Source organism: Sinohyriopsis cumingii, chromosome 14 (genome assembly GCF_028554795.1).
Source record: "Sinohyriopsis cumingii isolate HCF-2022 chromosome 14, ASM2855479v2, whole genome shotgun sequence".
Taxonomy (NCBI): Eukaryota; Metazoa; Mollusca; class Bivalvia; order Unionida; family Unionidae; genus Sinohyriopsis; species Sinohyriopsis cumingii.
Window position 1 is genome coordinate 7,478,760 of NC_142974.1, and position 121,896 is coordinate 7,600,655.

The following is a 121,896-nucleotide window of genomic DNA, read 5'->3' on the forward strand; positions in this document are numbered from 1 at the left end:
CGCTAGAACAAACCTCTGATCATACACATTTTGAAAAGTGTTGTGTGACACGGATCGCCATTGTCGTTTGGTGTCTGCTTTCTTCTTCGAAAAGAGATCGTTTCGTCTTGACTATAAAAATTTAATTTGACTAAGTTTTACGCACTACTTGAACTCATACATTTACGTTGTAGGTGTAAGCCGTCGTTCTCAGTTTTCTGGAAGTTCGTTTTTGCGTTTCTCAGATGTGATACTATTTTTTATGGACCGAACGAAATTTCTTTTGTCGTGAATCAGGACTCGTGGTTTTGTGGCATAATTGGAGAGCATTGATTAAAGCCCAGTTATGTCGTCTTCGAAATCGCTGACACGGATTTGAACTAACACTTCAGGTTTTGTGTGAGGCGATACGGTACATCATTGCCTTTTACTTCCTCAATGAAATCGTTTCATCTTATTGCAAAATTACATTTGACTAGGTTACATACGCGGCAGGTCTCTGTATATAAGGAGAGTGTCTTAGCGTCAGAATATTCATTCCGCTCTCAAACGATCAAGAAGATAGAAGAGTCAGCACAGATCGACCTGCTGGTCAAATATTTGCTAAAAGTCATACGAAAGCATAATTCACATGCGAAAGTGGCAACAAAACTTACTCTTTTGGTCGTTGATTTGATGAGAGTCAAACGAAAGTGTGTAAGTGCTAATGAAGTTTGCTATATCTGCAAAGGTAAATGGGTATTTGTCTCCAGAATACCTGCTTCGTCTAAGAAAGAGAGACAAAAGTCAAGATACCTAATATCGTTGTCAGGAGAAAGGACACTGGAATTCAGAGTGCCCTACGAGAAAAGAGAAGAAACAAAAACAAGACGAAACAGAGAAGAGGGATTCAGAAGAAGAAGAAATTGAAGATGATGAAGAACTTGTGCCAGTAAAGACATGGAAATGGAAAAATTGACAATGTGAGCCGATGCGTTGGCCCTGATGTGAAATTTCATACTACCTTCTAAAAGAGAATAGACCAGAAAGAAAACGTAAGTGTCTCTTGGTCTTGACATTGTATAATAAGGATGGCGTGTTTTGTTTTTTACTCACACTTTATGAAATTGTGCTCTTTCACCTCTCTCTATCCCTCTGGATCATGTTTTAGTTAGAATTGAAATGGAAGGATGTTTTCCTTCACGCACGCTCTTTAGGCATGCAAGTCGGTAAACAATAGTCAGTCTATTCATCCATCATTTTGTGTCTTGATGTTTCCTAAATCACACACTGATGCCATAAAATAACGGGTTAAATGGGTTTTGTAGTGTTGGGAGTGGGGGTGGGGAGGGGTGGGGTGTAGGTGTTTGGCAGAGTTGATCATTGCAGGTGAGGGCTTAGGTGCTTTCAAAAAACTTTTTCTTCTTCACTCTGTGTTGATAGTATATTTGGGGTTTGTATGCGTTCGCGTACGTTTGTGTGGATAGTTTATTTGGGGTTTGCATTATCTCCCTTCTGTGTTGATAGTATATTTGGGGTTTGTTTTTTCCTCTTCCCTGTGTGTGTGTGTGTGTGTGTGTGCGTGCGTGTGTGTGTGTGTGTGTGTGTGTGTGTGTGTGAGTGTGAGTGTGTCTGCGCACGTATGTTGTGTGTGTGTGTGTGTGTGTATTGGTCTCTGTTTGTCCCTATAAAACTCACCTTTTCCCTATCAGATACACTCTACCTACCTACCTATAGTAGCGCGTATTCAGGTCAGCCACTTGCAACACTGTTGCCATTTATCCCCTAGTGTTCAGTACAGTGACGTCACTGACGCTGGAAATTTTGAGACTATAAATATCGACTTGGGGATTTCCAGATTTTGTAGCTATACATATATACTAGAATTCATAAACAGAAACGTCACTCAAGCTGAGGCTATAAAAAGATAGTGGGATTTTCGAAAGGAAAAACCCACAAGTTGGAGCTTTAAATAGATAGTGGGATTTCATAGGAATTTCAGCTGATTATAGATACATAGGTATTTATCCACGATCGTCACAGAAGTTGATATTGTAAGTAGTTACTAATTTTATCCATTTTATGGTGTGTGTGTGTGTGTGTGTGTGTGTGTGTGTGTGTGTTCGCGTACGTTGTGTAGATCGTATATTTGGTTGTTTTTTTTTCTTACTCCCGAGTGTGGATAGTATATTTGGGGTTTGTTTTTTCCTCTTCCCTCTGTCTGTGTGTGTGTGTGTGTGTGTGTGTGTGTGTGTGTGTGTGTGTGTGAGTGTGTCTGCGCGCGTAAGTTGTTTGTGTGTGTGTGTGTGTGTATTGGTCTCTGTTTGTCCCTATAAAACTCACTTTATCCCTATCAGATACACTCTACCTACCTACCTACAGTAGCGCGTATTCAGGTCAGCCACTTGCAACACTGTTGCCATTTATCCCCTAGTGTTCAGTACAGTGACGTCACTGACGCTGGAAATTTTGAGACTATAAATATCGACTTGGGGATTTCCACATTTTGTAGCTATACATATATACTAGAATTCATAAACAGGAACGTCACTCAAGCTGAGGCTATAAAAAGATAGTGGGATTTTCCAAAGGAAAAACCCACAAGTTGGAGCTATAAATAGATAGTGGGATTTCATAGGAATTTCAGCTGATTATAGATACATAGGTATTTATCCACGATCGTCACAGAAGTTGATATTGTAAGTAGTTACTAATTTTATCCATTTTAGTCTAAACCATTGTAACTTAATTTTCGGGGATATGTTTATTTTCCTTTAAATTCTGGGACAATTTCGTCATTTTAGCGTTACTTTTAGTCACATCCATTTTGTCGTTGAGCATTTCCTTGATTATAGCTATTTATAGCATCATTACAATTATGCAAATTTTTGAACACCCCAGCAAGATTTCAGGTCTTGGTAATGCTTTATATATAAATCTCACGCTTGTACTAGTGTATGTATGTTTCTGTCTCTGTTGTGTTTGACCCTTTACCATCATTGTCCCTAGACAATCCCACCATGTTCAATTCCCCTTGACGCTATACAGACCCACCATGTTCAATTTCCATATGTTAAATTCCCCTAGTCCCTAAATAGACCCACACTCTATTCCCATGTTCAATTCCCCTTGACGCTCAACAGTCCCACGATTTTTCTCCATGTTCATTTCCCTTGTCGCTCAACAGTCCCACGATTTATTCCCATGTTAATTCCCCTTGTCGCTAATCTGACCTACGATTTTTCTCCATGTTAAATTTCCATTGTCGCTAATCGTTCCCAGGGGGGTCTGTGATGCTAATTCCCATTGTCGCTAATGTATCCCTATTCACTACTCTGGTGTCAGCGGTTGGATTGGAGGAAAGTGCTTATATAATTAGATTTTGAACATGGCGTATAAACTAGATGACGAATGGTTTATAACAACGCCTGATCCAAGGAGTAGACAAAGCACACAGTATAGAAATGTGGTTGCAGAATTTGCGCTGATTGACGAATATTTCAACGAAACTTTTGGGATGGTTGATAGCGTTTCGAACATGAGGAACGCAAGACATTGAAAGCCTTGAGGCATTGAAGATATTCAGATTGTGAGTGGACTAACAGCGAAGCTCTATGATAGATTGAGCAAGGGCATTGATGACAAATTAGAGGGACCCCTGTGAGCTTCATTATAATATTGCCCAGTTAGAAACTACTACAAGAAATGTTTGTGGAGCAACTACAAAATAAGGCTCCGTAAGTAGTGAATAGGGATACATTAGCGACAATGGGAAATATCATTACAGACCCCCCTGGGAACGATTAGCGACAATGGAAATTTAACATGGAGAAAAATCGTGGGTCAGATTAGCGACAAGGGGAATTAACATGGGAATAAATCGTGGGTCACTCTAGCGACAAGGGGAATTTAACATGGAACTATAGTGTGGGTCTGTCTAGCGACAAGGGGAAATTAACATGGGGAATAGAGTTTGGGTTTTTGAGATTTTTTTTTTTTTTTTTAAATTTTTAAATTTAAATTTAAATTTAAATTTAAAAAAAGGGATAGGCAATTGAAAGGCTATCTCTTTTCGAGAAATATGGCTGGCCCTGAAAAGGGCCTTTGGCTTTCTTCTATTTCCTCCATTTACTCATCCAGCCCCTAATCTTTCCCCAAATTCCTTTTTTCTTCTTCTTTTCATTTTCCGGTATCCAGTCCGGGTGACCCATGGCTCGGAACTTCTGTTGGATTTTCATCCAATTGTTGTTAAGCCGCTCAAACTTTTCTTTTTTCTTTTTGTTTTCCACATCTTTTCTTTCTTCCCTCCATTTCTCTTTAATCTTCTCTACTTCTTCCTCCATTACTTTTCTCATCAGATCTTCCCCTTTCTTCACCTTGTCCAACCCCCATTTTACATTTCTCCACTCTGTCCAGTACAATATTTTTTCTAGGAAGCACCGGACTTGGATGACATTATCCAGTGCTTCCTTCAAACTTCCCACTCTGAAGTAAGGTGGGTTAATGAAGCCTCTTGACTTACTGACTTCTTCTTCAATCATCCCTGCTATGATATCTCTTGCTGTCTTTAGGCCTTGAACTTGACTCGTCACAAAGTCTTTCATATCTCCATGCCTCCATTCCTCTTCTATTCTTCCTAAAACATATTCTACATCCATTATCCAGAAATAGATGTCTCTCAATAGATTAAATAGAACTGATACTTGAGTCATTTTTGTCTCAGTTATTCCTTAGAATGGTTCCAACATCAAACTTTGTGGGTTCTTATAGTGAAAGCGCGGACGTGATGGAAAACATCTCCCTAAAAACATAAAATTGATCTTACCTAGATCATGACCAAACAACGCGGACGTGAAAGAAAACATCCCCTACTTTCTCATTTCATATAATAAAACCCAAACTATACTCTCCACATACGCTAAGAAACAATAAACAAATCCATAATTTACTATCCACACAATCGTACGTGAGCGCTTACAATCACAAACACAAACACACAAAAACACGAACACATACCCTCACACTATGAAAAAAGAGTTAGTGTTTATATTCACACTACTCTACCTACACACATTGGCAAATTGATGGTTATTTCTTTTCTAGAGTATTGGGTAGCCCTGAAAAGGGCTGTTGGTTTTTTTTTTTTTTTTGAACTCCAGATGCACCTATCTAATGGTTGCACCTTCCTGGCCTGGCGCCACACACGCATCTTCTTCCCCAGTCTCCTTTCACCTTTCTTCTTGGGAGTGCAGAGGCAGGATATGTGGCTTCACAATCCCAATTTTCGGTTTCTGGGATTCTGAAATTTCTTCTTCTCTCCTTTTCCTCCTCCTCCTCCTCCTCCTCTTCTTTGTTTCTTCTCTCCTCCTCTTCTTTTCTTCTTCTTTCCTCCTCCTCTTTCATTCTTGCTTCTTCGACAATGGCCTCCGCGGCCAGTTCATTTAGTATGCGCCTGGCATATTCCAGGTGCATCTGGAGTTCTAACAGTTTCACAATTCTGGTGTTCATTCTTCTGGTGGTGTTGATCAATCAACAAGGGTAGCTAGACTGCCCAGCTAGTTTCAATTTATACTGAAAGCGCGGACGTGATGGAAAACATCCCCCTAAAAAACATAAAATTGATCTTACCTAGATCATGACCAAAGAAACAACGCACGGACCTAAAAGAAACACTCACTCACTTTTTTATGCTACCCATCACTATTTTAAAATTTTTTATAAATCACTTCAATAGACTATTTACATAAGCGAAGCAATCCAATCTAACCCCAAATATACACCTCAAACACCACAAAAACCAAACATCATATTAATCTACTATCCACACCAACTTACGTTAGCACTTACAAACACTCTAACACATACCCTCACATTTTTTATAAAAGAGTTGGTGTTTATATTCACACTACTCCACCTACACACATTGGCAAATTAATAGTTATTTCTTTTCTAGAGTATTGGGGTAGCCCTGAAAAGGGCTGTTTTTTTTGTTTGCTATGGCAATCTTTTTTAGTTTCTAAGAATGTGATGTCCTCTGAGGATAGACTTTCTGGCGATAGGTCTGCTTCTTCGGAAAGAGAAGAAGAACTCTTTGGTGTCGATACGACAATCGACAAAGCCTCTGTCAGCTTCAGGTTGCTGCTGCTGCTGCTGCTGCTGTTGCTGCTGTCTCTGAAGTCTGTACTTCTCTGTCCATTCTTCTTTTTCCCTGTTCATTTCTTCTCTGAAGAGCTCTTCTATCAGGTCTTCAGTGATTTTTAACATTCTCACATTCTCTATTTCTTCTGGCTTCGGTATCAGACTGTGTCTGACCCTATGCAAATTCACGTAGGCTTCGTTGAGCTTAGCTAGTTTGGAGCACATCGTCTTAGGAGGATGAGTCGACAATGGATGGTTAGACTGGAAACAACCCCGGTTCTTAAAGTCAAAGCGCGGACGTGAAGGAAAACATCCCCCACACGGTTTTCGAGCCGCAACGTTCAGTGAGTGTCATGAGAGGGATAGTAAGAAATCAACGAGCATCAATCCAACATTCTTATAGCTAAACAAAAGACAAAGGCATTTTTTTTTCAAAACACAACATTTTTTATTCAAAAATCACTTAACACTAAACAACAACTCTAACGTTTTTAACAATAATCCAACAATATAACATCAAACAATTTTTTCAAATCACAAACATTTTTTTCTCAATTGACAATCTACTTTAAACAGGGCTGACAACGTTGTGAATGAAATTGTGATTTCCACTGTTGGAAATCATTAGGCCATTGATGGACTCTACGTTTCCTAGCTTGAGACAAAAGATAAGCATAATGGTCACAAAACCATCGATCTACTTTCACATCGTTTCTAGCAGAAGAACGAGGATCAAAATGAGTCACTAAATGTTCTAAGGAATAGCCCAGGCTGCGATGATGCAAAAAATACACACAGTACTGTCCACACACCAAGGAATCTGTGCCTTGTAATTTCACGTTATTGAATAAGGTAGTCTGAGCATTTCTTCTCATAAAGTCAATGATATCGTCTTCCAAAGGGGGCAATCCGTACGAATCGAAATATTCCACACATCCTTCTTGAGGAAAGTAGACGGCTACCAAGTGGGTTCCTGGGAGATGACTGTCGTCCGTGTTGATTACGTAAGCTTGATGGTCTTTAGGTTTGCGATGAGGGAGTTCATCTTTAGCACAGACGACAGGATTCCAAGAAGCCGTATACGAACTGTGGTTCAAAAGGTAATAAAGTTCCCAGGTATCCATGTTTTGTGGGTGCTTTTTTTCTTCTTCACAGGTAATAATAAGTCGTCAATTCGATCCTGACTTTTTGCTTGAAAATGTCTGACGAATAAACGGTTATTCGTTCTGTTTCCTCACTCTCATTCAGGAGAGCTTCGATACGATGGATCTCTTGAGTGGTTAATGGTGGACAAGAATGTTCACGCAAGTCTTTATACCACTGATGCAACACGTCTTTGTTCGAAATGAGACTCCAAGCATCGTCCAGATACTCGTCCAATTTTTCTTCTTGACTTAACATTAGGCATTTATCGTGTTGAATTTGACTGGGATGATCGTTTTGACATCCATAACAATTTTTCTTGATCAATTCCGTCATTTTTTCGACCAAGTGTTTGGCAAAACAGGAGACTAAATGGGCTTCTTGTTCTGGCCATCTCGACTTCATCATTATCACTTCTTCTTTTTCCACGGTCTCCTTACATTCCATCTCCAAAGTTTCTCCACTAGGTAAAGAGGGATAACAGTCTTCCATAGCTTCTAATAGTCTAGAATGACTTCTCTCAAACTGTTGATTTCTATCGTATTATCGAATTCTGCATACAGGATGACATTCAACGTTTCATCAGGGTCTCGTTTTGCAAACTGAATTTCCACTCGAATCTGGCCAGATTTTATAGGGTGGAAATGTCCCTCGTCGCTGCCTTGGTCTGGAGTGAAATCGAAAGCCCACAAAGCGTAGCCTGTTGGTTCCTAACTGTCCGGTGGCTTCGTACAGGGACAAGTACGATCTCAAGTAATTCTTCTTCTCAAAGTCAGGTTCGAAAGGTCGGGTACACAAGGTCTTGCCATCGCGACTGACTTCGATCTTGGACACGCCAAAGTGTCGAAAGTAGAAAGGATTTTCAGCGAAGTCTCCGTTGAAGGCTGTATTCAAGACCATACCAGGGATTAAACGTTTGGGTAACTGTCCTTGGAACAGATGATCTTCGATCATGGATCGCTGTCCCTTGGGAATGGTGAAAGTTTTCACTTCCACGCGTCGTATGGGATACTTGGCGGTCGTTCTGCTCAACGTCTGACTGATGTCGTTTCCCACTTTAGGTAACACTTCCACACGCCGTACGTAGAGTCTGGCCTCCTCGATTTTGGTTTTGGGATTGCCACCATTAATAGCATCAGTATCAGCCAACAAATGGAAAGCGGTACTGCTCCGATTCAGTCTCAGGCGGACATTCACTCCGTTCAGCAAAATATTTCTCTTGCAACCACATGTCCAGATGTAAACGATCCATTAGTTCTAAACTTTTGTCGGGTCCTTTGATTCTGTTTCTTCGTTCTACAAATCCCTCATTGGTGGTTGTTTTAAATTTGGGGTCAGGTTCAAGACCTGTTTCATTAAATTCGCCCGCTTCGTCAGGTTCCCATAGCACGCAGGCATCGAGATGAGTGTTCTTGGCGTCTATTCCGTACGTCAAGAGATTTTCCAGGTACGCTCGATAAGGGTAAGTATCCATGCTGCTACTGACTAGTTTGTTATTCAAGTACAAGTCCACTCCACTGAACAAGGAATGCATGAAATTGTTGACGGGAGCTACTTTCTCGTTACCGTCTATTTCACCTCCAGTCTTATCTAGAACTTTGACTTTCAGGTACAAGTAACTGCTATTCAGATCGATGTAATCTTCGGGCTGTCCTTTGATTTCAAACTCGATGGGAGCGGAATCGGTCAATGAGGAGACGGGGTGAAATTCCACCCACTGGGATTCTTGCATCGTCATCATGGTGGGTGGCATGGCAAACAGATCCAGTTCCGTCTTGGAACAAGCGCAAGACTCTCGGTGCATCATTTTTTTCTGTGTTTCAATAATCGAAAACGTCTAAGTCTCGAACGGTTCTTCTTTTCTTGGCCTTTCTCGCTTGAAGTCTGGTGAAAGGATGTTTTCTTCGTCGTCTCTTTCTGCCTTGTCCTTGCTGAATGCCTGATTCGGTAGCGTGCAGGGCATTTAAAGGTGTGTCTCGTCGGCCCAAAATGTCTTTGCCCGTTTGTAGCAAGACATTTTTGCCAGCCCTCATGAAGGCTTCTTTAGGGTTTTGTTTGTCGATGATGACATTTTAGAGAAATTCTTTGCCTTGCGTCAGTGCTGCATCTTTCAAGGCGTGCAATCCGCGTGTCACCATCGGTTTCAACACCGGGGCCACCGAACGAAAGGCCGATTTCAGCATATCTCCTAAACCGTGTCCTCGCTGTCGTGCAACCCCTCGGTACACTGGATACATGACTTACTTACGAGTCGTGAGAGAACCGTTTTCGAAAATGGAGTTTCACCGTGACTTTTCCTTTGGTGAATGGAATATTTTGTCCCAAATCTCCTTTTATAGTAATGTTGACCGTGTCCAAATACGACTTGCTGACCGGCAAATAGTGAGGATGGACAAATTCGCGGTGGACGTGGTAAGTGTTTCCACCTTCCTCGTCAGCGTTTGCGGCAGAATCCACTTTGAAAGGAATGACACGCAGTAACGGCACGGAGGTGTGTCCCACTACGTTGTACTCCACCACATCGGAGTACACAAACATCAAATTCAGTCCTTGGTTCAGTTCTACCGGGGTACGAAAATACTTGGCAAAAGTCTCGTTGTCGCCAATGATTGGTAATTCGGGTTTTTGTTCTACTTTCTTCGTCAGCTCCATGTCTCCGCCCAACATGTCAAACAATTCAGGACAAAATAAGAAAGACATGATTTTACGCCCCTCAGGAAATTTCATCAGGAAGCGACGAGCTGTTTTATGGTACTCCAGATTGACGATACCTCTATTGGTACTTTACAAAGCTTTCAGAAACACGCCATTAAACCTGGTAGCTATGGTGCTGACCAAATGTTGACCACTAAAATAATAGCCTGGGGGAATGAACAAGTGATAGGTGGTGTACTTTTGAGTTTTTGTGGGAAGGGTTTTCTTGTCATATTTGCTATGGTCATCCATCCACTTTTGCACTAGCTCGTCATGAACTTCCACATCAAATTTATTTTGATTGGGAAGGACATTGAGGACTTGAGTCGGGTGAATCATTTCTACTAAAGCCACTTCCCAATGGACTTCGTGATCTAAGGGGATGGCCTGAGGTAATTTGGCCGTGTAACAGCACAACGTGTTGTGGGGAAACACCTCCATGGAACTGTCACTGGGTAAGGTTAAGTAAAATTGGTTTTCGTGACTCATAATTCCAGAGTTCTGTGGGTCTCTGAGGGGTTACTGGACGTCATAGGCCTGTCTCCGTCTAAAATGGGGTTCTGATTGTGGTTGGAGTGGTGACTGACACTGGCACTGGACACAAGGTTCCCGTTCGAGGAGAATTTCAGGGAGGGATTGGGAAGCAGGTAACCGATGCAGCTGCTCAATAAAATGGTCCACAATTGTTTGTCTCCTTGTTGCAAACTCAAATTCGCGATGGCTGCCCCGATGACACAATACACCACGAAGATTTGGCAGAAAAAGACGATTTGCGTTTTAGGCACACGTTCTCCACACCACACCCACAAGAGTTGTTTTTGTAAATCTTGCACAGAAGAACTAGGTGAAGAAGGAGTGGTCGACGTAGCTGCGTCTGCTGTGTGAAAAGGCATGATGGTCACTCCTTTTTATAGTCGATGACTTGCGAATCGTCGATCCAAGAATCAAAACTGGGTGGATATCCTTTCCAGCGCACTTTGACTTCTTTGACAAGTCGTTTGCCCACTTTACGGGTTCTGCGTTCGAGAATGCTTTCGATGTCGTACACGTCGTCTTCTTGTTTGGTGACACGTTGTAACTCGGGCAAATAAAACGTTCCTTTGAGTACTTCTCCGTTCATGTCTTCCAATTTATAGACGGCAGGATGACGGCCATGCACTCGTCCAGTGACGCGAAACAATTCGGTCGTCCAGTTAGGTAAGTAACCTTTGTCAAAAGTGCGTTTGGTTTTGCCAATGCGCACCCAATCTCCTACGGCCAACATTTCACTTTTCTTCGGGACAGCCCTCGTCGGGGACGTACCAAACAGACGCTCGAACACCAACACTTCGTTCTCGGGAGTCCCGTCTTGTGGGGCACGTCCAATGCTTCGATGGTAAGATTGGTTGTACGCTTGCACCAGGTGCGGTAAGATGTCGATGTACTTCAGAGTGTGATGATGCGTAAAATATTTCTACATGGGTTCTTTCAAAGTGCGTTGAAAACGTTCCACGATGCTGGCTTTGGTTTCGGGATTCTCGGTGGTAAAAAAATGAATGTCACGTTTCTTTAATTCTTTTTGGAAAGCTTGGTTCAGAAATTCGGTGCCTTTGTCCGTTTGCCATCGAAGAGGGTGACGACCGCTTTGTTTCAACACCCGTTGCAGGGCTCGCACTAACTCGCTGCTCGATTTGGAAGTCAAGGGCACGACCCAGGCAAATTTGGAAAAGACGTCGATGACACAAAACAAATATTTGTAGCCACGATTGTAGCTGGCCAAATGAGAGACATCGGCTAAATCGGCTTGCCATTGATGATCGATGCCTTCCACTCGGGTGCGACTTCTGGCAAACTTGCGTCGAATGGGTTTGTGTAAAGTGTAGGTAGCTTGTTCTTGTAACCATCGTTGCACTTGAGGTAAACGGAGACTTTTCAGTCGAGTTTTGGCAGCACGATACAATTTTTGAACTCCTGCGTAACCTGCAGGATGGGAGGGATCGTAGTAAATGCTGGCTAAGACTTTTTCCATTTTTTTTGTGTTGGTTGGTGTGTTAATAAGGCACCCACTCTTGGAGGATGCTACTCTTTTTCTCTTGGGGTACTTTCTTGGATTGCAATGCTTTGCGTGTGCGACCAGCAATAGGTGTCGAAGAGGAGGATATCTGAGCGGGGGATATCGGTTCTTGTTTCACTTCTGTCTTCACTTTCTTTTTCTCTTGTGATGAAGAAGGGGTGGCCATCATCTTTTTAATCCATCCAATTCTGGAGGTAGGTGGTGTTGTTAACTTGCGTACTTTTTCTGGTGGAGTTTGAAACCCTTCTTCTTCTTCTCCTTTTTCTGTCTTGGTCACTGGTAGTGATGGTACTGGGACTGGTACTGGTACTGGTGATGGTGCTGGACTTTTCATCAAGGTCTTAAAATCTTTCAGAGTGGGTAGAGCTGTTTCGTCTAAAGCTTTCTGGTGAAAGAGTTGCAGTGGTTGCAAGAGTTGACCGTACTTTTGCGATTTTTCTGTTTCGGACAAATCTTGGCGATCCATCAAGGACTGCAATTCGTGTTGTAATTGGGACATCTCACTCAAATGGGGATTGGGAGGTAAATGCGGGGTGCGTTGTTCTTGCCACCGATGGTATTCCATCCATCGTTTGTAAGGTACTAAAGTTAGTTTTCGTCCTTCCATGGGGTTGTCAGGGGTCGATTCTGAGATCTTGGGACTTCCGAGGGCCTTTTTATCTTGCTCCCATCAGTCCTCCCAACATGGTTCCCAAGACTCCTTTCAGTATGGGGCCTAACAAGAGAGGCAAAATGCCTCCACGTTGGACCAACATCTTCTTCTTTTGACGAATGGGAATTTTCTTTTGAACCATTTGGCGAAGAACGTGACGATGTTTGCTTAAGCATTGTTTCTGGTGTTTGGACAAAGGGATCGTGCCTTTCAAGACGTTCAAACAACATTCACACACGGTATTGATGACCTCTTTGGAGGCCGATTGAATGAGTTTTTTTCGTAGAGGTGGAGAAGCTTTGGACAGGATAGATAACATGTCCCCATGTTTGACTAAACGTGGTGGTAGTCCTTTCCTTTTCTTTCCTTGGGGTTTTCTGGAGGGTGACATCTTTGAGTCTTCAGGAGTATCAAAAAACACTGATACCCCCGACTTGGTCACAGGCCTTTTTTATACTGGAACGCGTCGCCACTGATTGTCTTTACGTCGCATCAGTTTGAGGACAGGTATGACACGTCGTGCAGGGGTACGTAACGGACTAAATCGAGCCAGTTCTTGCTTGGACAAATCCAGTAAACTTTGTAACATGCCCGATCTTTCTTGGACTTTGATTTTGGGAGAAGGTACTTTGTGAGCAGCAGCCACTGCCGCTAAATTGGAGGGTCCTGCCACTGGGGAAGTTCTTTTTGGAGTCATCACCGGAGAAGTTCTTGGTGTAATCAACGTCTCCAAGTACTCTTCAGTTCTGGGTGTCATCAACGGAGAAGTGGATGAACGTGAGGATGCCGGAGACGCAGTCACTGCCGTGGCAGGTCGTGGTTTGCGAATGTAAGGTTGTGTCCTGGCCGAAGTGCCTCTCTTGTGACTAGTTTTCTTCTGAGGACTTTTCTTTTTCTGGGGACTTTTTCTCTGTTTCTTTTTCTGGGGGCTTCTTTTCTTTTTCCCGGGTGGTGTCTGGTAAGAGGAGGGTCCTGCTACTGGAGAAGTTCTCCTTGGGGACCTGGTCTTTTTCTTTTTCTTCTTGGGACTTCGTTGGACTTTTGTCTTGGGGATAACTTTGGGGCCATTAGGATCCCATCTTAAGAGTGAGCGAATGATGACCCCTCCTAGAGTACCGCTCCCTCCAGGTTTCAAAATGATTTGTTTTTTGGTTTGAGTGTCGATGCGGGGATCGGCCAGTTGGACCAAAGCGACTTTGTATCGATCGAAAAAGCGTTTGGTTTGATGAGGAATCTGAATGATTCCTTGGAGTAATTGACGTGCCGTCACCGTGAACCATCGTAAGACTTCTTTGAGACTAGCTTCTAAGACACGAGCTCGTGTTTGTGGATTTTTTTCTCGACTGATGCCATACAAGGCACGAATCAATTTGACGGGAAGATGCGACTGAAGGGACGTCATGTTCACACTGTGTGTGACAGACGAAAAGGGTCTGAGGTTTTTGTAGATTTTTTTTATGTGACGTGAAATGAAGTCGAGGACGGAGACGTGTACAGGACAGGTCCTCCGTCTTGGCACCAGTGGTGAAACAAGTGGGTACGAAATCGCAAATCCTCGGGAGTCGTAGGTTTCAAATCGACGAGTAAATAGGCGTGTGGCGTTTGAGTGGCATCGTCGTACGCCTGAGTCAGCCAAGGCGTTCCTAACTGTTTGGCTAAGACTTGCACTTGCGATTTATCTCGAGGGCTTTTAAACAAGACCACGTAATGCGCATTGAGACTGATGGTGCGATGGGCTTTACTTTGTTGAAACAAATTTTGGGTGATGTAAACGACACTGGCATTACGTTGATGCCCTTTGCGCGTGAACCACAGTTTAATTTCTTCTTCGTCTTCTCCTAACATGTCGTCGAAAATGACCAAATGGGTTTGACGGGAGTCAGAGACGATGCCGTCGTCTTCTTTAGGAATGCCTTCCACAAACACGATGGAATCGCCTTGACTTTCTCGCAAGAGGTTGTACGCCGATTGCCACTCTTTGTAACACCACACGATCCGTTGAGGTGGCCGATCGATCAAATGATGTTTATGTTCGATCAAACGTTTGACGAATTCGGTTTTGCCTGAACCGCTAGGTCCAGCAATGAGCATGTTAAAGGGATGGCGAAGATACAAAGCCTCCCAACTGGCACGATCTAAGTGTTCGTCGATGACTTTGACAGTGGAGGAAGAGGGAGCAGAGACAGCAGAGGTAGCCATTGTGTGAGAAATGTCACTTGTGACACGAAAACAAACAAGACAAGAGTTTATATACTTTTTTCAGAACACGTTTATTGAATGTTTTTTTTTTCAAACATGAATACGAAAGACAAAAATACATAAAAGCCAAAGGCTTAAGTACAAGGATAAAAGGCACATGATAACTATTAACGTGGAATAAACACAAGTGTCTGTACAACAACATGTTTTGGGTAATGTTCTAACCAGTTCTATAGTAGGGGGTAAGGTCACACAAGTGTCCTCCCGAAAGGGTCTTTCAGGCCTGTCCACGACAGTCCTGTCCTGGGTGACGGGTTCTTCTGGCACCGTCACTAACACGTGTTGAAAAGTAACTTTTTTCCTTGAACAACTCTCGTGCATACTGGGCCACTTCTTGGGTCCAAGCCTCAAAACCCCATTCTTTCCAGGCACGGACATCTGTCCAATGGGGATGTAAGTCACAAGCTACACACACATCGTCATACACGTCTTGGGTAGCTAAAAGTTGACGAATCTTTTTTTCCTGTTGAGGTCGAGAAGTATCCAGATGAAAACGCAAGGCTTTGAGCAAAAGGAGTTTTTCGTGACCATTTAAGGCCATTGAGGTGGTAAGTACTGATCGTAAAGAGTCCACAAAGAATCGGCTGGTAAACGAAATCCCAGAAAACAAGTCACAAAGACACACACCACTTGTCGTCCCAAATTGAATGGATAGAGTTCTTGTAATAATTGATGGTAATGATCCACGGTTTGAATATGGTCATTGAGTTCCTTCCACGGAATCTGTTCAATGACATGTGACATAAGCCGTGGCATGGCAGCCTGTTTTTATATTCTCTTTTTTTCGGATGCAATACACGTTCTTTCTAGCCAGAGATCTTCGTTCTCCAGTAGGGAATCTAAATCTTGCATACTGTAACCGAAACGTCAGAGTTCGTTTAGAAGTTTCCTCTTCCGCTAAGTAGATTCCACGTAACAAATGTTGGTAATCCTTTAACTTGTCTTCCTCAATGCGTTGCACTAGGTGAATCTCGAAGTAACTATAATTATGAACATGTCGATCATTAGCGACCTCAAAGTTTTGAACAATGTCTGACCATTGAAACAATTTCTGACGAATCAGTTCTCTTATACCATTCAGGTACCAGTGGTTAAAGATCTGGTGACGTAACGGATGCAATTGTTCTTTACGTTTCACTTGTATTTTGACCAGCTCTCGGTAAATCCTTTCTCTCAATTCCACAGGCAAAGCACGAATGTTCTCTTGTAAAGTATTCATGAATAAGTCAGTCCGTACAATTCACAATCTTCTCATAGAGAGCAAAAGTAATCCACATAGTGAGTAATTTCTGACCACTGCCATTCAGGGTAACGTCCAAGAATGTCACTGAACTCTTTTGATGTAAACGGTCTAAAGCGATATAATAGGATGAATGCACCCTTAACCCAAAGAAATCTAACACACTGGTTGACTTTTTTCACTTTCCTCTTATGAATTTCTCGACACAAAAGTTCTACAGTGACCCATTGAGATTTCACTCTGGCAAACCCCTGCCAAACATCTTTGTAAATCTTCTCTTGCAGTTCTTTAGGTAATGATTCAATATCGTTTTTGAAATGAAGTTTAAATACTGGTCTCGGTGATGTCCAACATTTGACTCCTAACCAATCTGGTTTCTTCTTCGTCAACGCCATGGTAAGTTACTTCAATATCTCGGTCCTACTAAGGGTAAGTAATGACAATTCGGTGACCATCGAACATGTTCTACGTTGGCCGAATCTTGCGGTTCCCAGTGGTGAAGTGACACACCGCAACTGAAGCACTTGACTTTATCTCCTTCGCCCAAGTAGAAAAATCCGGCTCTGGCTAATTCTTCGGGGGTCGGTCCTCCCAGATACTTAGGCCATTTTCCTTTGAACGATTGAAGACGATTTTCAAAGTCGCAGTATTCCGACAAACGCACAGGAAACGAATATTCGTCTTTCACAGGTTCGTTTCGATGAGGGTTGGGTGACATGAACAGGAGTTTGCTCAGGGCTGGATGACATCCGTAGGGAGGTAAACGTGAAGGTCGACATTCCCCTTTAAAACGAAACTCAGTAAAATGTCCAAGAGGACGAGCGGCATCACTTTCGCATCCCACAGGTTTGACACGCACAGCATCACTTTCCATGATAGGGGTAGTGACACTAAAGTTCCCATGATGCTTTACGGCATCGCTCAGGTCACAAGGTACAGCATCGTACCCATCGCAAGGCTCACAATCGCATTCCACTTCCGAAGTCTCACACTTGAATTGTGCCTTTCTAAACAACTTGTTTCGTGTTTCTCTGAAAGTATTCATCTTTTTCGCTCAGTCTTGGTAGTCACAATGAACTATCGATCTTGACCATAGCCCCCTTTTTATACTAGTCGCAATGCAGTCTCCAGCTTGTACATCTTTCCTTTTTTACGTTTTTTATGTCCTGTTCTGCAAGGTACCGTCTCTAAGGTACCGTCAACATTGTACCGTAGTGTGATGGGTGGAAAGGCCATAGAAAGGTAAGGGCAGTGCGGAGACCATCGAGTATGTTCCAGAATAGCTGAATCTTTATAGATACATAGATCCATTCGTAACTTCAGTCCGCAAGCGAAACACTGTACCTCGTATCCCAATCCTGACTCAGGTCCCAAGTACACAAATCCTGTTCTAGCTAAAACATGCGAAGAAGGTAATCCTTCCCTATCCGTAGGCCATTTCTGAAACGTGTCCAATCGACGGGCACAATCACAATAGTCAGGTAAGAAGACTGGAAAATGGTAGGGTTTGAACTTGGAGTTCTCATCGGGTTTCTCACTCGATTCTTGCTGTGGCGAAGTCATCTTTCTGGTGGAGTAACTATCCTCTTACAACCAATGTTTTATACCAACGTGTCCATACGGTAAGGTGAAATGATTGGGAAGTCTCACTCGCTTCTGGTACACGATTTGATAGACTTTTCCAGGGGTCGACTGACGATGTGGTGAGTGGGTAAACGTACAATCTTGTTCGGTTGATAGGTGGTCACTTTAAAGTTTCCATCCTCTCCCGATTGCAAGGTTTCTTTCAATGCCCCAAAGTTGACCACTCGACTGGTACGATAATTCAGAGTCAGTCCTTTCACTTTGCACGTCGTGTGCACTTCTCCTTGTTTGTCCCGGTATTCGTAGCCGTAATTTTTGGGGCCGCCACTGACGAAACTTAGAATCTTGTCGTCGGGATGCTCGTCTGTCCAGGCTCCTACACGGTCTCCTTCGATGTCAGGGTGATGTTGAATCGGGTGATGGATGTAAATGCAACTGTCCGTGTCAAAGTACAGGACGCGTTCCCCTAACAGTTATAAAGCTTCGTACAATTTTAAGCGAGCATGGGCTGTCACGTAAGCCGCAATGATGACATTTCCAAAAGGGTCGTCTTGTACAAAGTCCAGATCTTCTTCGTAATTGACCAAGATCAAATCCTCTCGAATGACGTCCACGTGTTTCATGTATTTGGTTTTGTCGTGAATCATCTGGAAGTAGCGGGAAGGTTCTGTCAAATATTCCGTCTTGGGTAAACACGGTCGTTGTGCCATTTTATCCCACAAGCAATTTAACATCACTTTGGCAAACGATCGCCTGCCTTCGTTTTTCTCGATGTGGTCTAAAGTGATGCCTTCTTGTTCGTAGTATTTCTCTTTGAATTGTATTTGGTCTTCGGGAGTGTGACACCAGGAAGGACAGCCGCTGGCTTCTTGTTTCAGTTTCAAAAAGGCATCCACGTAGTCGGCGAAAATGCCTTTCTGACTGGGATCACCCTTGTGGTATTGTTGTGTCTGGGGAAAGTGGCAAATTTCGTACACTTCTAACAGTTGGTATCCCATGTCCAGAGCTTTGAACAATTCTACGCTAACCCAGGTTCCCGTCAAGGCCCGTTCTTCCTGGGTGTGCTGACAAGGTTGGTCTTGGTTGCACGTTTCGGCACAAGTACGGCACAAGGGAAACATCAGTTTGCCTTGACAATGGTGAGGTAAGACGGGATGGTATAGGTTCGTGGGAGGCAAAACTTTGCACTTGATAAAGCCTTCGTATTGTCGAATGTTTTTCAGGTCGATGTGTTCCGTGAACAATTGCGGGTGCCCTGTAGGAAAGTGACAATATTTGCACACGTAGGGATACAGCGAACACACATCCAAGTATTTGATTTCTTCTCCTTTCTCTTCGTCGGCTTGGTACAGCAAACAGGTGGCATTGGTCCTTCCTCCGTACAAACTATCCCTCGGGTTCAGGGGGTCCATCAGCTTGTAACTTTCCACGAGGCGTTTAAACTCGGGATCGGTTTTCATACGGTGATCGTACTCGTGTTCCCACATTTCCACCACTTGGTATCCTTCCTGTTCTAACTTTAGGCGTCGCTGACAAGTGTCCTGGTACAAGTCTTCCATGGTTCGTTGTAAAAACTGATTTTTAGTGCCACGGTCAGGGTAACAGACGGGACATCCGTGAAATAAGCAACCGTTAAACTCGTACACGATCTTGGGGTTTTCTAAGTCCCAGCCATCGACCGAATACGTTCCGATGGTCTTTTCACCCCCTCCGTTGCGAGCATGCTGAATCCACTTGTCTTCCTTGTCGCACAAGTAATGTAACCAACGTAGGGCTTTGACCGAGTATTGACGTTTGACAAAGTGGGTCGTTTGAGGACTGATGACAGCCACGGTGTTTTCAGGCATGAATCGTTGTCGATACACTAAGGAACACGCTTTGGCAATGGTGCAAGCTTCTTTCAAAGGATCGACCCCTCCGTGTTCCATGAACAGTTCTCCAAATTTTCCACAGCAACGCCGTAAAATGTCCACGTCGGAACGACAATACTTTAGCATTTCTTCCTGAAAGTCGAAAGGGTCCGAGGCGTGAACCTGGTACCAAGCGTAGAAATCTTCTCGTTGTTCGGTACGCATGTTGTCGGGGTCGTAATAGTGAGCCTCAGGCAAATGGGGTAGAACGGCATGTTGATTGGCTTCCGTATTGAAAAAGTGTGGAAAGTACCCTTTAGCCATTTCTGTCATTCCAAACGTTTTAGGCATTCGACTCAAAGGCATGGCCAAATAGCTCATCGAATCTTTAAACTGTACTTGTCCCACTTGCATGAAAATGATTTTGGCTCCTTTCAAAGTCACTTTAGGACGCTCGGTGCCTTGTTCCGTATAGTATCTGAGAAGAAACTGTCCATCGTATCCGGAAAAATTGTGAGCCATCACCGTGGCATGACGATGACAATCTCCGTAACGTTCGATGTCCTCTTGGCTCCACGTCTTGTCGATGGGGTCTAAGACCCATCGAGCGAAATCGGCTAACGTGTTCGGTCCCCGAAAGATATTTTCACGCCCTCCAGGAATCTTGCTGCAGTGAGGGCAATGACTGAAGATGGGTTCTTGAATGCACTTCTCGCATGCTCGATGAGCCACGCAGAAATTAGGGATGTGAATGCCGGTCTCTTGCATGCATTCGAAATCGAAAAAAGATGAAATTGCCTTTCTTCCTGTGACCGTCCTCTTTCTCTGGTGGGGGTTGGTATTTTTGCACGTAGCATTGGTGTTCCAAGTCCACGATGTGGTGACAAATGTGACATTTTTTCTTTCCTCGACATACGTGTGCCTTGGCAGTATTGGTACATATGCCTTGTCCACAGGTAGGGCACAATTTCAGGAGTTGACAAGCACATTTCTTCTGTGAACCTTGCGTTTTCAAATGTTGTTGGTAACAGGTAGGGCTGACAAACGTGCGCAGACAAGTTGAACAAGGCACTGGTTCTTCGCTCAGACAGGGTGGAGAGGCCAAACATCCTGAGCATTTCCATCCACAATGTTTGTGTTGCTCTCGATTATTATAACCATAGTCACATTTCTCACAATAATAACCGTATCCCAGGAATCCGGTGATACTGGTAATGGTATCGAAATGGTCATCGTGATAATAAACATGAATGTATTTTCCGTCCTTAAAACCTTGGCCTCGAAACAACAGAGGCCCGCGCATTTCTTGAGGGTGCACTTTCAAGGTGTAGCGTGGAGCTAGGGCATCTTGCAATTTTTGCATCTCAGGAATGCCACAGGGTGTGTCTTTGGACAGTCCGGCTTGTTGCAACAGGAGTTCTGCTTCATTTCGTTGTTTGGCTCGGTCGGATCGTTGAATAGTTTTCCAGGCTCTTTTCCATTCTACCGTGTCGTTCTTGTCGGCATAGGTTCGTCCCACCACGATGGCACGGGCTAAACACATCTGATCTTGAGGGTTGTTAATTCGGACGAGACTCTTTTTGGTGTTGCGAAGGTCGTCCACCAATAACATCATTTTGCGTCCAGTCCCTTGAGGAGGAGAGACGTGGGTCATGTCCAGTGTGGCTTTTCCATCGGTGATGTCAAACTGGTCATTAGATTGTTGTACGTGTTGAATCTTGTCCATGACTTTGGAAGCGGTCAATTCTGCAGGGGTGCTAAACTCGATCCAAACAGGGGATTTCAAACCGTCGTGTTGTATGGAAAGTCTCAAGCGATCGTCTTTTTTGGGTTGACTTTGTCGCTTGAGTGCAGTGAGCAAAGAATCCCACACCCCGGTGATGAACCCTTCTGCTTTCTCTAACGGTATTTCAGCCTTGAAATCTTTAAACTTCACTGAGTATTTGTAAGCCGTAGTTCTAAATTTTCTAGAGGAGCGCTTTTCCGTCTCTCGAATGGAATAGTACTTTTCAGGGTTGACTAAGGGTGGCGAACTTGGTTCAGAGGTTTCAAATTCTGGTTCACTCATGTCCTCTTCAAAATCACTGGCATGAATTTGTGCCAAGATTTCAGCCCTGGTACGAGGCGATAGATCACGTTTCTGCCTCTTACTTTCTTCTTCTTCTTCTTTCTTCTCGAATGAATAGGATCGTTTCATCTTGAGTGCAAAACGTCAAATGACTCAAGTTTAAACACCATAAACTAATTTATAGTCATGGCAGACCAGCGTATATAAAAAGGGTGTGTGTCTTGTCCTTTCACTATTCATTTCACTCTCAAGCCGAGCACAACGATGGAAGAGACTAACCAAATCGAACGTTTCGTCAGAGCTTTGCGAGGGGTCATTAGAAAATTCTCTTCAGACCAGCCCACGGACTATTCTCCTTCCTTTCGAGATAAAAGTCAAGATACTTGCTATATCTGTCAGAAGAAAGGGCATTGGTCTTCAGAATGTCCAGACCGTCAAAAAAGAAAAAAAAACAGGGGCTAAAAAAGACAAAAGTAAAGATACCTGTTATTATTGTAAAGAAAAAAGACATTGGTCTCCAGATTGCCCAAAAAAGAAACAAGAGGAATCAGAAGAAAAGAGGAATTCTTCAGAAGAAGAGAGGGATTCTTCGGAAGAAGAGAGGGATTCTTCAGAGGAAGAAGAGGAAGAAAGAAGACAATTCTATTTAAAAGAGGCAAAGAAACAGGAGAAGAAAAGAAGAAGGGAAGAAAATGAGGAAAAAACGGTGAAGAAATTGAAAAAACAGAGAGACTAAACAAGGAGAAAGAAGAAGTCAATGAACTTTTAATTAGAGTGTTGTGTTGTGAATTGTGAATTGGATTGTAAAAAATGGAGAAAAGAATAAATTAATGATACAAGGTAAGTGTCTTTGAGTTTTGATTTTAAAATAAGAAGCTACACTCACGCACTCATACACAGACACGTACTATAAGGGTAAAATGGGTGGGGTTTTTTTTGAGTTATTGGCAAAGTGAAATTGTATTTCTTTTCGAGAAATGTGGGTGGCCCTGAAAAGGGCCTTTTTTCTTTATGGTGTAGGGGTGAGTTTAAGTAATCAACTTTAACTGCCTTAAGCCTTTGCCACGGCCAAGGCCTACTTCTGGACTGCGTAATGTTGATGATGATGATGATTGGGTTGAAATCACTAAGGGTGGTACGGTAGGCTTAGTCACAGGGTTGACGTGTTTAGCTCGGGAAGGTCGTATTCTCTTCGGTCGTAATAAAGAAGTCTGATACATTTGTTTCAGACTTCTTAACTCCGCTAAAATGTCCAACAGTACCGTGGCCGTTTGATTTTCACCCTCTTGTTTCTTTGCTGCTACTTCTTCTTGCTGTTGTTGCTGTTGTTTTTTTCTTACCTCTTCTTCTTGCTGCTGTTGCTGTAAGAGAAAAGCTTGTTCCGCTTCCTTTTGTACTTGTATAAATTTCTCCAATTCTTCTTTCTGTCTCTGTCTAAAATTCTCCACTTGCGGTAATGAAGAAGGTAACGAAGGTTCCGGAACAAATTCTTGCGAGGAGAGAAAATCCACAAAATCCCAATTCACCTCTTCTGAAAGTAAGTCCGGGTTCCCTTGGGCAGTCTCCCCTGCTGGTGCACCCCAATGGATCGTTTTCTGAATTTCCGTCATGTTGAATCACTGTCGCATAGATTGACTGTACACAAGCACTAGCGAATCTATATAGACCACGTGACGTCACAGACTGCTCTCTTCGGATTGGATGTGGGCTGACTGAATTTTGTAACGCGTGTTCGGATTGGTGAATGAACTCAATCCGTTTCAATCCTACCTCTACCTATAAATAAGCGCAGTTCACTGCATTGATTCACCTGTTCTCGTCGCTTCAAGATGTGGACCACAGTTGAGTCATCCACCCTTGTGTCTTCCATGATGTTTAGGACGGACATGCTCATGTATGTCCGATCCAAGTGGACCGTTGTCCACAGGACAAACACCAGCCTGTGGATACGTAGGATCTACGTTGAAAGGCAAGGATGCCTGAAAAGAGTGCTGATTTACGGACCAACAGTAAGACGCAGCCTAAGGACAAGAAGAAGACCAATGCGGTGCCCTTTATGTTAACGGATACATTAACATAAACCCAAAGGCCCTTTTCAGGGCCAACCATATTTCTCGAAAAGAGAATGACTTTTCAATTGCCTACCCCTTTCTTTAAATTTAAATTTAAATTTAAAAAAATTTTTTAAAAAAAAAAAATCCCAAAAAGCCAAACTCTATTCCCCATGTTAATTTCCCCTTGTCGCTAGACAGACCCACGCTATAGTTCCATGTTAAATTCCCCTTGTCGCTAGAGTGACCCACGATTTATTCCCATGTTAATTCCCCTTGTCGCTAATCTGACCCACGATTTTTCTCCATGTTAAATTTCCATTGTCGCTAATCGTTCCCAGGGGGGTCTGTAATGATATTTCCCATTGTCGCTAATGTATCCCTATTCACTACTTCCGTAGCGCAGACGCAAGAGTCTCATAGCGCCGAACAATACTATTACTGTAATGAGAAAACCCACGGGCAGTAAGTTTGTTACGTATAAGCTAATTTTCGTTTTCGTTAAAGTTTATGTTTGATTTTAAATGTTAGCGGCCTTTGTAGGACCGTCTAACGTCTTAGTTTGGATTATGTGATTCCGCCTGGGTATATTTACGTGCCAACTGTGGATGTAATGGGGCGGGGTGTTATGAAGTGGTATTGTGAGAAGACGCTTTTGCAAGTGAAGCATTATAACCACCCACCTCTGCAAGCACACTTGGTCGTAGTTCGCCAAGCAGAATTGGGCCAGGCCGTGGAATTTAAAAGTGTTGGGACATGGTCTTTCGTCGAACATGATACATACGCTACAAGGCTCGACCAAAAAATCTTGCGACAGTACACATTTTAACTGAAGATATCTCTTCTCACATCATTTCGCACTGTTAGTCTCACTTTCTGTCGATCTTGATCGAGTAACCAGGACTTTGTCGGCGACCAAGTCAGCGACACAGTCGACGACTCGGCGACCCAGACAGAGACTCTGCGACCCAGCCAGCAACACGATCGACTACTCTGCGACACAGTCGGCGACTCTGCGTCCCAGTCGCCAACACGTCAGCGACCCAGAGTCGGCGACTCAACGAACAAGTCGGCGACTCAGCAACCCAGTCGCCGACTCTGCGACCAAGTCAGAGACACAGTCGGCGACTCTGCAAAGAAGTCGGCGTTACACTGGGCGACCCAGTCGGACACCCAATCGGCGAGTCTGAGACTCAGTCAGCGACATAGTCGATGACTGCGACACAGTCGGTGACTCTGCGACCCAGTCGGCGACTCAGGACCAAGACGGCGACCCAACAACACAGCCAGCGACTCAGCGACACAGTCGACGACTCTGCAACTCGACGACTCTGAAACCCAGTCGGCGACTTTGCAACTCACTCGGCGACCCAGCAGACGAGCCATCGAATCAGTCGACGACACAGTCGGCGACCACAGGACACCCAGTCGACGACTGAGCGACCCAGCGACTCAGTCGGCAACCCAGTCGGGACAAGAAACCAGGAATAAGACGGTATCCCGCTGAGGTAGAAATCTGTCGCCGAGCACCAGTCCTGAGACAGATTCAGCAGGGTATCACTCCAAATACAAAGACCTATACTAAAGAAACTGATATAGCGAGACTCGATATAGAGTAGCCAAGGGAGTCTCCGCTACTGTTTGCAATATGTTAAAGTTGTGCAAGATAATAAAACGAAAGTCACAAAAGATTATGCTGTGAGAAAACCTAATGGTAACACTTTTCCCGTGTTTGCGACCCCAAAAAGCACAACATTTGATCCCGTCGAACGCACATGTTAAATGTTACAAGGTGTTGCTGAAATAAGTAGAATACATCAAATTTCTGACCCATGTTTGTGAGTTCATTTGTCTACCACTGTTCAGTTGCCAAACCAGACGAAATCGTATCCATCAACCAGTAACGTTTTATTTAATTGGTTCCTGGCTAGATTACATGTCCCATTTCGAGGCATGTGCGCACCTTAGCGGTTGGAGTACCGAGCAGGAAGTCATGTGTCTCACCATTTCCCTTCGCGCACAAGGTCACAGCGTACTTGAAAACCTGACTGATTGTGCTGGTGAGAATAATGAGCGTCTTGCAGTCTTCCAAGGGCACTTGAGGAGCGATTTTCACCGCCAAAAGAAAGATAACTAAGAGCTGGCGAAACACTTCCCATAATTGGACAAAGTATCAGGAAACTTGTTCACTATCCAACAACAACAGGTGGTTTAACTGAAGTTCGGGGCAAAGATAATTTTATTGACGCACTGGTAGATTTGGATATAGAACTTCGCATTCAATAGGTGCGGCCAAAACTTTTAAATGATGCCATACACCAAACGGTGGAGCTGGAAGCCTTTGATCGCGCAGAAATACACCGAAAGGGTAATCGTTGCTATTATCGACACTAAGGAGCCGATGATATATAACGGAAGGAAATATCAGAATCAGTGGCGATGGAGCATATGCTGGTTCCGCTGAAACAGTTGATGTGGGAGCTCCGTGATATAATAATTATAACATTAAATCCATGACTCACATCAAATGTTCAAAATGTAGCCAGAAGGGACATATTTAGAAGAAAAAAAAACTCCAGAATTAAGCCGGCCTGAAAAAGATGGTACCAAATATGCTTTTCTGAGAATACCGAAGAGTGAAACGTACGTTTTGTTTATAGAGTATGGAATGGAAGAAAAATTAGGCCGCATTTATTTTATTATATTAGGAAATAGCTTTCACGCCTATAATTAAGAGACTGAACGACCAGTATACCAGACTGAATGACCAAGAGTGGCCACTAAAAGTGATGGGACGCATAATCATGCAAGAGTGAATCCCAGGGTGTTCCAATTCAAGTTGTCCCCAACTGATTAGCCATGCCGATTCCATAGGATTAACGGCAGCCAGTTATCAGGCTATGAAGACATGCCGGACAATTAAAGTTCGAAACACTCATTCGATTTCGTAACCATTTTTGTTGTATCAAAATAAATTGAACTGCTAAGTGCATTTAAGAACTTTAAGTTAATTGATTTCTTTTCTTTTATTTCTTTTCTGGAATAGTTGCACGCTGCAATTGGTCCTATATAATTTGATTAAATTGTTGTATTCTTTATACAGGACGCGGTTTGTTCTATTTAATATCTCAGCTTAGATCTCCGTCTATTCCATCCATTAACTTCACTTTAAAATTTGCTCGATCCGTGCTACAACAGCCTGGTCGATCATCCTTTTAAGCATCGATAACCACCAAAGAACGGCAAAATTGTTCATCTAGAATGAAACCTTTAACGAGTCAAGGGTTTAGAGGAACTAAATTTTAAACTTTTCATTTTAGACAGTGCAAATGCAAATAATTGCTGAGTGATTTATAGGAAGCGATTCGACATTAAAAGGGCATCTAAGTAGACATAAGATGAGATTCACAATAACACCTGAAATAAAAGTGAAGATACTTGTTATGCCATTCAAAAGAAAGACATATTGGTGCCCAGCACGCCCGCAATGTCCAGAAAGAAGAAATCAGATTCCAAGACAAAGGTCAAGACGAATATTTTATCTCGTGCAATGCCATGGTCCACAAAGTGTCCACAACGTCAAAAGACAGCAAGGGAATAGCAAAAGGATGAGAACAAAAAAGAGACTGAAGAAGAAGAATACATCAACTCAGAGAAATTCAAACCATGATGGTTAAAAGATCTTTCAGTAATGGACGTTTTATAAATTTCTTTATGATTCCTAACCAAATATATGTGAAAAAATAATCTTGATTTATTTATCATTCTCTTTCTCCATTTCTATTTATGTGTGACAAAAACGAAATATTCATTTGGTTGCAAACCGGCATATACATGTATTATGTTTATTTGGCAATAAAGGATCAATTATGCATCCAAATGTGTAAAAAAAAAAAATTGTAAAAAAAATTGAACAATAGCATTATCTCAGCATGCCGACAACTTTAATAGTATAGTGTGTCACTTCTGCATCACAACGTAGCTTGGGTAGAAGGGGAATTTAATTGTAGGGTACAACTTGCGCTACAGGGTGAATTTAGGGGAAACTGTATGGGTACAAGGGGAATTTAAAATTAATATGCCCCTTAGGTACAAGGGTTAGCGTGTGTGTGTGTGTGTGTGTGTGTGTGTTATTTGGAATTTAACATAGCTTTGACAGTTTTAAGTAATATCGCTACGATGTCTGCAGGGTGACAGTTGATAGTTACGTATAGCACTGGCGCATCAAGCTGCAGACATGTAGCATCTTGTCACATCCAGTCACATTATCCTGACACCAGGCCGACAAGTCCTAGCACTAACATCTTAATGCTGAGCACCAAGAGAAGCAGCTGCTAGTACCTTTTTTTTAATCAGTCTTTGGCATGACTCGGCCAGGGTTCGAACCCGCGACTTCCCGCATACTGTTGGCCAGTATCTATACGCACTAATCAGTACCCAGACTGACTATCAAGCAAGACTCGGGTGTTACATCCGGGCCAGTACCTACGAAATTAGTCTCGGTCTGTTTCAATGTATTTTTAGGGTTGTGGTAGGGGTGGGGGTGGGGGTGATGCTCGTTGGCTTAGATCTGTGCGATTCTGGTACTGAGAATTATGGTGTGATTAGAATCTGCGTGTCTTTTGGAGACAGCAGACAGAGAGTAATCACAAATTCATACATACTATAAGCGATATGTGAGTTATTTTGTTTATTATTATTAAACATTGTTTTGTTTACAGGTTGGTCTATAAAATTAAAATAATAAATAAAATGCTTTTTACCACGAGTTCATATCTGAATATACTTTAGTAATGGTACAGGGTGGTTTCACAAGTTCAATACAGTATGGCAAGTTTTCGACCCTCTGTAGATGTGTTTGCTAGATTGTCTCTTTGAACGAATATTTTATTGGGTTTAGTATCATATTATTGTAAAAAATCTCGAAAAATTCAAGTATGAAATACAATTATAACATAAAATATATATAGGATTGCATTTACTCCTTAAGTATACGGTCTTTCTTTACGAATTATTGAAATAACAAAAAGTCTGTTATACCATGTTGAAGGTTCGTTCCATTTATATTTTTGATGTACGATACCTAACCACACAGATCATCCGATGTTACGATTCCTTACCTCCCTTACAAACACAAGTGGCAACAGTTCAGCTGATGAATTAGTCATTCGTGACACATTACTTGGTGCAACAGTTTAGACAGGTGAAGAATGGAAAGATTTCATCGGAGTTTTGTTTCCTTGATACTGTTGTTCAATTATGCTGTGGTAAGTCCATGATAACTGAATTAAACGAGCTAATGTTTCTTTAGACCGGCAAGTACAGTAGATATCCGCCTCTTTGTTTTTTATTCTCTCTTTTTTCCACCAGTTATGCCAGACAAATAAAATGCGGATAACTACGTCAGATGTTTCTTATATAAAATGCAACAACTACTTTAAATAAAATTTGTCAATATGTGTGAGACAAGATCGTTCCGTTTATGATGCTGCCTGGTGCGTCGTGTTTCCGCGTTACTATGTAGAAAATGTAAAAATGTCATGTCAATTTACTTCTTTTCTTATTTTATCCACTTACGTTAGGAATTAACATATAAGGCATTGGTCACGATGAGTTATCCCACCCCCCAATCAACTGTCCGCCAAAGCCCTGGTATTTCTTGACAGTATGCACATTTGAGTCAGAATTGTATTGCATAAAATTAAACATTATCCCGTCGGAGCTATTATACCAGCTGTAAACAATAATATAACAATTTACTTAAAAGATCAGACATACTTTACGATTATGCTTTTTTCCCCTAGTTATGAAATTATGCAGTTTTGCTAATAGTGTGTATCCATCCCCCATTTATCATTTATAGTGTAGGATTATCCATGCAGGGCAATCATTTTGAATGAGAAGATTATACTCTCTTTTCAGAATTACATGCAATCTTTAAATACATGTGTAAATGGCTGGCCAATACACACTTAAAATACTACTCTTCCCCAATTTATATGTAGAGAAGCTGATTTACATGATTAGTTTGTACTCTACATTTACATATGATATTAAAATACACTGGTTAAAACAATGGTTGGCCAGTACACCCTTATGATACCATTTACATGTAAACTGATTTTAAATACGCAAGGACAATGACAAGAATATACAGTAAGCATCAAAAGTATTAATGCATCCGAAGCATATAACTATTAAATATATAAATATAGAGGAAACAAAATCCACAAAATCATGCAGAATCAACTCAAGATTTAGTGCAACAAATAACTACAAGCATATATGCAAGACTCGTTACCCTTTACAATATGATATGTCCTGTTGTAGTTGTCAAAGTATATTTTGGAAACAGTTGACTGCCGGAAGTGGTATGAAATCAAGGACACATTGTTTTGTTCACAGCTGGGCCACTAAAAAATAAAATATGTTTAAAAATAAGCTATTTAACTTAAGAGAGCTTCACTTTGATTTCTTTAGAGAGGTAGTTTTAATTAAGTAAGATGTGCCTTTCAGAAGTTAAATATGCAACGGCAAGTTTTCAGCTTAATGGTTGACCAGAAATCATAGTTTGTTCTGTGTTTGAAAAAGTTAACTTTATGACAAATTCCTTTGTTTTTTTGTAATTGTTCTCATTTTTGGTTGTTCTAGATGTGTTATTTATGAAGTATTTGAGCTTTCTTGTGTATTGCTTTTCTTAGCTTCCATCAATAAAGGGAGCCTTCTTTGTTTTTCCTTGTTTGAGAGGAGCATGATCCTCAATCACTTTACCAGTATTGTCAAAAATACCAGTGTTAAAACTACCAGAGTTACAGAAGTACTGCATTTTTCCCCCACTTGGATAACATTTAAATAGGAGAGTTTGTCATAATTTTTAAACAGACTGGTCCAGAAATTATGTTTATCAGGTTAAAAAATAATAATTAGGGGCTGACATTTGTTATGGTCTTAGAGGTGAAAGGTTAGGTCTCCTAGCAGCATGAAATTATAATGCATTTTTAGTTTTCCTAATATTGAAGTACAGTCCTTAATGAAAGTTGTTGTTGTTGTTGTAGGGTTTAATACCATTTTTCAGCACATGATAGGCTATACATGGCGGCCAGTATTAATGGTAGAGGAAGAACCTGGGAAAACCCCAGAAAGAACCACTGACCCATTAGAAGCTACTGGCAAGCTTTCTCACATACCCACATTAGCCAAATCTGAGACTCGAACCCACACAGACAGAGGTGAGATGGCAGTGATCCGTAACAGAGAGTGCTTTAGACCACTCTGCCACTCACGGCCCCTCTTAATGAAAGTAGTATCTAGCATATTTGGGGGTTGGTAACTGCTGGCCAAGAGCCATTTATATTTCTGGAGGGTTATATCCGTATTCAGTTATTTAATATGTTCATATCCTTCTATAGGTTATCAGAACAAATAAAAATAAGGAAACTACCACCCATTGCAGAAAGGTTTTTCCAGAACATACTGTATTCAGGAGTTGAAGGGTATTGGGGAAGAACGAATCTATCTTGGTTTTAATTTGTACCATGAGATCTACTGTTATATAATTATATAAAAATGTCACCATAATGAATACCATTGATAATGAGATGATCAGGTATAAAACATATTGGATGTTTTTGTAATATTTCATTGGTAGGTTGGAAAGGGTTGACATCGGGTCTGTCATTTGATTCTGCGTGGAGTAGTTGTGGAGGTTCCTCAGTTGCTTTAGAAGTAGAGACAAAGGAATTGGAGAATCTGATAGGATGCACTTAAAGAGAATGTCCTATTACTGCACAGTTGAAAAATGCAGTGATGGTTGGTAGTATGGCATTAAAGTAAAAAAGTATCTTTGAATGCCCAGGTATTAGATTAATTAATGGATTTTTGTTATATTGTATTAGATGACATATTTGTAGCTAACCACAATCCCTGTGACTTAAATTGTGTCAGATGTCTAGAAGGCACGTTTTATGAATTTGAAGGTTTTACAGGGTTCATTACCTTGATTTTATGCTATGGATCTATGAACCAACACTGAAACTAAACTGATGAGTTTGACAATGAACCCTTATTGGGCCCCCACAAATGAGGAAGTTTTTTATTGAATAGCTTTATTTATGTAAATAGTTCAGTTGAGTTGTTTAAATTGTGAAGCAGATGACAAGTTGACAGTGTGCTCTGTGTGATTTTGTGAATAAAAGTTTTAAAAAAATGGGATTGGACCTGGATATGTTATGACTGGGATTTGATTGCTTGCTGGGATTTGATTCCTTCCAAATGTGTGCATATAATGAAAATATAAGATTTTTAAATCCATAAATAGTCTTCAGATGTTTAATCTCCACAGCAGTGTGAACTTACTGACATTATGTTTACATGCAGTGTGATGCACAATGACAGTCTGATGGAAATTCTCAAATGCCATGGTAATATGCATGCCAAGGTAATAGGCATGCTGTGGTATTAGGCATGCCATAGCAGTAGTCATGCTGTGGTATTAGGATATGGCATGTATAATCTACTGAAGTGCTTGGGTGATACTATTTACCACAACCTACTACAGTCTGCAGTTACCTTGAAAATACCACCATCAACCTTTCAATACTGTATCACATTTACCATTTCATGCTACAATGTACAACAATTACCTTGAAAATTGACCTTACAGTATGACATAAATTGTTGTGTCTACCATGTTTTATACAGTGTAGTTATAAGGCTAAACACAGACACAACATGTACTGTATTATGTACTGTGTTTTATAGTCATAAGGCTAAACACAGACACAATATATACTGTGTTCTAGGCTAAACACAGACACATAATACGTGCATTGAAATGCACTGTGAAATAAGTAATCCATATATTTTTTCAATAAATCTATTTGAATAAAAAGTCTGAACATTTCTTGTAAGATGTAATAATGTTGTTCTATTGTTATTTGTGCCTTTGAAATTCCTGAATTACCCAGTTTGATACTGAGTCAGTACAGATCATGGTGTATTTTAATTTGCCTTTTACAGTGAAGTTCTACAGTTGATTGTGGTAAATTGTGTTACGTTTGTGATCTTGCTAAGGTACATCACTGCACTGCAGTCATTTGACGTAGGGCTTCAACTGAGGACAGCAAAACTATACATTGTAATGAACTCTTCTCATTGTAAATTTATTACATTGTGACCCTGCTATAGCATGCTCCATTATAACACAGATTTGGATATAACATGGTGCTGCATGGCTCCTGAAATTTTATATACATGTATTTTTCTTGCACAAAAAAAAATTCTTTCTTAAAAATACGAAGAAAAAATCCATTAAAAAGTTTATTATCATTATGGGGAAGATATTGAGCATGAATAATAGAAGACGATCATGGCATGGCTCCTGAAATTTTATATGTATTTTTCTCGTACATGAAAAATAGTTTTTTCTTCTTGAAAGTAGGAAAAATAAAATGTAAAATGTTTATTCTATGATCGTGTAGGGCATCACCAATGTTGCAAGCTGCACTTTTATTTTCCTAATTGGCGGCAAAATATACCATGTGGCGATTTTTTTATTGGCGACATTGTTGATGGCCAACTTGTATATACAATCATTGGTTTGGAGTGAAGAAATTCAGAGGCCCCATGAAAGGAAGCTGCATACTTGATATAAAATGCACTGAAATTTATTGTTACATAAACAATTTCTTTGTCCATATTGATAAAATATCTTAACAGTGCATTGATATATCAAAATCCACTTATGTTGACATCGAGCATGAGTACTGTATGTTGTGAGATATCCACTTTTTTTGTTGTTGACATTTCTGGTAGCATAGATCAACCAGACTTAATTTTGTATTCTATCTTTCATCAGATTTTCACCCACTCGTTAGTAATTAATTTATTTACATAGACTGACATTTGTGTGTGGATGGTAAGTAAAATTCCTCTTCTTTCCACTCAGAGTTAAATCCTTCAGAACACTCAGATTTTCTGTGCTAATTCTTGTCATCAGACCAGAACACCTGTGTCTCATCCGTTGACCGTTTGTTAAATTTGTGATGTAAGAGTGGAAGGCAGCATCACTCTGCTACCACAAATCTCACCCCCCCCCCCACAACAATCTTCCTTGTTGGTCTATTCAGTAGTCAAGAAGGAACTGTAATATTTCTTTCTTTATTTTATTTTGTAATAAAATAGCAATTGAAATATTGTTGCTTTTACTACATTTAAAACAACTAGAGGTTGTATTATTACTACAGATGACAGAAAGAACTATACACATTAGCCGTAACAAAACAGTAATTAAAAGATTCAGTCTTCAGTGACTTTTTATCAAACCAGTGATAAATACAGATAAAAATAGAAATGGCTGATATTTTATCCTAGTTTTAAAATTAATAAGTTTAGTCAGATTTTTAAATCAAGAAATAATTTTAATGATAGTTTACTTATTTATCAGATTTTAAACCGTTTAAAGTAATTGTTTTTGTTGTATTGCAATTCATATTCTTTTTAAATGTTACTAGACCGTTCTAGTGGTTAGAGCAGGGGTGGGCAAACTGCGGCCCGCCAAGGGTTTTCATGCGGCCTGGGAACAAGTCATCATTCACATTGACTCTGTTTATGTTACTGTTTATCAAATAAATGTGCTTCTTTTGATGTTTAAGTTTAAGTTTTCAAATATTAACAACTGAAAATTAATTAGATGCTATTTAGAAAAACCTTTTGTTTTTGCTATTTCAAATATTAATTATTTTACTTGATGAACTATGCGGCCCGCGACAAGGTGTAAATTTGTGTATGTGGCACTTGCACTGGAAAGTTTGCCCACCTCTGGGTTAGAGTGTCTGCCTTGGATGCGGGAGGTTGCAGGTTTGAACCCTGGGCTGAGCCATACCAAAGACTTATAAAATGGTACTAGCAGCTGCCTCACTTGCTGCTTGGCATTAAAAGGATAGTGTTAGGACTGGTTAACCTGGTGTCAGGATATTGTGACTGGGTGGGACATAATGTTATATGTCTGCAGCATGATGCCCCAATGCTAGACATCACAATAAACTGTCACACTGCAGACATCATAGTAATATGACTGGAATATTATTAAAGCTACGTTAAAGGTCTACAAAAGACACGTACATTTTAAATTTGTGGCAGGAACCCTGTTAAAAGAAGCCCACCATGAATAAAATCACTGAAGTCAATGAACTTGGAAGTTGAGCATTATATCTGGCAGTTAGATAAAGCTCGCTCCATTAGTCCAGCTTTGAATCGATCCTATAAACACGATTTAAAATCTCATGGTCAGGGGCTGAAATGAGGGATAATTCAAGGTCTAGGACAAGCTAATTTCTGATGCAAACATTCCAGTTTTTCCACTCCTTTGGAACAGTCAATTTTTTTGGCATGATATAAACCAATGTATCCCCAATCCAAAAAGTGTTTTGTTGTTGATCTTCAGATTTTCAATAAAATGATCACTAGATAATATAAAATTGAATAGTAAATCAGTGATATAATAAATACATTCAAAATAGTACTCTGACTTTCCACTACAAGTTCAGGACTTTCCATTAACAAGGACCTACTAGTCCTTATTTCAGTCCTTTATGGTATAGTCCATAAAGGCAGAAATAAACAGTGTACTGGACATCTCTGCCAAGAGTGAATTGCACAATATTCTGGGTGGAAAGTCCAATTTTTTGTATTATTTTATTATGACAACCTTGGAGCAGCAGTGTTAGGCCCAAGCAGGTATACATGAAATTTTGACAAGAGTACATAGGACCTGTTTGTGAACTTGTCAAGAGATTGCATGATACTATTTTGATATGATGATGTTTACATAGAACAAAGTCCTCTGAACCTCATCAGCTTTGATAGCCTCAGTTACCATATGTTCTCACTTTCTCACATCCCTCTTCAAATTGCATATAAGGATGAGCGTCCTTAAAGCTTAACTTTCATCTTTCAAGAATGAAAAATATAGACCCTGATTGTATGACTATGACTTGTTATTTTCAGTGAAATATGTAGACCCTGATTGTATAAATACAGCTTGATATTCAGTAAAATATATAGACCCTGATTGTACAAGAATGAAAAATGTAGACCTGATTATATAACTACGACCTGATATTCAGTGAAAATATAGACCCATATTGTATAACTGTGACTTGATATTCAGTGAAAATATAGACCCAGATTGTATAACTATGACTTGATATTCAGTGAAAATATTGACCCTGATTGTACAACTATGACCTGATATTCAGTGAAAATATTGACCTGATAAAGTACGTGAACATGCTAAAGATAGAAGCTATCATAAATATCCACACTTTATGTTATCTTTAAAATTGTCACTTTTGACTGTTGCCCCTGCACTTTTCATGTGAACAGACATGACGATATACAAATATCACTTTTGGACTTTCTTACCATACTTACCTGCTATAAAGTTCACTCTTGATGACAGGCCTTTAGTCTTACTCAAAACACCCACCCCTTTTGCTTGCCTTATAATGAAAAAAGCAGTTTATGTACATTGTACAGACATTGTAGGTTATTGTTAACATGTTCACATGGTAAGTAAGTGGTACATTGGTAAATGCCATTAATAACGTAGGCTTGTGATTTATTAGTATATGTTGAGTACATTTTCTCTGCATGTAGTTATTGTGATTTCATATGATTGTTAAAAGCCCCACTGATGATCCCAGGATTGAATTCTGATATAACATGTATGTAAATTTCTGAAATCAGTGATAAAGGTCTAGGCTAGCAGAAACATAATTTTTTTGTCTAACTATGACATAACCACCAACAACTCTGCTCAGAAATAAAGAAACCTTTTAATGCAATAAGATTATGCAAAACAAGCATTTATTCCGAAGTTAAGAGGACATTTGCTCTGGCGATAAACATAGTCCATGTTTTTTCATTGTGTATTTGATCAATATCAACGATGCTAATGATTCAGGTTATAGATGTTCCATGGATATTATAATGTTTGTTGTTGTTGTAGTAGGGTTTAATGCCATTTTCCAGCACAAGATATGCTTTACATGGTGGCCAGTATTAATGGTGGAGGAAGAACCCAGAAAGAACCACCGTCCCATGAGTAGCTACTGGCAAGCTTTCTCACATACCCACATTGGCTGAATCCGATACTCGAACCCACGCAGAGGTGAGATAGCAGTGATCCATAACGGAGAGAGCTTTAGGCCACTCTGCCACTTGGGGCCCCATAATGTATGTATGAAATGGGTGTACATAAAATAAAGTACACACGGGTTGTGTTGGCCAGGATTGGTTGATAATGAAAGTTTGATTTTAGGAAAAAGAATGTTTTGAGAGCTTATCCTAGTTCTAAGTCAAACAAAGAGACATTGTTTTATTGATGGAATTTCAGTCCTTTAATGGACTTGAGTTTGAAACACTCATTACAGAAATTAGCACCTGACTCTTTGGTGTGGAATTGATAGCACATGTTTCAAGTCCACATCGATCCAGAAAATGCCGTGGCTCATATGGTTTTCTCTACACAGAAATTGTCATCCATGCTGTATCTGCACTATAAATATAGGTTTGATCATGAGCACTCGGAAATTTAAACTTATTGAATATTTAATATAATGGTGTTTGCATAGGTTTACTATGGGAACTGAACTGGTACCATGAAGCCTATATGCAGACACATGCTAATCTAGTCTTGGTCGCTAAGCTGCTTGACACATTCAGAAGAGCATATTAACATCTAGATGATTAAGACTAAATCTCATAGGTAACACAAAATACCATGTTGAATTTCAAAGCATGCATATAGTTCCAAACCATGGAATTCTACATATACCAAACTTGCACTTGGAGTGAGGAATGATGTTTTGGTCCAGAGGTTAAACGGAGGGGTTACTGTGACTCAAAGAAGACATGGTTTCCAGACAGTAACATTAGTTCTATACCACATACCTGGAATTACTTTTGTGGATAGCTTGCGCCTAAGGCAAGGAAGAAGCGTATAAATGGCCTCAGGGTTGGGGGGCGGGGGGGAATGTCCAAGATCATTCTGATCAAAAGAGACAAAAAAATGGTTTTGTGGTGTGCATATGATGTGCCATCCATGAGACTGTTTTTCCAATTTGTTAAGGTCTTTTCAAATGGAAAATTTATTGCAAAAGTAACTTGTAAATATCTGTATATATGTACTGGTGTTCAAAGACACCTGCTTTATCATGTCTATACGGTGTCAGCTAACAGAAAAATTCTAAAATTGAAGAATTGGGCATAAACCTTAAGAAGATAAAATGTTCCAGTTGAATGTAAACATTATGTGCAACAAGACAAATATACAAAGCAAAGATAAAACCCTGGTAACGGGTAGAACTAAAGTGTGAAAATAAGAAATAGGTGTGAAAAGAACTCCTGTTTTCTTTATTTCTTTATCAAATTCAATAATTCATTTTGTGAAATGAAAGATAATAAAAACATTGACCAATGCATTTAAGACATATTTTCCTGACATTTTAGTCCAACAATCAGTCATTACGTACTGCGGGATGTCAAATGAATTGCTAAAATAAGATATGAGTGTGAAAATTCAATTCGGTTTACATACTGCAGTAAGAATTGACTGGTTGTAGGACCAAAACATCATGAAAATTCATGTTGTAAATGCATGGTCAATGTGTTTTGTCGTTATCTTTCATTTAAAAGAAGAATCTTTGAGGAAATTATGAGTTCTTTTTTTAACTTCTTTCTTCTTTCTGCAAATTAAAACTGAAGAATTTATCATGTGATATTCTAATGTTTAAATTATTGACTTCTCATGATGGAACTGTTCTCCAGTGTTATCTAGTGGGCATAGCCTCCAGTGTTATCTAGTGGGCATAGCTTCCAGTGTTATCTAGTGGACATAGCTTCCAGTGTTATCTAGTGGGCATAGCTTACAGCTCGGTCACATTACCGCAGCAGATGATACTGGGAGTACAGTTCCCAGAAGAAAAGTAGACAATAACAGATTTGCTATGTCATGTGATGTTCAGTGACTTAATAAGATCTTGACCACTTGATTCAAGTGTAATGACCAGTCATAGAAATGTGTATGTATGTGTAGGGTTCAATGACACATTAGTACAATACCGGTTATATACTACCAAGTAAAAATAGATATCCTAATAAGTTATACACGAAAAAGATAAAGAAAAAAAGGGTAAAATCCATCAGGTACAAAGTAACAATTTTATGTAAATTGTTCTCTTTTAAAAATTTACAACAGGATTAATACTAGGGCAAACTGGTTGCCTTTGTTGCCAGTTATGACATGCATAAGGGCACATTGGGCCACAGGGGAGGGCAAAGATTAAATGTGTACTTTCCTCAAATAAATTCCTGTAGTTAGCCAATCAGAACTTTAGAATTTATCATGTGATGTGCCAATGTGAGATAAAAGAGACACCATTAATTAGTCCAGAAAGTAATGAAAATGCTCAATGATCCTTCTGATAACTGATATAGTTCTACTGTATAGTTGTTACCGCTGGTATAGGGCCCCTTCCATGAGAGACCTGCTTCCTCTTTTTAATGGAAGACTACCACACCTTTTACCAATTTTGTCCCCATCACCAAAGGCCATTCCATTTACGAGGTCATCTTTTCTCTGCAGAATATTTTGCCTCATTAAAGGCTAGACATTGTATTCAACTTCATCATTTTCAGGTCTTTGCATCTGCTGGCTGCATATGGTATGATGAATGTGGAGATGGATGGAATGGTGGGAAACTAAACTGTAATTACACTGGCCCTGCCAAGCTACTAACTGATGTTACAGGCCTTGACCTTCTTCAGACCTACTGCCCAGATCTGTATAATGGTAGGTATATACAGTACAACCCATCTGGAATGACTTGCTATGGAAGACAAGAACTCGAGCTTAAAGCCAGAATTTTTTATATATTTTTGTTTAAATTGGTTAGGATAATGTTATAGCTGTAGAACTTTAAAAAATTTCAGAATTTAAGTCCTCAATCATCATACCAAATGTAAATTTGAATTCTGTGGTCATAAATAAAAATATCCTCGTGAGTCCCTTTGCTGACCTCAATCTTAAAGTTTAAACATGTGGGTTGTTTATAAAGGTTTGCATTGCTCCTGGGGCAAATGTCAGTTGCATGTATAAATATGTCTTTTCTTGTCTTGCAAATGTATAATTATATGATTATATGGTGGTGATCTCAGTAGTTTCCAAATTTGAATAAATGGACTGCATCCCTGGGGTACAGACAAGAGCCCCGAGTCAGTATAAGTTACATGCATATGTTAGAATTTCCATGCCCAGTAAGTGCATATATAGTTCTAGCATAAGAATCTCAATAGTTACCAAGGCTATGTCCCTAAGGGCAGGGATGTACACCTGGGTCAGTGTTGGATGTGTGTGTAAATTTGTCTTTTCATGTCATGTAAGAGTGTATGTGAGTGCACTTGCATAGGAAAGCAGTATCCCTGGATTCTACATTGTATATTGTTGGATAGGTGTCAATTTATAATGTGTGTGTGTTTGCATGGGAAAACTCTATCCCTGCATTCTACTTGGTATGTTTTGGATAGGTGTCAGTTGATAATGTGTGTGTGTTTGCATGGGAAAGCACTATCCCTGCATTCTACTTGGTATGTTTTGGATATGTGTCAATTGATAAAATTACCTCTAAACAGAAATTCAGTGGATTTGTGCATATTGTTAAATGTTACATGCTCTGTGAGTTAGCTTTCATGCCCCGTTAGTTGCTTCCTTTGACCATGTAAAACCTATTTTTGGAATGAGCACACTGCGTGTAACTTTGTTAAATCAATTCTGTATGTCAATAAAGATCTGCATAAAATATATTTACAGTTAAATTTCAAGTGCATATGTACATGTATGTTAGCATATGAATTTTAAAATTAATGAGGTAATATTTATTTATCCTGTCCATAAGTTAACTTGGCATAATGATATATATAAAGCCTTTCTTAGTCATTTAGAACGATTTCAGATGATTTGGTCAATTTTAATATGCGTTCGATAAAACTAGAATGCATTTACAGAAAGGCCTTCATAGTATTTTTGCATAAGTACCTGTTAGGTAAGTTCTGTGATTGAAATGCATTTTGTGTTTTTTGGTAGAGTGGCACATAAGTGATTATAAATGCACAGATTCCTTGAGGTCCCAACTATTTTTGATTTCTTGTATCTTGTACTCTAAACTCAATCAGTAAATTGGTTTTACACTTTGAGCTCATTTTGCTGAAGAATATATATAGCATTTGAAGAGAAGATCACCTAAAGCAATTCAAGACATTTACTTAATTGTCTCAATATCTTTTACTTTCTTTCAAAGACGGTCTTCACCCATATGCAGGTAGGCACATCTGTGCTCCATCAAAAATAAAACAGTGTATTACTTGAAAGTTCTTTTTACATTTTGCAGGTAATGACTCATTCACTTGCTGTTCTACAAATCAGTTGATGACGATTGCGGGTAACATGGACCTGCCAAAGCAGTTCTTCTCTCGCTGTCCAGCATGCTATCACAACTTTCTCAACATCTACTGTGACATGACGTGTAATCCTAACCAGGACAAATTTGTCTGGGTCAATGGTACCAAAAATAATCCAGACAAATTAGCTGTTACTGCAATCACGTATGTCATGGCTGAGGAATTTGCTTGGGGAATGTTTAATTCCTGCAAAGATGTCCAGATGCCAAGTGCTAACGATAAAGCTATCAGCATTTTTTGTGGTACCAAGGCAGAAGTTTGTACCCCACAAAAATGGCTGCGTTACAATGGCGATGTTAATAATGGCAAGGCACCTTTTCCAATTGAATTCAAAATTCAAAATACAAACTGGACATCACCAAATAAAACAGTTCTTGTCCCACAAACCCACAGGATGATTGGTTGTAATGAGACTATCAATAATAACAGCCTACCATGTAGTTGCCAAGATTGCCAAGCAAGTTGTGCCACAATACCTCCTCCCCCATCACCAAAGAAACCATTCTTGATTCTTGGTATCGACGGATATGCCTTCATCATGGGTTGTGTTTATTTGGCTTTTGTGCTATTTTTTGGCACATATGTCTTGTGTTATAACATTGTATCAAGAGACGTCTTTGGTTTGAATGAAAATAAGGAGTATGGAAGAGCATCCACTCGGATTGGAATCAATGGGTCAGGAAGGAAGATACATTCGACCTCATTTATTCGCCAGATTTCCCCATCAGATCTAAGTTGTATGGAAAAAATTGGGGCAAAGTTTGAACTGTTCCTTACTCGTATTTTTCGGAGATGGGGCACATTCTGTGCAAAACACCCGATAGTTGTTCTAGTCATTGGGATTGTTATTGCTTCTGCCCTAGCTGGCGGCATTGCAATGAGCAATGTGACTACAGATCCTGTCAAACTCTGGTCGGCCAATGGAAGCCAGGCACGGACAGAAAAGGATTACTATGATCAGCACTTTGGGTAAGCATTACAGTACTATACTTTGGGTAAGCATTACAGTACTATACATTACAGTACTATGACACACTTTGAGTAAACATTACAGTACTATGACACTTTGAGTAAACATTACAGTACTATGACACACTTTGAGTAAACATTACATACTATGACACTTTGAGTAAACATTACAGTACTGTACTACGATACACTTTGGGTAAACATTACAGTATTATGATACACTTTGGGTAAACATTACATTACTATGATACACTTTGGGTAAACATTACAGTACTATGACACACTTTGGGCAAACATTACAGTACTGTACTATGATACACTTTGGGTAAGCATTACAGTATTATGATACACTTTGGGTAAACATTACAGTACTATGACACACTTTGGGTAAACATTACAGTACTATGATACACTTTGGGTAAACATTACAGTATTATGATAGCACTTTGGGTAAGCATTACAGTACTATGACATACTTTGGGTAAGCATTACAGTACTATGACATACTTTGGGTAAGCATTACAGTACTATGACATACTTTGGGTAAGCATTACAGTATTATGATACACTTTGGGTAAACATTACAGTACTATGATATACTTTGGGTAAACATTACAGTACTATGAAACATTTTGGGTAAACATTACAGTATTATGATACACTTTGGGTAAACATTACAGTATTATGATACACTATGGGTAAGCATTACAGTACTATGATACACTTTGGGTAAGCATTACAGTACTATGACACCTTTTGAGTAAAAATTACAGTACTGTGATACACTTTGGGTAAACATTACAGTATTATGATACACTTTGGATAAACATTACACTACTATGATACACTTTGGATAAACATTACAGTACTATGATACATTTTGGATAAACATTACTTTGGTACATTTTGAGTAAACATTACAGTACTGTACTACGATACACTTTGGGTAAGCATTACAGTACTATGATACACTTTGGGTAAACATTACAGTATTATGATACACTTTGGATAAACTTTACAGTACTATAATACACTTTGGATAAACATTACAGTACTATGATACACTTTGGGTAAACATTACAGTACTATGATACACTTTGGATAAACATTACAGTACTATGATACACTTTGGGTAAGCATTACAGTACTATGATACATTTTGGATAAACATTACTTTGGTACATTTTGAGTAAACATTACAGTACTGTACTACGATACACTTTGGGTAAGCATTACAGTACTATGATACACTTTGGGTAAGCATTACAGTACTATGACATACTTTGGGTAAGCATTACAGTACTATGACATACTTTGGGTAAGCATTACAGTATTATGATACACTTTGGGTAAACATTACAGTACTATGATATACTTTGGGTAAACATTACAGTACTATGAAACATTTTGGGTAAACATTACAGTATTATGATACACTTTGGGTAAACATTACAGTATTATGATACACTATGGGTAAGCATTACAGTACTATGATACACTTTGGGTAAGCATTACAGTACTATGACACCTTTTGAGTAAAAATTACAGTACTGTGATACACTTTGGGTAAACATTACAGTATTATGATACACTTTGGATAAACATTACACTACTATGATACACTTTGGATAAACATTACAGTACTATGATACATTTTGGATAAACATTACTTTGGTACATTTTGAGTAAACATTACAGTACTGTACTACGATACACTTTGGGTAAGCATTACAGTACTATGATACACTTTGGGTAAACATTACAGTATTATGATACACTTTGGATAAACTTTACAGTACTATAATACACTTTGGATAAACATTACAGTACTATGATACACTTTGGGTAAACATTACAGTACTATGATACACTTTGGATAAACATTACAGTACTATGATACACTTTGGGTAAGCATTACAGTACTATGATACATTTTGGATAAACATTACTTTGGTACATTTTGAGTAAACATTACAGTACTGTACTACGATACACTTTGGGTAAGCATTACAGTACTATGATACACTTTGGGTAAACATTACAGTACTGTACTATGATACACTTTGGGTAAACATGACAGTATAATGATACACTTTGGGTAAACATTACAGTACTATGATACACTTTGGGTAAGCATTACAGTACTATGACATACTTTGGGTAAGCATTACAGTACTATGACATACTTTGGGTCAGCATTACAGTATTATGATACACTTTGGGTAAACATTACAGTACTATGATATACTTTGGGTAAACATTACAGTACTATGAAACATTTTGGGTAAACATTACAGTATTATGATACACTTTGGGTAAACATTACAGTATTATGATACACTTTGGGTAAGCATTACAGTACTATGACACCTTTTCAGTAAAAATTACAGTACTGTGATACACTTTGGGTAAACATTACAGTATTATGATACACTTTGGATAAACATTACACTACTATGATACACTTTGGATAAACATTACAGTACTATGATACATTTTGGATAAACATTACTTTGGTACATTTTGAGTAAACATTACAGTACTGTACTACGATACACTTTGGGTAAGCATTACAGTACTATGATACACTTTGGGTAAACATTACAGTATTACGATACACTTTGGATAAACTTTACAGTACTATAATACACTTCGGATAAACATTACAGTACTATGATACACTTTGGGTAAACATTACAGTACTATGATACACTTTGGATAAACATTACAGTACTATGATACACTTTGGGTAAGCATTACAGTACTATGATACATTTTGGATAAACATTACTTTGGTACATTTTGAGTAAACATTACAGTACTGTACTACGATACACTTTGGGTAAACATTACAGTACTATGATACATTTTGGGTAAACATTACAGTACTGTACTATGATACACTTTGGGTAAACATGACAGTATAATGATACACTTTGGGTAAACATTACATTACTATGATACACTTTAGGTAAACATTACAGTACTATGATACACTTTAGATAAACATTACAGTACTATGATACATTTTAGGTAAACATTACAGTATTATGATACACTATGGGTAAGCATTACAGTACTATGATACACTTTGGGTAAGCATTACAGTACTATGACACCTTTTGAGTAAACATTACTGTACTATGATACACTTTGGGTAAACATTACAGTATTATGATACACTTTGGATAAACATTACAGTACTATGATACATTTTGGGTAAACATTACAGTACTGTACTATGATACACTTTGGGTAAACATGACAGTATTATGATACACTTTGGGTAAACATTACATTACTATGATACACTTTGGGTAAACATTACAGTACTATGATACACTTTGGATAAACATTACAGTACTATGATACATTTTAGGTAAACATTACAGTATTATGATACACTATGGGTAAGCATTACAGTACTATGATACACTTTGGGTAAGCATTACAGTACTACGACACCTTTTGAGTAAACATTACTGTACTATGATACACTTGGGTAAACATTACAGTATTATGATACACTATGGGTAAGCATTACAGTACTATGATACACTTTGGGTAAGCATTACAGTACTATGATACATTTTGGGTAAACATTACAGTACTGTACTATGATACACTTTGGGTAAACATCTCTGTATTATGATACACTATGGGTAAGCATTACAGTACTATGATACACTTTGGGTAAGCATTACAGTACTATGACACCTTTTGAGTAAAAATTACTGTACTATGATACACTTTGGGTAAACATTACAGTATTATGATACACTATGGGTAAGCATTACAGTACTATGATACACCTTGGGTAAGCATTACAGTACTATGACACCTTTTGAGTAAACATTACTGTATTATGATACACTATGGGTAAGCATTACAGTACTATGATACACTTTTGGTAAGCATTACAGTACTATGATACATTTTGGGTAAACATTACAGTACTGTACTATGATACACTTTGGGTAAACATTACAGTATTATGATACACTTTGGGTAAGCATTATAGTACTATGACACCTTTTGAGTAAACATTACTGTACTATGATACACTTTGGGTAAACATTACAGTATTATGATACACTTTGGGTAGACATTACAGTATTATGATACACTGTGGGTAAGCATTACAGTACTATGATACACTTTGGGTAAGCATTACAATATTATGACAGAAATTTTGGTCTAGTCAGTACTATCAAAGCACCTACTGCAGTCACTTCAGTTTAGCAGTCAACTGTATTATCAGTGTCAAGTATTTTATATGTTCCATTGAAATTTAACTGGGCGCATATTTTTTTGGACAAAAATGTCACTTTTTCAGTTTGTTGAGTGACCTTTTCTTTTTTTGCTTATTCAGAGTGTGTTTATATCTTGTTTGGTTTTTGACCTGGTTTCTGTGCAGTATATAATAATATGTATAATATTCCTGTCTGGAAGAAATTATAGAATTATTACTATCAAACCTGTTAGATTATATTGATTTACTTATATATGAGACATTCTTAACAGAATAGCATTTAGGTTTTTGGCTTTGCTGTCATAGACCAGAAGAGCTTATGAATTGCGTTTTGTCTGCCATCCATCACCTGTCCATTGATTAACACAAAATTTGTTATCACTACTCCTTTGTAACTACTTGGATGATTGCATACATGTCAACCATTGCACTTTTGGCCTAATCATGAAGTTTTTTCCACAAAATTATGCATTATATGTAAACATATTTTTATTAACATCCCATTAATCCCACAAACCGTATTTTATAAAAGACAGCTTCTACATACCTACGACATAAGAGTACGCTTGTTTGTAGATTTGCATGCACTTTCCTAACAGTATTATGTTCTATTTATAGCAGCTGCCCTATTTCCAAGAAACGTGCTGGTTCTACTTTCAAACGTTTGGCCTTGGTTTCTATATATAGCATGTGTATGGCTTAGTTAGAGATAACAGACTGGTTTTCTAAATTTTAATTTTTGCTTGTAAATTCTTTGTTCTAATTCATATATGGTACAGAACCACTCTGGAGGTATTTGGTGCTAAAAGTCATCAAGATTTATTATAGTTGATACATGTTTTGGAGCAAAATTGTTTTTCAGATAATTTCACATATGGATTACAAAATAACAAAAAAAACAATTCAAAGATTAATACATAAATTACATAATACAGTGTTCCATTCTAGGGCAGCTTCAAGCCCCTTTTGGGCTGTGTGGAAAGGATTTTTATCTTGGTCATGATGGTAAAATAAAGAAACCTTGAATTAGCTTTTTTTACTAACTCCAATACTAAGGTAACTTCTTTTTTACAGCAGAACTCAATTGTGGACACAAATTTCATAAATGCAGCGGCATTATTTACCAGGATCTTTGTTTCTTGATTCCAAAATTGCAGAAAATATGCATGTACAGGAATAAAATCATCTAATATTGTTAGGTGTTTGGCAGAAGATACTTCACATAAAATTGCAGAAGCCATGAAAATTGGGTCGTTTAGTATGGCCACAGACAGGAGTAGTGATTATGATGACAAAAAATTGTACTTAGTCTGTGTAAGAGACTTTAACAATGAAAAGGGCAAAGTCAGAGTGCTCTTCTTTCTTTAAAAGAATTAACAGTAGATTCCACTGGAGAAAACATTTTTGATTTGCTTGATGATGCTTTGAATAAACATAAGTTGGCAGAAATATATGAGGTTTTCAGATGATAATGAATCAGTGATGAATGGAATTCATGAAGGAGTTGCATTCAGTATTTTGAAAAACGTCTCCATCAGTGTACATATCAGGTTGTCTCTACCATTTAATGTACCTTGCTGCAGGAAAGGCTGCCGATAAATTTGAAGAAGAACTCCAGAAGTATTAAGTTGGCATTCTATCTGACAACCTACTTCATGCAGATATAGTTGATGAGCGATGGCACCTTATTTCCCAGCTAAAAGACCCAATACCTGAAAGATATAAATTTCCTCATCTTTGTCAGGTTAAGAAATGAATATTGGTTCTTTGCCATTCTAATGCTGACTGTGTGAGATTGCTCAGTATTGTTAACAAAAATAAAACTGAATTCAGATCTAGGCTCAGTAACCAAGCAATTAGTGAACTACTGTTGTGCAAAACATTCATAGTCTCAGCTGGTACAAAGTGTTTTGAGAGTCTGTTGCTTTTTAAAGTTAAAAGTGCTACATATGAAAACTTGAAGCAATAATTGATGTTAAAAGATCAGAGGGGTAAATAAATGATTTTGTACATATGCTTATTGAATTTTATCATGTTATATGTGGATTTACTCTTTTTCTGCTTGGATTACTCTTTTTGTCCACTTGGATTACACTTTTTCCATGCCGGGGGTTGGCATGTATGTGATTGCCATGAAACTTTACACACACATTTATCCCCTAGTCCAGTTGGTCTTAACTCATTACCCCTGGAGATTTTTGTTATTTGCATCTGAAATGTGAGTAGGAAACATGTTTTGGGAGCTGCTTCTGAATGCATCCAATAAATTGGCTTGTAAGAGATTTTAATTTAGCCTGTGTCCTAGTTGTGTTAAAAATGTTTTTCAGTGGTTCTTTTGCATGTGCAGAAGAGTAGAAGTTGGATTTTTTTATGCTTATTGGACCCATCATTTTTGTGTCCTCCATCTTATCCTACCTTTTGCAAAGGTTCTCCTCTCTGTGTGCAGCTCAGACAGGTCTGCTTTTGATCTGTTGCCAGAAAGTCTAAAATCCAAACACAGAATCAGATTCCGACAATGAGCGAATATTGGTTGTAAAACAGTCTGGTCTCAAATAACACTTTTTTCCCTCCGTATTTTGTAATGCAACTTGAAAGTCCAGATTATTTGGTACCATTGTAGAGCTACATCTATCTGCTTTTCTATAATACCACCCACTTTAGTATCTCTTAAATGACCTTGATGCTGCAGAGTTATGAATTAGGGTGCTCTCCTCCTGATGCTTAGGAGCCCTGAGTGGTCTAAAGCGCTCTCCGTTATGGATCACTACCATCTCACCTCTGTCTGTGTGGGTTCGAGTCTGGGATTCGGCTAATGTGGGTATGTGAGAAAGCTTGCCAGTAGCTTCTCGTGGGTTGGTGGTTCTTTCCTGGGTTCTTCCTCCACCATTAATACTGGCCACCATGTATAACCTATCATGTGCTGAAAAATGGTGTTAAAACCCTACAACAGCAACAGCAATCCTGATGCTTAAACATGGTACCAGGGGTTAATAAGTTAAATGAAAATGGTGATGTTCTGATAGCCAATATGGCCAAAGCACTTGCCGTCTTGAAGCTCTTGTCACTATGCATCCTAATTGGATGGTCATTTTATGGTTTCTACTTTAATAAAACACCTAATTATGATGTCTAATTGGTCCTAGATAAAAATGGTGTTGATTTGACATCTAATATGGCATCCATGACAGTCATCGTGAAAATCTTGATATGAGTACTACATCTGATTGGAATGTCATATTGACATGAGATGTTCACCAGAAGACGACTTATGACATTTTGTTTGTCCCAAATGAAAATGGTGGAGGTCTGATGTCAATGATGACTTCCACTTAAGTCATTGTGAAAATCTTGTTATCAAAAGTAAAAAATAAAAGGTATTGCTGTTGGGTTTTCACCAGAAATTTGCTTATGATGTCTGTCACAAGACCAAAAGTATAAAGTGTTCCTAATGAATTTCAATGGTGTTCCAAATAAATTCCATTCATGAATGTGCTCATGTACCAATAGCCTGGAATCTACCAATATTCTAATTGTCTTGATGTATCACAATGATATCATTCAGAATATCTTTAAATGAATTCACAATAATTCCAAAATAGTGATTTGTCTGAAAGTATCAATGGGGACTTTGCAATTCCAGTGAAATAGTTTAAATTAAATAAATCATTGTAAATTATACCTGAACACAGCTAAAATTGGTTCCACAAAAGACTGATGTTAAGATATGAATAAATAATTCTATTTCTCACTCTTTTATATAAAAACCTAAGATACAATAAGAGGATGGGGGAGGGGTGTAAGAGTTCATTTCCAGAACATTCTAAGTTGTAAACAAGGTCAGGTATTTTTTACCGTACTTAACTATTACACCATCCATACCTTGGACACTTTGCCACAGCACATACAAATTAGTATGTGGCTGTATCTTAAGAAGAGAAACTCATCCATGGGAAAAGTAGGTTACTGTGACCTATTTTTCACACTGGCATGATTTTTATATTTTGTGATTTTTGCTTACCAGGCCCATCTGTTGAACAGACAGATTCCCTTTGGTGTAAGGAAAGTCAATTGCAGATAATCAGTGCAGCACATGTTGACATATTAAGAGTACAATGGTCCCTCACTATAAAGTATCTCATTATAATGCCATACCTTAAAATTGTTAGAGTGATGGTACATTTTTGTAATTTTTACATTGTAGCCAGGTTGGTTAAATGATTAGCCTAGAAAGAATACTTTTGCATTGTGGTGATCAGGCCCTAATGGCTGTAGTGTAATTTTCTTTCATAAACCCTTATTGAAAGTTCAAAGGCATACAGCAAGAAGCCTAACCCACTGTTTTCATGTGGCTGCAGGTAAAAAAAAACACTGCTGAAATCTTTACTAGCTCTGATCTATTGATACATATGTTTGGTGATGTGATGTGATCACATGTTTTTGTCTTTTTCCCTACATTTTAGGCCCTTCTATCGAACAGAACAGGTTCTGATATCTCGACCTGCCAATCAGCAAACAAAGGTTAATCACCTAATGCCACCACCTTCCATAGAAACAATGGACTTCACATCACTCTTTGACAAAGACTTCATGAAGGAGGTAAAATTTATATATTTGTCGAGTGTTGACTTCATATTAAAAGATTTATAGAACCTGAAAAATCCCAAAGCAATTTACTGTATATACCTGCATACTGGTTCGATCCACCTGCAGCAAGATAGACTCTGATCATTGGCTAGATAATGCACTGGCAGATCAGCATCTTTGATAATTGCATTTAGATCAACTTATGCTTGTTGGTAATAAAATTGTCATGAAATACTGTAAAGCCACGTTTTTGGAGGTGCCAGCTTTAGTGGTTATTTGTTTGTGTTTTTTTATATATTGTTTTGGCTTGTAAAGCCTATGTTGAAAAAAAAACTAACAATTGACCCTAATGATTTAAAGGACTGTTACCCTGTTTCTGACTTCTTATACCGTATATACTCACATATAATCCCATTCGCATATAAGCAAACTGAACTGGAATAAACACTAAAATGTTCATGACCCTCAAATAAGCCGACCCACAACTCAAGACACCTCAAGATGCATTTATTTAGGCAGACTTATAGGTTTTTTTTAAAATACTTTTCGTGAACATGTAAATTATGATAGTGATGTGCCTTGTACAATTAAACATGCGTACCTTTTTACAAAATATTACCTCAGTTTGTAGGATTGCTTATTTCATTGAAAATGAGTAACTCAGAAGCACGTGATAAAATGTAAATGAAACAGCTATTAAGGACTAACTGAAATGTTATCTGGAAGAATGCAATTTGGTCGAAACAATGAATAAAGCAAAATTTGCATCTAATATGTTTGTGAATAAATAAGGATTTAAATGGCGCTATGCACGCTTTGCACTGTGTAAGTACTATAAATTATAGTCCAGCCTGCTGTCCAGGGTAAACTCATCAGGCTCACAGATTATGAAGTTTGTATTTACTTTTATTTAATTTCATGTTGGAGAAATCAGAAAATATACACGTGCAAAATAATAACAAAATCAATCATAGTACTTTAAAACAGTTTAATAATTGTCCCAAGATTTAAAGCCATTACAGTAGTCAACATTTAATTTTTCCTAAATTATTCTGCTTATATACGAGGTTTATACATTGGCCCGCAGATAAGCTGACCCCCCACCCACCTCCAGGCTTATTTTTTCCTTAATTATTCTGCTTATATGTGAGTACATATAATATTTACAGCCATTACAGTAGTCAACAAAAAGACTTAAAAACTGTCAGATTTAGACATTAGCCCACAGATAAGCCGACCTCCCTACTTCCAGTCTTTATTTTTTCCTAAATTATTCTGCTTATATGCGAGTATGTACGGTAATTAGAAATTTCCTACCCAGGTATTTTTTTAAGAATTTGATGGGTAGAAAGTGATTGGTTGTAAGGCTAACATTACAAACGTAATCAGAGTTGTTGCCCTAGAGGTTCAGATCCCTTGCTATAAATAATACAAATGAGATTTAATTGTCTCTCACTGCACTATGGTCTGACGTGATAATAACCCCTGGATGATTTCCTAAATTGTGTTAAGTAACTACCACCATAGTAACCATCTACAATGATTCCTTCCTATATATATATGTTCCATTAATTGAAATTTCAAAAAACAATTGAAGAAATAATGGTGCTGGAATATTTTCATTGTAAAACAGAAGAAACCAAAGTACAGAAGGAAAAGTATCACACCCAAAATGAGTGGCTAAGAATGATAACTAATATAATACCCGAATTTGAGTTACACTTTTTGTTCCCAGTATTGATGTCATGCTTGGTACAAGGTATGCACTTTACCTTGCACTTTTTGTTCCCAGTATTGATGTCATGCTTGGTACAAGGTATGCACTTTACCTTGCACTTTTTGTTCCCAGTATTTATGTCATGCTTGGTACAAGGTAGGCACTTTACCTTACACTTTTTGTTCCCAGTATTGATGTCATGCTTGGTACAAGGTATGCACTTTACCTTGCACTTTTTGTTCCCAGTATTGATGTCATGCTTGGTACAAGGTATGCACTTTACCTTGCACTTTTTGTTCCCAGTATTGATGTCATGCTTGGTACAAGGTAGGCACTTTACCTTACACTTTTTGTTCCCAGTATTGATGTCATGCTTGGTACAAGGTATGCACTTTTTATATATTATTTTATGTGACAGGTGTTGGAGCTGCAGGCAAACATCACCAATCTTGTAGCAGTGTGGAATGGCCGAAATATTACTTTGTCTGACATCTGCTTTAAACCCCTCGCTCCTGATTATGAAGACTGTACCATTGAAAGTCCATTGCAGTTTTACCAGAATGACCCACAAAATCTCGATAAGGTTGTCCGTGATGATTTCTATGTTTATGCTGATTACCTGGATCACTTCCTACATTGTGTTCAGTAAGTACCACTGTAGTATCCATCTGCAATGATTCCTTCCTATAAGAAGCCATAGTAGACCCCACCCCTCCCTTTAATAAGTTAATTTAGGATAGGGTCCCTTTTATCAGTTGGATATGTCCCTTTTATCAGTGGCCCCTTATATCAATTAGAAGTAGAATAAACATTTATTAGTATGATATATTCCCTTTTCTCAGTAAGATAAGGTCCCATTTTTAATATGATGTAGTCTCTTTTATAGGTCAGATATTGTCCATTTTATCAGTTGTATTTCGTCCATTTTCTCAATACTCAGTAGGATATGGTTGCTTTTATCAGTAGAATGTGGTCCCTTAAATTAGTAGGATATGGTCTCCTTTCAGTGGGATATGGTCCTATTTATTAGCAGTATATGGTGCTGTTTATTAAGCAGGTATGGCCATGGATTGATAATATAAGAGTAATAGTATATATACTATATGCTGTTATGAAGCAGACTTCTTAAATATGGTACACTTGTATGGTTCCCATGTGTAGTGTTATATTGAGGAATCATTGTATAATGTACCTTGGTATAAGGCATCCTCTCCCATTATAAGGTGATATCCACTATAACACAGTTCACATGAATGGTTCCCTTTATCAACATTATAGCTAAGGATCACTGCACACTTTACCCCATTATAAGGTTATCTCTTCTATATCACAGTCCTCTAGTATGGTTCTCTCAAATGGCATTAGAGTAAGGAATCTTCAAATACTGTACCCCTGGATAAGATGTCACTAGTAATGCAGTACACTTGTATGGTTTCCTTTTTAAAAAATTATTTTGGTAAGGAACTATTCCAGGCATGTCAAAATTCCTCCAGGGCACTGACCCGATAAGTGATTTTTACAGCCACATCCAGTGATGTGGATAAAACCATGTCATGGGCTGGATCCTGCCCATTGGACATAGATGGCACATGCCATAAATGTGTTTCGTTTACTGTTTCCTCTTAACAGACTTCATTGTGGCTCTGGGCCCCGAGTGGCAGAGTGGTCTAAAGCACTCTCCGTTACAGATCACTGCCATTTCACCTGTCTGTGTGGGTTTGAATCTCAGATTCAGCCAATGTGGGTAAACCTGCCAGTAGCTTCTCATGGGTCAGTGGTTTTTTTCGGGGGTTTTCCTGGGTTCTTCCTTCACCATTAATGTTGGCCACCATGTATAGCCTATTGTGTGCTGAAAAATGTTGTTAAACCCTACACAACATTGTGGCTCTTAAATTTTGATGATCTTGTTTGTACTTGTATTTTGTTTTTATTACTGTAAGAAAAACTATTTCACACTCTTTAACTTTGCAGTTAGATTCTCTTTGTGTTTTAAGAAAATAATGCTGTGAAGAAAACAAAACTTTCTTACAGTAAGATGCAGATAGTGTTGCTCCAGATCTGCTAGCATACAGTCAAACCTATCTTTTAAGGACCCACCTTTTGTAAGTGAGAAATGTTACCTCTGAAGATGTGGCTGCCTAACTGAGGTTAATTTCTTTTGTCTTTTGATTAAAGACACTCTGGAGAAATGTCAAATTAAGACAAATGATTGCTTAGTACATTTAACCCTTTCAGCAGTTCGACTATTCTTGTAATGGCAGATGAAATGGACATCACTAACTCCGATCTTCCCATATACTTTAACAATGACAAAAGTTAGGTTTGATGTTTGGCAATAAGGCCTAAGGATATTGGTTATCTATCCATTATTCAGCCATCAATGTTTCCTTGTTACCGCTTTTGAGGACATTTTGTTTTTCCTCCAGTTTTTGTTGAACTTGAAATATTGGTTTATATCGTCAGTATCCTAGACGCTTTCGAATATCCTGATTTTATTAAAACTTGTATCATCAGGATCTTGGGCAGGTTTGATAATGAGCAGGAAATGCTTATTAATTAGGTGTTCTTTTAGTTTATTGGTTGAACATCATCAGAGGTGATCAATTTTGATCAAACATATGCATGTATTGTCACCGACTTGCATTATTTCAATTATGAACAAAATCCAAATGTTATAAAAAAATAGTTTCTTCTGATTGACAGAACTTAGTACAACTCTAGAGACTGTATTTTTAACCAGTTTTGAGTAAACTTATTAAATTGACTTTTGTTATGAAAAAAACCCGTGCATATTAATAACATTCTAAAACTTTTAAAATTTAGAATAATTTGTGTGCTTTTAAAATAAATACCCATTGCTCTTGATTTTAATTAAAACATGGGAAATTGTTTATGTTTCTAATGAGAATTGCTGGTTTGAGGTTTCTTCCCCATGCCAAAATGATGAAAACCAGACAGAAAATAAAACAAGATTGTGACTACAAGATTTATAATGATAGAACAATTTCTCCATCATTACCAGTAATGACAAGTGATTCAAATCAAGTATCGGAATTGTGAAAGATCTTTAACAACAAGTTGTATAATTGAGGATGTTGATGAGTGAATTAGACAAAAACTTAAATTGGACGGTAAAATTCCCTGTCCTTACCAATGTATGGATTGGAGATGTTGAAGCCAGATGTGCCTGATGAGTTTGCTGTCTTGATTAGCGTGCAAGTCATGTATCATCCTCATTACTTTGCCCCAGGGGGGCCCCAAGTATCTGAGTGGTCTAAAATGCTCACCATTACGGATCACTGCCATCTCACCTCTGTCTGCCTGGGTTTGAATCTAAGGTTCGGCCAATATAGGTATGTGAGAAAGCTTGCCAGTAGCTACATGTGGGTCAGAGGATTTTTCCCTGGTTCTTCCTCCACCATCAATACTGGCCACCATTTATAGCCTATCTTGTGCTGAAAAATGGCATTAAACCCAACAACAACAACAACTATGCCCTAGCAGCTAACTGGTATAGATGTCTGGCCTATCAATGTACAGTTTTGGAAATTTTATCATCTGTCACCGTTGCCAGCTTCTCTCAACAGTAAGTACAAAGACAGCATCTTATCCTCAGCTGGTTGCCAGCATCTCTTAACAGTCAGTACAAAGACAGCATTTTATCCTCAGCTGACACTGTCAATACATTGTCAACCAGCATCAAATTTGGACCTGTCCAACTCAGCCCAACTAATCATGTTAGACCTGCATTCCACGGGAGCACCATGCTCTGTGCTGGTCATCATTTGATAGCCACTAAATAGCACGTCAGACAGGAGAATGTTTGTTTATGCAGTATACTTCCCATGTTCTTCCTCCACCAGTTAAATTGGCTGCTATGTATAGCCTATTGCGCATGGAGAAATGGTGTTAATGCCGAAACAACAACAATATACCCAGGAAGGAAACAATAATCCCCTTTCTGTTCAAGCTGTTGAGTTCCCTTTCATGCCTTCAAAGTGACATGACTGGATTTTAAATATTAAAGATAAATACATAATGCAGTCACACAAAATACAGGACCTGTGGTCTCAATAAAATTTCAAAGTTTCTTCCTTTGATAGTACAGTTGTCAATGGCTCTGAGGTCATGAAAGGGAAAATGGTGGGTTTTCAATGACTGGCATCACGTTAATGACACTGGTCTTAACCTCCAGTCCGTAACTGGCTATATTTCATACCCCGGCTGTCAAACTGCTTTCTCCTCCTCTTTGAGGACAGGAAGCTGTCCCCCAGTTAGAATCAATAGATACTAATTGATGGAAGTAGTTTGATAACTGCATTTCCCAAGTGTCCACTCTCTAGAATGTTTCTGGGTATGAAATCCAATGTCAAATTGAAACCTGTGATAGACTTATTCATGTTCAGTGAACTGATTTTTAAGATAGAGATGGCAGGGTATGTCCATTTTTTCCTCTGTTATTTTATTGACTGCAACAAACAAAGACCTTGTTTACTGGCTTTCTAATTTTAACATATCCAGACTATGCTTGCTAACCTTGTTCCCAGAATAGAATGTCACAGGTTATGGCTCCACTAATCTGAGCCCCTGCTTTCCACCTTACTGAAGCAGTTATCATACACCACTTGCTTCCTGTTGCTACTAGCAACAGATATGACTACTTTGACCACAAATTAAAGCTTTGAAAGACTTGGCACATTTAAATATACCTTCACCTTTGGAAAATATTATTATACCTATTGTAAGATAGATTAAATAAATGTGATATTAAGTTTTTCAGATAGTTAACATAGATTGTGTTCATAGGATAGAACGTAAGTCAGCTTAGTGAAAAGTCAGTTTTGTGTCACCATAGTGATGGTCCCTGCCTGAAGGTGAGAGGCTCAAGAAGGGACAAGGACATTCTTGTGTCTTTGTCTTTTATAACACAGAAGATATTTGAACAAAACTTAAGCTAGTTTCATAATTAGACAGTGTCCCTATATTGGTATAACTTTTGAATCAATGAAGAATTTTAATAAAAGCTTTCCCTGTATATCATAACTTGACAGTGTCTCCTGTTCAGTCATACTGCTCATATCAGGTTCAAAGTCACAGCAAGGGATAATGCAAGTCAGATGCCTATTTATTCAGGTTAATACACCTGACTGAAACTTTAGCAATTTCCACACTTTATAATGTGAAGTTCAAGGCTGTTCATAGGAAAAAGGTTGTGAGAACGTGATCCCTCCCTTTGCAGTACTCTAGTCCATTATTGTGGGGTAAACAGTTTATGTAGGTTTGTGTTTGAAATGAGCAGCAATCTCTGACTTTATGACTATTAATGTAAATTGGTAGACTTTGCTTCTCTTCTAGTATAAATTAAGCTTAAATGTTTTGTAAAAGTTCAATCATGTGTCCTTTAACTAGTAATCATTTTAACGGTCTTGTGAGGGATGTTTATTGTTAGCAATGTATAAAATATTTTCTTTTATCATTGCAGAGCTCCTGCTTCTATCTCTGATACTACTCCACTCAACATGTCCTGTCTGTCCCAGTATGGAGCACCTGCCTTTCCCTGGATTATTCTTGGCGGTTTTGATAGTAAGTGTAACGTGTCAGCTTTATTTAAGATAACTGTTTATGAGGGGATGTCATTCAGCTGAATACTGTATGTATTAATGTACATGTAGTGACTGCAGCTGATGGCAGTTATGATTTTTGTTGACCTGAGTGTGTGCTGTTATGTCCCTGTGTTGAGTGAATAGTGTATAATATGACAGCATAGGACACTAGTCCAGGACAACAGTCATACACTTAATTGACAACATATATAACTGTTACAGTGGATGTAGTCACTTCCAGTATTTACTATGGATACTTTTTATGGTGGAGCCCATATTAGTGGGTATCAAGACATACCCTATATACCCACTTGGAAGTTGATTAGATTCAGATCTGCCATTGCATAATGCTTTGGCCTCTGCTTTTTCTTTAAGACGTATTCAGTAGAACAAAAACAAAAACCCTGATTTGCTGGTCCATTATGCGATGGCAGATCAAGATCTTTGTTGTGTACAGTTGGACTCGGCTTGTATGCAGGTATGCACAGTAGCAGTCACTTTCCTAGTGGAGACTGCAAAGTCAATGCTTGATTCAAGAGTTTCATTTCTTTATAATTCCTAAACCTGTTATTGGATTTTCTTCTTACTTTGAACGAATCATTATGAAGCTGAGACAAATCATTCTGCGATATGCATGCTTGCCCCATTAAATTTGGACTTGATATCAGTAGTATAGTGGAAGGGGGCTATGAGCACACCTATGTTGTAATCTGATATGTTCACACATTGATTGGTTTCATCCAGTGATCATGGCTTGGGAAACAAATTTAATCTGCATGACCATGTTATTGGAAAAAGCTTGCTGTAGGTCTTATAATAATGATACAGATGGGCCAGTTGCCCCCTTTTACTATACTATCATTTCATGTTGCCTATATTCACGTTTACACAAAAATAATAGCAAATTATGTTGCCTACATTAATTTTTCCAATAGATGCCCCTTTCAATAAATGCCACCCCCACCAGCCATGTTTAAAACGGTACATGAATAACCCAACATCTGTTAGAAAAATGAAAACAATTTACAAAAGTTTACACATATTTTCTGTCAAACAGTGATGTACAGTATTCATTGCCCCCATTTGAAATTGCACTACCCCTGGTAATTTTTTTTGAATAGCTATGATATATTTTTGTTTAGACAAAAATTATCACAGATAACGATTGTATATAATGATGTTACACAAAAGGTATTGTGGGTGCGCAAGTTACCTCTCCTGCATGCATTTTATTTAAGGTAACTTGATTTACTTCCCCTTATCACAGTTTAACATGCAAGAGTTACCACTACTTCACTGAAGACCAATCTAAGACCCTGAAGTGGAGGTACCCCTTGCTTCTCATGTGAAGATGAACTCAGCTAAAGCTGTGCACACAATCGGATGGGTGCGGTATGTTGCTAAGGGAACTAAATGATTTAGCAGAGCTAGCACCTGGTGCATTTGTAAGAATAAGGGAGCGGGTGCAGTACGTCCACATAGTAGTGTTGCTAATAAAAGCACATTCTCACACATTATCTGTGAAAAGCTAACAAATATGCAGAGGATACATGCTTTCTTTGTCCCTTGCCAAAAACTATATTTAATGAAATATTTAGTTGCTCAGATTTTGGCATGTCATTTAGTTGCACAGGTAAAGCATTTCAGAAAAATTCATCCTAACTTGATATGACATATATAGTTCCTTACGTGGCTGGAATTTTGTTTGAAGCCAGATGAATTGCAGATAACACAGTCAACATAAAATATTTGTTTTCATTGTTTTTGACATTCATGAAAATGGGCAGACCAGCCACCTACAGTTAGTTATTGGCATAATTGAATAACATTTGGACAATTTGGCCATCATAGCATCCAGTTCAGCACCAAAAATATGGTAGCATATGAGATGGCAGTAATGTGAATGGGAATTTTGTATGTGTGCCAAAGTCTAGTATTGACCCAAGGACTAGCCCTGCTAAATCTTTTAGCTCCCTTAGCAACTATGGAACATCAGACCGCTAAATTGTCTGCATCCAGTTACTAGTGTAAACGGCTTTGGAGGCTGGTTCACCAATAACTTTTTCAACTTCCACTTAGGGCCATATTCACATCAGAAGTTAGGCCGCACGGAATAATTGGAACCCAGCCTGAAAATCTTCACAGAGCGGCCTACTCTGTGATACCCCAGACCTTTCCATAGTTACATTTACACATATTTCATGTTCTGTATGTGTAGATACCATACCACATGGCTAAGTTGCTATCTTGGCATTGTCTGATGCAGTTTCTGTCCATGATATTAGGTTCAGGGTAAAAAGGTCATGATAAAGTATTTTGTACTTGCACTTCCAGGTATCTTTTGGAAATGTTAACACAAACATGAGAAAATTGTTTTGCTACCTTATTTGATAGGTTGGAGCTTTTAGAAAACCAAACATGGTTTAAATACTCAGGAGTTAATAATAAGAAATGTTTGTATCTTGGATTCCTGGAAATTCTTTTTGGCCAGTAGCATGTCTGGTTCTTTGAGGGACTCTTGTTTTATCTCTTTACTTGTGGTCATGCATGTCTTTGAGGGACTCTTGTTTTAGCTCTTTACTTGTGGTCATGCATGTCTTTGAGGGACTCTTGTTTTATCTCTTTACTTGTGGTCATGTCTGGTTCTTTGAGGGACTCATGTTTTATCTCTTTACTTGTGGTCATGCATGTCTTTGAGGGACTCATGTTTTATCTCTTTACTTGTGGTCATGCATGTCTTTGAGAACCAAATGTTGCTACTGATGTTGTTGTGCTTGATTTTGGAAGTATTTTTTAATAATGTTCAGATTCAGAGCTACCACATTTGACCTCTGACCCATTGAAACTTGCACTATCAAAGAAGGAAACTGTGGACTCTTAATGAGACCATAGGTCCTGTATTTTGTGTGACTGCATAATGTATTTGTTATCATTAATATATATATATATATATATATATATATATGTGTGTATTTGTTATCTTTAATAATGCCTTTTATGTCTCTGTTTATAGGTGACAACTACCAAAACTCCACAGCTTTTGTCTTGACCTTTGTTGTCAACAACCACTTGAATGAGGAAGATAATGCCATGGCAGAAGCATGGGAGAAGGTGTTTATTGACTACATGAAAAATTACAAGAATGATCACATGATCGTTGCTTTCTCCTCTGAGGTATGTGTGTTGACATTTTTATGTGCATTTAAAACTGTAGATACCTCCTGCATTTTGATCATCGTTTCAGTGTATTACATTAGCATTGAAGTAATTGATGTTAATTTATCTATAATAATTAGCTGAGTTAGACTGTAGTGAAAATGCTTGAAATAAAACCATTGTATTTTATATTTATAAATTTTTATGCCCACTGTTTCAGAATTTATTAACTTCAACACACTTCATTTTTAGAAAAACAAACATGTATGAGCATTAGATTAAGGAGTATGCAGAAGTTAATGCTTGCTTCAATGTTTTGCAAATGATCTATTAACGTCATCTGCATTTTTAAATGATGAAGTTGCTACTGGTTGCTTTCATTCCTGTGCTAAGGAATATTGTCATACCCTCCATTAACCCATCTGATTATAACTCCTAACTGCTGCTACATAGTTGAGTGTGCAGCAAAAACACTTTGGCAAAGTTTATTTTACTTGGCTAAATAAACATTACTCGACTGTACATAGGTTACATAAATGCATGAAATTCATCAAAAGATTGGACAGAAGGTCAGTGGAGCATTACACTTACTCCTTGTGAGAATGTAAATTTGTGGAATATTTTTCGAGTTATATGTGGCAGCTGATACACAGAAATATCTGAGAATGATAGATGTTTTAAGGACAGTTTGGGTTTAAGACTAAACATGCATGTTTGTGTAGGTATCAAGCAAATGATGTTTTACAAGTGAACCACCTCTATCATATTTATGTACCTTTCTATGAGCAGAGGTCAATCCAGGATGAGTTGGATAGAGAAAGCAGCTCAGATGTTCTGACAATTGCCATCAGCTATTTTATCATGTTTGCCTACATATCCATTGCCCTGGGACAGTTTAACAGCATCTACACTATACTAGTGAGTATGATTAGAAATATTTTGAACTTGATGCACTAAGTGCTGTAGAGCAGATGTTGTATGCCCATTGTCACAATTACTGGCAGCAGTTATGTTGCATTAGCAGCTCCACACTTTATTTTTAAGTCAATGTATATACAGGTGAGATTTGTTGTCTTGTAGCAGTGGATGAACAACCTAATTGTTTTAATGGAGCATATCATGAATTATTCATGCTTTTATATACATTATACTGAAATATAACTCTGAAATGCCTAAAATAATTCAAATTTTTTCCATGTAGGTTTATTGGGTGGTGGTAAAGTATGGTAATGTTTGCTATTTTGCATCTCACCTGGTTATAAGGTCAAATGAGCTCATGGGATAGTCCTGTGTCCATTGTGGATTGTGTCTCATGCATCCATCGACAATTGCTAAAACTACTGGTGTGTTTTTACCAAACTTGATGCAGATCATCCCAGCATGAAGGGCTTTCAGATTTTATAAATGTTCATGATCTACCATCAAATATGTCTGCCATTACTGAAAAAATAAATAATGTAAGCACTTTAAATAACTTATAAAAATTGCTGAATAGACAAATTAGACAAAGAGCTGGTGCATTCTGCCTGCTGATATGGTTACTGTTACTAAAAATGGAGGAAAAAAGCATTTCAACAACTTCTCCTCCATTACCACTTAATAAAATTAAACCAAGCTTGACAGAAAGCGTTAGAGTATGAAGACCTTTCAAATTTGTACAAAATATTTGGAATCATGATTAAATATAGCCACCATTTCTGAAAATAGAAAAACCTTTGAAAGATATGATAGCTGCTCATCAGGAAGCATGTTGGCAATAGAGGGCTTTCATGTTTGTGCAACTGGTGCTGATCTGCCATCAGAAATAGCAACTGTTGCAAAAATTAGAAAAATCTTGAAACTACTTCTCCAACACTGTTGAAGAGACTCTTACAAACTGTGCAAATGATGCCAGTCAGTCATCAAATATAAAACCACCATTGCTAAAAATACAAAAAATTTAATTGCCTTTTTTTCCAAACCTGCCAAACCGAATTTGATGAAACTCATCATATCGAAGAGACATTTCACATTTTTAAGACTGATTCTGATCATCAAATATGGCCTGCATTACTAAGAAAGATAAACATTTAAACAATTACAAATTAAAAACTGCTCAACTAAATTTGACCAAATTTGACAGAAAGCATCCTGGCAAAGAGTTCTTTACAATTTTTACAAATGTTGCCAATCCACCACTTACAGAACTTTATCCCAAAATATTGTTGAACTGAATTTGACAAAAAGCATTCTGGCATTGGACATTCAACCTTATACAAATGATGTTGCCATGCCATTATATATGGATGATGCTGGAAAACTAGTGAAACCTTCAAATAATTGTTCTCATAACATATTCAGTCAACAGCATTAGAAGAAATTTTGAACAGAAAGAATCCTACTGATCCAGATTTCCTTAAATTCAACATAAAGGCTTCTACTGATCCAGATTTCTTTAAAAACTGCTTTTGCATGGCTATTAGGTAGATGTCAGCCAGGTAGGCAATCTCATAGCCACTTGGGCCTCTTGTTTTTCTATTTTCTACATTATCTGTTTCATTACTCCTTGGTACATTCAGCTTCCTTTTTTATATCCCCTTTTCACAAACTTGTGTGCTTTAAACTTTTGTTTATGTGCCCATCTACCCGTTTGTTGTTATGTCCGTCTGTCTCATCCTATGTCACAGAACCTGTTTTACAAGTATTTTCCTTATTTTCTCATGGTATCTTTAATTGGCATGTTTGTGTCACCTTTAAACCTCATTTGTGACATCTAAATAAATCATTACAAATCGCAAAATCAGTGCATCGTTACATTCTTGTAAATTTAGTAATCCAGGCATATTTGAATCGGAAAATTGTTTTCAATTTATGATGATGATTGGCTGTATGTGTAATTATAAATACTTTCTTGCATCATCATATTTGGACATATATTTTCACTAGAAAATTTGCAAAAAAATTTGGTGGTGAAACTTGTTATTTTATAATAAAGTACTTCAATTGTTTACAGATTGATTCCAAGATCACCTTGGGATTGTCAGGTGTGGCAATCGTGCTCTTCTCAGTTGCAGCATCTGTTGGATTCTTCAGCTATATTGGGGTTCCCATGACTCTGATCATCATTGAGGTGGTACCCTTCCTTGTGCTTGCTGTCGGAGTGGATAATATTTTTATATTGGTTCAGTCATACCAGGTAAGTTAGCATCACTTCAGATTTTTCTTTCTTACAGTTATGAAATACTGTTTGCAAGTTAACCCAGTGACTGAAAGAGAAAGGAAATTTTTAATTTCATTTTGTAAAAATATATTTGAGGTTACCTTAAGTTTAAAAACAATTCTTTAGAATGCAATTAAATCTTTTTTATCAGACACGTATTGTTGTTGTTGTTTGTTATAGGGTTTAATGTCGTTTTTCAGCACATGATAGGCATTACATGGCAGCCAGTATTAATGGTGGAAGAAGAACCGGGGAAAACCCCTGGAAAGAACCACCGACCCAGGAGAAGCTACTGGCAGGCTTTCTCATATACCCACACTGGCCTAGCCCTTGACTTGAACCCACACAGACAGAGGTGAGATTTCAGAGATCTGTAACGTTGAGCACTTTAGGCCACTCGGCTACTCGGGGCCCCATCATACACCTACAGTAGATTTTTTAAATCTGAGAATTAATTGCAGTTTTTTCTAAAATCCTTTAATCAAAGTGATTTGCTCATTATCTTAAACATTTATTATGAAATAGTGTAAATATTAGAAAATGTCATGAATGTTTGTTTGTGAAGACTTTCACAAGCCCATTGAACATGCAGTTCATCTCAGTCCTTTGGATAACCACATTTTATAACCAGGCAGCAAAGTTTGGAAAATTAATTCAAACATAATTTTTCATACATTTACAAACTGTTTCCTTGTATGTTTTATGTTACAGAGAGACCAGCGAAAGTCTGGTGAAACGATAGAGGAACAAATCGGCAGACTCGTTGGAAATGTGGGACCCAGCATGTTGCTTAGTAGCTGCTCAGAGTCAGTGGCTTTCTTCTTTGGTATGTATACATTTTGGGATGAAGTCAAATAATACTTGACAAAGGCATGAAAAAATGTTTCTATTGAAGTAACTTTAGCAGGCAATGAAACTACTAGTAGTGGTGGTGGTCGAGTGGGGGTGAGTACTGAATAGGTGTAAAACAAACAATAACCCCACCACCACCCTATATCATCACAGTGAATTACAAAACTATAAATAAAGATCAGAAGATTTTTGGATATCTGCAGGATGCTTTGTTTTGTCTGAGCATAAAGGAATTTGCAGCTGTGTTTATCCCATTAACATGCTTTCATACGTATGTAATAGTTTTCTTTAAAATTACAAAAGTATGATTAATTTATTTGGTGAAAATTGATTTATTAAAGAATTTTAAAAAGTTTTCTTAGGTGGAAATTAATATCTGAATTTGTAAATGAAGATAATTGAACATTTGAAATATTTTTTATTGAGGTGAGGTTAAAATGCAGGATTTGCTTGATTAAAACATGTAAAGATAGATTTGGATTGCATTTTTAGAATTAAATTGCAAGCAGTGGGCATGTACATATTTGTGTATTTTGATGTTTTACTGTTTTCAGAAGAGCTTGGAAATGTATGGTAATGAATGGCCCATGTTTAATAGTGTATAGTCAGCAAGAAGTTGTTAATTTTTTATCATGGGTAATATTTTCTCAGCAAGGAGTCTTAAAATAAAACACTTGAGTTACACTTGGCTTTATTTCTAAAAAGGTATTCACTTTTTTCTTACTTTTAGGTGCTATGACTGACATGCCAGCGGTGAGGGAGTTTTCACTATATGCAGCCATGGCTGTTCTGTTTGATTTCTTGTTGCAGATCACCTGCTTTATTGGTCTTATGGCTCTTGACGCAAAGCGCCAAGAGGTAATTTATTTTTCATTTGTAATTATTTTATTTTGTTGTCTAGATTGCAGATCAATTCTGCCTTATGGATTGATGATGTCCATCTATCATACATTATTACTTGCAGAGTTCTTATTGGTCCGTATTTGGATGTGTCATGTGGTGTACAACATCTTTCATTGAAAATTTGTTATGTTTATTAACCTTTGTGTTGAGCTTATTTTCTCAGGTACTGTTTCGTAACTTGGTATATAAATGTGTCGGGAGGGTTCCAGGAATCATCAGTGAAAAGTAGGTTACCGTGATTTATTTTCAGGGAGGAAGGTGGAAAGTCAGAAAATTAAATTTTTGCTCTGTAGTCAGTTTGGATGATAATTTGATGGGTGTAAATGCCACAAATTACATACTATCTATGGATTTTCTGCAAAAATTCACACATAATACTTGAAAAAAGAAACGAGTGTAAAATTTAATTTCTCTTGAGGAGTTGAATGAGAGTTGTGACTCAGTGAACATATCCAGGTTTGTTACTGATATGTATAATAATTTTATCCAATATTTCATCCAATCAAAAAATGAAAATATGACTTCTGTTATGGAAACAGTTGCCGATTTCAGACTAACCTATTTTCATGGTTTTGTACATTTTGAACTTTCAGCACTCCTACATGTTCTGCAAGGTTTGCTTTATTCTGGCTGGAGAGAGAAGTTATTTCATGCAAATATTAGAGTCCAGGACAAACCCTGCAGCTCTGTGTGATTTGTACTTAACAGATTGTGTTAGCTGCTTGGTCCTGGATTACAACATCACGATGGCAAAAATGTGACCAAAAAAAGGGCAAAAGACAAAACTATGTCTGTCATTTTTTTAAAAGAATTTCTTGTTGGCTTTGAATACATGCAGATTTTGAAGAATGATCTAGATATATAGAAGTTGTCTACAGTATATGATTTGAAGAAGAAATAAGACTGACCCTACACTCAGACAATACTGTGATTTTACATTTGTAACCAGCTGGAAACATTTGATCTAGTATTTAGCTTGTGTCATCATGTTAATGGATCACATAGTTCATAAGATTATCAAAGTAAAGCCAGCATACACATCACACAAGTGGAGTTATCACAACTTCATTATATCCTTTTTAATTTCACAATGGAGTTGTATCTCAATTTTTTAATCTTTTTATTTCAGTTTTTTTCAGTGCATTTGAGACTAAATAATCTTATGCTAATGTGAATGCTTTTATTCTGAATTTTTATTTTTTATTTTAATATTTAATATCAGAGTTCAAAATATCCAATAACCTGATGCCCACTGCCCGTGTAAATCTAGATCATATTCAGTATGAAGAATTTTGTAGAAGACAGCCATATTTGTTATGTCCATTTCTTGTTTGTCACCATTGTTTAAAAAATGGGGATCCATTGATCTTTTCAGCTTTTAAGCAGGTTCATGAGTTACATGGTTGCAGTTGTGTACATTTATATTTTGTGATATTTTCTAAAGAAGATGTATTATTTATGTGACAGTTTTTTTATTATAATCTTTGAGTAACTCTCTGGTGGTTAGAGGTGAGAACAGGTTGGGAATGTTTTTGGAATATTGAGAGAAGCACTGTGATTTTCAATAGTGAGCTGATGCAGTTGACCTTTATTTCAGACACATAGATTTGACTGCTGTTGCTGCATGCAACAGAAAATAACAGAGAAAGTGGAAAAGTCAGATGGATTTCTTTTCAACATTGTTAAGAATTACTACTCTCATTTCTTGATGCTTGAGTGGGTCCGACCGCTAATTGTAAGTGATATTTCTTTTTTATTTCAAGAACAGGTGATGAAAAATACAATGAATGACATCACACATTATGTCTTAAGGAAACAGAATGCCAACATAATGTTGTTAATGAGCTAACCTGCCTGAAACAAATGAGAATTTTCTGTAAACCATCTGTTTTGAAGATAGACTTTGATTATAGTGAGGAAACAATATAGCTAATTATCACGAACTAAAATTACTAACAAGTGAGAACTATACTTATGATTAGGATATTCATAGTCAAGGAGATGCATGCACAGCAAGATCTTAATTTTGTGAGGAATAAAGCTCCTCATCTTTTTTTCAGTATATAGTCTAGTACTAAAGTACTTTGATCTGTACTTAACAAACTGCTAATTATTATTTTGAAAACTTCTTTCAGACTCATACAAATAGATCTCACCTTTATTTATCAAAAGAAGTTGTTATTTAAACCTGATTCAGAATATGACATGCTGAAGGAAGGGCCATACTTGCTGATAGATGTCATAAGTGCCTGTTGGACCGCTTACATATGAAGGGGAATCTACTCCAGTGCTCACTAACATTGGCATTAAAGCAAGATTGTAGTGCACTGTTGGCAATATATTTTAGTTGATATCATTTTTTTTGGTGGAGAATAATTGTTGAATTTTCAAAACTTATGATAACCAGCATCATCAATTCAGAATTGAACATCATTATCATCAAATCTAAAATCTTCTATTCAAGTTGAGGATAAAATATTTTGTAAAAAACAAATCGAAATAAAAGACATATTATATCAAATTGTTCTTGAAATCTGCATGTAAGTTTAATCTAACATGCATTTTTTTCTGTTCAGATGCTGATATTTGCAGGCTGGTTCTGTGCCTCACTTGCAATGGTATTCCATATAGATATTGGACTGGACCAAAGTATATCTATGCCTAAGGTCAGTTGTTGAGTAACAGATGATCAGAGAAATCAACTAGGTAGTATTTAGGGCTTTCCCATTTAAATCTACCTGGAGAAGAGGGAATGCCACTTTATTTAGGGAAACACCACATGCACAGAAATTTACAATCAAAAGTAGCAAATATGGGTAAAGATCCTACCCTTAAAATAAAAGTGCATTTCACCACAGGTACATTTATATGGAAATAGTCCACAATAAGAATAATGCTTGGTATTTTTATAACAAACGGAAAAAAGTCTGCATCGGTAAACCATGAATCCTCTAATCTTAGTAATATTATTATTTCTATCATACTTTTATGCAACTTGGACCACTTTTCTCCATTTTCTCAATGCAAGATTCCTTTTGTAACCATTTTTTCTTTTGGTGCTGAAAATGAACTAACAACTTGTCCAGCAGATAATGTTTTTATTTAGCCATTATTGGTGTCAGTCCACATTGAAAAAAGTCCTGAAATTTCACAAACTCTCCAGGCTTAGATAACGGATAAAACTGTTGATAATTCAGAAGATGGAACAGTTTCATTGCACAGGATTTTTTGCCATGAATCAGTGCCAACTTTATATTTGACAGAATTGAAAGACACTAAAATAATTGGAGCAACATGTATTCACACTTTAATTGTAAACTGTTTCATATTTTTTGCTTGCAGGATTCCTATGTTTTAAACTACTTCAAAAACCTTACAGCATACCTGTCCGTAGGAGCACCAGTGTATTTTGTCATGCCCAAGGGACATAACTACTCTAACATGGCTGGTCAGAATATGATATGTGGCGGGGTAGGCTGTCCTCAGAATTCATTGCTAGGGCAGGTTTACAAAGCATCCTTGTTGAAAAATTAGTAAGTACAGTCAGTTCTGCTTAATGGTCATTATGTTAAGCAATCAACTGTTTTAAAAGTCCACTCATTTCAAAGTTATATCCACCATGGTAATATAGAAACAGCACATTTGTAGGTGGCCACCTGTTTCAGAAGGCCACTTCTCATACAGTGCTGGGAAAATTCTTGTACATGTGATTGTGGGATTCACTCAAATTTCTCAAACATCCTTTAAAAAAAAAACATAAAACAAATGCAAGAGAATCACACATAATATTGGCAAGTCATATAATTGTTTATTTAAGTAGATATCCCAGATATTTAAAGAATTCCCAATTTTCTTTTAATGAAACAAGATATCCTTCCCCATTTTCAGTTGTAGAATATACCCTGACTTTCCAATTGTACAACCCTGTTCTGTTTGGTCTCCATTCTCGCTTGCATTTCCTCTATTGTTGGTTTTCATTTACAGACTTAAAAATGCATTGAATCTTTGGCTTTATCCATTCTTTCCTTTCATATTTCCCTATTTGGATTGATATGGTGTACATTTACTAAAGTTCACTTTTCTGTTTAAAGATGTTAAAGGGAGAAAACTATAGCTTGCATATCTTGTCATATTCCAATAGCAAATGCATAAAATGCAAAAGAAAGTATTGGCTTTACAATAATAATAATAGTAATAATAATAATGCTTTATTTATAGAGGGTGACTCATTAGTCAAGGACTATTCTCCCTTGAGGCCCTCTTAAAAAGAGTATAACAATGCACATTATATGAAGATAGCAATAATTACTGTTTATTTTAACATGTTTAATATTAAAATACTAAATTCCATTATCTATTAGAAACACACATGCTCATGATATCTCTTCTTAAATACTCTAATATTTTCAGCAGATTTTACATGTAGTGGAAGCTTGTTCCACAGAACTGTACCAGAGTATTGGAAGCTCTTTTTAAATTGCTCTGTTCTTGGTTTTGGTGCTAGAAGGTTTCCATGTGATATTGATCTCAACTGGTATTGTGTTGAAAAAGGCTTGAATAAGTCCTGAAGATACTCTGGTGCAGTTCCATGTAGACATTTATATAAAAGAACTGCCTTGTGAAAATCTATCCTGTCATATATTATGAAGCATTTGAGTTCTGTAAATAAGGCTTTTGAAGGATGATCAATAGATGCATCTAAAATTATGCTTGCTGCTCATTTCTGAAGTTTATAAATCCTGTCAAACTCAGATTTAGCACAGTTTCCCCATACATTTGACCAGTAATCCACTGTTGGAAGAATATATGACTTGTAGTATAGATTGTGAGTTTCCATAGGTAAATATTTATTGATTCTGCTGAGTAGGGCAATTTTGGATGACAGTGTTGTACAGAGCTTATCAATATGGTCATCCAGTAATAAATTATTATCTACAGACACACCTACAAGCTTTTCATGTTTGACATTTCTAATGGATGATTATTTATTGCAAGAGATAGTTTTAGGTTCCCTGATTTGTGTAACTTTTGTGATGTCCCCAAAATCATACATTTTGTTTTATCTTCATATAACCATAACCACAACTTGTGTTCAAATAAAACATGTACAGATATGAGATGGTGTTTTTCTATGTCTCGACAAAAAAATGTTGCAACTTGTATAGGTGAAAAATCGTCTGTCAGAGTTAAACATATCATTGAGAATTATCATTAGGAAATAGCTTCATCAGTGGAAAAAAGCATTAGCTTGAAAATGATTGCCTTCAAATCCATTAATGAAATACATTCATTTTTCTGTCTATATTTGTTTATCATTCATCATTTTGCATTTTCGCTCTCAGGTTTTTCAAGATACATTCCTTTTGCATATTATTTTGTTTGTGCTCATTCTGCATTTCATTTTCATTCATTTTTGTTCCAGTAGTAAAATTACCCATTTCATTTTCATTCATTTTTGTTCCAGTAGTAAAATAACCCATTTCATTTTCATTCATTTTTGTTCCAGTAGTAAAATTACCCATTTCATTTTCATTCATTTTTGTTCCAGTAGTAAAATTTCAAAGCCTTTTGCACATGGTCTGCTACTAAGAATAGTTTGTATTTCTAATAATAACATGGTCTGCTACTAAGAATAGTTTGTATTTCTAATAATAACCACTTTTCTGTGTTTAGCTCCATTGTCCTTTTGGTCCCAGGTGGCAGGGTGGTCTAAGGCGCATGCCTTTACATATTTCTGACGTCTCACCTATTTCTGCATGGGTTTGAGTCTTGGACTTAGCCAGGGTGGTATGTGAGAAGGCTTGCCACTAGTTTCCCATGGTTCGGTGGTTCATCCTACACTAGATATGCTGGCTGCCATGTACGGCCTATCATGTGTTAACAAATAAAACTCAACCAAACCTTTGGCATGGAGTATGCAAGCCTAGTTGTTTAAAGGGACATAGCTATGATTTAATCATAAGAAGAAAATAATTGGACTCAGAGTGGCTACCTCCCTTGATATAGTTTGACAGTTTCTTTGTATTACTTAAAATAGAATTATTGAATAGAAAATCCTCAAAAAGTAATTACATATTTTATATTAGTATGTTTTTTATTCTTTTTCAATTCTCATTTAAGAGATAAAGAAAAAAAGGACTTGAAATATTTAAATTAAGATTGCTGTTAGATGGAAATTGGTATTTGCTATTTGCTTTTGATTGTAAGAGAATCATGATGATCTGAATCTCACATTTTATCTTCATCAGTTTGAACCTGTTTAATGTACCATATTGCCCCAATCTTGCAATACATCAGTATTTGGGGCTGAGTGACCTTAAGGCACTTTACAGATCACTCACATAACACCTATGTCCATGTGTTTTGAAGTCTCATCTTGGCCAACATTAATATGTGAAAAGAAAGTTTGTCAGTAGCTTTCTGTGGGTCATTGGTTCATCCTGAGTTCTTCCTCCATCAAAATATATACAGGCCACTATATATAGCCTATCATGTGCTAAAAATGTTGTTAAACTCACAAAGCCATCAACAATCCATCACCATTCTCAATACTTTTTTTGGCCTTAGCTCTTTTTGGTTATTACAAAGCTATTACAGCTTCCATTGGTTATTACAGAATTGTTACAGTTTTTACTCGTTATTACAAAGTTATTGGCTTGCACAGAAAAAATATTATGCTGATGACAAGAAACTACCTGCATCGTGTTGACATGTTGATTGCATTAAGAAGCTTGGTTGCTGAATGCTAACATTTGTTTTTTTCTGGCAATGTCTGTTTGTAACCCAGCTAATATAGTTATCCTCAGTCACAAGCACTACCAATCTCAGGCAATGTCTGCTTGTACCCTAATATGGCTTTTCTCAGGCAATGTGTTTATACCCGAATATGGCTTTTCTCTGGCAATGTCTGTACCCTAATATGGTTTTTCTCTGGCAATGTCTGTTTGTATCCTAATATAGTCATCCTCAGTCACTAGCACTAACAAACACTTTAGCAAATTTTGATTTTTTGATTGAAGTTTACCAGGTTCACTTTTATTAATGTTCCAGATGTTAATATTGTTTTCTGTCTCTCATCAAGTACTCACATCTGTATGTCCATCTGTAATGTGTGCATTAACAGAAGTACTATTGAATTTTGAGCCATGACAGTTTCGTCTTAATTATATGGCTTGATTTGATTTTCAGGCCACTTGCATCAATTGTTTCAACTTCCTATACATTTATAAAATTGTTGAACTTGAACTTTATTGACACAAACCTTGTTACACAGTTAAGTAGGATGTACTTGTAGTATACAGAAGAAATTTAGTAGCAGTATTTTTGTTAATGTTTCAAAGATTTTCAGGCCATCACAGCAATTTCCATCATTTTTTAATTTTGCATTCTTAGACTTTTTGGAGGTCTGGTGTGTTTTATAAACACAAATCTATTTCTCTGTACTCTGTTGTTAGTGATTGCAGTTGGAGACATTTATTTGTCTGTTTGGTAGCAATCAATGTTTAAATTTAGCCAATACATATAGCACTGTTGTAACATACTGCAAACTTGGAAAAGCGAAGAAAAATGTAATGTTAAAAGAAATTGACCCTACTAGTGTATTATTCAGGAAGACACTAACAATATTCCAGTTGATATTAACAGTAATTATAGGGGGCCCCGAGTGGCCGAGTGGTCTAAAGCGCTGTCCGTCACGGATCACTGCCATCTCACCTCTATCTGCGTGGGTTCGAGTCTCGGGCTCGGCAAATGTGGATATGTGAGAAAGCTTGCCGGTAGCTTCTCGTGGGTCGGTGGTTCTTTCCGGGGTTTTCCCGGTTCTTCCTCCACCATTAATACTGGCCGCCATGTATAGCCTATCTTGTGCTGAAAAATGGCGTTAAACCCTATAACAACAACAACAGTAATTATAGATGATATTCCTATTTTATTGTTTCATCAAAAATGTTGAGATTTTATATAAATTATAAGATAAAATAGTTAAAAATAGATGACTGACAATAATTTTATTGTTTTATCTGCAAAACATAGGCAAGACATGCTTATCTCTTTTTAAATAGTGTCGTTGTTGATGTGGGCATAAGTGTCAAGGTTTTGCATTATGTAATGTCATGAGACTTAATTGGTGTATTCATCTTGGATTTTACTACTCAGCACAGGATCCCTCTCCCCAATCAATGAACAATTAACCTTCTGTGGAAACAGGAAGATCCCTGTCCCCAGACAGTAATTATCCTTCTGTGGAAAAATTGGTTACAGCAGCCTACTTTTATTGCTCAGGCAACATTGCAAGGATTTTGGATTATGCCATTATGAAACAGGTGCAAAATGGCATTCATTTAACTTCTTTGTGAATATATAGATTTGTTATTCAAGGCAGCAAACAGTAATTCACATTGGATATGTCATAAGAGTTAGTTAAATACCATAAGATACATAGACGATAATATATATTTTCATATTAATTATTTGCAATGATTTAGATGTGTTTAAGTTCCTGGAACTGACAAGTTTGTGTCTCAAAACATGAGTTCCTTAATCTTAAAATTGAGTGGATTATTAATCAGCTTGCCCTTGTAACATTTATTATTTCTGCTTATATAAATGTTGAGAAACCTTTGTTTGCACACTTGTTTCATAGTTGAAAATATAAAACGGTGTGCATTTTGCTTTTGTGTTATGCTTGGTATAAATTATGAATGAACCATGAAATCATAAATGGTGCATCTTTAGAGTATGCAAGATGATGTCATATGATAAAGTCATATGACTGGTGCTTTGTCACTAAGCCACACCCACATTTCAGTTCATGTCAGTATAGCTATGACAGCCTTCAAATAACTAATTGACTAATTATTTTCAGTAATTTACAGAGTACACTATTTTCTTGTAATTGGGCCTTTACATATATAAGAAGTGAATTTTAATAATGTTATGTCATGATGACTGGTGGAGAAGTTGTATAAAAATGATGTTTTTTTTTTAATTTCAGTACATACATAGCCCAGCCAGCATCATCATGGGTTGATGATTATTTTGATTGGCTGACACCTGGTGGAAATCCAACATGTTGTCGATTCAATATCAAAACAGGAGACTTCTGTCCATCAACAGGCAAGTTTAGATATTCTTTGGTGTTACTGGAAACCTCTGCTGATTATAATATCTATCTACATGGTTGACTGATAGTTGTCTTTTTATTGTTTAGGTCATGTTGAATAGATATACAGTCAAACCCGGTTATCTCGATTACGTCGGGGGTGTAAAAAAATCGTCGACATAACCGGGTCCCGAGATATCCGGGTTCATAAAAACCGGTAATTTTAAAAATGTCCTTGAGCATTACTCCTGTCTCTTGCTGGTGTTTACTGGAATCCCCTCCCACTGCATGTTACAATAAAATAAACAAAACGTTTAATTGATAATAAAATGAAATGAACTAACCTGGTGTTGTTATCATTTATTCCTTTTTTATCATCATAAGTAATTTATTAAAGAAAAAATATATCTATGAACTCCTTATATCACATGTAGCATATGCATCCATTACTGTAGTGTGCATCACTTATGTCAGATAACACACGACGCATTTTTATAATTGATGTGAATATTGAAAAACAAATCATGTTTGGTTGTACTCAGAGGTTTGAATATGTTATCAGATTGAAAAATGGATCAAAGAAAATCACAAACGAGAGAGTGAGAGAGAAACATCCACCGATTGCTTTCAGGCACCCGCCATTCACGCATAACGCGGTGTTAGGTGCAAAATAACCAAGATTGTATTATATCCAGGTTAATATATGACAGTATCTCGCAGATAAAGATCAATAAATGTTTTTGAAAATACATGTACATGTACATGTACATTGACTGTGAGTGCAAATGACACTCCTTTCGCTAGCATGGGTTACAAAGAGTATTTATTAAAGCAAGTTAATGTTGAGTAGACTACTTACCCCGCAGGCATCAATGATTCCAGATGGCAAATAAATAGATGCGCGGGTGGTGAATAAACACATCCGGTAGTGAGCAGTAAACTAATTCTTTGAACTTACCGGCAGGATATCAAATACAAAGGTTATTTTATTGCAAAGCAAACCGGAAACTGGAAACTGACTTTTGATTCTTTCAAGTGTGCCGATTCTTATTTTCTTTTCTGTTTTTCTTTTTGCCGACTTGGCTTCCCCTTTACTGGTATTCACAGGAATTTTGAAAATAAATTAAAACAATGGAAGCCAATTTTTCTGCCAGACCTAAATAAGATATATTACAAATAAGAAAACAAAACAAAATTAAGAAGACCTCAAGCATGAGAACTAAATTATGGGGCCTCGACTGCCATTGTATAGAAGCCATGTGCCTGAGATTATCCATTCGCGTGCATATATACGAGCATATATATAGGGTGATATTCTGCCTAGAAATATATCTGTTCTGTTTATTTTCTGTTGACAAGTACATGTACAGTATATGCTGTTTCATGAGAGAGAAAAAAATGTTCCAAAAGAGAAAGCTTTCAAACCAAAACATTGAACTGAAGTATGAAATTTTGCTACAACTTGAAAAAGGCGAAAAGTGTGCTGATTTGGCAAACAAGTACAACATTCCATCAAACACTATTTCAGGCTGGAAGAAAAATGCTGATAAAATCAAAACTACTTATGAACTTGGACAATTTGGTCCCGATAGAAAGAAAATGCGTTCCGCAAAGTTCGATGATGTCGACGAGGCAACACTAAAATGGTTTAAAAACGTCCGTGCCGAAAATATCCCAGTAGATGGCCCTCGTATCCAGCAACAGGCTGAGAAATTTGCAAAAGACTTGGGACACGAAACATGGAAAGCATCACATGGCTGGTTAGATCGTTTCAAACAGCGCAATAATATATGTTTTAAAACCGTGTGTGGAGAGAGTGCATCTGTTTCAGATGTGGCTGTTAAGGAATGGCATAAAGAAGTTTTGCCAAAAATCTTGGACAAGTTCAAGCCATGCGATATATACAATGCTGATGAAACGGGGCTATTTTGGCAATGTCTGCCTAACAAGACGATGGATTTCAAAGGAAACAAATGCCATGGAGGAAAAAAATCCAAAGAGAGAGTAACTTTGCTTTTGGCCGGAAATATGGATGGAAGTGACAAGATCAAGCCATTAATAATAGGAAAATCAGAAAATCCAAGATGCTTCAAAAACCTGAATAGGTCTTCTCTCCCCGTTGACTATAAAAGCCAGTCAAATAGCTGGATGACAGGTGATATCTTTACCAGCTGGTTACGCAAGTTAGATCGCCACTTACAGTTTGAAAAACGAAAGATCGCATTGATAATAGACAACTGCCGTGCTCACCCACGTGTAGAAGGGTTACAAGCAATCACAGTGTATTTTCTTCCTCCCAATGCTACCAGTAAGCTTCAGCCACTCGACCAAGGAATAATTCAGGCTTTTAAAATCCATTATCGGAAAGCTTTAGTTTGCAATTATTTGCTTGCAGTTGAGGAAAAGCGATCCTATAAACCAACTCTGCTAGACGCCATCATGTATGCCCGTGCAGCTTGGAACAGTGTATCGCCGAAAACCATTCAAAACTGCTGGTTCCATTGTATTTTTCCGGAAATTTCTGATGAAGAATTTCACCAGCAGTGTTTAATTGCACAAGAAATTAAAGAGCCTCAATCAGAAATAGGTCTTGAAGCGATGGCTGATGAGATTGCGGTCTCCATAGGCATTGCTCGGGATGAATTTTCTAATTATGTTCACGTGGATGATGATGCCAATGCCTATGGTGAACTTACTGATGAGGAAATAATCCAATTGGTGACAACGAAGCAGATACAATCATGCAAGCAAGATGATGATGATGATGATGATGATCAGCCTATCACTATCCCAAGCTACAGTGAAATGGCTGAATGCATTAAAAAAATGAAATTGTTTGTGGCAAGTGTCGACGGTGCCGAGCATATGTATGAAAACGTAAGTGCTTTTGAATCGTTCGTTACAAATCAGCACCGGAGTAAACAAAAGCAGACTGATATTACTTCATATTTTCTACAAAAATAATGTAGTGCACATTATGATATGTTTATGTACTTGTGTGTTTTATAGATGTATAGATTCAAAATGAAAAAAGTATTCATTTTTTTATTCATATATAGTATGCGTTTATTGTACATGTACGTGTAGGTAATTTTACCGTATATTTTTGTATTTCCACTACATTATGTTCAGTTTATAATTCCTAGATATTTTGAAAATATTGCTGACATGTTTGGCTATTTTGTCATAAAATGCTATACAATAAATCGTCATGATATTACGTGCATATGGAGCAATTTCATGACCTGAATATTCAGCCGATCAGCACTTTTCCGTCTGCACATTGATTATTAATGTGTACATGTACATAATATTTCATTACTTGTATCTCCTTGATTGTTGTTTCTTGTATACATGTACTTCGGAACATAATTCATATATGAAATGTACCTTAAGAAATAAAAGGGAAATGATAAAATACACATGTAGCTGACATCTAAGATTCTGCGTTTTCGTAAAATAAAGTTACATTGTAATTTGTACACACTCTTGTCTTTGTGAATCCTTGAATATTTTTTGTAGTGAACATGATATATTCTTAATAAACTAATCGATTAAGCTACTCTTACGAACCAAAAATAGAAAGAATATGAAATAAACATGTGACTACTGCCGTAACGGACCAAAATTGTGCCTGAAAATCGATCGCTTTTGCTGACTATTTCTTGTACAATTTCTGTGAGATTGACGTTAAAAAGTTGCATTTCGTCGAATTAAGCGGGTCCACATGTTACTTCGGACCGAAACTTATGCCCGACATAACCGGGTTATCGACTTAACAGAGGTCGAGATAAGCGGGTAAAAAATAGCATAACAAAGAAGAATTTTTTCGGGACCGGACCAAAACGCTCGACATAAGCGGGTTGTCGAGATAACCGAGGTCGAGATAAGTGGGTTTGACTGTACTGTACATTTACTACTCTGAGGTGTTTTTTTACACAAGGCAACAGTTTTCATGGATTTCATGCATGCTGTAAACCAGGATTATTAAGACCTAATTAACAATGATCATTGTGTGGAAACATTGGGATCCTTATCCCTAATAAATGAGAATAATCTTCTGTGGAAATGTGGGATTTCTGTCCCTGATCAATAAGCAATGGTCCTTCTTTGGCTGCAGTGCAATCCCTATCCCAAATCAATAAACAATGATCTTTCTGTGGAAACAGTGGGTCAATGTCCCCAATCAGTGAAAAATGATTATTCTGTAGACACGGTGGGATCCTTCCCCCAGTCAATAAACAATGATCTTTTTGTGGAAACATTGGGTTCACTCACCTTAATCAATGAACAATGATCACTTTGTGGAAACATGGGTGTCCCTCTCCCAATGAACAATGATTCAATCTGTGAAAACAGTAGGATTCCTGTCCCCAATCAGTGATAAAATGATCACTCTGTGGAAACAGTGGGATCCCTCTCCCCAATCAATGAACAGTAACCCAATCTCTGAGAACGGTAGGATCCCTGTCCCCAATCAGTGAACAATTACCCTTCTTTGGAAACATTGGGATGTCTGTCCCCAATCAATGAACAATTATCCGTCTGTGGAAACAGGAAGATCCTTGTCCCCAGACAGTGATTGTCCTTCTGTAGAAAAATTGGGATCCTTGTCCCCAGTCAATGAACAATAATCCTTATGTGGAAAGAGTATGATCCCTGTCCCCTGTCCACAAATTAAAATACTTATTGAATGAGGGGCCCCAAGTGGCCAAGTGGTCTAAAGCACTCTCCGTTACGGATCACTGCCATCTCACCTCTGGCTGCATGGGTTCAAGTCTCGGATTCGGCCAGTGTGGGTATGTGAGAAAGCTTGCCTGTAGCTTCTTGTGGGTCGGTGGTTCTTTCCGGGGTTTTCCTGGGTTCTTCCTCCACCATTAATACTTGCCGCCATGTTTAGCCTATCATGAGCTCAAAAATGGCGTTAAACCCCATAACAACAACAACTTATTGAATGGTCATAATTCACATAAACACAAAAGTTAATATTCATGGAAATAAATGAATTCACACTAATTTTGTTGGGTACCAATTTTTGTGGATTACAAGGCTGTTACAACCACCAATTTAAATACCCAGTGAACATTTTCCCATTAGTGAATAGAATTTGTCCATCCGTTGAATACTTTATGTCGATGAATATTATAATACCTATGAATTCATTATGACATCAATGAATTCAAGTTGCCCACCTATGAAGTCAATATGAAATCTATGAATTCAATATGACATTGAAATGCAATGACATTTATGAATACAATGACATTGTTGAATAAGCATGACATGAATACACATTGCCCATCTATGAATACAATATAAAATCATGAATACAATATGACATCAATGAATAGTGTCAGTGAATACAACATAACATCAATAAATACAACAGCTATGAATTCAATATAAAATCATGCATACATTATTATTATTTTTTTTATTCAAGCTGTCCATTTATGGATACAATATGACACAATGAATATCTGTGAACCACTCAGATGGCCTAGTGGTTAGAGCATCCACCTTGGTGCTCAGCATTGAGAGGTTAGTGTTAGGATTGGTCAGCCTGGCATCAGGATAATGTGACTGGGTGAGACAATGATGCTTTATGTCTGCGGCATGATGCCCTAATGTTATACCTCACTATAAACTGTCACACTGCAGACATCATAGCGATATGACTGGAAAATTGTTAAAGCTACGTTACGTCCAAAGCATCTAAATGATTGTCAGTTTTATGTGCATCCTGTGTATTTGTGCTAAAACAGTATGTTTTACAAATTTGCATTTATATGTGTGTTACATTAGGTAAAGTTCAAAAATGGCTGGCTATTGTTTGGATGTAACTTTTCCATCATCACACCTTTATTCTGAAACCTTTCAATCCATAATATAGTATGCCCTTATAGGACTTGAATCCATAATATATTATGCCTTTATAGGACTTGAATCCATAATGTATTATGCCTTTATAGGACTTCATAATATATTATGCCCTTATAGGACTTGAATTCGTAATATATTATGCCTTTGTAGGACTTGAATCCATAATATATTATGCCTTTATAGGACTTGAATCCATAACATATTATGCCCTTATAAGACTTCAGTCCATAATATATTATGCCCTTATAGGACTTGAATCCATAATATATTATGCCTTTATAGGACTTGAATCCATAATATATTATGCCTGTATAGGACTTGAATCCATAATATATTATGCCTGTATAGGACTTGAATCCATAATATATTATACCTTTATAGGACTTGAATCCGTAATATATTATGCCCTTATAGGACTTGAATCCATAATATATTATACCTTTATAGGACTTGAATCCGTAATATATTATGCCCTTATAGGACTTGAATCCATAATATATTATGCCTGTATAGGACTTGAATCCATAATATATTATGCCTGTATAGGACTTGAATCCATAATATATTATACCTTTATTGGACTTGAATCCATAATATATTATGCCTGTATAGGACTTGAATCCATAATATATTATACCTTTATTGGACTTGAATCCATAATATATTATGCCTGTATAGGACTTGAATCCGTAATATATTATGCCCTTATAAGACTTGAATCCATAATATATTATGCCCTTATAGGACTTGAATCAATAATATATTATACCTTTATAGGACTTGAATCAATAATATATTATGCCTGTATAGGACTTGAATCCATAATATATTATACCTTTATTGGACTTGAATCCATAATATATTATGCCTGTATAGGACTTGAATCCGTAATATATTATGCCCTTATAGGACTTGAATCCATAATATATTATGCCCTTATAGGACTTGAATCCATAATATATTATGCCTGTATAGGACTTGAATCAATAATATATTATACCTTTATTGGACTTGAATCCATAATATATTATGCCTGTATAGGACTTGAATCAATAATATATTATACCTTTATTGGACTTGAATCCATAATATATTATGCCTGTATAGGACTTGAATCCGTAATATATTATGCCCTTATAAGACTTGAATCCATAATATATTATGCCCTTATAGGACTTGAATCAATAATATATTATACCTTTATAGGACTTGAATCAATAATATATTATGCCTGTATAGGACTTGAATCCATAATATATTATACCTTTATTGGACTTGAATCCATAATATATTATGCCTGTATAGGACTTGAATCCGTAATATATTATGCCCTTATAGGACTTGAATCCATAATATATTATACCTTTATAGGACTTGAATCCATAATATATTATACCTTTATTGGACTTGAATCCATAATATATTATGCCTGTATAGGACTTGAATCCATAATATAATATGCCCTTATAGGACTTGAATCCGTAATATATTATGCCCTTATAGGACTTGAATCAATAATATATTATACCTTTATTGGACTTGAATCCATAATATATTATGCCTGTATAGGACTTGAATCCGTAATATATTATGCCCTTATAGGACTTGAATCCATAATATATTATACCTTTATAGGACTTGAATCCATAATATATTATACCTTTATTGGACTTGAATCCATAATATATTATGCCTGTATAGGACTTGAATCCGTAATATATTATGCCCTTATAGGACTTGAATCCGTAATATATTATGCCCTTATAGGACTTGAATCAATAATATATTATACCTTTATAGGACTTGAATCCATAATATATTATACCTTTATTGGACTTGAATCCATAATATATTATGCCTGTATAGGACTTGAATCCGTAATATAGTATGCCCTTATAGGACTTGAATCCGTAATATATTATGCCCTTATAGGACTTGAATCAATAATATATTATACCTTTATTGGACTTGAATCCATAATATATTATGCCTGTATAGGACTTGAATCCGTAATATATTATGCCCTTATAAGACTTGAATCCATAATATATTATGCCCTTATAGGACTTGAATCCATAATATATTATGCCCTTATAGGACTTGAATCAATAATATATTATACCTTTATTGGACTTGAATCCATAATATATTATGCCTGTATAGGACTTGAATCCGTAATATATTATGCCCTTATAAGACTTGAATCCATAATATATTATGCCCTTATAGGACTTGAATCAATAATATATTATACCTTTATAGGACTTGAATCAATAATATATTATGCCTGTATAGGACTTGAATCCATAATATATTATACCTTTATTGGACTTGAATCCATAATATATTATGCCTGTATAGGACTTGAATCCGTAATATATTATGCCCTTATAGGACTTGAATCCATAATATATTATACCTTTATAGGACTTGAATCCATAATATATTATACCTTTATTGGACTTGAATCCATAATATATTATGCCTGTATAGGACTTGAATCCGTAATATATTATGCCCTTATAGGACTTGAATCCGTAATATATTATGCCCTTATAGGACTTGAATCAATAATATATTATACCTTTATTGGACTTGAATCCATAATATATTATGCCTGTATAGGACTTGAATCCGTAATATATTATGCCCTTATAGGACTTGAATCCATAATATATTATGCCCTTATAGGACTTGAATCCATAATATATTATGCCCTTATAAGACTTGAATCCATAATATATTATGCCCTTATAGGACTTGAATCAATAATATATTATACCTTTATTGGACTTGAATCCATAATATATTATGCCTGTATAGGACTTGAATCCGTAATATATTATGCCCTTATAGGACTTGAATCCATAATATATTATACCTTTATTGGACTTGAATCCATAATATATTATGCCTTTATAAGACTTGAATCCGTAATATATTATGCCCTTATAGGACTTGAATCCGTAATATATTATGCCCTTATAGGACTTGAATCAATAATATATTATACCTTTATTGGACTTGAATCCATAATATATTATGCCTGTATAGGACTTGAATCCGTAATATATTATGCCTGTATAGGACTTGAATCCATAATATATTATGCCCTTATAGGACTTGAATCCATAATGTATTATACCTTTATTGGACTTGAATCCATAATATATTATGCCTGTATAGGACTTGAATCCGTAATATATTATGCCCTTATAGGACTTGAATCAATAATATATTATGCCTGTATAGGACTTGAATCCATAATATATTATACCTTTATTGGACTTGAATCCATAATATATTATGCCTTTATAGGACTTGAATCCATAATATATTATGCCTGTATAGGACTTGAATCCATAATATATTATACCTTTATTGGACTTGAATCCATAATATATTATGCCTTTATAGGACTTGAATCCATAATATATTATGCCCTTATAGGACTTGAATCCAAATGAATGAATATAGCTTTTTGTTTTTATATGAAAGAAAGACTTTTGGTCCCTTTTACATACCAGTTTGCTTTTGTATGAGATAAGGGATCCCTTTTTCTTGCCAGTTTGCTCATTGTATGAGAGAGAGATTTGATCCCTTTTTTAGGCCATTTTGCTTTTGTATGAGAGAGAACCACAGAGAGACTTCATCTCTTTTTCATGCCATTTTGGTCAAAGTACCTTAAATTTCCTCTGTTCAGCAGAAGATTTTGTCTCAGAGAGAACAGTAGTAAAATAGTTAAAGAAATTATTGAAAAAAACACTGGGCTCCTTCAGTTTAAGAAATATATATTTCAGATTTAAATGTTCACAGTATTTTTATCCATTTGTGCTTGTATACACCTCCCCTGATAACTCATGCACAACAGAGTCCACAAACATAAACCACACTATAAACGAGGGCGCGAGTTACCGAGGGACCTCCAAAAATTTGAAAAATCCCCTTAGACATAGAGAAAACATTGGGGTGGGGGTTTGGGTTAGGAAACTGTGCTGTTTAATGACTGAATGACTAAATCCTTGTTTTACAATCACATCAGTAATAATTGCTAAAAACCCACTTTTCTAATGAAGTTGTTTGTTATTCTGTATAAATAACATTTTATTTTCAAAATGTCCAACATCTGTAAGATCATTAAACTGGTTTCAACAACCATCACAATTATGTGAAAACATCTGTGTATTACGTCACTGCTTTTTGGTTTGTTGATTACTCTGGTTCCCAGAGTGGTATTTAATAGTGCACTGCCAAGTCAGGAGTCAGTGTAGCAGGGAACTTGACTAACTGTTGATACATCACCAAACAAGATTCCTTTTTTTTAAAAAACTAGAGACATTTATTTTGTGAGACAATTGTCTACGTCGAAACTCAATTTTTATATTGTTCACTTACTACAATATTGATGTCATGATTTCATTGGAAATAATAGTGAAACTTATTATCATCCTTGAGGATATCTCTAAGTGCCAGTTCAGGAAGCCTCTGAAACTTGCTTGCCCACAATGGTCCGTATCTGTGAAACCAAGCTCTTTATTTTACGAAGTATTCGTTTCACTTGGTTGCCTTGCTATCTTTGAGCAGTTATGAATGACTCCGTTAATTTAAGGTAGTTTATGGTACATACACAATTACACTTATAACTGTTCAATTGATCGAATGAAGTGAGTTCACCCGACATACGACTTGGGCCGCTAGATTTTAAGCATGTGGGATTTGCATGCCTTTTACCTTTTCTTTTATTCCACCTCCTTTATTTGATTCAAAAGACATAATTAACATGATAATACAAAGTAGGCCAACTTTTAATTCAGTGCAATAATACAAATACTTCTGCAAATCAGTTATCAAAACACAGTTGGCACTTAATTAGGTTCTCAGAAATGCTTGCAGACATGGCTGTTACAGTAGATTGCCACATATTACGTTTAAATACACATTGCATTTATGATGAATACAGTTAAGAGGAATGAAAAGATAGAATTAAAACACAAATTTCACTTAATAAAAATTATTTAATTGGCATTGAGATATTAATGTACTGCCTACAACTAGACGTGACATTATCATTGATAAAAATTTCCTTGAATTAATTTAATTACGATGTACTAAGAATGTCGTTTGGAAACAAATTTAACCAATTATATGACTTCTTATTCAAAGTTGATAATTTGAAATTGCTGATTAAAATTTCCAGGTCCTATCTACTGTTTTCGATCATAATACAAGCAATATATCAGTGTGTCAGTTACCAGTTTTGATCGCGATTTTCATCAAGTTCAAGAACTAGGGATCAATTTTTTGCGTTTTTTCTGGTTTAAAAAATGGGATCCATGCCTGACCTCACATTATAAGTGGGTTTGCGAGTTATCAGGGTGCAAGTTATCGAGGGAGTGGTGTAGTTTGAATACAAAGAAGTTTTATATGCGCTGCAATCCTTTGGAAGTACTTGCATGGAGTTGTCCGATTGAAAAATGCTTCTGTTGAGGATTTGTAATAAGAACTTAAATCTTACTCATTTTCTAATAAGTAACCTGACAACTGTAAAATCTGATAATTTCAGACTCCTTAACTGAAACAAAACAAACCTGTGATGGAAAATCATGGTATGATAGGCGTCAAATTCCCATTAGTATCAATCGTTATTGCTTCCTGATCCTTGCTTGGCATTTCCACCAGCAAAACAGATTAAAGATTGCCACTCTGAGTGATTTCATCCATACTGCTATACATACTGTCAGATGTTGACATCACACTACATAGTCAACTATTAATCTAACAATAATTACAGCTATACATACTGTCAGATGTCGACGTAACACTACATAGTCAACTATTAATGTAACAATAAATACAGCTATACATACTGTCAGATGTTGACATCACACTACATAGTCAACTATTAATGTAACAATAAATACAGCTATACATACTGTCAGATGTTGACACAACACTACATAGTCAACTATTAATGGAACAGTAAATACTGCAATACACACTATCAGATTTTGACACAACAGTACATAGTCAGCTATTAATGTAACAGTAAATACTGCTATACATACTGTCAGATGTTGACACAACACTACATAGTCAGCTATTAATGTAACAATAAATACAGCTATACATACTGTCAGATGTTGACATCACGCTACATAGTCAGCTATTAATGTAACAATAAATACAGCTATACATACTGTCAGATGTTGACACAACACTACATAGTCAGCTATTAATGTAACAATAAATACAGCTATACATACTGTCAGATGTTGACATCACACTACATAGTCAACTATTAGTGTAACAGTAAATACAGCTATACATACTGTCAGATGTTGACACAACACTACATAGTCAACTATTAATGTAACAATAAATACAGCTATACATACTGTCAGATGTTGACACAACACTACATAGTCAACTATTAATGGAACAGTAAATACTGCAATACACACTATCAGATTTTGACACAACAGTACATAGTCAGCTATTAATGTAACAGTAAATACTGCTATACATACTGTCAGATGTTAACACAACACTACATAGTCAGCTATTAATGTAACAATAAATACAGCTATACATACTGTCAGATGTTGACATCACGCTACATAGTCAGCTATTAATGTAACAATAAATACAGCTATACATACTGTCAGATGTTGACACAACACTACATAGTCAGCTATTAATGTAACAGTAAATACTGCAATACATACTGTCAGATGTTGACACAACACTACATAGTCAGCTATTAATGTAACAGTAAATACTGCAATACATACTGTCAGATGTTGACATCACACTACATAGTCAACTATTAATGTAACAATAAATACAGCTATACATACTGTCAGATGTTGACACAACACTACATAGTCAGCTATTAATGTAACAGTAAATACTGCAATACATACTGTCAGATGTTGACATCACACTACATAGTCAACTATTAATGTAACAATAAACACAGCTATACATACTGTCAGATGTTGACACAACACTACATAGTCAGCTATTAATGTAACAGTAAATACTGCTATACATACTGTCAGATGTCAACATCGCATTGCATAGTCAACTATTAATGTAACAATAAATATTGCAATATATACTGTCAGATGTTGACATCAAACTACATAGTCAACTATTAATGTAACAATAAATAATATTGCAGCCTTATTGCAAATAAAAATAATAATGCAGAGAACAGGGCTGACAATTTTCCTTACCTTCAATGTCATTTTTGTGATCAGCAAAAGAATCTATGAGAAATTTCTGGGGTGGGGGTGAGGGTAGATGGAACAGGTAAAGAAACTGATCTGATTCATAAAGAGCAATGAAGTTGCTCATTGAATTAGCCATGTTCTGCAGACTTTTCCTTGCCAAATATTTGGGTTTGTGTGATTAACCAATCAACACGCATGAAAATCAAACTTGAGCCAATCAAACAATGATTTTCAAACAATTTCTGTTTGAGAAAAAAAATGGTGCCTGGGAAGCTAAATCATGGGAGGAAAATGGATATTTTTTCCAAAGCCAAGGAAGTAAGAGTCAAGGATTTGAATAAAGATGTGAAGCAACACTCCTTGAATTGACTAGTGTTGCTTTGAGTTGAAGACTGCCAAAAATAAAGCCATGACAGTTAAACTTTGACATTTTAAAAAAAATGTAATTTAGCCAGACAGGCATTGTGTAGTTTGTAGTTAGGAAAATTAGTCACAGCTTGCATGTTCAATAGCTGCTAGCATTTGCAGATCATGTTTAGTCAACCAAATATGTGACACTTTTGAAGCAGAAATGTTTAAATTACAGCCATAGAAACCTGAAATGTTAGTGCGTCCAGAGCAGCCACAGCCCCATAACTATAGTCTGAATATACCTCCCTGTTTTTTTGTACCCCCCTACTGATTTCAATAAAAGAAATCTTTAATGTGATAAAAAGTGAACATAACTTAGTCAATTCATATTCATTGATTTATAATCTCTAACCTGAATGTGACCAGAGTGGCCATAACACTGGCATTCTCTGCATCTTTCATGCTTAACAGATTTTCCATACCAACATGGTGCCATGTTGCATACACTGTGGGCAAGTTGATTTCCTCAGACACATTGTAACGTAGTTCATCCTATTCGGTAACAGCTGGATAATTCTGTAAATTACCATAATGTTGAGAGTTTAGAGTTATGTCCTTTGCACATATATACATAGAAATTACACTGCTTGTTAAATCCATGTGGAAGGCAAATTTGTAATTGTCATTCTTCTTCTTTGCTTGATTCGACATTGAAAACATCAGAAGCAGATGACATAGTATTTTCCTTCTATGTACAAATGTGTAGTCATTTATACACCCCTTCACTGGAAATGACTGTCGAACAGGTTGTTTTTAACACTGAAAACTTCTGTTTGGAATGAAACGCACAGACAATAATAGTGTTAGGGTCCCACCTGAGCATAATAAGGTTTGAAATTATAAATTAATAAATGAACAAAGTTCTGTACATCTTTCATCTCATTTGTGCTTTTTGCCTTTTAAATCGGTAGGGGGTACAAACAAATGAGGAGGTACTTTCAGACGATAGTTCCTATAAGCTATAGCAGTATTCTTGTCAATTTTTCTCAGTTTAGATGGGTTTGCATGGACTTAAGCATAATATGCCTTACTAAGCCAGTTGCCAAATTTAAGAAAGTTCTAGATGCACAAATTAAAAGCTTACAGACAAAGGTACAGGACTGACAATGAGAAGCAAAGCCAGTTAGGGAATCAGACAACTGTTGGTGTTTTGGGGTCAGATTTGTAGTTTTCACTGCAGTACACTGTATTTTTCTATAACTGTAAGTTATACAGTTTGCTTGCTGCAGATAAGCATTGTGATTTGGATTGCAGACTTTGCAACTGTTTTAGGCGAAAATGGTTGCTATATTGAATATTATGGGGAAAAAATTAAAAAACTATCTACAAGGACTCAAGTAGCATATATTGGAAGGAAAATACATTTGCCATTACGATGGAGGAAATGGAATTTTTTAAAATATGTACCGAAGGTATAATAAGTCTCTTTGAAATGACTTATGTTTTTGCTGTTGGCCAGATCTAGTTGAAAAAAAATTTGTTAAAGCTCTCAGTGGTTTGTGTTAAAAAACTTCATTCTATTATTAGGGGTATGTGCTCAAAATTGGCAAGAAAACTTCCAGCATCTATGTATCAGCATTATGCTTTGGAGATTGAAACAGTGAAACGAACACACCATAAATCCATTGCAAGTGTTTGTAAATACTAGACTGCATCAAATAAAATGCCACTGCACATTTTTAACAGTCTCAATCCTCCAAAGAGGAAATCGCAACCTATTTTCTGTCAAAGAGAAATGTGACCTGCTGGATAATCCACTAAAGGAAAACTGCCTTCATCATATGAAACTTTAATAAACCTTATTAATTGGCATTGTGCACTGACAAGCAGCTAAAATTTAGAACAAGGAGAGATTCATTCAGAGCTTATTGATCTGCAGTTGTTTGTGTTTGAGAAATCTGTTTTGATGAGTTAAATGATTTATTGGTACAGACTTAATGCATTTTATGAATAGAAGCTGATGTCAGCATTACTGGTATCAATAGTTGCCCTGAAACTGTCAGAGCTCATAACTTCTTCATTCGTTATGAAAGGGTTTCCATGAAATGAAGTACCAAACGACTGTGTAATAAATGTAAGTAATGTAAATAAGCATGTGATTCATTGTAAACTTGCCCTGTAGAAGACTATCACACACACCCTAGCATTTGATTAGTTCAATTAGATTTGACTGTCTTTGTGTACAACTGTTTATGTTTAATGATAAGATTTAATTGTATGAGACATTCTAATGACTCAGATTTGTTTATTTGAAACACAAAAGGACACTATGCAATGAAGATACATGCACTGTGTTTATTATTTCATTTGCACACAGCATTATTAAGAGTCGGAGAGAAATTTATGAGTTTATGTTGGATATAGCAGAGCAAATAACCTTTGATTTAAACAGTTAGTAATTTGGGATCATGTGATTATTTTCAAGGACTTGAATATTTAACTAATTTCATTGGATTATGTGAAACTTTCAAGGACTTAAGTGATATTCTTCATATATGAGATTACATTAAAATAATAATATTTGGATTAATAATTATATTAAATTCAGTGTTACCATAGTAACACACAAACACGATTACAAGTTTCATTTGGAATATCTTAGAACTGTTTTCAGGTTAGTGAGAAATTGCTCATACATTATCAGCATTACACTCTAGGAATTCATACATTGTAAGCTATTTGTAATTCTTTCAATTTGTTTGATTTTATATTTTATTTAAATAAATTTATATTTAGGAAAAATTGAATAATATTTGGGTTTACCTTGCCTTATTACTTAAGGATAAACCCTTTAGATGTAACAATATGGATACCAAGAAAATGATTGGATGCACATGAGCCTTCTGTGTTAGCTCATTGATAGGTAGGCTGGGTAGGCTGCTTCGATGTAACTTTGGGAAAGGCAATTAGCTCTCATTTCCTCATAATACTAAAACCAGAAAAATGTTGATAAGTGCCATGAAAACATACAGCTAGTCATTATGTGGAATTTTTAATTCTCTAATTTCAGTCAAGAATGAAACCTGTGCCCCATGCCCACTGCACCCATTTTTAAAGGGTCGTCCTGCGCAAGATGACTTTATGAGATACCTACCGTGGTTCCTAGAGGACAATCCTGGACTTACTTGTGCTAAAGGGTAGGACCTCTAAAAACAGAAGGCAATATAATTATCATATATTTGGTATTTTTCATGAATGTAATATTTGGTGATTTTATTAAAAAATAGAGCACTTTTATTTTGGCGAGTTATATTAATGATTTGTGGATCTAGACGAATTCTAATTTTTAAGGTGGAGAATTATGACCTGATTTGACTCAGATACAAGCTATATCGCTCAAATTCCTTGACACCCATGGCTGCTACAAGCTATATCGTTCAAATTCCTTGACCACTCATGGCTGTTACAAGCTATATCGCTCAAATTCCTTGACCACCCATGGCTGCTACAAGCTATATCGCTCAAATTCCTTGACCACCAGTGGCTGCTACAAGCTATATCGCTCAAATTCCTTGACCACCCATGGCTGCTACAAGCTATATTGCTCAAATTCCTTGACCACTCATGGCTGCTACAAGCTATGTCACTCAAATTCCTTGACCACCCATGGCTGCTACAAGCTATATCACTCAAATTCCTTGACCACCAATGGCTGCTACAAGCTATATCACTCAAATTCCTTGACCACCAATGGCTGCTACAAGCTATATCGCTCAAATTCCTTGACTACCAATGGCTGCTACATGGTATATCTCTGGTGACCTAATTTACTTTATCCTGTTGGCTTTTAATGCAATGACAGACTCTTACCAAAAGCCAAAGTCAGTCAGTACATGTTTAGTTTTAATCTAACTTGTGAATTAAATTTTTATGGATTTCTTCCTTAGAGAAATCAGAAGTATATGCATCATCTAGTTGGCAAGGACAACATTGAAGAAGTTTTTGTTATTCTGGATTTCCAAATAAATTACTTTATTTTCCCATTAAATATGTTGCACAATCATAATACATTAGGAGTAAATCATCTAATTGCAAATTCATCCCTCCCAAGCTAAAACAGACATTTGTCACTGCTTTTGGCTTGTTTTAGCAACATAAGTGCTAAAAATATGTTTACCTGCCAGTGAAAGTTAGGTGAATGGTCTCCCCCTGGATTGAGGGATTGGTACCAAATCCCTTCAACTCCTCAATTACTACTTACATTCATGCACATCCTTTTCAGTTCACTTCTTTGGAGTTTTCTCCAGCTAAATTTTTGTTTCTGTCTCTGTCTTCATCATAGATGAATACTTCACACTTAATTTGTTTAACTTCATCATATGATAAGTGGATTGGCACCATTTTAATTGTCTGGCTAGGATCTATAGTACTACAAGATAACTTGGTATTTGATCTTGTCAATGAATTCTGTAAAGTAATGATTCTGTTATTACCAATTCATCCTGAAAAAGAAAACTTAACCAAAAAGGACAGTAACTTTCTCCTGCTGTTATGTCTTCTATCGTCCCTCTTTCTATATGTATCTGTACATCTGTCCTTCCTTCCTTCCTTCTCTTGCTTTTGTTATATGCCAGCCTTGCTTAATAAAACTGTCAAAGATGAAAGTCACTGTGATTTAATGAAGAAAATGGTTTCCACACAATAATATTAGTTCTGTGTCACAGACCTGGAACAAACAATGTTGAATCTTTCCAAGTAAGAAGCCTATTGATTTTGATGTTAAAATGTCAAAGATTAAGGTCACTGCTTTTAGTACAATGGCTTTTTTGTCCTGCATGACAGACCAGGGCTAGATTTTGGGTTTAAAAGGGCAGAGGTGACAGGGTGACTCAAGGGAAAATGGTTTTTGCAATTTTGTTCTGATTAAGTTCATTGACCTTGTGGATGGTTTGCACTTTGTATGAAAAAGAAACCAATAGCTTTTGGGGACAAAAGATCAAGGGGCATGGACAGTCAGATAAAGAAGTAATAGTTTCTGCACAGTTTGTTTAGTTCAAGCTGCGGACCTTGACTAAAGATTGAGACCATTGAGATCTGTTGGTCAGTGATCTTGGGTCAACCATACCCTGCTAGTGTCTACATAGAGTACTGTCAAACATAGGGCAGGTCTATAATGTGCTGTTCACAATACACTACCTTTGTCAAGTTGTCTGCATGCAAAGATGGATTCAGTGACTGTAACAGCAGATGTATCCTCTAAAAAATCAAGTACAGTTCTTACATTTTGAGTAAATTGCCTTTCCATGTTTTGAAAGCCTGTAGATTTAAGATATATATTTGTTTTGAACCACCTCTCAGATTTAGAAATCTTACTCACCCCCATCCCCATTTAACATGGGCTGAAGGGAGCAAAGATTTTACTCCCCTTACCAAATTTCAGTTTTAGAATACATTGCAAATTATTGGGGTCAACTCTTGCATTAACCACAAACACACTTTAGAGGTTATTTCAAAACATTGCTGGCCAGCTATGAATATTAGAATCACAAACTATGGAAATCTGGCTAAAGTCAGGGTTGTAAATAACTGTCGACAGATCTGTGAGTGCACAGTTGAGCTGTAACATATTTTGCTGGCAATTTAGCTTAAAAATATGACAAGAATCAACATTGATATACCGACAACCAGAATAATATGGGTTTTGATCTCTGCTAGACCAGGCCAAGTTGACTGCTGTGGTGTTTGTGTTTCTGGGCAAACTCTTTGCTTCAGTTGCCATTGCTAGACCAGGCCAAGTTGACTATAATAATAATAATAATAATAATAATAATGACCTTATTTAAAGAGGGTAACACAATTAGCTAAAAACTAATCTACCTTGAAGCCCTCATACAAAGGAATTTATTTATTTAAGCTGCATCTCTGAAGCCACTGGATATATTGGGTTTGGAAGAAGGAAATAGAGTGGGCATTTCTAATCTCAACTGGAATACTATTCAGAGCAGAGTTCCAGAGTATTGGAAACTTTTTTAAAATAACTTCTTATTTGGTTTGGGAATTTTATACTGTTTGGTAGACATGGATCGCAGATGGGGAGTATTACCAGGTAGCCTATACTGGAATAGTGATTGTAAATATTCAGGAGCACTATTATGAGATATCCTGTACATTAATTTGGCTTTTCTCAAACAGATTCAGTCTTTAATAGGTAATATTTTTAACTTACCAGCTAAACTTTCCTTGCTTTCTTTCTGGATTGATATTAGCCCAAATGCTCTTTTTTGAAGATGTGCCAGCTTTGCTATGTTTTTATCATTTGAATTACCCCATACTGTACTACAGTAGTCCAAATAGGGTTGTATGTAACTGTTATAAAATAGTTTTCTGTGCCTTTCAGGGAGAAAATGTCTTATCCTACTGAGAAGCTATAAACTTGAATTGACTTTTTTACTGATATGTTTGATATGCTCAGTCCATGATAGGTTATTATCTACCAGAACACCAAGTAGTCTATCATGACAGACCATTTGCAGATTTATATCCTTCCATGTCAGACATAGTTCATCACTATCAAGATTTGTCCTTCTTTGCCGTGTTGAGATAAGCAATATTTTAGTTTTACCAGTATTTACCACCATGCCATTACATGTGCACTAGTTTTCCAGTTTGTTTAGTGCATTCTGTAAAGAAATTTCGAGCTCATGCTTTGTGTTTTGGATGTCTGACAATATTGTGTCATCTGCATAGAGACCTGTAGATGATATTGAGTCTCTTAGTAAAAGTGGTAGGTCATTAATAAATAAAATGAATAGTAATGGACCTAGAATTGAGCCTTGTGGTACTCCATATCTAATTGTTTCAGGTTTAGACAGAACATTATTTATGTAAAAATGTTGTGTTCTCTCATTTAAGTACGAAGTAAACCATCTAATTATTCTTTCATCACACTGGTAGATTTTCAGTTTCTTCAAAAGGATTTCATGATCCACCATGTCAAAAGCTTTCCTGAAATCTACAAATACAGTTCCTATTATTCTACCTTGGTCAAGTGCTTGAAGCCATTTGTCAGTTAGGGAGATCAAGGCAGTCTCACAGGAATGGTTCTGTCTAAAGCCTGATTGATTAGGGTGTAACAGCAAGTGTTTGGTTAAATATGACATGAATGAGTCATGGACATGTTTTTCAATCAATTTTGACAAGTTTGGTAGTATTGAGATTGGTCAGTAGTTATCAGCATCATCCTTAGAACCAGATTTGTGAATAGAAGTTACTTTTGCAGTTTTCCATATTTTGGGGACAGATGAGGTTGCAATACTTAAATTAATTATGAATGTTATGCTATCTACAATAGCAAAGGCAGAAGATTGAATGAGTCGTGGACCCATCTGATCAAGTCCTGTAGCTTTCTTGGTATCAAGTTCACAGAGACTGCTGTGGTATATGTGTTTCTGGGCATACTCTTTAATTCAGTTGCCATTGCTAGGCCAGGCCTAGTTGACTGCTGTGGTATGTGTATTTCTGGGCAAACTCTTTAATTCAGTTGCCATTGCTAGACCAGGCCAAGTTGACTGTTGTGGTATGTGTGTTCCTGGCAAACTCTTGGCTTCAGTTGCCATTGCTAGACCAGGCCATGTTGGCTGCTGTGGTATGTGTATTCCTGGAAAACTCTTGGCTTCAGTTGCCATTGCTAGATCAAGCCAAGTTGGCTGCTGTGTTGTGTGTGTGACTGGGCAATTCTCCTTGCTCTGATTGTTTTAGCAAGATATAACCTTTCATGTGTTGATATGCAGTCAGTAAATCAGTCAATCAGTTAACCTGATCAGCTAAGCCAGGCACTGTTTGCAGTTGGGCATGAGTGAATATGATAAACTTTGATAAAATTATAAATCTTAATTTCTGTTTTTTACTTACTTTCTTTTCCTTACAGTGGTCATGCTGCATATGGTTCAGCAGTCGAGTTGATTGCAAACAAGACAGCCGTTGGAGGTATGAAGTAAATGTATACCGATGGGCATATTGATATTATTATGGACCTGTTTATTTGGCATTGCTTGAAATAAATTAACTAAAGGTTAAACTGATCTAATGTCACTTATATTGGCACAGGAAATAACAGAAAACTTAATTTTGATGAGCCTATCTTAACCCCGGTGTATGTTACAGTGTTGCTTTTCCATCTTCCAGTCTGCTAAAATTTGCTTGCCAACCAAGTTCTTTGTAAGAGTTGGGGAGATTTTAATGAAACTTTGCCCAAGTATACCTCATGACCAGATGAAGTAACAAGTACTGTAGCTAACCCCAAATGGATTGATCCGTAGTGAAAATATGAATGAATGAATTGTCCCCATTGTGATAATAGAGGGCGCCTATGTTTAGCTAACCCCAAATTGATTGATCTGTAGTGAAAATATGAATGAATGAATTGTCCCCATTGTGATAATAGAGGAGGCCTATATGTTGCTGCCATTCATACATCTGTTCATCTGTATGTACATGATTACACTGGCACTTAAGTATGTTCATCCCAAACTGTTTTAATGCAATAGTTCAAACTTTTTCAACTTGGAGCCGTGCAATTGTACACACTTTGTTGTGGAAGACATTCTGATTAGATTCTTAGGCCATTACAGCAGTTTTTCAAAATTTGTACACAATTATGCAGTTTGACTTTTGTTTACAAAAACCTTGTTAGTACTTTTAAGGAAAAATCATGTGATGCAGGGAATGTTTATGTTAATATGTGGATCAACAAATTAAATTATCTAGTTCACACTGCACCTAGCTTCGTGCATTCATTTTTCTGAAACCTTTGGATGACACTTGTATCATTCTGAACTACCCCTGAGGGAATTAGGTCACAATAATCAGCTTTTTAAACAATAATAAACTTTTTCATACAAATAACTGGAACAAAAGGCTGGCTCCAGTGTAAAAATTATGTTTTCCTGTCTTTCTTGCATTATTTGGAACCTGGAGTTATAGGTCACAGTGTAACAGTTATGTTTTCTTATGTTTCTTGCATTATTTGGAACCTGGGGGTTATCAGTCACAATATAAGTTACATTTTCCTGTGTTTCTTGCATTATTTGGAACCTGGGGTTAATCATCAGTCACAGTGTAACAATTATGTTTTCCTGTGTTTCTTGCATTATTTGGAACCTGGGGGTTATCATCAGTCACAGTGTAACAGTTATGTTTTTCTGTGTTTCTTGCATTATATTTTGGAACCTGGGGGTTATCATCAGTTACAATGTAACAGTTTTGTTCTCCTGTGTTTCTTGCATTATTTGGAACCTGGGGATAATCATCAATCACAGTGCATTAATTATGTTTTCTTGTGTTTCTTGCATTATTTGGAGGCTGGGGTTATAGGTCACAGTGTAACAGTTACGTTTTCCAGTGTTTCTTTCATTATTTGGAACCTGGGGGTTATCATCGATCACAGTGTAACCGTTATGTTTTCCTGTGTTTCTTGCATTATTTTGAACCTGCGTTTAAAGGTAACTGTGACCTACTTATTTTACCTTACAGTAATTAAAAAAAATTTTGTGGGTTAACCCAGTAACAAAAAGCTTCATCTTTCTGGCCCATCTCTTGCTCTAGGCATGACATGTTCATGAAAATGGGTAAATCTGAATGACTCCAGGGTTTCTAGGAAACAGTGTGCTTTTCTTAACCTACATTAATGAATAATATTGATAGATTTATCCCAGTGTATAAGTTGTCTTTCTGGCATATCTCCAGCTGTAGGTATTGTATAGGTTATAGTGTTCTTTGAATCATTCTTAACCAGCTCAGGTGAATGTTGGTCACAGAAACTTATTGTTTTAGATGTGTCACTTTGTTTTTTTATTGTATATCCTCAGTGTAAAAAGTTTTGTCTTCCCAGCAAATCTCTAGCTGTATGTTTGCTGTTCTACATGTGTCACTTTGTTTTTTATTGTGTATCCTCAGTGTAGAAAGTTTTGTCTTTCCAGCAAATCTCTAGCTGTATGTTTGCTGTTTTTAAAGAACTCGGTGTATGTGATTCTTGTATCATTCCAAAACATCCAAGATGAAAGTTGGTAACAAGGACCTACTTTTCTTGCATTGATGACCATTATTGTTTTACAAGTTAATCCAGTGTAAAAGTTTTGTCTTTCTGGCAAATCTTAACTAGTAAGTATGCTGGGTTAAAGGCACTTGATCAGGATTTTACTTACATCACTCCAAACCACTTTAAGTGAAAATTGGTCACAGTGATTAACTTTTCTAACACTAATTATTTTTAATTACTTCATTGCATACAGGCTTCCCTCATTGCTTGAAAACACCATTGTACATGTGAGCTTGGTTGTACTTTTTAACAGCTCTTTTTCATAATCCTTCAACCAAAGTAATTATTTCAATTCTTTGTATAATTTTTCTCTTTCAGCTACATACTATATGACGTACCACACAATTCTAAAGACGTCCGCTGATTACATTAATGCACTAAAAGAAGCTAGGAAAATAGCAGTTAGTATCTCAGAAAGTCTAAACTTGACAAAACCTGATGAGAAAGTTTTTGCTTACAGGTAATTTTTTTAAAGTTAAATAATTTTTCATGAAGTAATTTCTTCTCCTGCTGTGAATTAAGTCATTTCCTCACTGCTGTGAATGAAGTCATTTCCTCACATGAAGTGAATGAAGTTGCATTCTTAACAACTTCTTTCTCACATTAATGTGACATCACAAAGGTTAGAATAATTATTGTAGCAGTTGTTTTCTGAATTGACTGCTCCAGTTTTAGTTGGTAATTGCACTTAATTGAACTTGAAATTGTAAAGTAAAAATTAATAATGATCTCGATCAGCTGTAAAGCTAATTATTTGAGATTTTGGAACATTCATCGCATATAAATGACGTTGTATTCCTGACATCACGTGTAATTTTTCATTCCTTCTTTGTCATGCATATTTTTGCTCTACAGCATAATTTTACTTTGCAAATCCAATTGACTTCAAATCCAGTATTGTTCAAACTTTTGTGCAAAGTAACACATTAATTCGTTAAAATAATGTGACAAATTTTCATTACATAACAAATTTTAAAGTAAAATAGATAATGTGTTCCTTTACTTAAGTATAAATCCTTTCTTTCAATGAAAAGCTACCCAGATCATCCAATTTAATGTTGTCAAAAAATAGCATTGATAACACTTATTGTGAGGAAAGTTTTTAAAATGAGACTCGGTTTCACCAGCTTGTAAATGTGTATCATGTTCTGACCTAGGCAAAGATCATGTGAGCTTTTGTTATGACCTTTTGTCTGTCATGCATTGGCCATTTGTCAACACTTGATTGTGAACACTTATACCATTGAGATCTTGGATGATCTCATTTATGAGCAATATCCATGCATATTAATGATGTGATCTTGCATCTGATTGGCTGAGCTCGTGAACATTGTAGAGATCATATTTCTATTCAGATCTTGATGAGATTTGTATGTACATTTATATCATTGAGGTCTTGGATGATTTCACTTATGAGCAATATCCATGCATATTAATGATGTGATCTTGCATCTGATTGGCTGAGCTTGTGAACATTGTAGAGATCATATTTCTATTCAGATCTTGATGAGATTTGTAATGTACATTTATATCATTGAGATCTTGGATGATTTCACTTATGAGCAGCATCTATGAATGTTAATGAGGTGATCTTGGATCTGATTGACAGAGCTTGTAAAGACTGGATGCCATATTTCTGATCAGATTTGGTAAGTAAGCTTATACCATTAAGATGACAAATAAGTTTCATTAAGAATGATACCCATGCATATTAATGAGATGATTGCTGAGCTTGTGAACACTCTAAGGTCATATTTCTGATTAGATCTCAGATTGGTTTAGTTTTGAGTGGTGTTGATGCATTTTATTTAGGTGATCTTGTGTCTGATTTGTTGAGCTTGTGCATTTTTAAGCATGAATCATCAAGATCTCAGATGAGTTTGATCTTTAAGCATGACATGTGCATATTAAAAAAGATCCAGGTTGGTGAGATTGTGGGAATCTAACCCACAACATTCTGATCACTAATCCAGTGCTTTAACCCCTGAGTCCCCGCAGTTTTTTGGTTGGAAATCTCAGTGGTTTTCAAGTTATGACTCCAGGGTGGGTAAGCATAGTATGGTACGATATGTTTTGGAGATCTCAATGGTTTTCAAGTTATGACTCCAGGGTGGGTGAGCATAGTATGGTATGATATGTTTTGGAGATCTCAGTGGTTTTCAAGTTATGACTCCAGGGTGGGTAAGCATAGTATGGTATGGTATGTTTTGGAGATCTCAGTGGTTTTCAAGTTATGACTCAGGGTGGGTAAGCATAGTATGGTATGACGTTTTCTGCTCATCCATCCAGCTATATGTTGCAAATTTAGTTTTTGCACAATAACTTGAGTTACTGAACTTTGTGGATGGTCAAAAGTTAAGAACATTGTGACTAAATGGAGATAAATGGCTTCTGCACAGTTTCATTAATTTTTCATAGCATATCCGGTCAGATAGTTTTGATAACTAATACTAAGGAAGAAACCTATCATTTCTGAAGTCAGATGGTCAGTGGAAAAATAGTTTCAACATGGTAACATTAGTTCTGCATCACAGACCTGGTCTGAACCTTATGGAGGGCTTGAAATTGGGGTAGAGAAAAAGCTTTAGATTTTTTTTCAAAAAAAGATCAAAGGTCAAACTCACAGATTGAAATAAAAAGCACGGTTTCTATATCATAACATTAGTTTTACATCACAGACCTGGACTAAGTTAGTGAATGGTGTGCACTAGGGGTAAGGAAAAACCTTATTGATTGGAGTCAAAAGATCAGAGGTCAAGGTCACTTGAACTAAAGAAAGATGAGTGATTTTCTGCACAGACATGTCAATTATTGACCATATACCTTTACCAAAGGCTGTTTGATGTGTACATTGCTAAGAACGAATCCTGTTAATTTGAGGATAAAAGGTCGTTGGTCTTGGTCACCGACTTAAAAAGAAAAATGGTTTTGCTTACAACTTCAGTTCTGGACCATGTACCATGATGAAAGTTTGTGGAGTTCTTGCACTTGAGGCATAGAAGATGCCTGTTGATTTTGCACTCAAAAGGTAAAAGGTCATTATTGTTCACAATGTTAAACGGGATTTGCAAAATATTTTTGTTCTAGAGTAAGTTCCTGACCAAACTTTATGGGTGGCTTGTACTTAGGGTAGTAAAGAAACCTATAGATTCTAGGGTCTAAATGACAGAGATCATGATCATGGTAAGTTTAGTAAGAAACTAATGTTTCAGTACAGTAGATTTAGTTGAAGACTGCATATTTCACCAAGGACACTAAGACCAGTTGGTCAATAATCCCTTGAATCAACAATGTCAAACAAGTGCCAACATAGAGGACTGTTAAACATGTGGTAGGTGTGTAATGTGGAATTGGTGGTACCTTGTCAAAAGATAAATTTCATTTCTGTTGTAAAATTACTTTTCCTGTGTTATGATTTTGCTAATGAAGGTTGATTTTAAGTATGGTGGCCACCTGTTTATAGCTGAAGATATGTCTAGCTGTAGTCTACTGCCTTTGTATGAAATGCGAAGTTTTGAAAGGTTAGAGATCACAAATTAATAGAGAAAACTTGTATTCAGCAAGGACTCATTCTTCTAGAATATAACGATTAGTTGAATTATTCATATGCATAGGTCTGTGGTAAGAAATTCCACCTGAGGAGTAGAACTTTGCATCGTACACTGGGCTTTACTGTCTGACACAAAATTACACCTGATGGTCAGAACTTAGCATCATACACTGGGCTTTACTGAGTTTCAGACACAAAATTCTGTTCCAGAGGGTGAAATTTTCCTATCCGGCAAACTGAAGGGTTCTTTTTCTCCCATTTAAAAGTGAAAAATGAGGATCATAGTCAATACTTGTTATGAAAATATTAATGCAGTTTTAAAAGACAACAAAAACCCCATTAAAACTTACTTCATCTTAAGATATGGTGTAAAGAGTTAGGGTTACTCTGAAAAATTCCGAGTTGGGCTTTAAATTATGCTTTAGCATATATCAGCATGAAAGCAACAGTGGTCAGAAGCATCAGTATAATGGCAATGCAAACCAACTAAATTGTGTTTTAAAAATGTATTTTGCAGTTAACAGCTATTCAGATAGAAATATATACAAAAAATAAACTTTCTGTTATGTCTAAGATTAAATGAGAAAATTCAGCTTTGATCTAAAATTTATTTACTATTAATAAATAATAATATGAAGGTGAATTTTCTAAAAATACCAAACACAATAATGGCTTATTTTGCAGTCGAAACGTGATTACAGAATCATAGCATGTAGTGAGGTCAGTCAATGCAAAACATCAAATTTATAGGACACTAACTTACAACTGCTTAGACAATTTAAAATGTAAATAGGCTGCAATTAATGCTTTTCTTGATTATTGTGAAAGAAAGCTCAAGTCATGAAAATGAAAGAGTTTTTACCAGTTTGTTTGCACCATGATCACAGTGTTGAAGGTTATGTGATGAAACACAAAGAGCCAAGTGAAGAAAGGTAAATTATTACCCACAGTTCTACAATAGAAAACTGAATTGTTCAAATGTAGGAATGTGAGAAAAATAATTTTTTTTTATCATTTCAGTGTCATCTATGTGTTCTATGAGCAGTACCTAACTATTGTCAGGAATACAGTTCTTAATCTTGGTGTGTGTTTGCTTGCCATACTGTTGGTAACAATAATTCTGTTGGGATTTGACATCCATTCTGGATTAATAATTTTGTTGACAATAGTTATGATCCTCATCGACCTGATGGGACTGATGTACCTGTGGGAGATCAGCCTGAATGCAGTATCTCTCGTCAACCTAGTTATGGTGAGTGCATATCAGATTTAAGCATAGTATGTAACAGTATAGACCCAAATCAACCATTGCAAAATGGACTGGCATATCAAAGTCTGCTCAGTTAGTTTTACTTCTTTTTTTCAAACAAACAGCATAGACCCTGATTTTTTGTGCATATGATGGCAAATGACTCCACTTCGAGTGAGCTTGCATCTTAGCTAACATCCAGTAGAAAAAGACCAAATTTAACTACACACAGGTGACGTGTTTCTTGGCCTGTATTTTAGTAAGCCAATGTGTGACCTGCAGAGGTTGAGATCTTAATGTTAGCTTATTCGTACATGTAACATAACTATTTTTTTGTACATGTAACATAACTCTTTTTGCCTCTGTTCAGCAATATTTTTTGCATGCTACTGTCATCTTGTTTTTAATAAAGTTCTGACAGTGGAGACACCAGTGGCATGGCTAAAAATTGCCTAAAAATCTGTCCTGCTTGAGGAGATTGCTAATAAGTATCTGACACGTAGGTAAATAATTAAGTTTACGACTTCTGCAAGTCTTGTCTTTACATGGACCTTTGGTTACAGAATATAGGTTGATAAATGCTGCTTAGTGTTTGGGGGAGCAAAATTAATTCTCAGCAGTTAGTTGGCTCAGATGTCACAGAATGACAAACTCAGATACCCCTGCAATGTTTGTTAATAGAGTGATGTTACAGACTTGGACAAGCACTTCACTGTTTGTATAATAGAGTGATGTTACAGACTTGGACAAGCACTGCACTGTTTGTCAATAAAGTGATGTTACAGACTTGGACAAGCACTGCAGTGGGTGTCAGAAGAGTGGCATTGCAGACTTGGGCAAGCACTGCAGTGGGTGTCAGAAGAGTGGCATTGCAGACTTGGGCAAGCACTGCAGTGGGTGTCAGTAGAGTGATCTTGCAGACTTGGACAAGCACTGCAGTGGGTGTCAGAAGAGTGGCATTGCAGACTTGGGCAAGCACTGCAGTGGGTGTCAGTAGAGTGATCTTGCAGACTTGGACAAGCACTGCAGTGGGTGTCAGTAGAGTGATCTTGCAGACTTGGACAAGCACTGCAGTGGGTGTCAGTAGAGTGATCTTGCAGACTTGGGCAAGCACTGCAGTGGGTGTCAGTAGAGTGATCTTGCAGACTTGGGCAAGCACTGCAGTGGGTGTCAGTAGAGTGATCTTGCAGACTTGGACAAGCACTGCAGTGGGTGTCAGAAGATTGGCATTGCAGACTTGGACAAGCACTGCAGTGGGTGTCAGTAGAGTGATGTTACAGACTTGGACAAGCACTGCAGTGGGTGTCAGAAGAGTGATGTTACAGACTTGGACAAGCACTGCAGTGGGTGTCAGAAGAGTGGCATTGCAGACTTGGGCAAGCACTGCAGTGGGTGTCAGTAGAGTGATCTTGCAGACTTGGACAAGCACTGCAGTGGGTGTCAGAAGAGTGGCATTGCAGACTTGGGCAAAATCTGCACTGTATGCAGTTGGATGCATGTCATACATGATAAATTCACTGTAAATAGTAAAATCCCATGTCTTCAGTCACATTAAACACAGTAAAAATTGTTAAATCCCAAGTTTGTCTACTCAGCATTCTGGTCAGATTTAACTGAATATTGGAGTCGCTGCTATAATAATAATAATAATAATGATAATAGGTCGGATAAGCAACTTGAAAACTATCAAATCCAAAGTTTTTTTGCTATTATTAACTAGACATTAAAATCACCCTTTCTACATTAAGTCACTGCACTGTTCATGGATGTTTCGGGTGGTCTAGATATTGTTTGGATGAGGTATATTTCACCTTACTGTCTTAAATGCAGAGCAAATAAATTTTATCCTAATTAATCAATGCATCACAGTAAATAATAAAAATGCAAGTCATACATCAGATCTTATTATTTGTTTAATTTAAAGGAAAAGAGGAAAATTCAGAGATTGACAAATTTGTCACCATAATTAACTTCATTTTAATTTACACTGAAAGGTCAGATTGAATTCCTTTGAATTGGCAAACAGTATTGTATGCTCAGTTTCTTAATCATTCCTCCATCATGTGATAAATAGTTCTTAGGTGTTTTCCCTCATATATGTACATTTCATGCAGTGGTCCTGAGACAGGTAAGATATAGTTTTTCTGTGTGACAGATATTTCACAAAAGTAGTTTGTTTATTCTTGCCAATATGTTCTTGTGCATTAATAATAATAATAATAATAATACTAATATTAATTTTACAGGCTGTTGGTATATCAGTTGAATTCTGTTCCCACATGACACGTTCCTTTGCTGTCAGCATCGAGCCCACACGAGTTCTGAGGGCCAAAGATTCCCTATCTCACATGGGGAGCTCAGTAAGTAAATGAGTTGCATTATTATTGTATTGCCAATGTGAAGCGTTCATAAATCAAGACATATTTTTAAAAACTTAACATTCATTCATAAGTTATTTTGTGTCCGGTTCTCCCAGAGTTCATAATGCTGACCTTGGTAAAAAGTGATGTCATAATGATGATGTCATAATGTAATTATGTCATATTGTGATTGCATTGTTTCAGAGCTGTGCAGTAAGCATTCAAACAACAAAAGTGGACTATCCTAAAGTTTTAGAAAGTCATGTACAGGAATGCTATATCATAGCACTTAGTTCAGGCTAGTGTTTTATCTAACCCATGCTATATCATAGCACTTAGTTCAGGCTAGTGTTTTATCTAACCCATGCTATATCATAGCACTTAGTTCAGGCTAGTGTTTTATCTAACCCATGCTATATCATAGCACTTAGTTCAGGCTAGTGTTTTATCTAACCCATGCTATATCATAGCACTTAGTTCAGGCTAGTGTTTTATCTAACCCATGCTATATCATAGCACTTAGTTAAGGCTTGTTTTATCTAATCCATGCTATATCATAGCACTTAGTTCAGGCTAGTGTTTTGTCTAACCCATGCTATATCATAGCACTTAGTTCAGGCTGGTGTTTTGTCTAACCCATGCTATATCATGCTATCATGTTTTATCTAAGCCATGTTAATGTAAACTTTTAGATTTATGGATTATGTTGTTTGTACTGTTGTAAATTGTGGGTGAGACTGAAGCGCAAGCTTGCAAGCCCCTTGTACTTTGGGTACAACCCACCCACTGGGTATTTTAGAGCCCTATCTATTGTAGCAGCAAGCTATTCTGTCTCATTCTTCAAAGAATAGATTTAAAATTGGATATGGCTTATCTTCCAATTCTACTTAAATCATATTGTCTTGATATCAGCAGATTTTTTGGATATAATGGCCTTTTCATTTCTTGAAGATGAGGAGATAACTTTGTTTTCTGATGATTATTTATTTTGGTATTTGTGCTCGTAATGCTTGAGAATAACAGCATAATTGTTTTCACAGGTACTAAGCGGCATCACTTTGACCAAACTTGGAGGCATTATAGTCCTGGCTTTCTCAAAGTCTCAGCTGTTCCAGGTCTTCTACTTCCGGATGTATCTGGGAATCGTCTTGTTCGGTGCAACCCATGGGCTGATTTTCCTGCCCGTCTTACTTAGTTATATAGGTGAGTAAGACAATCTTCACAGATCCCAGCATGACTTTGGTATAATGCTACCTTTGTCTATAGAAATCTGCCCATAATGTTACCCATGTCTGTACATTTATTGTTATGTACATTTAATTTATATTGTTTATTTGGTTTTTGTCTGTAATTGAGGGTTGTGGATATGTTTTGCAAACCCGGCTTTTGTAATGATTGTGATTGAGGGTTGTGAATGGAATTTGTGCCTACCTGACTTGTTATGATTTAAAGTAGTGAACCAGATGTTTACTAGAGTCTGAGTTCAGGGTTAATGGAATTTTCATTAGAAATATATTCAAATTCCAGAACATTCTATTGCATTCTAGGTCAGCTGAAATTTGTATTGATAGGAGATTCGGTAAACAAATTATTCATTCCTGTTTTTATAAGTCTGTGGAATTATATAAAGTTGTGTTCAGATATAATTTGAGAGGAATTACTTATTTAAATTATTCAATGGAATTGCCAAGTGCTCATTGAATTTTTGGACTAAAACACTACTCTGGGATTAATTACTTATTCAAATACATTCTGGATTTTATCATTGTGGTAAATCAGGACATTCAGGACTATTGGAATTCATTCAGAACAGTCTTTACATTTGGACTTGTGATAGGACATTTAGTATTAGTTGAGATTTAATTTGCAACATCTGTCTATAGTGTTACCCATGGCTGTACATCTGTCAGTAGTGTTACCCTTGACTGTGCATCTATCCAAAGTGTTATCCTTTTCTTTACATCTATCCAGAGTGTTACCCTTGTATGTACATCTATCCATAGTGTTACCCATGTATGTACATCTATCCATAGTGTTGCCCATGTCTGTACATCTATCCAGTGTTACCCATGTCTGTACATCTATCCATAGTGTTACCCATGTCTGTACATCTATCCAGTGTTACCCTTGCTTATGCATCTGTCCTTAGTGTTACCCTTGTATGTACATCTATCCATAGTGTTACCCATGTCTGTACATCTATCCAGTGTTACCCATGTCTGTACATCTATCCAGTGTTACCCTTGTATGTACATCTATCCATAGTGTTACCCATGTCTGTACATCTATCCAGTGTTACCCTTGCTTATGCATCTGTCCTTAGTGTTACCCTTGTATGTACATCTATCCATAGTGTTACCCATGTCTGTACATCTATCCAGTGTTACCCATGTCTGTACATCTATCCAGTGTTACCCATGTCTGTACATCTATCCAGTGTTACCCTTGTATGTACATCTATCCATAGTGTTACCCATGTCTGTACATCTATCCAGTGTTACCCTTGTATGTACATCTATCCATAGTGTTACCCATGTCTGTACATTTATCCAGTGTTACCCTTGCTTATGCATCTGTCCTTAGTGTTACCCTTGTCTGTACATCTGTCCATCCATAATAATAGAAATAGTTGGAGGAAATGCTGAGCATCCCACCTCTACCTCATGTGTCCTTTTAGGAAATGAAGACTCGATCTCCAGTGTTCTCCTGTTTAAAGCAACACAGCCAATGGTCACATAATCGATAACTGTTCATTCAGGTTAAGCTGAGTTTTGCAGTCTTCTTACCATTAAAATTCCCTGGTGAATCCAGACAAGCTAAGAGGCTGTTTTGCTTTAGTTAGGTCTGGTGGTCATGTGGGATGCGGTCACAGGACCAATCAGATTCAGATTTAGTCTCCAAAGCTAAACCCCCAAGATAAACACTATGGTCAGAATTACTACTCTTCGTCTTATACTATGTAACAGAAAGAAGCAAAACCAACAGGTTTAGTAAAATCAAAAAATAATTTGTCCCTTGGTTACAAAGTAAAAATTTAAGTGATTTACACTATTAAGAAATCTATTCCTAATAGCCCTAAATGACCTATCGAATATTCCATATGATTTCCAATAGTCTTGAATGTCCTGATTTTCCACAATGATAGAATCAAGAATGTCTTTGAATGAATAAAATTAATCGCAAAGCCATGTTTTAGTCCAAAATGTTAATGAACACTTTGTATGTAATTACAATGAATAATTTAAAGAAATAATTGCTCTCAAATTATGCCTGAATATAACTACAAACTCTGATCCTAGATTCCTGAAGACTAATATTAATATGATACAAGAATGAACAATAATTGTTTATCAAACCTTTTAATATACAAGCCCAATTGACCTATGATGCAATAGATTGTTCTGGAATTTCCAAATTTCCAATGTAAAATTACAGCAATTTGTCAGAAGGTTCTCTTCAGAACATGCTAAGCTTGTCAATGGGGTTAGGCCTTGAACTCAGGTTTATCCTGTTTACTTCATAGAATCGTGACAAAAATTAGGTAGGCACAGCCCTCAATCATGGATGAAGGTCAATCACACAATATTATTAAATATATGTATATATAACAGACTAATTATTAAATTTACCAGAAAATGTGTATTTTTTTCACTCTGGATTTTCTTCTGTTTTAGTGTCAGTATTATCTTGCCATGATTAACTGGTTTCCTCTCGAACTAATTATTTATGAATCATTTTTGTTCTTTTCAGAAGACTATACTATTGAATTTTATGCAATAACCAGATTTTATTTACCCCTCTGATTTTAGACTGTGATTATTAATTTACAACAAGCTCACTTACAATCTTGAAAATGCACTATATTGATTGGATTTTCTATTAAATTCATATAGCGAAGTTATATTTGACCACATGGTGTTAGGGACTGATATAATGTAAATAGACCCTTGGGCAATCTTTCAGTTATACATGTTCAGGTAATAAGCTTCCACTCCTTCCACTTTGTACTTTATAGAGGGGACCCCGAGTGGCACAGTGGTCTAAAGCGCTTTCCGTTATGGATCACCTCTGTCTGCGTGGGTTCGAGTCTAGGATTCGGCCAATGTGGGTTTTTTGAGAAAGTTTGCCAGTAGCTTCTCATGGGTTGGTGGTTCTTCCCGGGGTTTCCCGGGTTCTTCCTCCACCATTAATACTGGCTGCCATGTATAGCCTATCATGTCTGAAAAATGGCATTAAACCCCACAACAACAACTTTATAGAGTGTTTAACCAGTTGAGATAACATAATAACCAAAGAAGTCTAGTTGTTGACACCTCTGTAGATTGCCCAACAAAGAATCAATATAGAACAAGACCTAATTACTTTTGACTTAGTTTTAGTTTGTGACCCCTCTATTGATTGTCCAAGAAAGAAACACAGTAAACTAGATGAAGTGACTTTTGAATTTAACTTGTGGTGTTTATTTGACAGTTTAATGAATAAACAAATAAAAGACCATTCTGTATACGTTACGGATCACTGCCATCTCACCTCTGTCTGCGGCGGTTCGAGTCTAAGATTCAGCCAATGTGGGCATGTGAGAAAGCTTGCCAGTAGCTTCTCGTGGGTCGGTGGTTCTTTCCGGGCTTTTCCGGGTTCTTCCTCCACCATTAATACTGGCCGCCATGTATAGCCTATCGTGTGCTGAAAAATGGCGTTAAACCCCACAACAACAACAACAACAACCATTCTGTATAATATTTGAGATGCCCTATGACCAATATCCAGTACCTCAGAGCATGTGCTCATCAAATCCTTTGCTCAGCCAGACAGGTACAGTACATAACAGTGGTTTATGGGTCCCTGATTCCTTTGACCTATAACTGATGTATTTCATATTAATTATTTTTTTCCTTTTATCTGTTAGGACTATATGCTTATGCTTATTTAGGCAGTTTTTTACCTGAAGCTTTTGTGCATATTTTATATTTACATTTTTTATTTCTGGAACTTAACATTTTATTGGCACTGTAAAAATGTGTCAGTTCTTTTTATTATTTTAAAAACAGTATTGTGGTTTCATAAATATTTTCATTTGTGTAAAAGATTAATACTAGAGTTGTGTTTGTAAAATATATGGCCCTATTGTCGTCTAAATATGAGATGTCCAAATGGGTCAGAAAAAGATAACAGCTTCATTACTGGCTTGAAAATACAATCAGCTCATCTTCTTATGCATTGGTCTACCTTAAGAGACTTTTGCTTATCTTTGCTAACAATGTGTCATCAGAAAAGATAAAGTATGCAAAGGTAAAAAATGTGTAAAAAGGAAAGAAAAGACCAGTTGAAATAACCTGAAAATTTGAACAGATCATCTATGTGCAAATAATCTTTCCAACTTTGTCTGCCTCAAGCAGTATTTTTTTAACCTTCCTTAAAGAATCTCATCCCAAACATTGAAAAACCTGACTGCTAGCAGTAGAGCATTAAATGACAATTAGATGGGATAATTTGTTAAGACCAGTAAACATGTTTTGGTGAGAAATTTGCCACACTATTAATTCATGAGAGTTTAATTGTCATGGGGTTTTGGTTGCTACGAACCACAAATTCAGGTACAGTAATTATGATCCTTCTGTGCAGGCACACAAATTCACAAACAGTTATTGGTCTATGCTGGCACACAAATCCACATAAAAATGATCCATCAATCCACAAATGATCCATCTGTGTAGGTACACAAATTCACCAACAATGATCCATCTTGAGTAGAAACACAAAATTCACAAACAGTTATTGATCTATGCAGGCACACAAATCTGCAAACAGTCCACAGATAATTATCCTTCAGTGCAGGTGCACAAATCCATAAACAATTAGCCATTGTACAAGCACACAAATCCACAAATAGTTGATCATCTCTGCAGGCACATAAATCCACAAACAATGATCCATCTGTGAGGTATACAGATCCATGAACATCTGTATGTTCAGGCACACAAATCCACAAAAAGTTGTCCATCTGTGCAGGTACACAAATGCACAAACAGTTATCCATCTGTACAGGTACACAAATCCACAAACAATTTCCCATCTGTGCAGGTACACAAGTCCACATAAAGTCATCCATCTGTGCAGGTACACAAATCCACAAACAATTTCTCATCTGTGCAGTTACACAAATACACAGATTTAAGTAATAACATTAGTGACAGCCTTTTTATTAACAAAGAAAACTCGTTCCCACTCTGGTGGTCTAAAATGTTAGTGTGTCCACCTTCGTTGTGGGAGGTCGCAAGTTTGAAACCAGGCCAAGTCATATAAAAGACTTATAAAAATGGTACTAGCAGTTGAAAAACCTTGCTTGGTAAGAGGTTAGTCTTAGGACCTGTCAGCCTGATGTCAGGATATTGTTACTGGGTTGGATATGATGCTAGATGTATATGGCATAAACTGCCACACTGCAGACATCATAGTGATATGATGAAAATTGTTAAAGCTACATTAAAAAATCTAAAACATACACATGTATATCATTCAGACTGTAAACTGTTTTCTTTCTACATGCATGAAATTCATACTCAGAACATAAACTTGTTTCTTATTTGCTGATTTTTTCCCCATCAAGATTCATTGTCAGAATCATGCAGTATTTTTTCCATACTGAATGACTTCATATTGCATGACACAGGTCGGAAAATAGTATTGTGTATTAGGAACTACATTGTTTTAAAACAATGTACACACATGTAGCATATGCTTTACCTTTTAGTTTGTTAGATTTATTTGTGGATGATCTAAAGAAGCTGTTATGTCTGCTTGAAAGTAGCGATGATAAAGAGAATGATGTGGATGAGTTTACTGAGTCACAAATGAACTTCTCAAACAAGCAAATCAAATGAACATGACAGTCACAGTGTCGACAAGAAACGTGAGAAATGCAGTATTGATAATACCATTCTGATCATTTATACAGTTATTTAGAGAAATGTTCGTAGCTTTTCAGAGATAGAATGGTTCAGACCAATGCTCACTGGAATCTAAAAAAGCAGCATAGAAAAGGATATTGAAGCTAAAGGCTATTGCATATCTATCAGAGACATACCATTTTATAAGTCAAAGTACTAAATCAGAGAAAAAATTGCAACTGAAGGTTTTGGTAGAAAAGTAAGAACTTCAGCCAGTAGGCCAAGATGACGAAGAGTTCTTACTTCTGCTGGCTGAATGGACTGTGACCAGCTTCTTTGCAGTTTTCCACATGAAGGTTTTTAATACAGTGTTTCAGATTTAGGCTAAAGATATAAGTCATATAGGTCATTATATAGCTGTGGTCCCTACAAAGAACATGCATGTAACAAGGCATAAGTACGTCTTCTTTAGCTGGTAATAAAATTGGCAAACAATATACACCACTCCCTCGATAACTTGCATCCTGATAACTCACAAACCTGCTTATAACATGGACTTGGGTGTGGATCCCATTTTTTAAAACCGAAAATACCTCAAAAATGTATCCCTATTTGTTGAACTTGAAGTAAATCGCGATCAAAATTGGTTACGGAAACTTTGATGCATCGCTCGTTTTATTGTTGAAAACGGTAGATAGGACCTGGAAATTTTAATCAACACTATGAAATATCAAATTTAAAAATAGCTGATACAATTTTTTACATTTTCTTTCCAAACGACATTCCTAGTGCACCGTAGTTAACGTTACGTAAGGAAATTTCGATCCATGAAAATGTCACTTATGCTGAGTGGAGGCAGTACTTTAATAAATAAACACAAATTAAATAATTTTTCTATCAAGTGAAATTTGTGTTCTAGTTCCATCTTTTAGTTCCTTTTAAGTATACTCATCATAAATGCAATGTGTCCTCTTGTAATTAAACGTAAAATGCATCACCGTAACAGCTATGTCTGCGAGCGTTTCTCTGAGAACCTAATTAAGTGCCAACCGTGTTTTGATAACTGACTTGTGGAAGTATTTGTTGTATTGTTGCACTGAATTAAAAGCTGGCCTCCTTTGTATTATCACATTAATTATGTCTTTTGAATAATAATAAAAGGAGGTGGAATAAAAGAAAAGTTAAACGGTACAAAAATTGGACTAACTTAAAATCTAGTGGTCTCTCTCATATGTCGGGTGAACTCACTTCATTTGATCAATTGAACACTGTAATAAACGTTATTGTGTATGTAACAAAAACTACTTAATTTAACCAACTCTTTCATAACTGTGATCAAAGATAAAAAGGCAGAAAAGCGAAATGAATTCTTCGTAAAATAAAGAGCTTGATTTCACAGATATGGATCATTGTGGGCAAGCAGGTTTCAGAGAATTCTTGAACTAGCATTTAGAGATATCCTCAGGGATGATAAGAAATTTCAGTATTACTTCCAATGAAATCATGACATTAACATTGTTCCAACAGAACAATAAAAATATTTGATGTAGATATGTCACGAAATAAATGTTGATTGTTTTTGGAGAAAAAAAAGGATTCTTGTTTGCTGGTGTATCAACAGTTAGTCTAGTTACCAAATTGTGGACTAATGATTTGGCAAGTTACTATTAAACACCACTACGTGAACCAGACTCATCAAAAAAACAAAAAGCAGTGATGTAATACACAGATTTTATGTATACACATAATGGTTGTTCAAACCAGTTAAAATGATCTTTCATATGTTGGATATTTTGAAGAAAAAATGTTATTTAAACAGAATAACGAACAACTTCATTAGAAAAAGCACATTATTAAAAATTATTATTGACGTGATTGTAAAATGAGGATTTAGTCATTCAACAGCCCAGTTCCCTAATGCCGCTCCCCCCCTACGGTTTTCTCAATGTCAAAGCAATTTTGTTTCAATTTGTGGAGGTCCCTCTGTAACTCGTGCCTCGCTTATAATGCGGTCTATGTTTGTGGACCCCGTTGTGTGCGAGTTATCGAGGGAGAGGTGTACTTATATTTTTACGTCTTGAATTTCCTCAAAATGTACTTTCTTAGTTATGCAATCCAGATTATGAGATGTGTCATGGGTTCTAAAACTTGATTACGCACTCCAAAATTGTACTGTAATTTCAGCTACCCTTACAACTGCAATCTTATTCTCCTTACTGCTCGCAAGATAAAATGATCGTGATATTCCATAGCATCTTTTTGATAATTTCAGTTAAAAGAGTTTATATTTTTCGACATCATGATTTCAAACAATCACTGACAGAACAGAAACACACATGCAGCTGATTCAAGGCAGGTCCCTCCATGCTCAAACTACATGTACTTTGTATGGAATTAACACAGCTAATAAACCCAGACCATCACAAGCAGAAAAGCAGAATTGAGTAGAAATGACAAGAAAAAGAAAAATGCATCCATTCCAGACTGACTGGAAAAATTGTTACAATTTGCAATAATGCTCAGTATGACTCTTGATTTCAATTTTAACTAGACCATAACGACAAGTCTTCTTGAAACTAACATTGAGTGCATGACGAAGTTTAAAGGTCACTGGGCAGTGCTGTGTGCATGTTAATATTGTTGCTGTGTATTGATCAATGTATGGTTATGTATTTATTTTGGAATACAGCATCAGTTCAGTTACTTTGTTTCTTATTGTATATTCTTTTTATTATTAATCCTTAGGTAGAAAAACAAACTGTATATATAATAAAAAGATTACTGCATAGAGTATAACTCAGAAAAACTTGTCCATACAAATGCAGTAACCTATAAATATTCTTGTATGTACATTTACTGTAAACTTACGTTTTTGTTTGTGCATAATTCATTGTATAAACATTTTTGTTCTTACATGTGTTTCAGTAATATCAGATATATTTTATTAAAGAATGTAGTCCTTATAAGCTATAAGAAAAACCTTTCATTCTTCCTGTTTTCCAGGTCCCGGTGTGAACAAAGCTAAGATATATTACAGCAGTTTGGAGGAGGGTAAAGGACAAAATGACTTGACAAGGAACCAACAAAGTGAACATGATATTCTTGTAGACAATGAGCAGCTGGATCCTCCAAGTTACAACTCACTTGAAAAGGTGTAAATGACATTAAAGACTTTCTGTATCGATTACATTACCTGATCACTTCAGCCCGTAGGGCAGGTAATTTATAAGAGTTATTTCCCTTTAGTGGACGTATATATTCTACATAAATGGGAAAACAGTGTTTTTTAGTCAGCCATCTGCAGGAATTGGTGTTTACTAGCAGAGTTTATTTCCTGATGTTATTATGATTGCAGAGAAACATAATTCATTTTCAATAAATTTTCTTGCCTGTTTACCCAGCATACAGTAAAGTGTGTTCATGCCATATTTCAGATATAGTACAGTGCTTAAAATTACGAAGTATTAATTAAATTATTGGGGTCAAGTCGTAATATTATCTCTGTATATCCACAGTTTGAATAAAGTACTGTATTAGTGAGAGAAAAAATGACTTGGTTTACGGTGGTTTCTTGTAAATAAGTTAAACACCATACTCCCATTGTTCATTCCGCTGATATTCCTTTCGAATTTTAGCAGGAGGAAATAATTCCACATCATGTCTTTCACTTATTTCATGCTCACTTTAAGATTTGAGATTAATGTTTAAGTGGTATGCTTTTTACTGTATTAATGCTGATATTATTGACATAAATATTGTGTGTGATAAAAAAAACTATTCCAAAGTCGAATTTAGCAGGAAAATTTAATCTTCTTTGTTTTTTTTTTAAAACTATGTAAAACACGTAATAATGCATCTGATATATTTAAATTATGACACCTATCATGAATAGATTCAAGGGTGTTAAAGTGATGCATTTACAAATATAAGTTTATTCTGGGACATCTTTTTGTTAATAACTGTTATTCTTCAAGGCATCACCACATGGTGGTAAAGCTAAAATTTCATGATGGGTTTTTATGGATCTATTATTATGAACCTTAGTCAATTTATTCCATGACATAATCAAACTTTTGACCTTGAAGTCAAGGTCACACATTTTACATCAGTGCTTTATTTATAAGGTCAGTATGCAGGGCTTGAGCTCTTTGTTTTTTTTTTACCACAACCTCCTTTCAACTAAAATTTTAAATTATGCTTTGTAAGACTAGAATGAGCTGTAAGTATACTGCATACAAATGTTATCAAAGTTACATTTATTTAAATAAGAATGAAGCTGATGTAATTTGTGTAAAATGAGCTATCTAATACTGTTATAACCAAATTTTAATTTTAATTTTTTTTGAAGTTTTTACAATATAAGCATCATTGTAAATTATTAATGATTTATATCATTATCAAAGACTGTACCAATTTTGAAAACATTATTTTTGTCTCCTTATCGCATTAATTGAGATTATCTATTAATAAATATAATCTTGTTGTAGCATAATTTTATTTTCATATAAGTGTCGATTCATAACTGACTTATTTGATAATAGTATATGCAACAAGTGTACATACTTTTGGGGTTTATATTTATTTAGAATTTTTAAACTCCAAAATTAGGTTGCAATGTGTTGTTATCTGATCTTATTATGTATTGACCATGATGTCAAAATGTAATGAATGTAATAAATACTTTTTGAAACTTGCAAAAGACAATAATGATTGTTTCACACACACACACATACTTAAGGTGCCGAGAAATACTTAGGAAATTAGTTTGGTTTATTGGTTTTAACAGCACTTTGAACTCATTATTAGCTCTATCACACCAAGGAAATGGGATCTAAGTGCACACCAGGGGGCTGATGCAGATGGCCTGGGTGGGAATCAAAACCTGTGACCTTTGGATTAGGGGTCCAATGTTCTTCCAGCTGAGTTACCATGGCACTGTTTAATACTTAGGACATGAAAGTGACATGCCACCAAAACATATAATGACTATATGTGTCAAGTTTGTAGCATATGAGGGAAATGTCACATGAGTCAAGTACATATTTTGAAATAAGACACGGAAGTACCATATGAGGGAAATGTCACATGAATCAAGTACATATTTGAAATAAGACACGGAAGTACCATATGAGGGAAATGTCACATGAATCAAGTACATATTTGAAATAAGACACGGAAGTAACATATCAGGGAAATGTCACATGAATCAAGTACATATTTGAAATAAGACATGGAAGTACCGTATCAGGGAAATGTCACATGAATCGAGTACATATTTGAAATAAGACACGGAAGTACCATATGAGGGAAATGTCACACGAGTCAAGTACATATTTGAAATAAGACACGGAAGTACCATATGAGGGAAATGTCACATGAATCGAGTACATATTTGAAATAAGACACGGAAGTAACATATCAGGGAAATGTCACATGAATCGAGTACATATTTGAAATAAGACACGGAAGTACCATATGAGGGAAATGTCACATGAATCAAGTACATATTTGAAATAAGACACCAAAGTACCATATCAGGGAAATGTCACATGAATCGAGTACATATTTGAAATAAGACACGGAAGTACCATATGAGGGAAATGTCACATGAGTCAAGTACATATTTGAAATAAGACACGGAAGTACCATATGAAGGAAATGTCACATGAATCGAGTACATATTTGAAATAAGACACGGAAGTAACATATCAGGGAAATGTCACATGAATCAAGTACATATTTGAAATAAGACACCGAAGTACCATATCAGGGAAATGTCACATGAATCGAGTACATATTTGAAATAAGACACGGAAGTACCATATGGGGGAAATGTCACATGAGTCAAGTACATATTTGAAATAAGACACGGAAGTACCATATGAAGGAAATGTCACATGAATCGAGTACATATGTGAAATAAGACACGGAAGTACCATATGAGGGAAATGTCACATGAATCGAGTACATATTTGAAATAAGACACGGAAGTAACATATCAGGGAAATGTCATATGAATTGAGTATATATTTGAAATAAGATATGGAAGTACCATATCAGGGAAATGTCACATGAATCAAGTACATATGTGAAATAAGACACGGAAGTACCATATGAGGGAAATGTGACATGAATCAAATACATATTTGAAATAAGACACGGAAGTAACATATCAGGGAAATGTCACATGAATCGAGTACATATGTGAAATAAGACACGGAAGTACCATATGAGGGAAATGTCACATTAATCAAGTACATATTTGAAATAAGACACGGAAGTAACATATGAGGGAAATGTCACATGAATCAAATACATATTTGAAATAAGACATGGAAGTAACATATCAGGGAAATGTCATATGAATTGAGTATATATTTCAAATAAGATATGGAAGTACCATATCAGGGAAATGTCACATGAATCAAGTACATATGTGAAATAAGACACGGAAGTACCATATGAGGGAAATGTCACATGAATCAAATACATATTTGAAATAAGACACGGAAGTAACATATCAGGGAAATGTCATATGAATTGAGTATATATTTGAAATAAGATATGGAAGTACCATATCAGGGAAATGTCACATTAATCAAGTACATATGTGAAATAAGACAGGGAAGTAACATATCAGGGAAATGTCACATGAATCAAGTACATATTTGAAATAAGACACGGAAGTACCATATCAGGGAAATGTCACATGAATCAAGTACATATTTGAAATAAGACACCGAAGTACCATATCAGGGAAATGTCATATGAATTGAGTACATTATTTTAAATAAGACACGGAAGTAACATATCAGGGAAATATATTCCATAAATCGAGTAAATATTTGAATTGAGCAATGGAAGTTTTAGGAGATAGGCTCATTGTATAAATGAATTAAATTAAAACCAAACTCTCCAACCAGATTAGACCTTCATATAAACACTGAAATGAGTGTAATGTAATGTACAACACCTTAGATCTTACTGAAAAACTGATCCATGCAGAGTAGGTGTCATCTTTTAAGGACAACATACAAAACAATTTGAAAAACCATGGGGTAGTGTTGGAAAGTCTTGACATTTGCAATACATACAAATACTGTTAATTCAAATATTGTTTTATTTTCATACCTCTATTCCCATTCAGAAATGCATATATGGTATGCACTGTTTATCTGTTTCATGGCATTATTCATTATGCAATGTTCAAATCTACAATTATATAGATTTTATTGTAAAAATATTACAGGTACATCCCAATGAAAGTGAAATGTCCATCAGTGTTGTTTACATTGAGTGCTGAATAGCAAGTATATTGCTTCCATTTTAGTGCATGTCCAAACAATCTGTATTTGTATTAATATTGTGTTTTACTGCATTAACACAGTGTTTGACACAGTTAAAGACTTGATTGAATTTGTATAGTTTTTTATGTTGGATTTAAATCTCAATTGATATTGATGAAGTTGTGTGCTGATAAGCCCTTGGCTTGTGTAGGAAGAATTTTTTATTTAAAATGTGACAATCTTTTGATGAAGCTGTGAGTTGATACTTGCGCAATGCCAATTAACAGAGGGTGGTTATTTGAACTCCCTGTGATCTTGCCTCAAAATTTACACCTGTATGATCAAAGTTTTACTTACAGAGCCCAAGCTAAGTTTGCCTGCATATGAGAGTAAAGCCAAAGAATCAGATTTAGAAAACATTTACATTGACGAGTTACCATGATTAGGTGATGATGTGAGCATTTTGGAACTTTATTAGACAAAGAGGATGAATTCTTGGACTTTTTACCTGATGACATTAGACATTGACATTGATAGGATACTGTGAATCACAAATGTTTGGACCCAACTGTCATTGTTTATTTGTAAGATATGTGAAATTAACATATTAACAAATATTGTGAATTGAATCATTCTGAACTTCTGGGGGTTTTTTTGGCCATTATGTGATATATAATATAATTCATGAAATTATTATATAAATGATTTTAAAATGTCGAGCAATATGGATTCTTATGGATTTTGCTAATTGAAGATGGACAGGTTGTAGGTTGTCATTTTATTTGTGATATATTCCACTAAATAATTCAGTTATATACTACACTGTATTTGTCTTTATTTTTTCTTTCTATCTATCTGTTTGTTCACTTTGGATTGTTTATTTTTCCAGAGTGCTATTTTGACTCACTAATCACAAGTCACCCCTTCATCTGGGCTTTAAAAAATTGGCTTTTTGCAGCCATATAATGGGGCACGGTGGTGGTCCACTTACAGCTGAATTGATTTATTATAATGGAGTATGCACGATATATGAAACTGACAATGCATGTGAACCAACCAAATCTTGATAAAGAAATACATTCTGCATGTATGAAAATACAGTTCTAGAAATTTACAACATACCTGTTCAATCCTGTGTTTCATCTGGCATTCAGTACATATGTTCAGTCCATATTCCAGTATCAAACACCCAGATTTGAACTACTAATGTGTCTTCTTTTACATCCACATTTGATATTTTTAGATACATGAATAAAACTTTTATAAATGCCAATTTGTTTTGAATCTTATTCATACAATATGGCTAAAAATTGGTTTAAAATGTAAAGGAAGAGGTATGTAATAAATACAAAACCACATGTTTTCTTCTAAGATGGGGGAAAGAAGTTGTTTGATATGGATAATAAATACATATCAACCTGAAATTCTCCGTTATATCCTTACACTATATCAGATTT

The 121,896-nt window shown here is 36.6% G+C and overlaps 1 protein-coding gene across 1 annotated transcript; it reads left to right on the forward strand.

The window, feature by feature from the left end:
* Window positions 1–28,800: 28,800 nt before the first annotated feature.
* Window positions 28,801–121,259, forward strand: LOC149783157 (NPC intracellular cholesterol transporter 1-like). The gene is made up of 22 exons (XM_089931393.1): window positions 28,801–28,957; window positions 39,390–39,543; window positions 41,138–42,176; window positions 50,889–51,024; window positions 53,148–53,374; window positions 58,212–58,312; window positions 61,346–61,506; window positions 62,278–62,406; window positions 64,481–64,663; window positions 65,399–65,513; window positions 66,270–66,397; window positions 68,040–68,177; window positions 69,019–69,108; window positions 69,785–69,975; window positions 75,435–75,556; window positions 92,082–92,208; window positions 96,939–96,997; window positions 99,426–99,567; window positions 103,678–103,909; window positions 106,153–106,266; window positions 107,307–107,469; window positions 116,157–121,259. The coding sequence occupies exons 1-22, from the start codon at window positions 28,901–28,903 to the stop codon at window positions 116,309–116,311; spliced, it is 3,963 nt and encodes a 1,320-aa protein (XP_089787519.1). The 5' UTR covers window positions 28,801–28,900; the 3' UTR covers window positions 116,312–121,259.
* The last annotated feature ends 637 nt before the right edge of the window (window positions 121,260–121,896 follow it).

Excerpts from the sequence above, each read along its gene's own strand:
- LOC149783157 (XM_089931393.1), top strand. The coding sequence starts at position 28,901 with ATGGAAAGATTTCATCGGAGTTTTGTTTCCTTGATACTGTTGTTCAAT. Across the intron at positions 65,514-66,269 it reads GTCAGTGGCTTTCTTCTTTG|GTGCTATGACTGACATGCCA; the intron begins GTATGTATACAT and ends TCTTACTTTTAG. Across the intron at positions 106,267-107,306 it reads TATCTCACATGGGGAGCTCA|GTACTAAGCGGCATCACTTT; the intron begins GTAAGTAAATGA and ends TTGTTTTCACAG.